Here is a 128,579-nt window from a genome sequence, read left to right as displayed (position 1 = left end):
GTTGAAGAGATGCTTGAGAAATTGGAAAACGTTGCAAGATGTCAGTTGCTTCTCCGACTCTGAATGTCAGTGTTATCAGTCTGTTGTTTCATTTCATCCTGATCTAAATCTGCTCAGCAAAAGGAGGTCATTAGCTGAATCGAAGGCACAACAGAATCAAATCCATTTGCTTTTAAAAGAGCAAATCACTTAAGACACTGCACTTTACCTGGTGAACATCTTTAAAGAAATCTCAAGAGTAATTGCAGTTTTTTTTTTTCATGGCAAGAAAACCTTCAATACATTGGGGCTGTTTTCCCCACATGATTGACTGACAATAAGTGCAATGTCTATTGATGTGTTCTGTATTGTAGAGGTGGACAGATTTTAGTCCCTGTGGACATCCATTGACAAATTGACAAAAGGCCTATTTTCTTTCTTTTTATTTATTTTTAAAAAAAAAATTGCTTTTACCTCTTTTACACACATCATGTGGTATGGCTACAAATAACGATTATGATGATGTTCTCTTAAATTCTCATTTAAGAAGCTGGATACAATCTGAGAACTTGTTTTAATTCTTTAACAAAGACTCAAACCGATTAATCGATTATCAAAACAGTTGACAGTTTATTTAGTAATAATCATAATAATACTCATCTTCTTTGAGGTTTTATGGCCGTGGGCAAACAATGATTTGAATGATCACTACCACCTGGTTCGAGTGTGGATCAAAATGTTTTGAATGGATTCTGCTACTACTTTAAACTAAAAATTATTTAAAAAAAATAATAATAATAATAACCGTTAAAAAAAACATAATGTGAACAATGTGAATTAAAATTCATCAGCTTATTGACAGGTGTAACCTCTATCAGCAACAACTAATGAGCGTTTAGCCTGTTAGCAAATCAACATTAGCTTGTGAACAAGTGTAACCAGTGAATGGACGCAAATTAGCATTTAGCTTGTTAGCAAATTAGCGTTAGCTTGTGAAACCACCAACGGCAACAGCTAACGACCGTAAAGCCCGTTAGCAAATTAGCATTAGCCTTCTGACACGTCGGAATAACTTAGGCTTGTTGCCAAATTCGTTCGTATAAAGTTCACAAGACATACGGAACTCACAGTGGGAGCAGGACCTTACCTTCACGAACTGTGGAAATTGTTGGGGGAGAGTTTGTTTGGTGTCAATTCGTCCCCGTCCTTTGTTTTGGTGAAGAACACGACAGGTGTTTTCTTCAAGCTGCAGCTAGCAGGCCTCACCTGTGCTCGATCCATATTGTGGGCTTCAAAACATTACCTGAAACATATTTTTAGCATAACAAAATGCAAAATGAGGCAACAACACTATTGAGATATGAAATAAATAAAATGATATATATATATATATTTTAATGTACTATAGTGCCACTTTCCACTCCTTTGCCTCCCTCTCTACCTGCAGACCACCAGCACATTAGCTACTGCTACGAGTGTCCTGGAAATGGGCATTTCTGGAAAATTTCTTTTTCCAGAAATACAATAAAGGCTTTATCTATGTTTATCTATATCTATTAAGCTTTTTATATACAGTTTGTGCTACTGTCATTATATTAATGAGTCTTGGAATATGATATGTTCATTTTCATTTTATCACTTTCCTGTAATGATAAAACAATAAAACAGCTTTGGGATACAGAGATGTACACTCATACCTTAATGTTTTTATTTTTGTCGTTTGTACACAGTTGAGGTGTCCAAAGCGTGCAAAGCGCTTGATGGACATGATAGAGAAACAAACCACAAAGGACGTCAGTATGAGGTGTGGTCATTGTTGAACCAGTTTAACTACACCCTTGACCTGGCAGGCTTCAGGAAAAACACTGGACTAAAAGAAATTTTGCTGAATATTTTAAAAAACATGTCTGGGTATGATTAAGAAATGCCTCCATCATCATTTTCCGCCTGTAATTCTGTTCTCTAACATCTCATGAACACACCCTTCTCCCTCAACGACGACTAATAGGTCCTGCTCTCATTTTCCACCTCCAAAAATTGCCATTAACTCCTCTTTATCACCGTGGCATTCAAAGGCTTTTAGGCAAACTCTCGTGAGATCGGTTCACAACAGGTCAGCAAAACAAGGATGTTTTTCACCGGCAGATACAAAAGACCTCTCCCTCGTATGATTGCCTCATCGTAATCATTATCATTATCTGCATTCTCATCATCATCCTTTGTTGTTGTCACCGTCATTACTGACTGAGCTGTAAATTGCCTCCAATTGGGTATTCAGGTATCTGAACACGACTATCAGCTCTCAAACCCTGTTCCTCTGAAATGTATACAAACTATATATGATTTTTCTTTCAATGTATTTCTGCACTTTGAGTTGCCCTACGTAGGAAATAGTGCTATACAAATAAAGTGTCTTGCCTTACTAGATTAGCCGTTTTCAAATCTGGACTAGTTCATAACACTAGTAAATAAAGAGTTTCAAACATAGATAAAACCTTTATTGTATTTATGGAAAAAGAAGGAAAAGGCCATTTACCGGACACTCTTAGTAGCTAATGTGCTGGTGGATGAATTGACACCAAACAAGGTAAGGTCCTGCTCCCACTGTGAGTTCCATATGTCTTGTGAACTTTCTAAGAACGCTAATTTGGCAACAAGCCAAAGTTATTCCGACGTGCCAGAAGGCTAATGCTAATTTGCGAACGGGCTTTACGGTCGTTAGCTGTTGCCGTTGGTGGTTTCACAAGCTAACGCTAATTTACTAACAAGCTAAATGCTAATTTGCGTCCATTCACTGGTTACACTTGTTCACAAGCTAATGCTGATTTGCTAACAGGCGTGTTCACATTATGTTTTATTATTTATTTATTTTTTAAAAATTTTTGTTTAAAGTAGCAGCGGAATTCATTCAAAACATTTTGATCCACACTCGATACCAGGTGGTCGTGAACCAAATCATAGTTTGCCAACGGCCATAAAACCTCAAAGAAGATTACTTAAAGAAGTAAACTGTCAACTGTTTTGATCATCGATTAATCGGTTCAAGTCTTTTTTCATTTTTATCATTAACACAGGTTTTCTGACTTTTCAGCTTTTAAAAATGTGAATGTTTTCCAGGTTCTTTTGAGAACGTCATTATTTCCAAAATATTGACCAAAAAATTACTTGATTAATTGACAGATTATGAGAATCAAATCAAATTAACCCTAGAACACTATCGCTCAAATTCAAAACAGCATCAGTAACACTGGGTGATTTTTACCCGAGATAATAAATACACCCAATAAAAAGTACTTGCATCAAAATATATCAAAACATGACAATACATGACAAATGACAAACTGTGTCATGTCTAACAAAATGAAAGAAAAGCATCATGAGGGGACCATATAAAAATGCTCCAAAATAACTGGAAAATTAGGAATTTGGGAACAAAAAAAATAAAAAATAAAAAATAATGAAGATGAAAACTTGGTTTTCATGAAAATCACATAAATGTATTTGCTCGAGGGAAAACCACCCGGCAACGGTGTTCTAGGCTTAACCGTTGGGAACCTCGTAGGGACTCGAACCATCAACCTTGGAGGCCCTGTTCCACTTGGCCACGGGCAGTGCGCTCCTCTGAACTCATATCTTGTGAATAATGTATTCACTTTGTGGCGATATATATCTATCATTTTTGTCCATTTTAACGTCAACATCCACAGAGAAGATGGTGTTGAGTTTTCATCGCACCGACGCTGCAGCTACAGCTGCTAAACGTGAATATACGTGAGGAACACGAGTGTCATGCCAAATGGGTCGCACTCTGCACTCGTCACAACCTTTAACCATCTATCAATAGTGTGCGTGGTGTTGCTTTTAATATTTACAGACTACCGACTGTGTTTTTAGCCGACAGCTCACACAGCGAGTTCTCCTCCGACGACCAAATTACCCCCTCGTCTTAAAAAGGGAAAGTATAATCTCTTTCTCCTCGTCTGTCTGCTGTACATGCACACACACAAACACACACACACACACACGCTGAAACACATGGTTGAGTCGCGGCTGCTGTTCTGCCAGCAACATCATCACTCTCCTTCCCACCCTTGTCTCCATGGAGACAGGCTTCCAGAGCTGGCTGGTTGCAGACCGTTGTGAATCAGCACAGACTAAAATGAGAAAGAGAGAGAGAGAGAAGGGTGGGGGTTCTTTGTGTTTGAACATGACTAAAAAAAAAAAAATGAAAAAAAAATACTGTGAGCTCTGCCTTATCTCAGTTCCTACGCAGACTTGATCAAAGTATCCGGCCATTCATGCGCGCTGATGTGAAGAAGAGAAGAGCATGAATATGTTGATAGATGGGTCTATATTTGTTGTGTACACAAGGCTCGGGGCTGGATGAAGTGAATATTCTTCATCCAAACACAACAACTTTCATTTTCAGGCGCAATAAATGCGATTTCCCGTTTTACATCATCCACTATAAATGTGAGCTGCGTCCAGGCTGAGATTAAAGGTTGTGCGGTGGGATTACGTGAGTTGATCTCAACATCTTTTACATGTCTCTCCATCCTCTTCTTTCTGAATAGATGACGTTCTCAGAGGTCACACAGAGTGATTGTGGCTCGCACTGTTGCCTCACAGCAAAGAAGGTCACCGGTTTGAATCCCGTTTTGATCGGGGGGCCTTTCTGTGTGGCTTGAATGTACGCGGGTTTTCTCTGGATTCTGCAAAAAACGCTGTCCAAAAACATGCAGATATGAATGAATGAAACTGGCCCCTGACCTTCTCTACCTGTTGCTGGATTATAGATCTTATCTTTCCATATCATAACAGACACTTTTATTTTGAAATTCTGTGAAATATCAACATGAATATCATTATTTTCCACATGACCATGTCTGGACGCTCATTGTCCCCCAGGTCATTTGAGTTTGAACTGACCTCAGGTGTGAATGAGAGAGTGAACTCTTGTTTCGTCTCAGTGCGTTTGCCCTGTGATGGACAGGTGATTTGTACCTCACCTTTTGTCCCTTCTCAGCTGGGATTGGCTCCAGCGCCCACCATGACCCTCATGTGGAAGATAAAGTGGTAGACGATGAACGACTGAATGATGTATTCAGAGACTGGAATAGAGGATGATGAAAAACATCAGGGTGCATCAGTTGGTTACTTAAGAAAATCATGATGGAGCACAAAAAACAGGCAGGGTTAAGACGAGTCAGCGAAAGCAAATGGCTCTGCTCGTAAAAAGGGCCCGACCAGAATCGGCCGTAAAGCCTCTGCCATGAATGCACTTCCACGGTCAGAAGTATGTGGTTTTGAGACCGGATGAAATGGATCTGCCGGATCTACACGGCTCTGTGCATGTGCATGTATCTGTGCAATGGAAGTGGAAAAATCTCATCGCCTTAACACCTTCACCTCAACTCACACACACACACACACACACACACACACACACACACACACACACACACACACACACACACACACACACACACACACACACACAGATGCATTAAAAATAAACATGGAGCATGCAGTCATGTCATACCATATCTGTGTACAATTACAGGAGGAAGTGGACCTCATCAAAGGTCAGGGGAGGCGTTACGGTGTAACGGTGGACGCCGTACAGGGGCAAGAAGAGAGCAAGGTATATCGTTTATGAAGGAGGGAGTCGACATTCTGCACATTTAGGTTTTACTGCAAGTGTTTTTGGTGCAGGAGTGATGACACTTTTAACCCTTTACAACCGAGCGCATCGCTGATGACACATTTGCACAAGCACATTTGGCGTTGCTGTAATTACGCAACGATTTGTGCTACCGAAGAAGTTCCAACGGTTTCTGAAAGCGGAGAAGTCGTTGAAATTTGAACAGTATAAAACGTATTTAAAGCAACATTTGTTTGAGTTTTTGTCTCAATGTCCAAAAACAGGCCAAAAAATGCAAACTATGCACAGGTGTTTTTCCAACTCTATCCTCGCTGGTGACAAAGACGCTGATTCGCCTTCGCTTCCTGCAACAGCGCGAGTGAAATTACCGTAATAAACAACATAAACAACGTTAGCTTTGACGTGCAACTTCTCAGCTTTCAGAAACCGCTGGAATTTTTCCGACACCGTTGTTCAATTTTAAAGGGTTAAAGAGTTAAAAAACTGTATTTTAACATGCAGTAAGTTATTAGTAAACTGCCAGATATTGGACGTTATTCTGGTTGCAGGACGTTCTCTGGTCCTTTATGGTTTAAGGTGCCATATGTAATAATATCGCCAAAAACGGTTACTACATTCAAATTCAAAATACAGAGGTCTTTTAGGTTTCGTTTTCTGACGTAACTGGCAACCCGTGGTTGCTCGGCAGCTGAGGCTCTACTGACTGCAATGATTGGTAGACGGCGGTAGGTGGCGCCACATGCCAAAACATGCTTTCAAAACATAAACATGATTTGCAGTTTGCAAAATAATTTTTTTAATGCAAATATTTTGTCTGTACTGTTGTTGTTGGTGAGTTCAGTTTGTTATATAAACATTATTCCTGAGTCTCTGTGACATATTAGGAGGATTTTATGGCCAGTTGATTTAGATTTATTACATAATGCACCTTTAAAATTAGCAAGAGGACATTTTGAGGGTCAGGCGTTAAAGGGTTAATTGACTAAAACAATAGGGGGAAAAAGGCATAAAGCGTATTTTTGTTGTTACTTTGTGAGGATTCACCTCAGAACAAACAGGTGATAATTACATCCCTGTCATAGCAACTAAATGTTGTTTATGACGACATAAGGACAGAAGAATGATGGCTGCTAATCTCATGCTAGCGCTAATTAAAGAGTCCAGGTGCAGAATGCTTTCTTGGGTTGGTTTCCAAATGGGCACGTTGTGGGATTGTGGGATTTTTTTTCATAACAGGTTTAGGCAGCGATCGAGTCAACAAAGAAAAAAAAAAAGATGAAAGAGGAACAAGTTTTTTCCCGCCCCACAATCTGTCATCAGTCAAACAAACAAAACAAATCCTGAAGTGCACCTAGCCAAACCCTAATGATTAAAAAGGATTGCTCTCCTTAGCGCAGACTAAACAGGCCGTGAGTGAGCGCCGTACAGGAGCCGAGTACGCAATGGAAACGAACGCGCCGAGGAGGCCTGAAGGCAGGTACGCTGCATTGTTGTGGCCCATTAACTCAGACGCTCAGTAAAGCGGAGGCAAACATCAGTGGCCTTTTGCCGCCGCTTTCTCTCTGCGACGCAAACATTCCCACGTGCGGTCACGCGCACGTGCAGTGCACGTTCAACAGACTGTGATTGTTGCAAAGGCTCGAGGCAACAAATGATGTCATTATGTGGGGGAAAAAAAACACACACACACCACACACCAGCTTGAATATTATTACCATATCAGTGGGAAGCGACTGGCATCCTCGCCTCCCTTAACTGTGGACGTACTGGTGGCGAGAAAGGAAAGAGAGGCGGCCTTTGTTATCTGGGATTTTTTTCTCATACATGTGACATTTGCATTTTCATGTCACGCAAAGTCAGGGTGAGAGAGTCACGCAGCTGCTTTGGTATTTTCTGAAGCATCATTACGAATGCCAGGGCATGTCAATACACAAGGCAATCCCTACAGGGCAATCCCCAAGGGCTGAGAACGTGTTTTACGATTATTATTATTTCATTTTTTTTTCCTCGTTAAGCATTATGGATGGCTCATAAATGATCACGCACAAACATGACGAGAGCAGGAGAAAGACTGGCTCCCCATGGCAACCGCGCAAAACAGCATGCACTCACCATGGCAACAGAGAGCTGGCGAGGGAACAAAGCGCGGAGACGCCGTCGGAGCTGGTGCTGGTCTCCGGTTTGTCTGATTTGATACATGCGTGCCAGCAGCAGCAGCAGCAGCAATAATTCATCCAGTGAAACATGAACAGTTATCCATCACATCTGCATGACGGCAGCTCATTTTGAATCAGGGGGGAAATGATTCCACAGAAACTACACGTACAGTACACCAATCAACATTCTCATGTTAAAAATAGATCAAATGGTCCCACAAGGTCCACTGTTTCATATTCATGAGGTTACATTAACGTACATTAAACAAGGGCCTCGCTATATGGAGGCGGCCATCTTGGACCGCTAAGTTTCTACAGCAGCCCAAACAAACGAAACCAGCCAGGGTCAGTGTTGCCAACACAAAATAATGCCAAGGTCGTAAAAGGTCAAAAAACTGTCAGCCACACCTCCACCACCTCGCCTTCCTATTAAACTTGACCTGTAGAGGGCGCACACCCACAGAGATAGGAAAAAAAGGATAGTAATAAAGCATAATAAAACAACAAAAAATGGCTCCATACGGTCAAAAACAAACAAGACTTAACAAAAAAAACAAAAAAAATATATTTTAAAAATGACCTTCTGGAATTGTGACAAGAATTGACAGAAGAAAGTTCCTCTGTTGTTCTAAACACACTTTTTGCCTCAACCACAACGTTATTCCTCTCTCCTACAGCGTCCGTACACATGACTAATTATGCAAATTAGGTGATGATGTCATTTAGCGACTCTTAGGACGTCCATAAGCTACTGTCCATACTGAGGAAAACCCGTTCTGAAAAGCCGTAGTTACCCGACACAGGTGGGAAAACGTTTGTTGCAATCTTCAGTCTCACCATTAGATGGCACTATTCCATCCAAAATCCATTTTTTCTTTAAGCATGAGCTAGAGCTAATCCCGCCAGACGCTTGGGCGGGACGTATGGGGTACAAATAGGCTTTTGCAGCCAATTTTATTTCCTTTATTTCCTTTTTATTTTTACCATTTCGGGCCATGTGAAAAGAAAAGACATTGCAGTACAAACGAGGAGAGACGGGGGAAACACTGGCTGCAAGCCAGAAGTGAATCAGCAGCCGCTCCAGAGGATATAAACCCTGTGTCACAACGTTATAGAAAGTGAAATAAACTCCTATATCCATGCACTCAGTTGGATCCGCTCCTAAATTGGATGGGTCCTTGGTTCCTCCTTGGGACACGCACCACACTCACGCCTATATATTGTATTTTTATTATCAGAATATAGTTCAGTGGTTAAACTCGGCAGTTTACAAACCCCATTGATCATTTCGGCATCTTTCCTTTTTTAAGCTCTCGTCGGCCTGGTTTGGAGCAGAAACTGGAGCTGGAAAGCACCGGATCAGCACCAAAATGGAGGGCGGACGCAATTAGTAACCAGCTGTTGAAGATAGAGGTGAATAAAGTGGAAGTCAGCCATTTTGAAATGTTGCCCATCCGAAACCATTCACAAAGAAACAAGAAGTTCTCTATAACTTCGCCAAACATTGCCCTGATGACTTTGAAACTTCATGTGACACAAGAGACCGACGCTGAACACATCTTTGGACGCAAGCATCCAACCCAACAGGAAGTCGGCCATTTTGAAATTTTGCCGCCCATTTTGGGCAATTTGCACCCTACGTAAATGAGCAAATTAGTCTTAGGATCGCGTTTGTCGTACCTACATAACAACTGTGTCAGTTTGTACTTGACACGTCAAAGGCAAAATGATATCGATAGGTTTCACAGTTTCAAAGGGGTGTGGCCACGGCAACCATCGGAAACCATTCGCCACAAAACAGGAAGTTCTCTATAACTTCGCCAAACATTGACCGATCGCTTTGAAACTTCATATTATGACACAAGAGACTGAACCTGAACACGTCTATGGACGCAAACTTCACCGAACAGGAAGTCAGCCATTTTTAAATCAGCTGCTGCACTCCCTGACTTGCGTAGGGGATGCGATTGCCCGTACATGCAGGGATTCATTAAAAAACAATTATAACTGACCGTCAAAACACATTCCTTCATTTTCTCTGTAAAACATCCAAAAAAATAATATGAGGTGTGATTAATGCTGCACATTAAACTTCACCCACATGAGGTTTGCTATCAGTCAACTTGGTTTTTTTTTACCCTTTAATCACTGCCTTTAATTAAACAGTGAAACACACAGATATGAATCACTGTGGGCTTTTTTTTAAAGCTGCTTTTCCTTTCATCCAGCAGCCATTTAAAAGTCGCTGCGCTCGACTGGATTCGACGTCAGCTGACAGTGAATGGGTGATCGTGTCAGCGTGAAACTCAAGACACGGTTTGGTAAAATGTGTAATATTTCCCTCAGTGTCTGTGGGAGCTCAGGTGATGAGATGTCAAGTGTCAGATGAAATAGAGAGGAGGCTCAGAGTGTCGCTTTCTTTGATTTCAAATCATTCTTCTACATAAATATTCCACCACCCTGGAGCAGAGCTACTGTATCTGTGGAGCTGTCTGGAATAATCAGAGCAGGTGGGTGTGGCACTGAGCCCAACTGGCAACAACAACACTATGGAAAGAACTGACGTGACGTCTCCATCTAGTGGCAAGGAGAAAAACTAACAAGTGGATTTACATCTCAATAATGAATACATTGATTTAATGTGTTATTATTATATGTTATATAATGTACCTCGAACACAGTGGTCAGCAATTGGTGGTCACCAGCATCAGTATCTGGTCTGGTACATGATTTAAAAAATCAAATCCTAAATTATTTTAAGTTCATAAGAAAATATGATTAACTTATTCGAATAGATTCTGTTGTGTTAACCTAATACTGCTGTTGTCATAAATACACATTTGTTTTTCGTAAAACACATATTATTGTGCAAAAAATTCTAAATGCAGAGTTTAAAAGGTACCTTGCATAGAACTGAAGATCCATCACCTGACTCCTACCTTCCAAGTGTGTCGGAAAACCGGTGCAGCCTTCAGTTAGCAACCAATTTCAAAAGATTATGTCCTTGGTGGGCTACCGTACAAAACATGGTGGTGTTAAAGTGGCTGCCTCCGTAGAGCTGACCCCCGCTCCTGATTCACTCTGGGGTCATAGAAAACAACAATTCAACAAGTTTTAGAGATTATACACTTCTAAAAAATGTATCTTTAAGTATGGATTAATGCTTTCTTCTCCGGTAGAGGAACATGTATCTTTCCTAATATGCATATAATAAAAGGACAATAACGATATGGTTTGGAGTAAATCAGATCAGATCCCATCATATTGCCAGTTTTAGACTCCTGTATTTATCCTACAGGGTTAAAAAAATGATAATGATAATTATTTGATTGTTCAACAGATCAAATGTTTAATTGCGGTCAGAAAGTTGTCTGTGCAACAACTCCCTCCCTCATCATCACATGATCTTCACTCTCCAAACACAAACACACACACACACACACACACACACACACAAATGACAGATGTGTCTCATATCGTCATATATTATCAATATCATTATGCACAAAATATAAAAACTAGCATCTGTTTCTTGACATCAAAACACAGTGGCACACTGCATTACGCACCGGCGCACGCACGCACACACACACACAGCCATGTGTGCATAGTCTCCAAAAATGTCTTTTTATGACTTTGCATAATAAATGTCACAGGACTTTTTTAAGACTGCTAAGATTCAGACGGCAAAGGAAAAAAAACAAAACATATAAAACGGAATAAATAAAACAGAGTGTGCGATTAGGGCAGCAAATTGTCTCTTCAATGCATCTGAAGTTTCTCAAATCAAAATACAGTTATTATGACTCGGCGTAATTTGAGTTTAGGGATATCTATTGTGTCATTTTGACTAATTAAACCTAATTTATGATATCTGAAGGATATAGATTGACAGCCTAGAGGCAATAGAGAATTGAAGATATCTTAGACTGGAATTATGACAAATAAAACCCAAGCACATCAAATTTACATAATTTGCCCCACGAAAAACGAAGTTATGATTATCCAAACTGTATCTGTAACACACAGCTTCTCATAAACACTCACGCTTATGGCTGCAACGATTATTTGATAAATCGATTATTATTCTATTACTATTGTTGGGTTATCATTTCCAGGTTTTCAACATTTTACTGACCAAACACATACGCGATTATGAAAATAATGAGTTGTTGCAGCCTCAAGTGTGCATATGCATGGGAGGAAAAAAAGAAAAGAAAAAGTGAGCATGAGATGAGAAAAGAGGGGGCAAAAATATGATGACCTCCATGAAAATTCACCCATGGAGACCCTGAGATTGCCAATCTGACCCGTACGTTTCCTGGCCAAACGGCCCCGTTCTGTCAGAGACAGGATCTTTAGTGGAGTAATGGACCAAAGCAGCTCTGGCTCCTGCAGTCGCTGCCACTCACACAAACTGCTTTGCTCAATCGTCCAAACGCAGGAAAGGGCTGAGTCCTGCTACCTCCATGAAGCACTGCCAACACAAGGAAATAACTTACAACCCACTTACCAAAAAAACAATGACATTGTTTGTGGATTACCTCAATCATATTTGTCATCTCTGACCAGTTATCAAGGTCTAAGATCATGGTTTTTGGTATAATGGCATCACAGGACAGTGGAATTTTACGTATGTTTTCTTCACCATCAGTTATATTTTAAAATGTATTGTATTAATTAATAATACGTCATAAGGAGATTTAAGAAACATGGTACAGCCAGTTTATTCTCAAATAAAATTGTCATTTAAAGGCCCACAAACTCATGTTTTCGTTTCGATTTGGTGTTTGGGCCTGTTTCCAACAGAAAGCTGCAGCTATAAGCCGAACATAAACGTAGAAAGGCTCGCTATCCTGCTCAAAAAGGTCTCGACCAGAGGAGAATAAAAACAAAAAGATCTGTGCGTCTTGACAGATGGTTCATATCCAGCATATTCAATGTTTGAACAGTCCATTCTTGTTGCCTCGTCTCTTATTTCTCCTCTGGGACAAACTCTCAAGCTCTGCTGCGTATCGACATAAAAATCAACCAAACAGTCGGTGGGACAGACATGGGGTAGCTCCTTGTTTTTGTGTTGCAGTAACTTCCTGGCTTCTATTGCTCTCCAGTGTTTGGAGTTGGGGCTGCAGGAAATTTTGACATATTTCAGCCTCCTTTGAAGACATTTTTTCAGTTTTTTTGACTTCCTCCACCGGACTGACGACTAGGATGCGCTGAAGATTGTACGGTTGAAAAAAAGAAGCTGCTGCGAGCGCTGCGTTTTCTGCACATTTCACTGGGATTCCCTCAGAGTTAGAGGTCTAACTCTTCTGCCTTGGGAAACGATGCCTGTTTCACAATGTGACGATCATCAGAAAGCTGTGACACAAACGTCTCCCACTTTTGTGCTTCGCACTTCTTCATTAATCAGCCTGCTGTCGGACTCAGTTCACGTCAGACCGGCCAAACACTGCCACAGTGACACAGACGATTGTCTGTACAAATTTATTTTGCCTTCTCATTACTTCGATTCAGTCCAGCATTTTCTCTCGGTTTCGCGTTTACCCCCTTTTTCCTGCTTTGGTTGCTTCTCGTTCTGCGTTCTCTGTTTTTCTCTGACAAAGCTCTCACTCTCCCCCTCTCTCCGTCTCTCTCAGTGTTGTAAGAGGAAGTTGGTTGCCATGTTGATGTCGTTGTTTGAAGCTCTGAGGGCCTCGAGGGCATCCATCCTGGAAAATCCCATTTCTACCAAACGTGCGACCTGACGGACAAGAAAACAAAACACAACTGAGAAACAGTGGAAGCGAAAAAAAATTCATTGCCTGGGACCATTTTTAGATATTATCTTAAAGTGAGACAATTTAAACATGACACGAGGAAACACTGACCTGCTCCTCTGCGACAGGTGAGGGTGAGGGTGAGGGTGAGGGTGACGGTGAGGGTGCGTTGTCCAGCGGTGGTGGCTGGGCTGATGGTTGTGTCTGGGTGGATGGTTGTGTTTGAGCCTGGGGGCTTGGCTGCATTGGGGGTCTGTTCTGTCCTCTTTGTCTCAGGGAGGGAAACAACCTGGTCCACTGTAACAAACCAGGCTGCACGCACAAATACACACAGACATGGAGGCAAAGTCAAGTAACTTTGTACAGACGAAGAGTCCCACATTTTATGGATATCTATTCAAAGCGGGAGGGGGAGACCTTAAAAAGGCCTTCAAGGTGAAAATATACAGTATAGAAGTGCATCAGACCATCTGAAGTCATGACCCAGGAGCGGGTGCTCTGAGCTCAGCTTGACTTTTTTATATATTTGAATGTCCTATTTGCTGTGAAAACAGAAGACAACAGTGCGTTAAATCATCTATTTCTTCTTCTTTCGGCTTCTCCCTTTAGGGGGCGCCACATTGGATAATGTAACTCCATCCAGCTCTATAATTAATCGATTACTAAATTATCATCAACTACTTTGATGACTGATAAATCTGTTTGAGTGTTTTGTTTAAACAATTAAAAACAATTTTTTGGATTATTCAGCTTCTTAAATGTTCTGGTTTCTTTGCTCCATTTTACAAAGAAATCATGAAAACTGAATGATTTTGGTTTGTGGACCAAAAAAGAGAATTGAAAAGTCGTCATTGTGAGGTTTGAGAAACACTGATCAACGTTCTTCAACATTTTTTAACATTTTGTGGACTAATGAATAGAAATGATCATTGAATCATCCTCCTAAGTGAAAAATCATGTCACCAAAGCATCTGAAAAAGCAGTATTTTAAGTGTAGCACTATAAATGGCATAGAAATTAAAGAAATCAGTGGCCTAAATTGTTAGCTCCAACCTAATGAGGCAGGGGAGGAGGTTCGATTATCTTCAAATTAAAAGCATGTCACATAAAAGCCATGATGTGGCTTAACAACTGCAATTCCTGCCAGACAAAAAAATCAGTGGCATTTGATTCTTGAAGTGAATTCAAGTACTGCCTCTAAAATCAGTTAGAGCTTCAGTACTGTAAAGAGTCGGCATGTGTCCACGTACCTGTTGCTGAGGTCTTGTGTTCCTCCTCGCCTCGTTGTACTGGGCCAGCAGCAGCTGCTGGTCGAGCAGATCCATCCTCTGCTGCCTCTGGATGTCCAGAGTGGCACCCATCCCCAGAGGAGTCTCACTGGTTGGCTGGGAGCCTGGAGGGCCACAGAGGTAAAACAACACAATTTACAGGCTGACACAATACAAAAAAAATACAATACTTTGTAAAAGATGTGTATGGAAGGATTGGAAGAGTTGCATCTGGAGCTTGTGAGTAGTAGTAGCATCATTGCACTGTTCAAATACTATATTATGACTCTTACTACAACTACTATCCCTCGACGTGATTAAACAATGTTGAACTCACTCGAGAAGACTGGCTCCAGAGTACACCGTCCAATGCGAGACACCCAGGCAGGTACGAAAAGGAACTTCTGTACGTGGAGAACATTGGAGTAGAAGAGTGCGCCTGAAATCTGAAACAGCACATTCAAAACAATCATGTTGATATTATGGCAACGGCTGTCCTGCAAACATATAAAACTGTAATACAGCACTGTGCAAGAGTCTTAGTATTTTTCAATCACTTTGATGATAAAAACAAAAACAAAAGGCCGGGATTTGAAGATTGAAAACATACACTGTGTCATTTTAAGATAAGAGAAATCTGGCCACTCACCAATCCACTCAGAGCAAGAAGCCACATGAATGGGCTAGATGTCAACAGCTGGGAGAGAGATAAAGACACATGATGTAAACAAATACATACACAAAGACACTCGCAGAATATGGGATTTTACCTGCAGGCCTACTATGTAGACCAGAGACTTGCTGGTGATGTGGATGTGGCCCAGGACCTGAGTGACTGGTATCTTGGGAATGGACAGGTAAAAAGGCACAAACAGAGCGAAGACTGGGGCGAGCCTGGGAGAGGAAAGAGGGAAGAGTCCAGAGATGATGACAATGAGGATAGTGTGTGTGTGTGTGTGTGTGTGTGTGGGGGGGGGGGGGTTAACCTGAGGCGACTACCGTAAGCCATCTACTCACAGTCCTGCAGGCAGTTCCTCCACCTCATAGTCAAATAGAAACTGAAAAGCCTGGGCCAACAGGAAGTCCATGAGTGCAGACAGACACCAAGTGCCAAAAAGGAAGGACTGGAATTAACAGTGACAATTACAGCAAGTTAGTGAGAGCTGGTTTGGAGCAGCCGAGGAAGTCAGATATTGCCTTCCTTAAAAGAGGAAGTTGCTACACAGGAGACATTTGTTTGATTAACCAATTCAGATCATGGGTCACTGTAGTGAAACACAGTGGTGTAAATAGACCGACGGGTTTAGTACTTACTGCAAACTTCCTGGTGCCAAACCTCCTCTCAAAGATTCGGAAGTTGTAAATAAGCAGGCTGCTACAAAAGGAGTCTTTCACATCCAAACAGACGAGCCTTCCACACAACAACCTCCACACCTACAACACAAATTAAACACGCACACAACACATTACTGATGCACAACCCTGACTTTCAAATCAAAACAAATTAGATTTTTATTATGCTAAAGGCATTTTATATCATAAGACAGAGACCTTACAATATTATGGAAGAGAAGAGAAACCTAATGGTTCACACACTGAGCAAACACTTGGCAGTGTAGAACTTTGGACACAGAAGAAAGAGACCAGGAGCAGATGTATTTTGTTGTATTTTATTTAGTGGAATAATGCTTTGTATGACATTTGGTCTACGTTAGTAGCATTTTACAGGACGTTAGCATGGACCTGGCTCTGGTGTGCTAAGAAGCTGTGTCTTTAAAGACTGTAATTGGCTTTTAATTAACATTCTACCCTATGATCTGCTTTGATCTAGTTATTTATAATAAACAGCTATAACATGAGTAAAGGTTTAAACGCTCCACTAACAGGTGGTTCACTGACACAGACTTAAAATGTCATGGTCAAAGAGCTTGTGAACTTGTGTGTGAAGGCGCACAAATGGTGAACACATACCTGGTGCTGCTCCTTCACAGCCACTAGGTTGTAGTCAAACAGTTGTTGGTACTGCGGCAGCAGGGTGAGCATCACAGTCAGGCCGTTGAGAACCAGAAGAAGGCCTTTGGACAGAGGGGCCATATCTGGAGGGAGGTAATTCACTTTATATTAGGGCTGTGTTTAAGACCAATTTAAATATTATTTTCATGTTCTGTAATAAATGTATGTGGCAGCTTTACCTTACACTATTTAAAATAATATCTTAAATAGATTATAATAATTATACAAAATGCAGAGTTAATGCAGCAATTTCTCAATCATCAACTATTATGATAATCAATTAATCAGTTTGAGTGTAAAAACAACAAAAAAACAATAACTAAAACAAACCTTCTGATTTTTCAGCCTCTTAAAAGTGAACAGTTTCTTGTTTCTTTACTCCATATAACAAAGAAATCATTCAAACAATGTCTAGTTGTCTAGTTTTGTCCACAAACAAAACTAGACAACTGACAACATCATTATTTCCCAGTTTGGTAAACACCAATCAAATTTTTGTTTTCTGACATTTTACTGACATAAGTGAATTATTTTTGATTATTGTGAAGTTTTTTTTTTTTTTTTAAATGTGACAAACTCAAATACTATACAGGGAGAAACTAGAGAATGTGTTCCAATTTTATGATTAAATCAATAATCACACTGAGTGCCAATTAATTATATGGAATAAAAAGGACATATCATCACAAAACCCAATAAGATAATTTTCTCTCCCATCACCCTCCTCCTCTTCCTCACATACAATTCACGCACTGGTATAATTACATACCAGTCATTAGATTAAGATGGAGTGAGAGATGACTCTGATTATTATTATTATTCAACTCTTTTGTTGTTGTCGTCATTTGTTTAATTTCCTATGCACTTCCTCAGCTCCATTGTGATCACATACCCTGTATACAATAGAACAGTAGTTCTGATTTTCTTCCAAATAAAAACGCGTACCACTGGTGGTGCACGTACCATAGTTTCAGAACCAAGTCTTATCACAGTATGACAGTTATTTAGCTTTATTTTAAATTCAAAGTGTATGTTTGCATGATTCCTCCACAATGTAGGAGCAGAATAAACAAGTGACACCGATGCCAACTACTTTTACAAGCGTAGATACAATACAAAAACATTAGCACACCTATTAAATACGAACTTAACTTGACATTAGCATAGTCTCTCCTAACTTACGCACTTATTTTACAGCTGTGACAGCTTTGCTAAGACAAACAACTGTGTGGAAATGACAGGTTTGGTGATTTATGAGCTAATAAACCAATATAAAGTAAATAAACGACAGCTCGACGCTAACACTACTTTAGCCTAGCTAGCTTGTTACCGCTGGAGCTAAGGCTGCGACAGAAAGTGTTCCGGTTTAACACACACTTACAGAAGCCCCGAGAGCCGGTGATGGAAAACATAGCGTCGGGGTGAACTGCGGGACCTAGCCGGAGTCCGCTAGTCCCGGTGGAATAATTAAACAAACACTAAAACACCGAAATAAAGTTAAAGTGACGAGCCATGTTCAGACGAGGGAGAGAGAGCCGGGGGTAAAGGGAACTCGTCGACGGAAGCCCAACTCGGCCAAAGCCCTCACACCCCCCTTTTAAAAAAGCGAACCAACAATAAAAAATAGTTCTGTTACATTACATTATATAAACTGATATTATATCAAAACCATGACATGATATAGATATAATATTGGTATACTATATCATATGTGTGTATATATATATATATATATACAGTATGTCGATACTGAATGATATACAAAAGTATATAAGTAATAAGGTTTTTTCCCCATATTGCCCAGCCTTATTGTCCTATATTCACTGCATCAAATGCACTTTAATGAGGATGTAAAAATACCTACATGTATTTGTCTTTGTCAAAAGAGCTCATAAATTAGTGCAATACTAAGATATTCTTCCCGTCAAATGTTGTGTATGTGATTCTTACCTTGATGTAGAGAATGAACTGCAGAGGGCGCTGTTGCCTTGCTATTCTACTATTTTATTTACTCAGACACTTACATCACTTTTCCTGACAAAATATTGATCTTCCTGATCCTGACATGGAATATTGATGAAGTTACTCATGCAAAAAACAACAACTTACAGTTATGGTATTTTTATGTTTTTAATAAGTTTGAACAGTAATATAAAAATACAAGACATTAAAAGCCACAGGAGACAACAAAAGGACACAAAACAACTGTTATCTGGCAATATTCTTGCATAATTTCTTACCTTCGATTTAAGGCTATACATACACATTCCTTGACATGAGTCACAATTTTCTATATTTGACCCCAAAAATAAAATTAAAAGCTGACTTTATGGCGGTGCAAGAGAAAAACAACTACATAATAACTGAAAGGTAAATTCATTTGCAGTGATGAACATCTCTTAGAACCAGCTGTTTGGTTGTTGTTTTCCCAACAGTAATGTCATTATTACTTATTATCACTCACTCCTTCTTTTACAACTGGGCCAAACAATATTGAAAACACAAAACAAAGGCTTCACTCTCACTCCTCAGATTCTACACGAGATCTAATTAAAAGAGAAAAACACTCTTGTAAGTCGTAAATGAAAAAGTCACAGACCCAAAAATAAAAGCACTCATTTTGCAGGATGGCCCATTTCGGGACAGTGTTTTGTATATTTCAGGAGAGACTAAATCAGTGCGTGCATCACTTTAATGTTGAAGCAGGTAAAGGTTGGGCTAATTTTAGTCCCTTTACATGATGCTGCTGCTGCTAAAAAACACAGAACACAGACAAGGAAACGGGAGCGTCCAGAATTACCTGGTTCTGCAGGAGCTCCGTCTCGCTGGATGCATTTTAAGTAGCCTCATTTTAAAGAAAAGTTGCAAAACATGCACATCTGGGCTGCAGTCTCTGCACTGTCTGACTGATTAGTTTCACCCCTGTTTGGTCCCTAATGGTGGAGACTGGTGAGGAATTATTCACTGAATATTCACTGAATCAATTTATTCTTCATTATTTATTGTGCTCGTAAAGTTTCTGCAAGCTTTCTGTCTTTGTAAAAAACACACAACAACAACAAGGTTTTATGCGGTTAAATAAAGGTTGAATTAAAGGTGCAGTGCGTGAATATCCCTCACCTTACTGTATGTAGCCGTCAGTTAGCTTTTTGTCCATCGTGGGCTACTGTAAAAACATGGCAGGTCCAAAATGGCCGCTGATCCGTCACTACAGATATCAATGCTAATTTCGGCTTAATTAAACTAAGATCACTTAAATTTTACACACTGGACTCAACCATTTGGTCGACCATACTTTAAGTCACTATATCTCATTGAAAAATGCATCAAGCTGAACTCACTAACACTTTATGTGACTTGTTCTGAATGTTGTACTTTATGAATTATGCAAACCAGGTTTATTATGAACAGACGTCTCAACCGTTTGGTAGAGGCCTGTATCTGAAATACTGTACTGTAAAATAAATAAATAAATATATATATGTATATATATATTGATTGTAGTTATTGTTATCATAAGTAAATAATATAAAATGGGTTAGGGTTAGCTAACCTGTGTACATTGTAGATTCCCAAATACCTGATTTAGATTTAGTATTTTGGGTCATTTTTGCAAGCCTTTCACTTAAGATTTATCCATAAACTTGCATAAAATGATTAATTTATCAAACATGTATCTGTTTTATAGTGTTGCTTTACCTGTTCAAAGTGACAGTTGTTACAGAAATGTCAATTTAAATAGTAAAGAAAATGTTATTTTGTACACAAATTTGCTCCTGATACTCATCTTGTGATAGAATGTCATATTTAAAAAATAATTAGGGTTTTTCTGCTTTTCTTTCCAGATCTTTCACTCATAAAACTTGTTATAATTGACCGAAACACAGTGAAGAGCAGTGTAGGGCTTTTATTTTTCTTCGAAGGAAGTGACTTTTTGTCAGTTTTACTAACTTTCTCTTAATTCCAACTTCCTCTGCTGATGTGGGAATGAACCATGTAACTCAGATCAACTGTCTGATGATCAATACACAACGTTTATCTCTGAAAATTAGTAAAAGAAACAACAACTACATATTTTATGGGTGAAATGGCCCTTTTATAATGTGGAAACTAAGCGTTTATGCACTGGTGGTTATGACTCACTGAAGCAGGTGGAGACTTCATCTTTATCTCCCTCCCTTTGACCACCAAGACTTGCAGGTTGAGAACCAGCACTCGAAAAACATCATCATCATCTGCAGTCACAGACGCTGCAGCAGGATGATCCACACCTGAAGAAGGACAGTCTCTTTTTTTCCCTCTCTCTCTCCACTCCACACCTCTGACAGGTCATTCCCAGGCCCTGAAGCACCGGTTTAATCAGATTTGAACTTTAGCGCTTGTCATATTCGACCTTTTCTGCTCAGTATGTGATATGTGTTTATGGGTTTTCATACGTACAGCACAGAGACGTACAGAGAGAGTGCGTTCCATCCCTCTCAGCCGTCGTTGTGGTCACACTGGTGATTATGGTCGTGGGGGCCTTGAGGAGCAGGATGTGGCTGCACAAAGTCCAACTTAATGACTTTTTCTTATGGACACGGTGTCGTATCTTGTCGAGGTCCAGACTTCCTTTGCGTCGCTCGCGCTTTGTCTTAACCCGACAACGCTGCCAGTTTTTTTTTTTATTACGCACACACATCAAACGGCATGTTTGTACCTTCAGAGTCTGGGCCCCGGCCGATTGCTCCTGAGCCGTTAGATCCAGTGCTTATGTTTTGTCCAAGTACATTTGAAAAGATATGGCGAACAGCTGTCTAATAGTGTTGCGTTTCCCAATCACCCACAGACGCAGTGTGTGTGTGTGCACGCACTGTGTGTGTGTGCACGCACTGTGTGTGTGTGTGTGTGTGCGTGCATGCTCCTTCCCATTGGTTAGTTCCCACCCCATTAGGTCTATTTGGCTGCTGGTGGTCAGATGTGACTGCAAAGCAGAGGCTCAGGAACAGCTTGCTAATTGTGTTTCAGACCTTCTCTGTCACTGATGTAGGAGTGAGGTCTAAAAAGGTTGCTTTGCCCCTGTTCTCAATCAAAGATAATAAGATTAAACAGTGCAGAGACGCGTGCGTGCGTGCGTGCATGTGTGTGTTTGTGTGCGCGCGCGTGCATGCTTGCTTGTGTGTGCTTACCAATAAAGAGACTCCAGATTTGGAGACAGCCTTGACTCCTGCTGTTTGCTTTGTTCATTAAGAGGAGATGAGCAGATGGTTTGCTGGTCTGTTGTGCAGTACACACACATGAGGACACACACACACACACACACACACACACACACACACAGACACACACACACATGCAAATACACATACATGCATGCTCGGTCCTGTCACCTTAGCTTTATCCTCCATTTATCTTTTCCATTACACATCTCTCAGCAGGACAAAGCTACTCGGTGAATTGTGAGAGATGTGTGTGAGTGTGTGTGTGTGTGCAGATGAAGTCACACACACTTTGCCTGTAAGGTGGTCCAAAAAGGCTGATGACTCATTCACACGTTCGTTTCTGTGAATCATTGCGATTCACTTGTCAGCCGCTCTGTATTCAGGAAGAACTGCTTGTAGCAGAGGTATTGTTGTATTTCCGTGCGACGCAGCTTATCTGCCCGCGTCCAGGAAATGACACATGGCACGTTTCTTTTTCTTATTTTCTCTCTCTCTCTCTCTCTCTCTCTTTGGCACAGCGGCTTCAGAACACTGTGCTGTCTGAAGTGTGTATTATGTACCAGGGTGGAAAACTTAATTTTACCTGCCACCTACTTACTCTTCCTGAGGGGGAAATGAAATGCTTTCAATGTCTTTAGCAGCATTGTGATCACAGAGGCCTTCACGTGATCTGCTGTGTTTTATACCAAGTACCTGCCTGAGATCATGTAGTGTTGTAATGTAATAAAGTACAAATACTTGATTACAATACTAACCCTTAGACCACAGAGCATTTAGCCTGCTTTTTTTTAAATGTTAAAATGTATATACAGAGGCTATAAGAGTGTCTTCTTTTTCAGCACAACCTGAGGTGATTAATTATACTATATAAACACACCTGTTGGCAAAAAGTACTAAAACTATTTAAAATCAGAGTGAATTTGTGAATTTTGGGAATATGTCACAGTTCAAAGTTGGCTTGGCTCGGTTTTTTTTTTTTTTTAATGAACAAAAAGAAAAAAAAAACACGTCTATTTTGTGACTTCAGTATCTCGACTAACGCTCTCTTTTTAAAGCCTGAAGGTGTGACCTATAAACACACGCGCCCAGGAAGTCCATATAAGGAGTTGTGCATTATTCTCACTGCGATTTACTAAGAGTTCACGTGTCTGTACTTTACTTTGTTACTTATATTTCTAACAACTTGTACTTTTACTCTCCTCTAACTCTGTTACTCATTACTACCAAATAAAATCAGAAGAAGAAGAAGAGTTGGTATTATGGTCTGTATTTATATATAGAGCTTTTATAGTCTTGATGAGCTGCTTTACACTACAGTTTTCACCCATTCACACGCTTAAACATGTCTTGCTCAAGGACACATATAGACGAGCAGACAGGAATTGAACCCACAACCTTCCAGTCGAAAGACAACTCGCCCGACCACTCCTACTTTTGATACTTAAATACAGTAAATGTCATATACTTTAAGACTTTTACTCAAAAGTAATATTATAAAAAAGTGACTTAAGCTTCTACCAAAGTAATTTTCTGGTTAATATACTTCATACAAGACAGACCACTCATGGTAAGCGCACCACAGTTTGAGAACCGTGGCTCTATCATACATATTCATCGTTTTATCCTTTGCTTTACTTATAGAAGCACTTATTTGTGGATTTGCACCATCCTCAGCCGCCTCTCGCTCTGACCTGAATTCCTTTTTGATATTGAAGCAGAGCGGGTGGCCGACTGCCTGAGTTTAAAGTGCTTCCCTCTAAAATAACTCACTTAACAAAAGGATCTGTCTCATCCATTATGTGTCCTCGGTGAAACGCTCCCTTCAGGAAGGCATTTCAGTCTTTGACAAAGTGCAATTAAATTGTTAAAGCGTTAATTTATTAAATTAGCACACTGAATTTGTCTCAAATTGAACTCGGGGAGCTCGACTTTTCCTTTTTTTTTCTTCAATCCTCTCTTTAAATAGTTGTTGATATTTGCTGGTTTTTTTAGCTGCGTGTTTAACCTTAAATGAAGATTCATTAGTTTAAATCTACTACTACGACCACAAATTTGCATGTAACTTTTTATGATTTGTTTTTTAAGTTTATAATGCTACAATAACCGCAGGGAAAAAGCACAATAAATAAATAAAATAGAGAGCGGCCGCGCGGGGGGCTGCATCGGCGTTGCCTCGTCAACATGTTTTCACCAAAGGACAGTTTACGGCGTGACCCTGCTCAGCAACTTCCTGTCCGAGCGTCCGTCCGTCAATACTTACGTGCCTGTTTTTGAAGATGGGGCAAGAATCAATGCCATTCCCCTCATATATGTATAGACATGCAAACATATGGACGTCCCCCGTCCCGTCCCCTGTCCTCCTCACGCGTGACGCAAATCTCAAGGGTTTAATGCATCACAGACTCACAAACATAAACACACTGAGGTGTGACGTTCTTCAAAACAAATCAACAAAACCATCTTTTCCCACACACAAACAGTGAAATAAATGATGCAGAAACGAGACCATTCGTTAAAAAGGATCTGTATTGTATTGTATTGTCAAACTGCACTACTGCATAACATACACAATACAAGTCATCGACTGACTGTACAACATGCCGTTCTGGTGGGTTTTTTTTTTTTCCTTTTCCCGTTTTGTTTTGATAATAATAATAATAATAATAATAATAATAGTAATAACAAAAAAAAGAAGGGATGACTATATATATGTACACATCTCTTACAGCACGGACAAAAACAAAAAAAAAGAGAAAGAACTATGGTGGTTTTCATCTAGGATCGTAAAAAAACCTCGATTGAAAGGAAACGCAGTTTAAAAGACGCCGTGATGACAAATAAAGGACGGTTCCCACTATTATGGCCAAAGTGTCGGTGATAACTGCAATAAATTAAAGACGAGAGAGAACAATGGAGGAGTTTGTGATGTCTCACTGCGTCGTGAGGCATGCCTGTCCATTGTGAGGAATCTTCATCATCCATTCATCCATCCATCCATCCATTCATCCATCCATCCTTCCTTCCTTACTTCAGTACATCCCAGCGGCCTGCAGGAACACTCTGCCCTCTGAAAATAAAATAAAAAAAAACAAATATTAAACATTTTAAACTCTTTGTTTAATTAAAGATAACAAAGAAAACCCACATCGACTGTAACAGCAGGATGAAAAATACTTTTCACCCAGGCCCATTCTGAACAATTAATCACTTTCAAATCAAAGTCGCAGTTTGAAACAATGCAATTAGCAAAACGCCGAGGCTGCAGTTTTCCTGCGTTCTGTGCCAATGATGTTAGTACAATTAGCAAAAAAAAAAAAAAAATGCAATACATAGAGCAAACGTTAAGACACTATTCAGTCGTCAAAGAGTTCACATTTGGACGGCGTCTCGTGTGGCGATGCTCTCCGTCCTGCCTCTAATCTGTGGCTGTGACAATTCAATTCATTATTAATCCATTACTTAAGCTCTGTGAGCTTTCGGTGACTTCAAATGTGAATATTTTCTGGGTTTTATTTGCTCCAAATAACAAAGAAAACCCATTTAAACTGATTGAGACGTGTGAGAACATCATCATTTACAAGTTTTGGGAAACACCGAACTATATTTTTGGACCAAACAGCTCATCGATAAATCGGGAAAATAATGAAAATCAACATTAGTTGCAGCCCTTATCAAATCTAAGTAAGTGTTAAACAGAAATTTTACTTTAAAGAAAGTTATATTGCAAATTTAATCGCAGTATTTGTCAGAAAACCTGAAATATTTCCCACAAATTCTTCTAAAACCTGAGAATTAAGAAAATATCTTTGTTTTTTTGAAGAGGCTTCAGCCCCTGACACATATTTTCTGCTTGTCTTTGCTCCACATAACAAATAAAATCATTTAAACAAAACAAGACGTTTGAGAACATCATCAGTTCCAGGTTTGGGAAACACTGAATGACATTTTCTGGTCCAAACATGATATTTATTAATCAAGAAAATAATTGACAGATGAATCAAATATGAAAATAATGATATTAGTTGCAGCTCTTATCAAATCTGCGTCAATATCAAACTCAAATTTGACTTAAAAACTTGTACTGCTCTATATTGCACGTCAGAAAAAGAACATTTTACCCAAAAATGCCTTTTTTCCCCATATAATTACAGAAATATTTCATATACTTCGTGAATAGAACCTGACACAGCGTCGTAATTAATAAAATATATTTTTTCTTGTGTAAGCCTCGGTTGAAAACCTTTCGGCCCCTGATCCCTATTTTTTGGGTGATAAAACTTCCCGGGCAACAAAGAAAAACCCACATCCTGCCCCTGCTGTCTGACAGACAATTCCCCTTTAAATGATTTATTACTGCGTGTTAATTATGCAAATGATGTCCAAACAAACTCGTCACGAGGACAATTAAGACAGCCGTTAATTAGTGGTCCGGTTTTCTTTCGTGCTTCACTGACATTCAATTAAAAAAAAAAAAAAAAAAATCGCCTTTGAACAAGCTGGCTTGGCTCGTGCGTCGGCCCCCGGCACGACCGGAGGAGCAGAGGTGGAGCCGGAGCCGTGCTCTTCTTTTGATGAGGCGCCGAGAGAGCTCTGCCATTTCTTTTTCTGTCCGTTTTAAGACGTTACGTGTGGGACATTCTCATTAATCTATCCCCGTGAAGAACAATAAACGTTGGCGAAATCTAAATATATTAAAAAGCCACCAGGCCTCCATTAAAAACGGTAGCCCCAGCGAAAAAAAAACTGCCTCACGCTTCATTTCATTTTGTTCATTTTCTCAGGAGCGAGCCGGACGCCCTCCCCCGTGAAAGCGTCCGCGACTCTTCCGGTCGACTGGAAGCGTTTTTCGAGAGCACACGCATCGCAGGAGCTAAATAAACCCACAAACAGCAGGTATATCGCCGTTTATTTCACTGACGCTCCATCTCATTTCATTTATTAACACTCAACTTATTTGTCGTTTATTCCTACAAACTTGGCGTCGTCATGCCTTTAACCACACACTGAAACAATTTGAGAAATGTTTGGTTTTAAGCAGGAAATAGATCACGAGGGCCAAACTGAGAAGAGAATAATGTTTAATCTTCCCTGAGTAAAGTCGTACAGTTACGAGATTAAACTCGTAATTTGAAAAAAGTCGTAATGTTGTAATATCATGAGAATAAAGTCATAATATAAAGTTGCAATATCACGAGAATAAAATCGAAATATCAAAAGAATAAAGTCGTAATATAAAGTTTTAATATCACGAGAATACAGTCGTAATATCAGAAGAAATAAAGTCGTAATATCACGAGAATTAAGTCGGAATATCACGAGAATAAAGTTGTAATATAAAGTCGTAATGTCATGAGAATAAAGTTGTAATATAAAGTTGTAATATCAAAAGAATAAAGTCGTAAAATCATGAGAATAAAGTCGTAATATCACAAGAAATAAAGTCGTAATATAAAGTCGTAATATCAAAAGAATAAAGTCGTAATATCACGAGAATAAAGTCGTAATATCACGAGAATCAAGTTGTAAAATAAAGTTGTAATATCATGAGAATAAAGTCGTAATATCAAAAGAAATAAAGTCATAATATCATGAGAATAAAGTCGTAATATAAAGTCGTAATATCACGAGAATAAAGTCGTAAAATCACGAGAATCAAGTTGTAAAATAAAGTTGTAATATGAGAATAAAGTCCTAATATCAAAAGAAATAAAGTCATAATATTATGAGGATAAAGTTGTTGTAATATCATGAGAATAAAGTCGCAACATTAAAAAAAGTCGTAATATGAGAATAAGATAATTTATTCTCGTAATATTACGACTTTATTCTGGAAAGATTTCCTGTTTGGCGCTAATACTCCGTCGTACTCGATCATTAGCTCACGTCTAACTTTACTTGACACTTGTCTTTCAGTGACTGAATATTTCCCTCTTTCCTCAGCTGTGATGCTCACGTCTCCACTCGTACCTTGTACTGTCGCCTTGGCGTCCTGCCTGTTGTCGTCGTGGTTACTCCCGTCCACGTCCTGGGTCAAGGATTCTGTGTGAGGAGCTGCCGCCGCCGCCGCCGCCGATGATGATTGATGGCCTGTAGTGTGGTCATTAATTAATAAGGGCACTTAATTAGAGGCTGATGAAGAGTGGAGCCTGAGACTTGGTGACATTTAATATGAAAATGAGGCAGAAACGACAACATTTAGCCAGATTAAGAAGTATCAAAAAGAAGTTAGCTGTGGTACCCGTGTGTGTGCTGACGGTGTGCAGGAGGGTGTGTTCTGCCTGATCGCGGAGCTTCACCTCCTCCTCCAAAGCCTCCTGTAGCCTCCTCTTATTCCTCTTCTCCTTCTTCAAGCGCTTCTGGATCAAAACTAAAGCGAAGAGGAAGAAGAAAAAAACAGAAGGATTTCAACATTTACGGTCTGATGTTTCTGTCGGCGAGTGTGGCCAAGTGCGTCACAGAAGAGATTTATGGATCCTTTCATTTGTGGATAAAATGGTCCTGCTCCTTCCCAAACTCTCTAAGATCAGCTGACGATCTTAGCTGTTCCTAAATCACAGCTGAAGCTCAGAGGGGATCGGGCTTTGCAACAGTGGTGGAATGCACTGCCATTAAATCTCTTTTAAAGACGAGGTGTATTATGATGTTGTTATTACTCTTTATTTATTGAATTACTACTGTGCAGCAACTTTGGTCGACTGCTGCTGTTTTTAAATGTGCTTCATAAATGCATTGGATTGCATAGTGCATAGAGCAGGGGTCTCAAACTACAACGACCTGGCGGCCCAATGAGCATCTATTGTGGTCAAGAGGGGGCCGGCCTCGAGAACAAAAAGTGGGGAAAAAAAACATCCATTCACAATATTGCATCATGATATCACACATTAACATATTCATATCAAAAACAGACCTTTAATTTGTGTATTTATATATGTAATTGAATGTTGTATATGATACATTTAATAATGGGATAATTATGACCAAATGTCTTATTATTACTGTTATAAAAAAACATTGCTTGCTAACATATATTATATTCTATCACCTCGCTGGCAGCTGTGCCTCAGCTACACACTGTTTTTAAAAGACGGTGAGGTCGTGGGCCATGTTTTCATTACAACGTGATATTAAGTGGGGGGGCGCATGTAATCGATTGGGGGGGCCGCATGTGGCCCCTGGGCCGCCAGTTTGAGACCCCTGGCATGGAGAGTCTAACGGAGGCTGTTGCAACTCCGTACAGTACAGTACAGTACAGTAACAACATGGTCATTGTACGGCCATTTTCATCAACATGCTAGAATATAATAGAATAAACACTGGATTTCTCTGGAGAAAAGTTATTTTCCTGAAACATAGAGAAAAATCTGTTTGTTTGTTTTTAACTGCTTGATTGAAGATACATGAATACATGTGTAAAAAAAAAAGTAAAAATGAGCGACACTAAGAAGAAACTTATCACGTATTGATCCAGATTTTTCTCTTTAGAACCAGGTTATTGAGGTCATCCACTGAAGAACTGATGGTTGTTAATGGGGTCTGTCAGTGGTTCAAAAACGTTTTTTATACCAAGAACCACCTGGGAAAATATTGAGCTCACGTATACCACAGTTTGAGAACCATGGGGGTTCTAGTAGATTGTTCCTCCTGGATATAACGGAAACTTCTGTCGTTTGATGCGTCCATAAAGTTCTCCGTCTATTGTCTACTTCCTTTGTATTGCATTTCTAGTTATACTGCTCTTATTGTGTGTTATTTTATTACTTTAAACTATTTATTTTATCTCTGCATTTGTGTGGACAGCTAAGAAAAGAATTTCATTATGCAGAGAAAAGTGTTTTCTTACTGTACATGTGACAATAAACGCTTTGAATCTTCAGCTCTCGCTGCGTCAGATTCAGTCAATAATCTTTCAGACTCCCGCACTCTTAATATGCACGATTAAGAACAATAATCTCTCGATGTTATATCCATAATGTCCAGCCTCATAAACCTCTCAACATTGGATAATACTTATTCAGTTATCTCTCCACTATAACTCCTGGTATAGTGGAGATGCATCGGATGCACCTCCTAGAAACTGCATTAGAAATAAGACAGAATTACCATAATATTACCTCCATATTACCTTTTTTTTTTTTTTTAAAACCACACTATTACCATATATTTAGTGTAGTGCGATGTAAATTTGACTGTCAGCGCACGACGGCGTCAACGTGATCGCACATGACAGACTCGGTCGTATTTTCGCGCGACACCTTCCGCGACGACGTCTCCGTCAGGTGTGACCTTTATCGAGGGGTAAAAAAAAACAAAAAACTGTGTTTGACTGACACTCGGCTCTCACTGTGCTGTGTGTGTATGTGTGTGTGTGTGTGTGTGTGTGTGTGTGTTAAAGCAACACGCCAAACTTGATTTAGTGTGTAGTAACACTTTCAGCCTCAGGCTAATTCACCTCTGCAGCTGCTTGGAGAGGCTAATATACAGTAGGTGTCCTCTCATCCTGATCTGATTTTCACGTTCTTGGACGTCCTGTCAGCTCACAAGTGGATTATACCGGCCTGCTTTTGCTGCACGGCAGATTTTAAGTGTTTATGCATAAAAAATATGAAAAAGTGTTTACACATTCACAGGGATGGCGATTTGACACTGGACTGGTTAATGTGATGTAGATTTCTATAAGGAAAAACGAGTGCGACACCTCTGTTTTTCTGCTCGATGCTCAGCTGCCGCTCCAGCGTCTCTCTGAGCTCGCGCTCTCTGACCAGCTCCAGCTTCAGCTCCGTCCTCTCCAGCTGGTCCTGCTTCTCCTGCGCCCGGGCGTTTTCGATGGCAACCCTCAGCAGACCCTGCTTGGAGACACACAGGTGCACATCAACAGGTTACACACTGAAACAAAAGCCAGGAGACGCCTGGCGTTCCTTCCTTAAATTCACCTTAGAGTAATCTAGTAATCGCGTGGGAAGAACACTTGACCATTTTTATGGCCCTGTTTTTGCACAAAGAAACGTTGAGAGACTCCAAAAAATTTTTTTATGCTGTTCAAATTTCAAATTTAACACCCCACATCTGTTGTTCGTGCACAACTGCCGGTGTTTTTCTGAATAAACCTTTTTGTTTTTCTTAAAACACTACTTTAACATGCAGTAAATTGTAAATAACTGCCAGATATTGGAAATTATTCTGAAAAAATGTTCTGGTCCTTTTATGGTTAAAAAGAGCAACGACAAAAACAAATCCAGGTTGACATTTTGAGGGTTAGGTGTTAAAGGGTTAATCGAGTAATGGTTTGGTCCGTAATATTTTTAAATATGTCCCATCAGTGTTTCTCAAACCTGCAAATGATGTCTTATTCTGGCCACAAACCAAAAGTATTATATTTTAATGATTTCTTTGTGATATGGAGCAAAGAAACCAGAAAATATTCACATTTAAGAAGTGCCTAATGACACTTTGAATAAGCTGCAGTTTAATTTAAAATAGAATGAAAACCATAAGATAAATAAGAATAGACCTAGCTCTTCCTAAAGGAAAGAAATCAGATTATTCCCCTTGAAATCATCACTGCTCTTTTATCTTGGTGCTAAAAGCAGAGCTGCCATTAGATCAGGGTCAAACCAGGTGAATAACACGTTTTGTTTTTTCTCTTTCTCCCCCTTGTGTAAACCAAACCAGCGAGCGCTTTCAAATGCGACTCTGCCACAACAAAGACAAGGTAAAATCTGAGAAGCAGGTCAGCACACGCCCATTCCAATTATGGCATATCTTAAATGTCTGCCATTTACCATCGCAGGAAATCCCAAAGAGTGGCTCATCTCCTTTCCTATTCATCTCCCAAGTATAATAAAGTGGTAATAAAGCCCCAGCAGAGCCTCACCTGGATGTTCGTGAGCAGGGTCTCTATGGAGGACAAGCCTTCGGGGAAGATGAAGGGAGTGTGGTGGAGACCTGCTGAGAGCTTCTGTCCCGCAGTGTAGGCTCCCCTCTCACAGCCTTCTCTGCCTGACGGGGGCTTCTGGTAGACTTGTCTGTCACAGCTCTCCCTTGTCGTCTGAGTGGCCAAGGAGCTGTTATCTGCGGGGCAAAGAGACGCGTTTGATGTCTGTCACTGAGGCTAACACAATAACAACAATGACAATAAAGCACATCGTGTTAAAGGCTCAGTTTGTAGCATTTAGGGAGGGTTTACAGGTGGAAATTGAATGCACCAAACACCAGTTTGAACGAAAAAATCGAATGGTTTTTGTATCCTTAAAAGCACAGTACGTCATTTCTGACACTAGGAGTCTCTCAATCAAGTGCTATTTTTGAATCGTCTTTCATTTTTGAGGCAGAGTTGTGACAAATGCACACAATAAAAGGAGAAATACATATAGTCTAAACCTGTAGTCTAAGCATGCAGTCTTAGAGTGTAGTTTAAGTGTGTAGTCTAAGGGTTCAGTTTAAGGTGTAGTCTAAGGGTTTAGTTTAAGGTGAGTCTACAAGTAAGAGCGTAGTCTAAAAGTGTGGTCTAAGAGTGTAGTCTATGAGTGTGGCCTATGAGTGTGGTCTATGAGTGTGGTCAAAGAGTGTAGTCTATGAGTGTGGGCTATGAGTGTGGTCTAAGAGTGTAGTCAAAGCGTGTGGTCTAAGCATGTAGTCTACAAGTGTAGTCTAAGAGTGTAGTCTAAAAGTGTGGTCTAAGAGTGTAGTCTACAAGTGTGGGCTAAGAGTGTAGTCTAAGAGTTTGGTCTGTGTGTGTAGTCAAAGTGTGTAGTCTAAGAGTGTGGTCTAAGAGTGTAGTAAGAGTGTGGTCTAAGAGTGTAGTCAGAGTGTGGTCAAATAGTGTGGTCAGAGTGTGGTCAAATAGTGTGGTCTAAGAGTGTCGTCAGAGTGTGGTCAAATAGTGTGGTCTAAGAGTGTCGTCAGAGTGTGGTCTAAGAGTGTAGTCAGAGTGTGGTCTAAGAGTGTAGTCAGAGTGTGGTCAAATAGTGTGGTCTAAGAGTGTCGTCAGAGTGTGGTCAAATAGTGTGGTCTAAGAGTGTCGTCAGAGTGTGGTCTAAGAGTGTAGTCAGAGTGTGTAGTCTAAGCGATCAGGAAAAGTAGGACTGGCATCTACAATGGATGTTCATTATAAGGTGGAAGCTTGTGACGCAAATAGGGCTGCAACAATTATTCCATGAATCGATTATTAATTGGTAACTAAATGAATCGTCAAACTATTTTCATAATCGATGAATCGGTAGGAGAGTTTTTTTCAATATTTAAAACAAGTTTTCTGATTTTTCATCTTCTTCAATGTGAATATGTCCTGGTTTCTTTGCTCCATAAAAACAAACAAACATTTTGGTTTGTGGACAAAACAACTCACGAACATCATAATTTCCAGATTTTGTAAACACTGATCAACATTTTTCAACATTTAAGGACCAAACAAGTACTCCAAATAATAATTGACTATATAACTGCTAGTTGCAGCCTGAGATGCAAATGATACCGTAGAGAGTTGTGAAAGAGTGTTTACGTCCTTTACGTACGATTTTTTAGTGTTTTACATTCTGCCGATAAAAGTCACCAACTCTTACATACTCGACCTTTAATGCGTGTGAAGTCTGCTCTGTCTTTATTACAACTTACTAACGCATTTACTTTATGTATTGCATGTGAAGTCAAACACACAAGTGGGTGTTTACACTAATTACTGTGTGCCGGTACGTACATATACAAAAAAAAAAAAAAAGTTCTGTTTTGAGGGCTTTGGAAATGTGGCTACCCTTTATTAGATGGCACTCTGCCTATTGATAATTCATCACAGCTTGACATCTCACATAAAAACAGCTAAGAAGCTGCATTATGGATGACCATCTGTTTGTAAACCTGAGAAACTGCCTATTCCCGATTGGTGACAGTGAGGGAGATGGCGATTAGCTATTTTCTGCATATTTTTTTTTTTTTTTTTTTTAACCGCCCGCATCAGGCTGTTGCTCACTCTATGCGCAGACTGTCATCCGAGCCACTGAGGACGAAGACGTCCTGGGAGTCCGCTGCTTATTGGAGCGGAGACAAGTGTGAACGCGCGACGCCATATCTGGCACTTTTCTCTCTCTGTGACAAATGACAGTGTTTTCTCCACTTAGCTGACCACAGCATCTTCTGCTCCAAATCCGCCCACCTCCCCTACGCCGCCTCGGCCACACGTCTTGGCAACTGTCACATTCAAGGTGTTTCACAGATGAGAAGCAATAACCCCTCCCCTTCTCTTCTCTCTCTTCTCTCTCACTCTCTCTTTCCCCCTCCGCTCTCCTCCTTTTCTCCCTCTTTCTTGCTAAAAGCATTGCTCTGTAGAGAAAGGTAATTAGCAGGTGCTGGCGAGCTCAGCGGAGGGCATCCAACTACACTCCTGTGGCTCACATACAGACACACACACACACACACACACGTTCATAGCCAGTGAAGTGCGCAGTCAGCAGCGTGGGCTCCCCAGGCTCCTTGGATGTGACTGATCCTTTATTGAGTTACTGTTTTACGCCTACTTTACCTCACACTCTCTCACACACACACACACACACACACACACACACACACACACACACAGATTTGGCATAAACACACACACACACACGCACACAACTGCCAGCTCGTTTGATCATTTACCCATCTCCGTAACCAAGGTCACTGTCTGTTTTTCTCTTCTTTCCCAACTTCATTCCTCTTCCCCCCCCCCCCCCCCACCCCCAATCCACCTCTCTCTTATCCTTCTCCCACCCGTCCCCGGGGCTAATGAACTTCACCACGTGAAGACTGCCAGTCAGCGGAAGAGAATGGGGAGGGAGGGAGAGAACGAGAGAGAGACAGAGAGAGAATAAATTCTGCTGATGTTTGGTTAATGGGAGTGAGGTGTCAGGGACGGCCTCTGATCTCCTGCTTGCATGGATACGCTGTTCAAAGACCACCAGAAACAGCACACGCAGCCGAAAAAAACTCACTTGCATACACACACACACACACAATCAGAGATTATCATAGAATGGATTGACAGAATGACAGCGCTCTCGAGTGCTCTTTGAAAGTCGGGGCCCCCGCTCGGCGGCTGAACCTGTCCTGTGATGTTCTAGGTCAAACACAAAAGCCTGCAATCGGGCAAATGTACATGCGTTTCATTTGCATGCAGGGAAAAAAAATCAATTGAAAATCAATTGCACAAATGTGATGCATGGCATTCACGTTGTTGGTGCCATCACTGTTTCGTCAATACGTTCACAGATACCTGACAGCATGTGAAACCTTACCTGGGAGGCCTTTGTGATTTTTAGATTCGATTACTGAATAATGCGATTCAGTATTAGAATACATTTACACGGGCGCGTGCACACACATACAAAACTCCCGGTTTCTCTCCCACTCGCTGGAGATTTCTGCTGACTGTTTGTCCTTGAGCAGTCCTCATTAAGCTAATGCAAACCTCCCTGACAGAGAGAACCAAACAACTGACGTTGCAGCGCCGTGGCAACGCAGGCCCTAACGACAGGGAGGCAGTCGTTATGCAGATGAGGTCCAGCTGAGAGCACGGGAGGCCGCCTGGCTCGTTAGGCCATGGCCCAGCAAATGGCTCGCTAATGTAACACTGTTTCCTGGTCTAATGGAGCCCTGTTTTTGCAGAATTATTTGTCTTTGCTCACCGCGGGGGAGCCAGGAGGGCCACCAACAGCGAGGAGGAGAGAGGGAGGAGGGGGTGAAGGGGATGAGACGGTGAATCGTTATCGACCTGTTACCGAGGCACTTTGCTTTCGTCAAAGCGTCATAAACACACACACGCTTCCTTTCTCGCGAATAAAAACAAGCGTCACGCGGTTTCGCCTGTCGCGACGCCGCGTTTCATTCCACCGCGCGAAACCCCCGTGTCATTGACGGATGGACTGGGCGGACGCTCAATACGGGACGGACAGACGTCGATTCGAGTGAGAAATAATCATTACTACACATTTAACGATTAATGACTGTAGCAAGAACTTGACCTTTGAGGCGAAGGGTTTAGAAATTAGCAAGGGCCTCGGGGCAACATGCCCTTAAAATATTTGAAATTGTCCTTGAAATGTGCACGACAGGGGCTTTTAATGCGCCTGTAAAATAGATGATTAACTTCCGCAAAGTCAAAGGCGAGTCAAAAATGGCCAGTTAGGCATCCGTAGCACACATAAAACTCCCGCCCCTTCGTCCTCCTACACACCAAGGGCTTCACTGATCACACAACACGGACCACTTTATAAATAAAATACAGACCCTGATGGAGCGTCTGTTAAGAGTCTTTAAAAAGTTGATCAGGACATTGACCAACAGGACAAGACACAAGTTAATATATTGTCCTTCAAGTCCATTCAATCCTATACTTGTATTTCATTATCATTTGCCAATATAAAAGGTCTCAAAAAAAGTAATAATGTGAAGTATTACAGAAACGCACACATATGTGATGATTATTAAACTGTTAAAATTGTTTTTCAGGCGGAGTAATACAAAAATTATCATTTGAAAATGGTCCAGAAACATCTGCCAAAAAAAAATTGGCATCACACGACAGCTTTACTGATTTCTTAAGATCAGTATTGGCATCAGCCACAGAAACACCCCCCTCCCTTATCTCTCAACCTTTATTAAAAAAGTCTTATACTTCGTTGTACTTATATTTCACCCAGACTGAACCCTGATACAGGAAACAAGGTATTTTCCTACATTTGATTTAAAAAGAAATGATTCAAAACATATTTGGAAGGGGCAAAAACACTGCTCTTCAAAGATAATACTGTATCTAACCTCTGTCACTGTGGCTCCTCTTGCTCTCCTTGCTGTATTCCACTGGAGTCACATCTGGATCTCTGGACCCCTGCACCAGACCAGGGGAATGTCCCAGCACACTGTGACTGGACGACAGGCCGTCGAGGGAGTCTGGACGGGGGGAGAAAGTAAAATAATAATTCAAAAAAAAAGGTTCTAGTTCTGGTTCTGTTACAGTTAAAGCGTCCTACGATGTCATTCGACGGTACATACATGTGGTTTCTATGATGCGTTCGGTATGAGACGGTGAACTCGACGCGCTGCTGCTGTGATTGGACGACATCTGGGCTTCCTCCAGTGAGGCAGACGGTGACGGGCTGTCACGCACTCTTTCCTGTAAAACAACAACGTGACTTAAAGGTTCTGTTACCCAAAAAACACGTAAAAGAGTGTCCTGTATCTCAGGCTTTAATATTTTCCCATTGATCATCTCGATGCTGATCGATCTTTGAATTCATCTGAAGTGAAACTGCAGTTTTCACAATAAGTGGACGGAAAGTGGACGATATTGACGCTACATCAGTAATTTGAATTTTAAATTTTTGATGCACCTCACTTTTATAGTCTTTCTCTCTATTGTAATGCATTCAAATACTTTAAATGTGTCATTTAGAGGTTGACTTATGCCTTTAGCTGGCAGACATTTTGACAGGTCCCAGTGAAAAAAAAAAACATTAATGTGATCATTAACACCTGTGCTTTTCCTGCGTAAACATGCCAAAATGGCTGCGGGGGGAAAAGGCCCTAATGAACCTGAGTTTTAGTTAAAGACAGTTTAGCTCATTTTAAAAAAAGTAGTGCTGCCAAAGTTTAACGGCGTCAATGTTAACACATACGCTTTCCATGGCGACTGACCGCAAAAAGACGCTCGGGACGCCACGTTTAAAAACACAAACGCAGTACACAGGTACGCTGGTTATGTTTAGCGCTGCTCTTTTCGTCTAACAAACAGACCGTTCCGGTTTGACAGTAGGTGCGCTAACGGCGCTAAAAGGAGCTAATGCAGCTAACAGAGCTAACTGGTAAACGGTGCCTGGACTAACGGACTGAAATGTAGACTGTGTGTTACAATGGAAACAGCCACCAGAGGGCGACTCTGCTGGTTGCAACAAGAGTTTTGTTTGGATGGAAGTCGACGGTAAAATTAGCGTCTACGAATTTGTAGATGCTCCCATGTAGAGGAAAATAAACGCGATAAACACGGCACATATTAGTGGACACCAGCGTGATTGACAGTTGGTATGGTCCCAATAGATGCCCGGTTGCACTCAACTGTCAAATAAACCGCAAATTAGTTTTGAAACTGTAAGACGACGTCCATTTTCCTATGCTATTTTCAGTTTGAAGGAGATAAGAGAGGAGGCAAGGAAGCACCTGTCCTTGGCACTTTCGACTCCCAACTCTCATGGTGACTGCCAAGAGTCCTGAAGTGCGATACACTGGTGACATGTCCACGGCTGCCCAGCTTCCACTGGGACCGTCTCCAAGTATCTCCTGCGAGGGACTGTCAGGTTGATAAATATATATTCCGTTTTATCTTGTTGTTCATCTATTTTTATGACACGGTATCATTTAAAAGTTAAAATTGATATTGATACAGACTCCAGTTTTTAATAAACGTAACTTATGTTTGCTATCTATCTATCTATCTATCTATCTATCTATCTATCTATCTATCTATCTATCTATCTATCTATCTATCTATCTATCTATCTATCTATCTATCTATCTATCTATCTATCTATCTATCTATCAGCTAGACATTATCTGCCAGCTAGTTATCTATCTGCCAGCTAGTTATCTATCTATCAGCTAGTTATTATCTCCTAGCTAGTTATCTATCTATCTATCTATCTATCTAAAAGCTAGATATTATCTATATCTATCTATCTAAAAGCTAGATATTATCTATATCTATCTAACTTATGTTTGCTATCTATCTATCTATCTATCTATCTATCTATCTATCTATCTATCTATCTATCTATCTATCTATCTATCTATCTTTCTATCTATCTATCTATCTATCTATCTATCTATCTATCTATCTATCTATCTATCTATCTATCTATCTATCTATCTATCTATAACTCTCATATTGCCGTATCTGGACGCAGCCCATAGTTTGCATCATTAAAATGACTTACCGCTGAAGTGTAGCGCCGGGCAAGAAATCTTTGGCAAACCTCCTTAACTTGGTTACGACAATTAAATCTATGATCCTGTTTTTAAACAAACATGACCATATGTCTGTACGCAGGATGTGTGTGTGTGTGTGAGTTTATGCTTTAAAAATAGGTATGGGATTGGCCTTAAGCCAAAAAAATGATTATTAATATCCAGCGATTACACTGAAAAACAAACGGTGGACAAACTTAAAAGAAGTCAGTCGGTAATGTGACAACAACGTGCTCATTTTAGTTTGAATCAACTTAACTCATGTGGTGGTATCGACTGAAGTGATTGTTTTAGACTTTTTTTGGTGTTGATCCACTCGTAGATAATTACAAGTTTTCAGTTCCAACCCTGGTTTTTTATAAATGTGATGCTTAACGATTCGTCATGATGCATACAAATGATCAAATATTGGAATATTCTGAATGGAAAGTTGGTTGAATAATGAAATTACGTTTGATTTTTTCATTTAGTGATGGCTTGTTTTTCCCCCCAGTATCTCATTTTGAAAAACAACACGTCCATGCGACCGTTTTAATTCACAGTTGCTCAGTGTCACACGGACTCATGCTTATTAAATGTCAGGGTGGTCGAGTCCACAGAGGACGAAGACGAGGGACGGACCGCGGAGTTCACCTTAATGACGGAGGTGGGAGCCCTGGCAGGAGGGTTGGCATGAAGCTGCGCCACGTTGGCCATGCTGGCCAATGTACTCAATCGGTTCATCTGGCCCATCGCCATGGAAACGGAGGCTGGCGCCAGGCTGGCAGGGATCAGAGGATGTGACATCATCATGAAGGGCAGCTGATCCAGAACTAGGGGGAAGAATAGAATGAAATAAAGATAAAGTGAAGCAGTACAAAGAGTTTCTCATATGGTAAAAGGTCAAACCAGGAGCTCCATTTGAATCAAAGCTGCATCGCACATGAAATAGATCTTGTTTTCCATTTTTCTTTTGTTGGTATCGATATAAAAGGCCCTGTTTTCTCCCCGTCTAAAAAGAAGCGCCTCTGCTTCTCTGATGACAGGAGTGAAACCGGACACCGATATCATTTGTCTGCGATGTCAAGATTACGCGGAGGACTGCTTCCACCTTCCGCAAGCGTGACTCGATAATATGTGTGCGCGAGCATGTCAAGGGTTTAGGGATGGTAGCGTGTATGGGAAATGAAAAAGTGAGTGGAGTGGGAAGAAGAAGAAGAAGAGATAAACACTCGTTCTCGACGGTGTAGAAATTGCTGCTGCTGCTGCTGCTGCTGTTGTTGTTGTGCAGCTTCAAATGCTTTTCACCTGCAAAAGTGCTCGTTCAACCTCTCTCAGAGTTAAGGAAAAAACGGCCAACAATCCGGCTCTGGGTGACAATCCAACTTGTTTTGAGCAGTTCAAACCAAACCGGTGTTATCTTGGCCAATCTGTCGTTCGCACTCCTCTCCTTAAAGGCGATAGTTCGGAATGACGATGGAGACGTCTGGTGGAGACGTTTTCAAGAAATTTCATTCAGTTCTTCTAGTTGCCGAGTTCGCTGGTGCTATGGCTAGCGCAAGTCAATGGTACAAGTTAGCATGGCATTAGAAACATTCCATACCGACTCCACAGTGCACCAGAGGCAAACCAATTAAAACACTAGACTATTGATGTACAGATCTGTGTTGATAGAATAATATTTGAAACAAAACTAACCTCGCATCGCATGAATCACCCATTTTTGAGGGACTACTTTCTCAGCAGCAGCGGAGGGCTATCTCGGTCTCCACAGACGCTCTTCGTTCACGTTCTGCCCTTTGAGCATCCCTCTCGCTGGGAAAATCCTCATCAGAGTCTTCAAAAGTAACAGTATATTCTCCAAAAGTGGCCATTTTTGTGAGATTGAAGACGCTAGCACTGCAGGCTACGCTGCGTCTGTAGCAATGACAGCAGGTAAACAAACTATTATAGAACCGGTAACTTATAAGTGCTAGGTGAGATCAGTCCGCCGCTGCCATAGCAGGAAGCAGGAAGTATTACACACTGCTGCTGCTGCTGCTGCTGCTGAGACATGAATCCTTCAAATTGCAAGGTTGGTTTTATTTCAAACATTCTATCAACACAGATATGTACATCGATAGTCTGCCGTTACAATTGATTTGCCTCGGGTGCACTGTGGAGTCCGTATGAGTGTTTCTAATGCCATGCTAACTTGTATCATTGACTTGCGCTAGCCATAGCATCAGCGAACTCGGCAACTAGAAGAACTGAATTACATTTCTTGAAAATGTCTCCATCACACTGGCTGAGTTGGAAAATAGGTCTTATGTCCAAAATTCCGAACTATCCCTTTAAGACAACTATCCCCTATCTTTTAAGAAAATCCTTCCCCTAAAGAGCACCCCAGTGGGTTGTTGCAGTCCCTCTATTCATGCAGCAAACAATCCTGTGGGGGGGGAGAAAATGACATAAATATTTATCATTTAATAAAAGGAAAAACAAAAACAAAAGAAACACAGGGAGGAAGTGGAACAAAAGAAGCTGATGGCAGTCCTGGTGCTGGGCCAGCAATGCACGCTGGGTAATTATAAACACAAAGGCAAAAAATCTTGGACTCTATTCTGCACAATTGTCACAAATAATAGAACGAGAGCATGGAAACAAAAAAGAAGAAAAAAAGAAGCAGGTCTATCCAAAGAGGTGGGATGAAAAAGAACAAATGAAGAAGGGAGAGGAAAGAAAAAGGAAACAAAAAGGAATAGAAGGCAAACTAAGAAATAAAGAGTGAGAGGCGTTGACTTTATGAGTCGGGGGTTCGCTGGACATATGTGCGCTGCTTTGTGCATTTGGCAGATTAGTCTCTCACTTGCCCAGAGCAGAAACCAATCCAAACAAAAGATCTGTCTGAATGGAGCTAAATAACCAGATGCTCCGACAATCAACCAGCAGCCAACTCCAAATATTAAGCCTTGGTTAGAAACCAACACTCACACACACACACACACACACACACACACACACACACACACACACACACACACACTCCTCCATCCCCCTCCTCCACCTATATAATTTCATTTTCATTCACTCTCCTTCTTCTTAATTCCGTTTTTTCTCCCTCCACCACCACCTTTACGTCCTCTGCCCTCCCATCACTCTCTCTTATGTTTCATTAAAAAACATCAAAAGTCAAAGTGCCTCCTCTTATGTTTATCCAAACAAACCATTACTGTAAACAAACAGTTACTGTAAATTTCCCAGAAGATCTTGTTAAACGCAGAAATGGCCGCTCCCCGCTCTTCCCCCGGCCCGTAAGGTGTCACACTCAGCATTTGTGAGTGTGTGTGTGTGTGTGTGTGTGTGTGTGTGTGTGTGTGTGTGTGTGTGTGTGTGTGTGTAATCAGAGACGGCCTTTGTAGTGGTTACAGATCTGGTAGGGGTCTATTCTTCCCATAAGGCCGTGGGTGGCATTATGGAAAAAAACACATTGTGCTTATATATGTGTGTTTGTGTGCGTGTGTGTGTGTGTGTGTGTGTGTGTGTGTTTCCACTTGACTCTGTCATTAACAGTGATTAAGCTTTACACGTTTATAATGGCTGGTGGTAATCACGCCACCAAACTGTGCACAGATGCTGGCACTCGTAACCCGAGTGTACATACAATGGTAAACAATGCGTAAGACTGGGGAGGCGTTTTATATACGCAGACACATTTACGACACACACACACACACACACACACACACACACACACACACACACACACACACACACACACACAAACAAAACACGAGGACGGCGGCGTCTTCTTTTTCCATTTCTGTCCCCAAAGCCTGACAATATGCGCCACATGTTAAGTGAATCCCAGGTTGATATTGTATTCCGCACAGACCTTCCATAAGCCCCGTCATCTGTCTAAACACACTGATGTCGCTTTAACCTGTCGATAACAGAGGGGGAGGTGCGTCTGATTTGTTTGTGTGTGTGTGTGTGTGTGTGTGTGTGTGTGTGTGTGTGTGTGTGTGTGTGTGTGTGTGTGTGTGAGCGTGCGTGTAGGCGAGCGTGTAGGCGAGCGTGCACGCGCGTGTCCGTTCCGCCATCGATTGTCCAGCGTTTGTCGTTTGCATTCAGGACAGTGAATTAGAGAGAAGACTATTGATTTGGTTTCAGCCTCTCATCTTATTCATCTCTCTATCATCCCTGTGAGCTTCTCTCTATCGTCCGCCCGCCTCCTCCACCCGTTTTTTACGGTGGGCCGCCGCGGGTCAAGCGCAATCACATACGACGAAAGATGACATTAGGGCCGAAACACTTCAATGCACAATATGTGATTTCTGCGGCGACGAGTCTCTCAATCAACAACAAAAAGAGCTGATTTGATGATGACTTCTAGGGGAAAGAAAGAAAATGCTGTATGCTGAATGTTTGATGGCATTTTCTGAACTCCAGCGCATGAGAGCTAGTGAAAGTAAGGCAGGGTTCACAGACAGACATGGTTCTGGTGCCATTTTGGAGCCTCAGAACCTTTGTGCTTTCTTGCAAACTAGCTCGTGTTCACACCAGTTTAAGAGGAATCAAAGTTGGAGGAAGTTACCAAACACAACACTAGCCAAATATCCATATTTACGCTTTGTGTTGGTCATCAACCACAACCCAGTTTATGACACGCCCACTGGTGATGTCACGATACGAGAGGAAGACCCACTATTTTTTGGTTCCAGCTGAGAACCAACTTTTCAGGATCTCAACCAATTATAATTTTTTTGGTTCGAAAAAACACCGGCTGGTTCAAAATTACGTTCTGGAACCGGAACCGGCACAGATCGCTGTCGGTGTAAAAGGCTAAAAGGTGCATTCACACCAGCTCTTGTTAATCGCACCTATAATTAATTGAGGTGTGAATGTGCAACCGAACTCTGATGCCTACATAAGAAGCGAACTCTGATCCGCCTAAAAACGTAGGTTTCGGTTCGCTTCAAGGGAACCAAATGCAAGAAGCGGACTACAACGCAGGGCATTGTGGGTACAACGCAGGGCATTGTGGGTACAACGCAGGGCATTGTGGGTAAACACAACCAAATCATACACACGTGAAGAACAATAGCCCGGGAGAAAGGGCTGAGCCAATTGCTGCAGCGTATAATGTGTGAGCTAGTAACGAGATGCATTCAAGTAATCTCGTAAATTTCTTCCTGCAAACACACACTCACACACTCACTAAATGTTTGCCGTCACTGCTGCCATCTTGTGATAATAGATGCACCACAAATGATGCAATGATGCGAGTGATCATGTTTTGTACAATTTTAATTTACGAATGGTCACACTAATTAACCTTATAAATTAAACCGATCTCTTAATCTTAATCTAATCTCACTATACCAGTGTGTGAAGTATACTGTATGTTGAGGAAGAGGACTGCTCTATCATGTTCTATTACAGAGTGATTATTAAGCTGAAGCTTTACTGGACATGTGTTCGAAAGTATTCAGTTACAAATTAAAGCGTGAAAATAAAAAGGTTAGCTATAAACCCGGAACACTCTTGCTTACTCAACTCTTTTCCTGTAAAGATGCGTCTAATAATTACTCGATGGACGAGACAGACGGCCATGATGCGCATGAGTAAGCGGCCTGTTTCGGATTGAAGCCTTTTTGATGTGATGACTAATATGTAGTAATGATTTGCTGGCAGCAGTTTGAGGCTGCAGAACTGATGACTAACTTTGGAATTTTTTTTGGGGGGGGGGGGGGGGGGGGAGAATATGTTTCCCGAAGTAGGCAAATAATAAATCATTATTTTTTTTAGATGATAAATATATAGATATTTAGATTTTATATCTGGTTCTTATGACCTAGGGACAGGGATCAGGAAGTTAATGTGGTCGAGGGACAATTTGTTATTGTAAGCATTTGAATATTTGGGCCAAAACATCGTACTAATACTGTTAATATGTATTATGTATCATTTCAATTTCAGATACTGCTTCTCTAATTGTCATTTACCTGGCTGTACATGACAACAGCATTATTACTGTACTTGTATTTTTCAAACCAAACATTTAGTTGAGGATAACTGTCAGTTCTAGCGACAAAAACAAATTGATTAAAGGTGCCATATGTAAGAATGTGGCCAAAAACGGTAACTACATTCAAATTCAAAATACAGAGGTCTTTTAGGTTGCTCGGCAGCTGAGACTCTACTGACTGCAATGATTGGTAGACGGCGGTACCACTGACCTACACTTAGAAATAAGGGTTCCAAAAGTGTTCTTCTACAAGGGCTGAGGTTCTACCTGGAACCATTTGTTTTGCAAGGGTTCTTGGTAACACTAATGGTTCCAGTAAGAACCATTTTAGATCGAGAGAACCCTTCAAAACTTTCCTTTCCTGAATAAAGGGTTTTATAGGGGTTCTTGGTAACACTAAGGATTCCAGGTTGAACGTCTATAAGAGAGAACCAAAAAGGGTTCAAGTCAAAGAACCTTATATGGTTCTACTGAGCACTTTTATTTCTAAGAGTGTTGGAGATCTGCTTCTTTAATGTTTCTCCTCTCAGAGGAAACGCACACTCAGGAGAGGATGATGTCACATCCTGGTTTTTAATCAGCCGTGCGCACAAACACACACACACAAACACACACACACAGCTGCTCAGATGTGTACAGAAAACAGCCGAGCATGTCATATGGCCAAACTGTAATCGCGGGCAAACACCCGAGACTCACCCAGTCCATGGTTGTGGTCGCCGTTCTCCCCGTTTGGCCCGCCATGTTGCTGGTTACTGTGGTAACTGGCCATCGCTTCCAGCTTGATCTTCTTGGCCAGGGCAGACAGATCTGAGAAGGAGAAAGAGAGAGATATAAAGAAAAAAGTAAAAAAGGGAGAAAGAAGGAGGAGGGAGGAGGGGGGGGGCGATCAATAAGAGCCAGATCAATGGCCCCGGTGGAGGATTAGAGCAGTGGGTAGGCAGGAGGTTGTCATGGGAAGACAGAGGCCAGCCATTCATTCTGACTGCACCGCTGCACTGGCCATTTAGCCTGCCAGGGAATCAGCAGTGATAGGAACAAGCCAAGACATTCATCTCTCCCACACAGAGACAACACATCCCACAGCACAGCACACAGGACGACACTTTTAGACACAAAGCGCTCCTTTATCTCCACAAATTAGAACAGGGCTACGTTAGAGCAGGTTTTTAAAGGGAATCTAAAGGTGTCCTTTACCCTTTTTTTTTCCCAAGGCCATTTTGATCAAATTTAAAGACGTTGATGAAACGTGCACCGAGTTCCTTCGGGACGGTTCTTGGAAGAAGGGCAACTGATACAGACAGGGCTGCAGCGACGATTCCGATAATGGATTATTCATCGATCTTTTTTAAGACTGCTAAGATTCAGATGGCAAAGAAAACCTTGAGGAGTGTGCGCATTATTAATTGATTACTTTTATTCGATTGTTTTCTGGTTTTCCAGCTTCTTAAATGTGAATATTAGGGATGTGAATCTTTGGTTATCTCACGATTCGATTTCGATTCTTAGGGTCACGATTGGATTCAAAATCTTTTCTCGATTCATACGATCCTCGATTCAAACGATTCTCGATTCAAACGATTGTCGGTCCAAACGATTCTCGATTCATACGTTTCTGGATTCATACGATTAAAAAGATTCTCGATTCAAACGATTCTCGATTCATACGATTCTCGATTCATACGATTCTCGATTCGTATGTTAAGGCAAATTATGGCATCAAAACAATACAGTTTGTATCAATAATGTTATTTTTAAATAAAGTGAACAATTATTCATTATAAATAAAAACTGTACAAAAAAATTACTTGCATAAATAAAATCTTAGGCTAGCTGCCTTTTTCTCCCAGAAGTTACAAAAATAAACTGTACACAAATAACACAAACTGGTGATTTGTGTGGTTTTTCAAAATAGAAACTTAAAAAAAATTAAAATTAAAAAATTAAATCGATTTTTGAAGTGAATCGTGGATGGTTATAATCGCGATTCTTATGTGAGTTTTTGCTCTGTATAACAAAATAAATCATTAAAACTTGGTTTGTGGACAAATCCAGACATTCGAGAGCATCATCTTTTCCAGGTTTGAACCACATTTTATGGACCAAACAAGTACTCGATTAATTTGAGTAAACAATCCACAGATTACCGATTATTAAAATAATCCTTAGTTGCTGGGCGGTCGTTCTTGTCGAGCCCTAATCCACGATGCTGTTTCTGGTTAAGAATCAAAACAAAAAAACATGGGAGAGCGAAGAGGATTTCCCAAGAGAGGTCAAACTAAAGTGAAAGAGAGCAGAACGCCGAGGACTCAAGTCATACACTTGTAATAACAGCCTTAGATTAATTTTCTAATTTTTAAAACGTGCATTTCTGTTTTAACTCTCGTGCTCGTGTTTCTATTCTGCTCTCATAACAAAGACTAAAACGGCTAAATGACACCAGAGTTCCACGCCTTTTCGATCTCAATTATGCGAAAAAAGAAAAAAAAAATGACGCTGTCAACACTTTTTAAGGATCCACAGACACCCACGAGAAGAAGAAGAAGAAGAAGAAGAAAGAAAAAGAAGAGTGCAGATACTTTTTAATAGGGGTTGTGCACTTTGGGATGATGTGAAAATGGAGAGCGACGAAAAAAGTAGCCCACGGTTTTAATTTGTGTCTTGAACCTCTGGAGGTATAGCAGCTCTGACCCACACAGCAACCTCCGAAACATCTCCTGCCACAGAAAATTAAATGTGTCTTAATACAGACAAACACAGAGAATATTAGTTTTAAAAAAAAGCTGCTGTGGAAACGCAAACAAAAGCATAAGTCCTTCATTTCCTGGAGTTGGAAATATTAGTATAACAAAATGAAGTGCTGAGCGTCCACGACGATTCTGCTCCGTCCTGGTTTCTGTGCGTTCCTAACGACGACGACAACCAAAACAAATTGTTCCTTTTTCTTCTCATCTCATCTTCTCTTCTCCTCTTTCCTCCCCCTCCCTCCCTCCCTCCCTCCTCCCATCGCCTCTCCTTACTTTACCTTTTCAAATGTCAGCATCACAGCAGGACATAAGCCACCGTGTTGCGTGTGTGTGTGTGTGTGAGTGCACAAGGGCGAAGGGAAAGAGAGACTAAGGAGGATCACATCAAAGATTTTTTTTTTTTCCTCCTCCCTTTGCCTTTTTACGCTCAAATGTCCTCCCTCTCTCTGTCTCTTTCTCCCCCTCTCATGTGGCCAGTTCTAATCAGTAGGGCTGACATTGCCGCCGTGCCCTCTCCTTTGGTGGAAAAAGACTCTTTTCCCACTGAGAAAGATGCTCTTGAAACGCTCACACACACACACACACGGACGCACACAGACGCACACTCAAACACCTTTGAACAGTGAGAGGAAGTGGAGGCTAATAGAAAATGGCTTCTTTTGAGGCGGAGAATGAAAAGATCAGGTTGCAGTGAAGAGCACAAAGCCAAGGGCAACTTTGAGAGTGGTGAGGTGCCAACAATTACTTTTCTCCGTGCGGCACGCACACACACACGCGCACGCACACGCACGCAGAAACACGCACGCACACAAACAAGCCACAGTTGTCGCTCAAATAACAAAAACAACAAGCAGCATTACAGTCTTTGATCTAGATTATTAATCCACTACTAAATTAATGACTATTTTAAGTGCTTTTTAAAAGAATTAAAACAAGTTTTTTTGATCTTTCAGAAAGGGGTGGGGGGGGGGGAATCAATTCACATAAATCGCGATTCTAATCATCCACAATTCTGAATCGATTCATAAACTTAAATAATCTTTTTTTTTTGTTTATGAAGTTTTTTTTTGAAAAACCATATTTGTGTACATCTTATTTTTGTTACTTCTGGGAGAAAAAGGCAGCTAGCCTAAGCTTTTATTTATTTATAAGTTATTTGTTTGTACAGTAAGTAAGTTTTTATTTGTTTTGAATGAATAAATGTTAACTTTTGTCTTAAGTTTGCCTTTGTGTGATCACATTATCACATTATCTTATACAAACTGTATTGCTTTGATGCCATAATTTGCCTTAACACAGTATGCATTGTATCAGTTTTTGAATCGAGAATTGATTTTGAATCGAATCGTGAGACACCCAGAGATACACATCCCTACTTTCAGATTACACAGATTCTCGTCCACTCTTTTTTTAAGGCTTGCTTGAAAGACTTGGGTGAAAGTTTGATTACTGAATTACTATTTTCATAATCGATTCATCAGTTTTAGTGATTTTTCACTGATTAAAAGCAAGTTTTTAAGATTTTTCAGCTTCTTCAATGTGAATATTTTCTGGTTTCTTTGCTCCACATAACACATACATAAATAAAAACTGTTTAACTTTGGATCTGCAGACAAAACAAGACAATCATCATCAAAATCAAACATTTTCTGACATTTTCTGGATTACAGCCCTACTTTGATCAGCAAATTAGTAAAACGTAAACTCATAGCTGCTGATACAAGTAGGTTAGATGTCATTTAACCGGACGTTTCACAAAAAAAAAAAAAAAAATGCTTAAACGAGTCTTATGCAACTTCATCAGAAAGGACTTTGTGTTCTTACAAAGTCAAGAGGAAAAACATGGCACGCTTGCAAATTACGAGGCTGTATCTCATGTGTCAGCACTATCTATGCTAATTTTATTAATCAACACACAGGTTTTGACTGATTATGGGTAAAAAAAAAAAAGAAGTATCATTGTGTTGTTGGTATGCAAGTAAAAATAAAGTAAACGCCCCCTCCCGCTCCCTACAACCTGTATAATATCCCAGGAAAGACAAATTATTTGCAAGTCCCGACATTAAAAATGGTTACAAAAACCTTTTCATGAGAACTTTCTTTTGGGAATTTCAAATAGGAAATCATGTGAAATTTTAGATAATTTAATAGTTTGTTTAGTCATAAGCAGACATGCATTCAAAATAATACAATAAAAAACATGACAGACTAATTTGTATACATATATATATGTAAATATAACTATCTATCAATATCTAGCATTGATATTTAACTATATTTGCATTAAACTGGTTGTTTTCACCAAAGATTATGCTGCAATATGTTATTCGCTAACTATATTTAAGTTCCCATCCTTTCATTTTGAATATTTTCCATGTATTTCCATGAAACGTTTCCTTGTGAACTGCAAATGATCTACTTTATCATTTCTCTGTCCTTTTCATGACAACTTTATGCTATTAATAATCATAAGTCTGGACCAGCTCTGGCTCTGATGTGTCATCATCATAATCATCATCATCATTGACGATGAGGAGAACACAAATGCGCCGCCGACTCTTTGATCCTTAAAGGAAAACAAGTGTTTCACTTGTGTGACGCGTGTGATTCAGAACATCTGTGTTCCCATAAATCTCCCTGAAAGTTTCTTTGTTTTTGTTGTTTAAATAAATACAGGTGACTCAATATTCCCTATTTTTATGCCCGATACCGATTCTGTCTTTTATAATCCTTTTCTTAAAACACCTAATCTGTGAAGTTGTACTGATGTATTCACCACCTCGTCATTACCAGCCGTTTCAAAATCAATGACTCCCAAAGAGCAAGAAATTTAAAGCTCAGTTAAGCAAAACCTGCTGCCTGTGCTTAAACGAAGGTCTTATTTCATATTTGGGTTTTATGGCTCATATCACAATTTACTTTTTTTTCCTTTTCCAGATACCAAGTATCTATCTATCTATTTTATTTAACACCTGTCCAGTTTTAACGATAAGTAAGTGGGGAAGGGAAGAGTGACGTGAGGTGAGAGACATTCAACTGTAATACGCTACTTCACCAATAGATGTCGCTAAATCCTACTCACAGTACCTTTAATAAAGAGAATGACGGCAATTTGGTGGCTCTGCGATGAATAAATACAAACGTTTAGGGCAATTACGCCATTTTTTTCAATTGTTGGACGATCTAATCTAATTCTATTTTCGCAAAAAAATCATATATTTATAAGTTTATCCTTTCATTAGATAGTAGTTGGTAGTTAATGCTTCATTTTGTTTGAAATTGTCTTTAAAATTCAAATTGTTTTCGAAATATTTAGCGGAAAAATCGGATGCGTCTAATCTATCAATCTGTAGATTATGTTCCCGAGAAAAAAATATTATAGTTCTGACTTGAAACTCCGAGTTTTGAAATAAAAATCAGAAATTCTGACTTTAAAGTTCACGAAATTCTGACTTTAAAGTTCACGAAATTCTGACTTTTAAGTTCAAGAAATTCTGACTTTAAAGTTCAAGAAATTGAGATAAAAGTCAGAATTCTTTCATTAAACTCAGAAATTCAGACTTTAAAGTCAGAATTCTGAGATTTAAGTCAGAAATTCAGAAATTCTGAATTTAAAGTCAGAATTCTGAGATTAAAGTCAGAATTCTGAGAAAAAAGTCTGAATTCTGAGAAAAAAGTCAGAAATTCAGAAATTCTGAATTTAAAGTCAGAATTCTGAGATTTAAGTCAGAAATTCAGAAATTCAGAATTTAAAGTCAGAATTCTGAGATTTAAGTCAGAAATTCTGAAATTCAGAATTTAAAGTCAGAACTCAAATATTTTTTCCTCCATGGCCCTAATCTACTTCCGTAGTACGGTCCATAAACTGTTGGCAAATCTTTTACGAGACCTGCAAATGATGATTAAATTAAAAGTGATTTTTGTGTTTTATGGAGCAAAGAAATCAGAAAATATTCACATTTAAGGAGCTGAAAAATCATAAAGCTTCTTTCAATTATTGATTACAACGATTAATTCAGTCATCCATTAATCGAATAATCGTTGCAGCTCTCGAACAATCACAATGAGAACTTTCACCCTAATCTCTCCAGCCATAAAAAAAACAATCTGACAATAATCTGACAGAACACTGAATAAAAATTAAATAAACATCGAGTTCGGCATCAATCAATACAACTCCAAACATAACATTTCAATGCACTCATCATGTGTGTCATCTGTGTCATGTTGTTTCGTTCGAGCACACGTACGCACATGGGTATACATATGTACTGTATATGGTGAGGCCTGGGTGGTCACCTGCAGGAGGCATGATCCCAGCGTGCATCAGCCCACTGTGGGACAGCATGTGGTGGCCGCCGCCCTCTGTCACACTCTGCAGCCTCTTGGGCGGTCGTCCAGGCCTGGAGCTGCAGGCAGGAAAACACAAACAGGCCAAACATTAGTCATTAAGGCACTTTAATACTCCGCTCCCTCGGCCTCAGTCGGTGCTTTTTTTTTTTTTTTTTGTTCACGCTGAGACTGCGATGGGTGGCCCCCGGTGTTTCGAGAACACTGGTCGCTCATGTCTGTTAACAAAAAAAAAAAAACTCTCTGATCCTGCTGAAATATCAACAAGCACAACACAGAAGAAAACCCGAGCGCTTCCAGGAAGGCTGCTGCACTGCAAATCTGCTCTCCCCGTGGATACGAGCAAGCAGAAACGGAGTTTCCCTATGGCATCAATAAAACACCTCATTACGGTTCAGCTTACTCATTCATTTGTTTGCTTATTAAATGTTGTTTGCTCGCCTCCCCCTCCCTCTCCAGAACTGTCCTCGTGGGGTCGTTCATCCAACACCCCCCCCCCCCCCCCACCCCCACCCCCACCCTAAACCACCCTCCGTTTTTTTTTTCCCGCCATGTCACAACTTCTCAACAGAGGCTGCGACTGCGAGCAGATTCACATGGTTTGATTGAGCCAGGCATGCTCAATCAATCCTGGAGGAGGATTGTGTGTGTGTGTTCTTGTACTTGCGGCATACTGGGGACCAGTGAGGGTTTTTAACCAACAAAGTGAGGTCATTTTTACGAAGTGAGGACATTTTGGCCGGTCCTTTCATTCAAATCACTTCCTTAGGTTGTAAGCATGCTATACTCGTTTTTCTTTTTCCGGCCCAGGTGTTTCACACACGTTTTGCTCTGGGGCTCCACCTGCAGACATTTTATGGTACTGCACACAGTAGTTCTTTGAAGATGTCATTCGTGAACTAGATATTTGTAATTGTGTTGATTTATAAAGTGGAAATGCTGGTCCTCACTTTGTTAGCAACCCGGTCCTCAGTATGCAGCAAGTACAAGAATATATATATGTGTGTGTGTGTGTACTTGCGGTATACTGAGGACCAGTTAGGGTTTTTAACCAACAAAGTGGGGTCATTTTTACGAAGTGAGGACATTTTGGCCGGTCCACACTTTGTTTTCATTCAAATCACTTCCTACGGTTGTAAGCATGCTATACTCTGTTTTTAACAGAGGTCCTCAATTTGGTACAAAAAAACAGTTTTCCAGCCCAGGTGTTTCACACACGTTTTGCTCTGGGGCTCCCCCTGCAGACATTTTATGGTACTGCACTGATTAGTTCTTTATAGATAGTCATTCATGAAGTAGATTGTAGATTTGTAATTGTGTTGATTTATAAAGTGGAAATGCTGGTCCTCAATATGCAGCAAGTACAAGAATGTGTGTGTGTGTGTGAGTGAAAAACTGTCAAATATCACTTTGGCTCTGACTAAACGGTGTGAATGTTCTGACGGAGGAAATGACACGGGCCACATCAGCTTTAATGACAAGCAAGCGCGGCTCATCTCCTTTCATGCCATGCGGGCCTCACATTCGGTAACATGAGTCTGTGTGAGCATGTGTGTGTGTGTGTGTGCTATTAAGAAAAGGGGGGGAGAAAATAAAAAAAGACAGAAGACGGAAGAAGGTGTGACAGCGAGCGAAAGAAAGGGACGGGACAATGCGCGTGGAAAGGGAGATGCAAGGGAAAGATGAGGAGGTGTAAAGTGAGAGGAAATGTAAAGAGGGAGAGTCTGAGAAAAGGTGGGAAAAAGAGTCAAAAAAAAATAGAAGGAAAGAAATAAAGAAGGGAGGGGGGGATAGACGATAGCAGCAGCTTCCTAGCGTGGGGTGTCTTTGAGCAGATTTTAATTAGAATCTAATCCAGCCGTCATTAAGGCCCCATAAACGAAGCTGTCAGTCAGGAGATTAATGGCGCCTCATTTGCATATTGCATATAATTCATCAATTACCCAACAGAAAGGACCAATCCCCTGTTGACACACCCACTGGCTGAGAGAGGGAGGGAGGGAGGGAGGGAGGGGGAGAGAGAGATGGAGGGGGACAAAAAAGACAGAGAGGAAGATGTGTAGTCGCAAACTGTGGGAGAAAAACAGGTAGCTTGGCGTATGAGTGTGTCTGTGTGCATGAGAGTGCACACCTGTATGTGTGTGTGAGTGAGAGTGTGTGTGTGTGAGTGTGTGTGTTCCTGGCATGTGTGCGTACGAAGTGTTCAAAGGTTAATTTGATGAGCCGATGAGCTCCACAGTTCCTGCCCTCGGTTTTAATGAGTTGTTATTATTGTCTCTTATTATGGGCCCAGACCGACTGGGATGTGACAGCTGACATCAGATATCACACACACACACACACACACTGTCACACACACACACACTGTCACACACACACACACACTGTCACACACACACACACACTGTCACACACACACACTCTCTCTCCCACACACACGTACACCTGCTCACTCCCTGCCAAATAGACAGTGAGAAAGACACACTCAGGTAAGAGGGATAAAGCCATGAAAGTGTGTGTGGACGTACAAGAGTGTGTGTGTTGTGCCTTCACATCACATAGTAGTATTATTATTTATTTTTTTGGTGCTGCATATATATATATATATATATACACAGTATATATAGAGCAGCATACTGCGCTTTAACAAAAGCAGGAAGTGTATTTTTAGGTCTCCAGTTTGAAGGGTAACGCAACACACTTCCAGTGTAACTGATGTTGAAACATATCAAATGAACACACACACACACACCCACACACACACACACACACACTCACAGGCAAACACCAGTAGGGGGAAATAAAATACACACAGAGACCAAAGTCTGTGGTTTTTTTTTTTTTTACTGCAGCCGCTTCCCTTTCCCTTACTACTGTTTATTTATACACACTAATTAATGGCCTGTGTGAGTGTGTGTGTTGATGGGTGTGTGTGTGTGTTTTGTGTGTGCCTTTGTGTGTGTTGCATTTTGGGTTTGGGGAATGGGAAGGTGTGGGGGGGGGGGGGGGGGGGTGGGGGGGTGTGTGTGTAAAAAAAAGTGGAACCTAATTTTGTGTTTAGTCTGCAAGTGCGTTGATACATCAAAGTGACCCGTAGAGGGAGGTCTGTGTGTGTGTGTGTGTGTGTGTGTTACGTGTGTGTGTGTTAGGTTGGAGAGCACCGGTTCCCTGAGGTAGGATTAATGAAAAAGCCTTTCATGGAAAAGTCATCAAGCTGAGGGGATGGAATGAGAGAGAGGGGGGGGGGGGGTGGGTGGAGAAAACAGTGCATTGTGTGTGTGTATATGTGTGTGTGTGTGTGTGTGTGTGTGTGTGTGTAGAAGCGAGGAGGGGGTGTATGGCTTATGACCTCTTTGTCTCAAACTTTAATTAAAATCTCACCCAGACGTCCTCCCTCATGCCAACGCACTGCCCACACACACACACACACACACACACACACGCACAACACACACGCACACACGCACACACACACACACACACAGTACAGTGAGTTCTGCCCTGCTAACTTCACATGCATGTTACCTGAAACATGAAACGGCAAACATGGCAGCTGGAGCTTAGCACAGGTGGAACGGAGACAAAAACGCAACAAAGATGACAGATCTCTTTCTCTGTCTTTCATGCAAACACACACACACATGCATACACACACACACACACATGCATACACACACACAGACTGGAGGGGGAAAGAGAAAAAGTAATGAAAGAGGAGGAAGTGTTACAGTCAAAACACTGCAACAGCTACTGGCTTTGGAGGAACTGAGGTGCTGATAGGTAGCAGCTGTGTGTGTGTGTGTGTGTCTTTATGTGACTCTTTGTAGGAGAGGAAGAGAGGAAAAAAAAAAAAAAAGGAGAACTAGCTCAAACAAGATTTTGTTTGGAATATATTAGCGGCGGTTTACAGCTCCCATCCTTTCAATCTGTGTCTATCACGCGGGTTTGTATTCGCCGTCACGGTCCGGTTTGATAAATCATATCGTCGGCGGGGCCGCGTGCAGGAAAAATCTTATGCTGCTGGTTAGAGAGGAGGCAAGAGAAAGATTGATGGCGTGATCTCGCTCGCAAATCGAGGGCTGAAGAAGAAGACGATGAAGAAGAAGAAGCTTTTTTTTTCTCTCCTCCCTGTGCCGTTGTTATTAGGAGAGACTCTGTGATGATGTCATGACAGAGGCAGGCGGGACAATACAAACACTGTCTTTCACACACACACACACACATTCACAGCCGTTTGACCATCGCAAGAATCTGATCTCCTCAACTGATACCGCCTTTACATTCCTCTCCCACATTCCAGGGTCAAGACGATGTCAAACCTGTGTGTGTGTGTGCATGTGTGAGAGAGAGAGAGTGTGTGTGTGTGTACTCCATTTAGACCTGTCATAGTAGGAGACATGGAGGCCCTCTCTACCTCATCATCCTCTTCTCTATAAAACATCAAAAGAGTGGGGAGGTGAAAGTTGACCTGAGAACCCCATCCCAAAACACACACACATTTGTTATTATATCTTAGTGAGGACATAATGCATTCCAAAGCCCCTTAACCCTAAAACCAGGTCTTAACCCTGAAAAAGGCTGTTTAAAGTTGTGGACACCAGATTAAAATGTCCCCACAAAAATAGGTTAGTACATTTTTTTGGACCTCACAAAGATATAAATACAAGCACACACACTTCCACACATACACACCTCCTCCTCCTCCTCCCCTTCTTCATCTTATGGCTGCTCACTTTGACAGTGAGTTATAGCGTGGCAGTGGGACACAGCTTTGAGGAGCCCACCTTCCCATGCACACACACACAAACATTCAATACACACACACACACACACACACACAACCTAAACAAAGCCTCATCCCCATAACCACAAACTCCATAATCTTAACCCCAAACTTGAACCAGTTCCCAAGAAATTAGGACTACCGGTCCTGACAAGGTCAGTGTTTATGCCAGAAAAGGCTCTAAAGAGGTAACAAATACAAGTGTACATACACACACACACACACACACACACACACAAACACCACGCTTGCCGCTGCCAACTTGAAGGGCCAAGATTTGCCACAGAGAAACCAGAAAAAGCAAGCTTTTGTTGCACTCCACAGGACACTGCATCTCCTTTATCAATCATTCTTTGATTGAACTACATTTCCTTTGTTGGGCCTGATGTTTATTCCACACCTGCTTATTAATAGATATTTAAGCCATGCATTTACCCCCTTTTATCTCTGCCGATGTCAATTACCCATGTTCTGAGGTTTCACTTTTTTTTTTTTACTTCCACCATAACACAGTTATATCAGTTTTCACCACAAGTAAAACTCCAGTAGCTTTTTTTCTAAAAGCTGAGTCTATTACATGTTCTGCCCCTGAACATGGATGTTTTTGTGTTTAATTATTAATGAACTACAGCAGAGGTGTTAAACTCAAATGACCTGTGGACCAATGAGCACCGAGTCTGGTCAAGAGGGGGCCGGTCAAGAGAAAAAGGTAGGGTAAAAAAACAACAACTCTTTAGTAGAACTTATAACTCATTTAAAGGCACCATATGTAAGAATGTGGCCAAAAACGGTTACTACACTCAAATTCAAAATACCGAGATCTTTTAGGTTTCGTTTTCTCCGCCATTGTAGCTCAGGCATAACTGGCGACCCGTGGTTGCTCAGCAGCTGAGACTCTACCGACTGCAGTGACTGGTAGACGGCGGTAGGTGGCGCCACATGCCAAAACATGATTTCAATTTGCAGACTGCAAAAAAATATTTTTAATGCAAATATTTTGTCTGTACTGTTGTTGTTGGTGAGTTCAGTTTGTTATATGAACATTATTCCTGAGTCTCTGTGACATATTAGGAGGATTTTATGGTCAGTTGCTTTAGAGATTTATAACATAATGCACCTTTAAGATATACATGATGATTTGTCACAGAATTTCAAAGTAAAAGTGCAAAACAACACCGTAAAAAAAACTAAATTTATGATGCAAATATTATTATGAAATTTTAGTAATATGAAAAACAGACTTTATTAATTTATTGTTGAATGTAATACATTTAATTATGATAGTTACAACTGAATGTATTATATATTATATATACATATATACGTATAAACATATACACACATATATATGTATATATACATATATATATATATATTGCTCCGTTTAAAGGAAGAGGACATCCACGTTTTCATAGTGGGCCGCAAGTAATCGATTTAGAGGCCACATGTGGCCCACGGGCCGCCAGTTTGACACCTCTGAACTATAGGAGACCAATGCATATAACTCTTTCTGTGCCAGATACCAAAAAGCAAACAATATATATCATTATTAATATGATTTTTAATATAATTTGGACCAACTAACGCGCCGCTGCAGTGATGATAAGACACGTATCTTCAAAAGTCTTAGTGATTCAAAGATGTTTATGCAGTCAAATGACTTTTTTTTATGACCAATGTCGTAGGGAGGGGTGGCATTTGTGTGTCGTGTTTCCATACCGAGCACACATTTCATACTCGGGTGTATATTATACACACACACACACACACACACATATACTGTTTGACCTGGTCGAGCTGTTTGATGTGTTTTTCTCGCTGAGAATGAAACTGTTCCTTTGTGAGCGAGAGAGAAAAGGAGGACGGAGGATCGGGTTGCCTCCTACACACCGTGTTCTCTCTGTGGAACTAATGTCATTTAGCAGCAAAGCCAGCAAACACACGGGCGTGACCGTGTGAGTTTGTGCATGTGTGTGTGTGTGCGAGTGTGTGTGTGTGGAGGTGACAGACAGAGCAGAAAGTGTGTGTGTGTGTGTGTGTGTGTGTGTGTGTGTGTGTGTTTGTGTCACCTATGCATGAATTATAACTAAGCTTCGACTGAGGGTGAAGTCGGCCCTTCTTCATGGTTTGATGAGTCAGTGGTCAGGGTGTGTTTTTATGTGTGTGGTCCAGCTATTGCTTATGTTGTGGGGACCTAAATGTGTTTACATAGTCACACTATTGGGGATTTTCTTTCTTAAGGGTGAAAAAACACAAATGATTAGGTAAAAAGGTAAGAGAAAGGTTACATTGGCGTCACGGTAAAGGTTAGGGTTAAAACAAAATATACAAAGGTACGGCTAAGGACTGGATAAGTCTCCATAAAATCCATGTAATGTCCTGTGAAGTCATGGAGGCACAACCATGCGTGTGTGTGTTTACTCGCGCACACACACACACACACACACACAGCAGGGGTAAAAGAGTGAGACAAAGAGGAGAAGAGGGGAAAAAAAAAAACCATGATAACAGAGGGCATTTTCACAACCTCTGCTTCAGAGTGTTTGAATTTAATCTTTAAAAGAAGAAAAAAAAACCCCCAGCGAACGAACAAACAGCCGAGAGAATAAACAGCGGGGATCCGTGTAAAAGGGGTTTCCGTTTTTAGTCGTGTGAAACAATCCGACATGGCTGTTAATTCTCCGCCAGCTTGTCTGCACTGCACTGGACTGGACTGGAAAATAATAAGTGATGTCTGTCTTAATCAGTAACCAAAGAAAAACAAATGAGCGGCGACACGCTCGCACACACACACACACACAGAACATCATATTTGTGGAGATGTTCTGAGAACTTTGACTCGAGCTTCCTTCCTGTTTAAATAAAACAACTTCATTCCCACTATGTTTGTCTTGTTTTTAATCCGCGTTGCTGCATCCACATCAGATTAGCCTATAATGTAACGGGGGATGATTCTAATGGCCCTCAGACAAAGAATCACACGAGTCTTTTGAAGGTTTCACCCGAGTGATGTTTCCACATCTCATTAACTAAAAGCCGTTTTTCGAGCGTCGTCTGCGGATAATTAGAGATGTTGGGAGGGCTAACGTGTTTTCAAAGTCGTAGAACAACGTTTGCCAGCATTAGCACCTGACACGGAGGAAATCCCAAAGCAGCCGGAAGACGTGTCTGGATTGAGTCTTGGTTTGCGGGGGCCTCAGATACTTACATACGCAGGTGTTAATCCCAGCTCGTGGAGCTGGGAGCTGATTCTTGCAATAGTTTGTTCGTGGGTTTTTAGCTCACCAAGTCAAAGCTTGTCTCAAAAACTAACACCTGGTGTTCAAATCAAAGCATTAAGATTAAAAAAAAAAAAAAAAAAGGACCTGGATGATTTGACCTCCACCCAAGGAAAATAAAAGACGAGGTTTAAAAATAGTTTTAAGTCGTGTCACATCTTGATGCATCCCCAATCTGCATATAATGGCAGGTGTAAATTGGATCATTCATGCTCCGAGGAGGGCGGATTAACTATCAAACAATACGAATTCCCCAAACTGGGGGATAATCCGCACTCCTCTGGATTCAAATCCATGCTGTTATGAGCATGTGGTCTGCACAGGAGCAGACTGGGGTTCACCAGGAAACCACAAATCCCGTCCAATTTAGGCCCAACTTTTTTTCGAAACATCTCTGCGGGCGTTTTGGATTGATGACCCGCGTAGGCCCGGTCACCATTGGAAGTTCTGCAAAACAGCTCATTTGCATAATCGCATCATAAACACCGAGAATTCATTTAATCATCTTCTCTGTTCTGATGCTCAGGGCTAAAGAGTGTTGATATGATAAGACAGCGAGTTATTAAGGAAGGAGAGAGAGAGAGAGAGAGACGGAGGGAGGGAGAGTGAAGAGAGCAAAGGGATCAGTGAGTGAGTGAGTGAGCTTGTCCTGATTTAAGCTGCCGCTTGGGGCCAAATGAAAATTAATTAATTTCTGTGAAGAATCAATTTCTCAGAATGACAGTGTCAGATTCAATGTGTACAAGTGTGTGTGTGTGTGTGTGCGCGGAGAGAGAGACTGTGTACATGTGTGTGCATGTCAAAGAGAGAGAGAGCGAGAGAGAGAGAGAGAGATCACAGCCTGAGATAACACGACAAACTTTAAGAGTTTTCCTTTTAATTAGGATTACTAAAATTCATTATCATCAACATCATCATCATCATCATCATCATCACCATCACCCCCAACTTTCATCGCCCGTTAAAGCAGTAATTAGGAAACAAGCCCAGCAGCGCTAACGTGGCGAATAAAAGGGGGGCCTACAATCAGTCACCTTCAAATAGTTTACAACCTGCAGCACAATCAAAAACAAATCACACTTAATCAGAGGAAATAAGTGATAGAATATCCCTTTATGGTCGACATGTGGCCTCTGGAAGTCATCACTTCCCCCCCCCCCCCTTTACCTGAGATGGATCTAACGCAGGTATCAGTGTAAGGTCAAAGGTCAAAGCCAGTGGAATATCAGCGCCAAATGAACATAATAAAGATTGATCATACGATGATATAAAGTTTGAGACGTAAACGCACGATCGGGGAGTGAATTCTGCCTCGGACGTGTCCATAAAGAAGTTTAACAACCACAATTAACTTTTACTTTGTCGTTTTCTTATCCGACATTCATCGCAGTAACTATCCATAGTCGGGATAGTTATCCAAGTCCTGAAACGCTGCATTAATATGATGCTTTAATAGTGTTATCTAAAACCACCATGTCAGTGAACATGACAATAACCAGGGACAGGACATGATCAGCAGATAAGAGAAGGTGAGGTGTGAGACAGGTCAGTACAACATGTCCAAATCAGGTCATTACGATAATCGTTTTCAGATTAGTTCACATCTATAATCATTAGAGGATAAATACTGGTTTTTATTCTTGTGTAAAAGCTGCACAAAAACAGTTATATGTGGTTTTAAACTTATTTATAGACTTGAAAAGTATAAAAGGCTTATTGAACAGAAATGTTAAACAAATCGGAGATAATCTAGATTATTTTCATTATGGATTAGTTGTGAATTGCACGTTTTCAAACTAATTATGTTCAGTTTGTAGTCATATTGCATCAGATAATCACATAATAGCACTTTAATTTAAAACACTTATTACAGAAAATAAAAAAAACACTCAAAAATAGTTAATCAATCACTTGATCCTGCCTTAAAGCTATATACTATATAATAATAATAATAGTAATAATAATAATATAAATGAATTATAGCACTAACCTATAAAGTGTGATTTATTACATGTAAGGCTGGGTGAAAAATAAAGTTTCATTACGATAATTATCGCGATAAAGTACGGGATAATTAACAATTTAGTTTTGCTCCCGAGTGGAAGTTGGAAGTTAAATGTGGTTTTAAACTTCCCTTACGACACAAAAACAGCAATAACTTCGAGTTAAAGTTAATCACTATATCACTAAACTGTCACTTTCGCATCTTAAACACATTAAAACATAAAATGGCTGACCCCCGGGTCACCGTCCTGACCCGGCCCCCCCCCCCCCCCCTCCTCCCCTGACCTCACCTTGCGTTGGTACAGTCGCTGTAGAGCGTCTCGAAGTCCTGTCTGGAGATGAGTTTGCAGCGGTTCACCCCGGGCTGGATGGCACCGAGCCCCCGCAGGACCCGCACCTGCTCTACGTTGCACACCACCGGCGTAATGTCCAGCCGTTTCAGCTTGGTGTAGACGGTGTGGAGCCCCCCGACCAGGTGCTTGAGGAACACGTCGAACGCCTGCGGCAGGCAGATGAGCTCCGTGTCCCTCACGGTGAACGAGGCCAGCTTGGCACCTTTCACCTCCACCAGCTTACACTCGTTGTTCTGCGGCGTGCTCTCCACGGGCGACGGCGTGGCGTACACGGGCTTGCCGCTGCCGGACAACAAGGGCGCCCCTCCGGTCTTTAGCGGCGCGCCGTTCGGGAGCAAGAGTTCCGCGCGGAACTGGTGCAGCAGCGCCGGGTGAGCCACCGGAGGAGCCGGGGACGAGGCGGCGGAGGTGGCCGCAGGTGGCGGGGAGTTGGTGGCCGGAGAGACGGAACTCGGCGCCGCGTGGTGCGCCAGCGAAGCGGCCGGGAGCAGAGCCTGAGCAGCCGCGGTTGCCATAGTAGTCATGTCCGGCAATTTACACTTTTCTGACAAGGGAAGAAGAAAAAAAAAAAAAAGTAAACTTTTACGTAAAACTATTAAAGAAATCAAGTCAATCGGCTGCGGAGCGAAAGGGAAGTGCGCATGGATTATGCCAAAGAGGAGAGAGGGGGATGATAAAAGAAGAAGAAGAAGGAGTCAAGATCCGTGCGTGGGAAAACAGATCATCACATAGTTGATTCAGAATGAGAGGAGGATTGTCTCCGAGCTGGAGGAGATGCTACTGTCACATTATCATAAAGAGGAGGAGCGTGTTCTTAGAGAGTGAGAGACACTTTCACAGACAGAGAGAGAGAGAGTCAGAGGAAAAGATCAGCCCACACAAACTTAGGATAAGCCTGTTTATAAACGCCTAAATAAAACACACTTTTTAATAATATCAACACTTGTAGTGGGACTTAGAGGATCTGTGGCCTTAATCATCTCCTTTACTGCAGTTTAAACCTTCACAGTATAATCTTTACTCAACGCAAACATGACACTAATAGTCGTGCACTCACAGCCGATATATATATATATATGTATATATATATATATATGTGTGTGTGTGTGTATATATGTGTGTGTGTATATATATATATGTTTATATACCATACATGACACTAATAGTTGTGCACTCACAGCATATACATATACATATATATATGTATATATAAATATATATATATGTATGTGTGTGTATATATATATATATACATAATGTGTGTGTGTGTATGTATATATATATATATATATGTGTGTTTATATACACACATACATGTATGTAAAAATAAAAACATATACATATATGTCTCTCTCTCTCCCTATCTATCTATCTATCTATCTATCTATCTATCTATCTATCTATCTATCTATCTATCTATCTATCTATATATACATATATATATACATATATATATACATATATATATACATATATATATGTATGCATGTATATATTACATTACATGTCATTTACCAGACGCTTTTAGCCAAAGCGTCGTACAAGGGAATTGAGTACAACCTGTCGGAGGTGGAGTTGTCTCTGTATATGTATATATGTATATGTATATATATATATGTTTATGTGTATATATATAAACATATATAATAATAATGCATTATATTTGAAGGCGCCTTTCAAGACACTCAATATATATATATATATATGTCTATATATTTATATGTACATGTCTATATACAGACATATACATATATGTCTATATATGTACAATTCTATATACAGACATATAAATATATGTCTATATATGTATATATGTACATGTCTCTATACAGACATAAATATGTCTATATATGTATATCTATATACAGACATATGTATATATATGTACATGTCTATATACAGACACATAAATATATGTCTATATATGTACATACATATATATGTGTATATACATATACACACATATATATATATCCTCTAACTATAACTCATATGTACAACCATAATAATATACAGCAATTATTTCTGTATGTTTTTTTTTTTTTAAAAGCTAGATTCATCATAAATACATGTATTTATGGTGAACTATGTCTTTGTAGTTCCATACCAATACAGACACTTTTATTTAGAAAAATCCTGTGAAATATCATCACAAATATTGTTACTGCCGTATCATAATAGAATATGCTGATAGAATTGTTCAACCCATATCTCCCACCCCCTTCTGGACAGTTGCTTTCCCCCCAAAACTTTGATAATTTTTCCCCTCCTGACCAGACTTGATGCTCCGTGGCCCCCTGGTCATTTGAGTTTGACACCCCTGCTTCAAATGTGTACTTATATATGAGGTATTGACGGATCAACACCGGCTTTAAACCAGCCTGGAACCCAGACACCCGCTCTCGCTCTCTCTCTCTGTCACTGTTTACATGGCTGCCAGCAGGAACAGAAGGGAAAAACAGATTTTAGCCACTTAACAAAAGGCTCACCTAATAAAATCTACCCCCTGCTTAAGTCTCAGAGATATTAAGAACATGTTCAGCACTTTGTCGCACTGGATGGAAGCCTTTTTCTCTGCCTGGAAACTCAAGTTTGTTAAACCGCTCAATCACCTGCACTGAAGTCCATAGAGTAAACCAGTGTTTTTTTGTTTTTTTTAGCTTGCAGGGATACAGGAGCTGCTGTTGTGCTGCTGCTGCTGCTGCCTCATTTGTTAAGTTTGTGTCACGTAGGTCAACCCGGACAAATGATGCCAGATTCCAGAGGTATAAAATAACACATTTGAATTTACTGGTGGAGGCAGCTGTGGATGAACAACGCCTGTATGCTGTGGTGTTAAATCGCTGATTTTCTCAATGGACTTTGGTGCGAGGAGAGTGAAAGGTTTGGAAACTTTAGTTTAATGGAAAAAGATGTCTAATGGCGAGAAAAGGCCATTGTTTTTCATAGAAATGCAGAGAACACAAGTTTGTAGGAAAAACCTCATGGATACTGAACATTCCCATGTTTTCTCCCAAACAACAGGTAAATAACAATTAAACAACAATTATCTACGCAGTTTAAAGAAAGCTGAAATACAACACATAATAATAATTAAAGCTGAAGGTAAAAGAGACTTTATATCACCTGTTACCTCATATTTACAATGTTTTTGGTGAAGCTCAATGTAAACACGGTTAAAGGCACCATATGTAAGAATGTGGCCAAAAACAGTTACTACACTCAAATTCAAAATACCAAGGTCTTTTAGGTTTCGTTAAGTCCGCCATAGTAGCGCAGACGTAACTGACAACCCGTGGTTGCTCGGCAGCTGAGACTCTACTGACTGCAATGATGCCACATGCCAAAACATGATTTCAAATCATAAACATGATTTGCCACCTTTTTCCGGTCAGTTGTCATGGAAACGCGTCATGCGTTAACGCTAGTGCTGTGCAATAGGTTAACGCACATTAACGCACAACGCATTTGCATGACGACTGACGGGGGAAAAAGACGAGCCTGACGTCATGTTTGCGTGCCACGACACCGGAATCCAGGCACCGTTTACCAGTTAGCTCCGTTAGCTGCGTTAGCTCCTTTTAGCGCCGTTAGCGCACTTGCAGTCGAACTGGAGCGGTCTGTTTATATGTGTGCCTCTGTTTTTAAAGTTTACCGTTACTTTAGAGACTCATTTTAACAATCCGGAGTCACGTAAACATGACGTCGCGCACGTCTTTCTCCGGTCAGTTGTCATGGAAATGTGTCATGCGTGTTAACGGTGATGCCGTTAACTGTCGCTATCGCGTAAGCTCGCCCCAGCACTATTTTTTACGCACTGCAGTCAAAAGACCTTTAGCTCCAATCTTGCGTACCACTAGCGATACACATACCACAGTTTGAGAACCCTTAAGTAATTGTAACTGCTGCACGTTGGGCCGTTTGGACATCAGCAGACAATCTGAACGTGAAGGACCCAGAAACCCTTTCCCCCGAGAGAGAGAGAGAGAGGGTGTGTACAAGAGCTCGTAAGGCTGCGAGGGTGCCGTAACCTTGGCTTGACAAATTGACCTCTTTACCTGTTCTCTTGTAATGCTTCCTCATCCAGTCTGCACACACACACACACACACACACTCGCGCGCACACACACATCATTTACATACGGCGCTCGCAGTCCTTTCAAAGTGGCTTTCACGGAACATTGTGCTGATAATGATCTTGGTCGTGAGGGAGAGAGAGACACACACACACACACACACACACAGATCTCCAGAGACCATCTCGCCATAAGACAAGAGGGAAGAGGATAAAACTCTGACTGTACTCCAACTCAAAGGACTCCCAACACCCTTTTCCCTCCCCACACACACCCCCCCCCCCCTCACCCCCTCACCCCAGCCCTCTCTCCAATAAGCCCTCTTGTGTTTTTTAATTGGCAGAAATTAATCTTTAGGATGTAGATGGTAGATTTACATTCATTAAAAGTCAAGAGAGGAAGCCAGGCTTGATGCTAATCAAATCTGCTTAATTATGCTTAACATGAGTATCTCCAGGGGAAGAGAGAGAGAGAGAGAGAGAGAGAGAGCAGGAGAGAGGGAGGGAGAAAGAGAGATAGCTAACTGGAACTTTTTACTTTTTGCCTTTGATAACTCCTGCTGAGTATGGCCTTTTCCTCGCCAAAGAGAAATGTCACGACTCTCTCCCTCTCGCTCTCTCTCTTTCTTTCTTTTTTTCCCGTAGAAAACACACTGATAAAGCCATCATCAGTGTTACGCCGAGCTGATTCATGTTGGAATTTTCCCACCTTAAACTGTTCCCGAGCTGTGAAATGTTCAATTTTAGTCGCAAAGCGTTCGGAGGCCCCGTGTGTGACTAAAACTGAACACTTAGAAAGCGTGCAATTTTAGCCTCAGAGCCCGGAGTTTTTGGGGCTTTAATTTGAGGTTATGGCGTCAAATGTTGACACGTGTGATGATAAATTAGAAGCCATAATTGTGACGAGTAAACGTGTCATGTCTTTAAAGTCAAACTCCTTTTCACTGAGGGCCACCTCAGCATAATGTTTGCCCACAAAGAGCCAAATGTAACTGTTAAGCCCAATTTATACTCCTGCGTAAAGTGCTCTATGTCAATTACGGAGACCCCTCTACGTCGACGGAGAGCCTGTTGGAGAGTCTCTCCGTCGTCTCTGGCTGCACAAAATATTTTTTAAGTGTCCATCACTCCGTCAAGGGACAACGGAGACGGCAAAGGGCTGCGATTGGTCCTCAGGACAAGCCAAGATAACGCTGCTCTGTGCCGAGCGTCCACAGAGGCGGAGCTGATCACCGCAGACAACGTCGCTGCCAAACTCTTAATACGTCATATCTTATGCACACAGCACGTTTAGACTCTAAATGGCTAATTTCACGCCTCAAATGATCTTAAAACTGCGTTCCGTGACACAGAAAAGTGAGAAACGGCCACTGTTTCAATCTTATTCAGCTGCAATAACAACAACAGTCTTTCTCTCTCGGACGCCATTGCTCACGGTAGCCAAAAGCACAACAACCTTTGCGTAGCAACCCCTACTGACCGGGTGGGAAATTGCAGTGCGTATCCGGCACCACGACGGAGAACTATGAAGGCTCGAGGGGTCTATGCGATTACACAGTTACGCAAGTGGCCTTAAGACAGAATAAATGTCACTAAATGTAAACACACCCTCAGAAAAAGACTTTGAAGCACTTGCAGCCACAATAAAGCTAGCTTTCGAAGGCTAACTTTGGCATACTTGGCTCCTTGTTTGGTGTCAAAATGCCGACGTAGATTGTTCTCTTTGACGACCGACACCGCCTCATAACACAAAAGACATACCGGTTGAAACTGCCTTCCATCTGCATCAATCTTTCTCTTCCTGGACATATTTCAATCTCAATTTCATTCGTCGCATGATGCATCTACAATGATACACTGCAAACTAGCGACGTCACTTCACGGGTTACACAATCGCCATGCATTGTGGGAAATGTAGTTTATGGTCAACACACGCCTTAACCCTTTAAGGTATGCACCACGAAAAAAAGCAAAAGGAAAAATTTCAAATACAGGCCTCTACCAAACGGTTGAGACGTCTGTTCATAATAAACCTGGTTTGCATAATTCATAAATTCAACATTCAGAACAAGTCACATTAAGTGTTAGTGAGTTCAGCTTGATGCATTTTTCAATGAGATATAGTGACTTAAAGTGTGGTCCACCAAATGGTTGAGTCGTACCTTAAAGGGTTAAGGTAGCGTAGACCTCGCGGGCCACTTAAATTGACATGGCGGGCCACATCTGGCCCCCGGGCCTTGGGTTTGACACGTGTGCTTTAAAGGAATCACTTTTTCGCGCTGAAGGGAACACATGCAGGTTAGGTTTCAGGACTCCCTGGTGGGAAGTGACTTTTTCCTCACAACAGGAAGGTCATTGGTTTAATTCATGCAGCAGCTATTGTGCTTAAACTCCCCTGAAATGAAACAATGAGCCTGATATTGAATGTAATATCCCTCCAGTGACTGGACTGCAGAAACACAACATGTGATACAAAGGGGAAGACGGCAAGAACAGAATCCGTTGTATAACTGTGTGATATTAAAGGGGAACTCATGTTTTGAATGGAGCTCCTGCCAATCACCAGGACAACTTTATATACAAGCATCATAACAATAATAATTCTCCTGATCCTCACACCTCGTAGGCCACTTCTTGTTCCACCAGGGAACATATTCTCCCTTCACTATATTAAGCCACGTTAATTAATAATTTATATATTCCTCTAATTGCTTCAGTACACTTATTATTCTTAGATTTACCTTCCCGCGCTTGGCCCACTTGCATTCGTTTTTGCCGCTATATTATTTCAGAGCCATATGTTAGGGGATGTGTGAGCTGAGGAATTTTTGACCAGAGTGTAAAAGATTCATCAATTAGAGTCACATAATCTCTCACTCCATCTTAATCTAATCTGAATATACCAGTGTGTGTTGTGTATGTGAGGAAGAGGAGCAAATGATCTTATTGGGAATAAATCTGCCTCTCTTCTCGGCTGAACAATTAATCACAATTTGATCTAAATACAGCGATACAGCGATATACTATAACATTTCTTAAAGCCAAAATGTGTCTCAAAATATGATTTTAGATGAATAATGGTCTTGGTTTTTACACGTCACAATCTACAGACTGAAGAAAACATCTCACAGATATCAGCACAAATATCACTGCTGTTCAAAATTTCAAATTAAACACGCTAAATCTGGTGTTTTTTTCTCACTAAAAGTGTTAATACACCATTTTAACGTGCAGTAAATTGTAAATAACGGCCAGATATTGAAAGTTATTCTGGAAAAATGGGCAAACGCACCTTTTTATGGTTAAAATACACAAAAAAAAGTTCAGACAGACATTTTAGGCTTAGACTCAAATCATATCGCAATCACAATGTATGTCAAAAATAATCACAATTAGCTATTTGTTCAAAATCAATCAGAACGAAACTCTTGAGAACCACTGCCTTAGAGAATGTGTCGATCTACAATCCCTCAGATATGTCAAGAAAAATCAAGGATTCACTGCTAAAGCTTACTTTTTCCCACTATACACTCTTAGAAATAAGGGTTCCAAAAGGGTCCTTCTACAAGGGCTGAGGTTCTACCTGGAACCATTTGCTTCTGAAAAACACATTTGCTTCTTGGTAACACTAATGATTCCAGTAAGAACCATTTTGATCCGGAGAACCCTTTAAAAGCCCTTTCCTGAATAAAGGGTTTTAAAAGGGTTCTTGGTGGAACTCTCCAAAAGGGTTCCAGGTGGAACCTCTATAAAAAGGTTCTACCTGGAGCCAAAAAGTGTTCTCCTATGAGGACAAGCTGAAGAACCTTATATGGTTCTACTTAGCACTTTTATTTCTAAGAGTGTAATATAACTATCTGAGACACAAAGATACAAAATCTGGCTTTTTTTCTTTTCCCCATTTTGACAATCGCTCACATTCATGTTGCCACACAGTGCCACTGTGAGCCAAAGAGACACAGATAATGCTCGTGCTTGCGTCCCTGTTTGACAGCCAAGCTCCGACCGGCCTTTTCCACATGTCTGATTTGGCCGGCGAGCACGAGGGAAACGTGTAGGTGGGGTTTAGATCGGCCCGATGAAGTGTAAATACCACTCAATCTGTTCTCATTAGACGAGTAAAAACATACGAATCACTTCTTCTTCGCCTCTATTAAAAATGCCCCAGGGTCCCTGCTGCGTAAGTGTGTGTGTGTGTGTGTGTGAGACATAGAGAAAGGGGGGGGGGGGTCAGAGAATGATGTTTTGGCATTTGAGAGGATCTGAAATGCCACCACCATCAACGCCGCTTAATTCTCACAAACACACTCTTAATCTGAACAGACAATCCGTTCCGACAGCCACTGTTATGATTCAAATCAACTTAGAGTGAAGGCTGTGTGTGTGTGTGTGTGTGTGAGTGTGAGTGTTTGTCATTGTGTTTTGGTATGTGATTAGACGTCTTTGTGTGTGTGTGTGTGTGCTCATCTCTATCTCCCTGTGTGTGTGTGAGAGAGACCAAGATATCACACATCCATTCCACATCTCCCCCCCCCCCCCTATGATAATGTGGATTGATTATGGATATGATAATGAGAGGCCAGCCACGGCGTCGCGACCTTCACAAGGTCTAATTGAAACAAGCGTTGGTCCTCCGAAGCACTTATCAAGTCACACAGCACATCATTAATCACGCGGAATACAAGCTGTCACTGCAACACACACACACACACTTTTTTTTTGTTTTTCTAACACACACACTCATTCTCTGTCTCCACACACACACACACACAGACACACAATGCAAGCTGTCACTACAATATGCCTGGTATTGTCTTCTTTTAAAGGCGAGTGGACAGCTCGTCCACCCTCCGTCTCTATCTCCTACAAGAAAAGTTAAGGCACAAACAGGCTGTTGGGGAGTTGAACCTTCTGATGAAAACACACACACACAACTGAGGAAAAGAAGGAAAAGAAAGAAAGCAGTGAGGGAATGTTAAAACAATTCAAACTAACACGAGCAGCTGCTCACTGCGTCCCCCCAAAAAACTGGCCTCAAATTGAATTAGCCCAAGTTGTTTTACTACCTGCTTTTTATTAGAAGACAATTTACACAACCAAATCTGATTCCAATGTCTGATTACGGCGGCATATGGCGCTCACCTGTTAAACACAACATGCTCGGCACGCCGGCTTAACGCCTCGCCGAGCCACCCGAGTAAACTAATAAGCCCAATATCATATTAGTCATTACATAGTCCAACACACAAAATTCCAATCTGATAAAAAGGTGGTTTCATTATCATCATCAAAGGGGGAAAACACAAGGGAGTTTTTGCGTGCGTGTCGATGCCATCCCCAACTTTGTTAATTGTTATTCAATTAACTGCGTTTGTTAATGAAACCAATTAATGGCCTTAAAACAAGCAGGGTGATATACGATTATTATGCATCTATGCATAGACGGCTAATTACATCTGTAAATCAATCAATTCCACATTAATCGGCTTGGAAATCGTCCAAAAACAACAAAGTCACCAAAAGACTTTGGAAGTTTTTTTTCCTTAAACATATTTTGATTGCCATGCCATTATCCCGTGTAATGATTGTTAACGATCCTGTAAGGAGTTTATGATCCAATTTCCTATGCTCTGACTTTAATTGGGGAACTAAATAGTATAATCTTACAGTATAAAAGTGAGGCCCCGTATTTAATCAAGGTTGTGTTGGGAGTGGAGCTGGAACAAGGTCACAAAACTCCTCTTACTTAGGGGCAGTTAGTGAGGCTTGTTGACAGGTTCAATCAGTTACAGATATATTCATAAATCCGTCTCTCTCTCCCCGTGTCACACACACTTAATGAGCTTAATGAGTATGATCTCTTCTCAAGGAGTGTTTAATCTTCTCTCACTGCATTTGGAAACCAGTCAGACTCCTTCACTTATCATCCCTGTGCTGACATTGTGTGGTCGTCTGTGTGTGAGGGGGCACTCAGAGGGGGGGGGGGGGGACCCTAACTCCATAAGAAAACGCCTTATATCAGTGTAATCAGTTATATTTAAGTTAAACATTAGAGGGTGAGAGAAACTTGGAAACAGGCAAATGTGGCTCTGAACTGTTGCCTCATGCACCTGACAAAGCATTTGGAGGAAAATCCTTTTGTAAAGAGGTGATAAAGGGCATTCAGGGGGCATCATACATACATACATACATACATACATATATATATACATACATATATACACGTATACATACGTATACATATATACATACATATATACACACATATATACATATATACACACATATATACATATATACACACATATATACATACATATATACATATACATATACATATACACATATATATATATATATGCATATAAATATACACAGTATGTAAGTACATAAAGTACTGTGCACGTATACATATGTATACATACATATATACATACATATATACACATATACATATGTATACATACATATATACATATACATATATATATACATAATATACACATATATATACACATACATATATACACATACATGTACATATATATATATATATATATATATATATATACATACATATAAATATACACAGTATGTAAGTACATAAAGTACTGTGCAAATGTCTTAGGCCACCATTAGATGTGTTTCTTTATAACAAAGCTGTAATGAGCAGAGTTGGAAAGTAATGGATTACATTTACTCATGTTTTTTGTGTACTTATACTTTTTAAAAGTCATTTTTAAAATGTGTAATTTTACTCTTCATTAAGTATGGGTGTTTTTTTGGAAGCACTGTACTTCGGTAAGTTTTAAATCATGTTACTGAGTAAAAAAAATAAAAGTAAATAAAAGTTGGCCTGAATAAAATAAATAAAGACATAATAAAGATTTTCCAGAAACTCTCGCAGTGAATGATGAGGACAGGTGAGGACAGGTGAGCGATGACGACAGGTGAACTGGAGCTAATTAAAGAGTGAGAAAGTGAAAGCATTCGTGACCTTGACCCATTTTGACTGATACATGATGTGAATTTGTCAGCACTTTAATTTGTAAAAGTTTGCCTTTAATTAAAGAAACAATTCACGTGAGATTTGTCCTTTTTGCACGACACAAGAAAGAACTTTGTTAAAGAAGTGACAAAGTAACTTTTACTCTGCTACAAAGCTACTTTTTTTGTAATTTTTACTTTAACTTGAGTACATTTTCAGACCAGTACTTTTACATGTATAATTATTATTTTTTTTTAATCAAAATAGTGGTACTTTTCTTAAATAGTCACAAAACACAAGCTTCTACAAGTATTTAGTGTGACTCTTACATTTGAACAATACTCCAACTACATACATATATATACGTATATACACATATATATACGTATATACACATATATATACGTATATACACATAACTACATACATACACATATATACATACATATATACACATATATATGTATATATGATTTAATGTCCACCAATATCTGCTGTGAGATTTTGACAGACATAAAAACAACAATGACTGTAAAGACACAGTAGTAAGTAAAACATTGCGTTGATATACTGTATGTAAATATTGTAATATACACTTTAGTTGACCGTTAAAAAATGATAATTAAATTCTTTCTTAATATGTTTGAAATCAATAAATCAATCACATTGTACTCACCCTCCCTTGCATGCAGATGAGCAGAATCTGGAGGCTCAGGCTGTGTGACCTTCCGTAACGGAGCAGCAAAGCTTCAACATCAGACGACATCATTATTATTTTAGCAGAACAATTTTTCTTCGCGTGACATTTTTGGGTGAGGCCCCCGACAACTTATTTGCAAATGGTAAAAAAATGTAATTCAGTAACGACGCGTTCAGACCGCTCCCTGACACTTGAAATTTGGGTCAGGTACTTTTTTTCTTTTGATTGTTCGTCGAGATGTTTTTACACCTTGATTGGAGTCCGTGTGCAGCTGACCTGATTTATATTTATATGGGAGGCAAACATCCGTCTATATATGTATCCACACAGCTCCTTAAAGGCGTCCAGGGTTGGTCAGGTGGTTGTTTTCCCCCCTTTTTAGTAAATTTTCTCCTGCTCCTGTGTTGTCAATATTTTCCTATCAAGTGTATATATTGAAGTTGTTTTCATGAGACAATATGGGTGTTAAATTAGTTTTGATCAAACATCAACAGATCCTTTACATAAAAACAACAAACTTCTAATCAGTCCGGTCTAATTATTATATCCACCACACACCTGAACCATAATTGCAACACAGAGATCAGATCTTTCACTTTTCTAAATGAGACTGCCCTCATTTATCAGCTGGCCTGGATAATTATCAGACGTACAAACACAAACACCTTCAGAAGTTCTGACGAGGACCTGCTTGCCTCTTCAGTTTACAGTCATGTGACCTGACCAGTGCCCTAGTTGAGCACCTCTTAGATGTTTATGCATATGTGGACGCTAATCTCTCAGTCAGGACTATGGGATTTGGGAATATTTTGTTTTAACAGAGATCAAAGTAGCCGCTTTGGATCGGGAGAAAACCCTTCAAACACATCAAACGAGAGAGCGGTGCGTCCCGAATCTCACACCCACAGTAGCCAATCAAGCCGTGCATAACTCTTTCCCTTTGTAAAAAGAAAAGGGGATTCTCAATGTGGGTCTCCCACATCAACATCTCACGCAGCTCGCCCCCCCATGGAGGCCAGAGGTTGTTTGGGCTTATTGCGCTATCAAGGAGAGCCACTGCACCGTATCCGTATGCCTCTCTTACTCGGGCTGACACGATGCTGGTATTGAGGAACAAGAGAAACACTGTGTTAAGAGATCAAAGCAGCGGCACAGAGATTTAGACTCGCAGGCTGTCAGTCAAGATGGCGAGACAAAGCAGGAGGAGACAGAAGTGCTTACGCGCACACACTCTCCTGCTCACTCTGTGGTGTGCCTGCGAGGGGTGAGGCGTTACTCTCAGACAGCTTGGGGGGGCTACTCATTTGTAGACATCTGTACACCTTAACTCACACACACACACAGGGACACACACACACTAACCACTCATACAGGCCTGTGTGGATGAGAGGTGGCTTCTACCTTATATTGGCCTGTGGAGGAATGTTCCGTTCTGTGCTCTCAGCATTTTCCCTCGTCTAGAAAGATGAATAGAGTTACTTTACAGACAGTGGAGAAACAAAAACAATGCTGCGGCGAGATACATGATTTAGAGGCTTCATATCTGGTTGAACAAAGATGGCTTTATTTTGTCAAGTTTGCAATATAACCTCAGTTTTTTTTTTTTTTTTTTTAAGGATTTCGGAGCAATCCTGCTGTAATGAATGACCTCTGTTTATGTCGTCTCTTTCGTGAGGTATGTTAGCTGTGGGTGTGATCACTCCTGCACGGTCTGTTTTTGTACTGTGCGATTGCCCACCTCTTCATGTGCTCCTTTCACCTAGTATGACAGGAAATATTGTTTCCTTTGTAAAATGCCTGGGATGTTTCTAATAACAAGGGACCAGAAGGAGTATCACTCTGGAAATGCTTCTCAAATGGGATCAAGAGAGGACAAAAAGGGAGATATATTTATACTTAAAATTTGATTTTAAAGTCCTAACACCTACCAAAAATAATTGCATTTAAATTAATTGATGAATCAAGACAAACTTGCACAGTTGGACACCAACAACTAATGAAGACCTTCAGCAGTTTCCTCCAGACTAAAATAAGGATGACATCACCACCTTGTGGCTGTTGACTGCAACTTTTTTTTATTTAAATCTTTTGGTTCCATCAATGACGGAATGAATGGACAACAAAAAAATAGTGTCATCTAATCCAAAATGAATACAAAAACTCTCAAATTATAGACAAAAAGGGTAAAAAAAAAAAACATCATTATGAAAAGTTCCACACAAGTTCAAAAAATAAATTAAGGCAGGATGACACCACTGATACGACTGTGAAGTTACAGTGTTGGGGGAAACTTTAAACAAGTCTAAATTTGAGACAAAAATACTCTGTTCACATTCATGTTTGGAGACAACTTGCGTTTGGAAGGAAGACCTGGATCAATACTGCGTCACAAAAACTCAGGCTTTAGAGTCAATTAGGCAGAATAGGAACACGTTTGTCATGGAGTTGGCAAAGGGGTGAAGAGCCTGCCAACACAAACACAAATCTGACTGTGGCTGTGGAGGCCAACGTTAGTACAGATCCCCGGATCGTTTTAAGTCCCACACTGAGGTGATTGGATTTCACTTTCAGTTTGTGGTGTTTTCAGAAGCCTGTAAGAAAAACAAAACAAAACAATAAACGGAGTAGTAGTGACACCAAAACAAATATGAAGGACTCACACAAGCTCTATGAAACAACAGGATATTGCTCTTTTTTAATAGCAAATTGACTTTGACAGAAATCAAAATGTTCCTTCCATGACTGACTCACAATCCATGTCATGTTTGTCTGTTTGTGAGTAGCATTACTCAAAAAGGAACATTATTATTATACATTATTACAATTAGGAGGTGATTCATATACAGACACATAGTAAGATATATTATTTTGATTGACACTGTGGGAAACTGAGTGGCCTTAGTGGAGGATTCCTCCACTTTACTTTATGTATATACTTTTAATTATTTATTTCTCTATTCTTATTGCTGTTCATGTGTAACTGCAACACCTGATTTGACTGACCATATATTATTTGTTTTTCTCCCCAAACGATACACTATAATATACCTATGGTTATAATGTGACATACTGTATTGTTCTGTACCTTGAGGGACTCTGAGGCTTTACGCAGCTCTTTGATGACAGAGGACAGGGCCTCAGGGTTGATGCCTTGTTCACACAGTCTCACACATATAGACAGAGACTCCATGTCCAGACCAGTATTCAGCAACCTGGAGATCTCCAGCAGCACTTTGGGAAGAAAAACATCACACGTTATTAATGTAGTCTTTATTAAAGACTCAATAGAAAGTCCAAAGCGCAATAAACAACAATCGATAACGTAAACATTTAGAATAGTGAACAGTTTGAAAAGTCAGTCACTTTCACTTGTACACAAACATGACTATACAGTCTGGATATAAACCCGACAGAGATACATATTAAAGTGTTTTCTGAAGCAGTCCACTAGATGGCGCCAAGTGCTCACTCTCATCATTGAAGCTGTAGTGTGAATATTGCGATCATAAATTACTTCACAACTACTTAGTATATCGCAATATCGTGGTGATATCGTATTGTGACTTAAATATCGCGATGATGTCGTATCGTGGTGTCACTAGCGATAAATTGATAAATGCAATATCTTATTATGACATAGGTTTAACTAGCATCATACAAGTTTGGCAGTACAAGACGCAGTGTCATGGAAAGATATTTAATATCTCAATATCGTATTTTTAAGTAAAATATTATTTTAAAGCCAGTAGTATATTAAAACCGCAGATTAAAGTATGGACTGATGTACGTTTAGCATAACGGTGAACGTACACAACATTGTTTATTTTGCAACTGAATGGTACGTTATTTTACATATTTATCCCATAAAATAAGAATACATTATTACCGTCCATTGTCTCCCGGACTGCATTTAGGTTGCTATTTGCTGCACTTGCCATGTTTTCAATGAGTAGTTAGCCAAGGCTAACTAGCGGGTGGCTAACAAAAACGACTTAATGAGGTCTCGAACTCAATATAAGCCAAATACGTTATTGAACTGAGTTCAACTAGACCTAAAATGGATCATATCCCCTATACGATATGCTTTCTAAATGTTATAAATAAAGAAAACAACAATATCAGAGTAGCCGCTATTCTAGTCTTGTCTGCTAAACTCAATAGCGGAACTGGTAAATGTAGAGGAAGTGACGACATTGTGATTTTCTGCGCTGATTGGTTGCGAAGAACTTCCGGTGGCATTTCTATTGGCTAGCTGGGCCTTTGGGGTGAAATTGAAATCAACGTTTGGGCGACTCGCCGTCGTCTCTTCCACTTGTTGTCTGAGTCCTAAATCAATGTTGTGTTTTTAACCTCGTCTCTACAGCCTCGACTTTAACAGCAGTCCGTAAGTACTAACTACGAAACGTAGTGAACACGTTACGTATACATCATGTATTTGTCGTTTAATGCGTGTGTGTAGCATAGCGCTGTTGCTACTTACCATAGAAACAGGGAGGTCGTGAAGCTAAACATGCCAAACTAACGAACCGCAGGCTGTAGTCCGAGTTATTTTCTTTGTTTTATTAGCTTTATTGATGAATTTTACTCTTCCCTTCGTGTTCTCAGATAGTATGGGGGACCATTTTGAGCTACAGATCACACCAGAGACTCCAGGCAGACCTTCCATAAGAAACCCATTCGAAAGTCCTAATGACTACCACCACCTCCGTGAACCTCTGGGGCCCAGTCCGTCTGTCTTCAAGTCCATGTCCTCTAAAGTTGTAAGTCTGACAGCATCACATACTTCACTATGCTGTACACCTTCTACAGAAGCATGTGATCTTTCATTCACTTCCTTATCTCTGTGCTGCCTGTAGACTCCAGCCAAGTTTAACTGGTCTATTGAAGAAATGGCCAGTCTGCTCCCAGCACACATTGATCCAGAGGAAATCCAGCGACAGTCTCTTTACCTCAGCCAGACGAGGCATGTACTGAAACACAAGTTGCATATTTTTTCAAATGAACAGGCAATATATGTTTGTCACCAGAATAAAGTGATATGGAATATATACTAAATAATTGCAGACTATACAAACATACGAGAGGCAACGAAGCTCATTCTTTGGCAATACATTTGGAAAGGAAGTTAAAAACGGATTTTAAATGATGAATCCCTTCTTTTTTTAACACCTAGGACTGATTCTGACATTGAGGAAAAGCGTCAGAATGCTATTGAGCAGGTATGGGATTCTATTTAAATTTAACCATAATGTTTAATGACAGACTCATAAGAATATGAATGTCAAAGAATTATTTTGTAATTGTTTGATTTGTGTATTTTGCGATGAAGTTTTTCACCAAAGGAGCCATCGTGCCGTCACCCTGGGCAGCGCCAGACCTCCGTAAAGCTAAAGGTAATGTATATTATTATTATTATTGTTGAACTCCTGTTAAGTCATGTATTTTCCTCTTTTTTTACTAAGTGTTTTGTGTCGTTACCGTTTCATGTAGGTTTCACGCCTGCAGTGTTTGCAGAAGAGCAGAAAAAAACGTCAGGTTGGTGTGAAAACAGTGCTCCCTCCTTTTCTTCTCTCGTTCATTGTTTTCAAACCTGTCATGACCTCACTTGTTTTTCCTCACAGTTGCTTGTCAGACGACTCTTTCATTACCTCTGGCTTTTGATTTGGAGAAAGTACTCGGTAAGTCTCGAATAATCACCAGCGCAGTTGCACTATGAAGTGAACGTGTCATCACGTTCTGTGTTTTTTTTTTTTTTTTTCTCTCTTCAGGTGAACATTACCGCAACGAGGAAGCGGGCGACGCCGTGCAGGAGAGCCTCAGCTCCTCCTCCCTCAGACGAAAGCTCTTCCTCGATGGCCGGGGAAGTTACAGCGGCTCTGACAGCTCCAGCCCACCGAGCCCAGAGAGAAGCCATGTCCGGGGAGAGAAAGCTGCAGCTGAGGGAGAAGAAGCCATATCGTCTATTTTTTCCTCCCCTTTACCCAGTGGCGTTTCGGCTCCTACTCCCTCCACGGTAAGTGTAGCGTTTTATCACAATATATGAACTTTGTTTTACACTGTGTAAAATTTAGCAACAAATAACAACTTCACATGCAACATTTTAAGTGTTTTTCCTCAAACCTGTCCTTGCATCGTCTCATCTCTAGGGTCAGTTCTCGTCCAGTCCCATCCAGCACGGCCGCCGCTTCAGAGACTGCAGCCTGGGCAGCATCCCCAGCCCTTTGTTCCCCGACAGGTCGTCTCCTGCAGGCCTGGTCTCCCCCACGATTTCTCCTATTGTTGCTCATGCAGAACGCACACCCATCGGCTCAGGTAGAATATTTGATTTCACTTTTCTTTTACCATACTGTGGTGGTGATGATTGCTAATTTTCTCTCCAACCGTTTGTTTCTTAAGCTGAGAGGAAGCAGCCAAACAATGTGACTCCGCACGGTGCTCCTCTGGACGGCGACGTCACTTCTTGCAACGAGAGTCCGTTTGTCGAGGGCTGCTCTCCCATTCGTAACTGCTCTCCACACCACCTCCACTGCCACAATGACCACCAGCACGACATCAGAACCAAACCCAGGGCCAGAGTCCGCTGCTGGGCCTCGCCTCCCCTCATCTCCCCCATCCTCAACCCTAAGCTCCAAGACCATCAGGAGTCTGATGACCAACTCCCATTTTCCTCTCCTTCACTCCCCTCGATGGAGCTAGATCCACTGTCGCCTCTGGCTCAGGACATTCAGCCGACTGATGATGAGAGAACTGATCCTGCTGATCCTGTGAAAATGGAGGAAGAAGACGGGGATACCGGGATAGAGAGGAGGCTGGAGGAAGAGTACGAAGAGGAAGCCGGGGGGCTTTCGGGACATCTGACCAGCTCTCGTATGGTCAACGTATCCGTAACGGAGAGCTCTCACATGTTCGTATCTCTTTTGACAGAGGGGAGCAGCATACGCTACGATTCCAGCATGCAGGTTCGTGTAAACGCCGGTGACGCGTACAGTTTCTGTCGCCGTGTAATTAAATGTTCCTAACGCTAGCTGTTTCTGGGGTTTGTTCAGGTGGACAGTGGCTACAACACTACCTCAGCAGGCACTGGCAGTCTTATCGACGGCCTCGGCACAGACTGTCACAGCAAAGAGTCCTTCAGTTCAAACCTGGCAGAGGAAGCCTTCCCACTCAATAAACACACTAAGATGAAGGTACTTTTTAAGCCTTAACGAACATTAATAGCATATATACAAGCTGTGATAGGCAAGAATAACATTGAGCAATAATTCTATTATAACTTGACGTCGACTGAAATTAGTTTTTCTATGGCTACTGCTGAAATCAAGGTAGCAGATACAGTTGGCTTATATAGTAATTGGTAATTGGTCTATCTCTTTTTTTAACGTTGCAGTACATAGGATCACTGGAGAGGTAGTTTTGTTGAGTTTCATCTCTAGGTTATTAAAATAATTGTGTTTAAATCACGGCTCTCTATCCTGAGCTTCTCTAATCAGTCGAGCACAGATGAAAAAAACATTTCTTATATCAGATTCTGAGTTGATCTCTATTTTGCCTCCATTTTAGTGACTTTATTGGCTAATTCATGTAATTTTGTTATTAACTTCAATGTTAACATGTGTCAAATTACTTAAGATGAACTTGTGATTGTGTAAAATAATTATGAACACAAGTAATGTACTGTTCAATCACTAATCCTTTGTGTTTATATCATTCCTGCCAACTATAGCTTTAATGTCTTTAACAACAATGTACATGTCAGTTTAAATTAAAACTAAATATGTTTTTTTTTCTCTTCCAGGTATTTTATCCCCACCACTAAACCACCTGAAAGGGGATATTGAAAGGATATACCTCCTCCAGTTTAAGCATTGCGATTATTATAATTTTGCAATCAAATACAACGTTTACACTTGAATTTATGTCAAATCACTAAGTGGTCGAAATGCTCACGTCAATCATGGACAAAAGTAATGAGGTTTTCAAGTGGTTTTAAGTTCTTTTTAAGGTGTTTTTTTGTCTGGTTTTCCTGACTGAAGGCAAATGTTTTACCACATTGTTTTATCACAGGTTCAAAAGGGAGAAGATTGACATAATCCCATTATATATGACTTAAAACCTATTTAACCAGTGTGGTGATGGGGAAGGGAATAATCAGTTCTGTATCACATTTGCACATCGTTCTCCTCCTCTATGAAAGCTGTTTGATGATGCTAACGCCATCACTTTCAAATGAATTTGGTGCTGACTTAACTTTAAGATGACATAAAAATATGTACTGTATTTGTTTTTATAAAACTTTTGACAGATTTTTTTTTTCCTTTTATTGAAAGAGTCAGAATTGTTCAAACTCAGGATTACTTGTGGATCTTGCATAGATTGTTAGAATATTTATTTTTGAATGATGCCACTTAAAAGCAGACTGAGCCGAATGTTTTACCAGGTTTTTCTCTCACACTTGAGCAATGGCTTCATTGTCGCATTTATGTCGCATTAAATCAACTCTTAATTCTTTGTCTGACTTGAGGACACTGTTGATTGTGAGCTGGATAAATCAGATATGAGATATTATCTGCATTATTTTGGTTCTTGAAATGTGAAAACATTTTACATTTAAGCAAATTTTACACAAAACGAATACAAAAAAAGCACTTTAATAATTTAGTGCATTTCCAGTGTGACATTCAACGCATCCAAACATATCAACACGTGGATTAAATCATAAACATACCACATATTTGTGGTTTTATCTGTTTAAAATTGTTATTTCTGTCAATTCATCAAAGAGGCTCAACCTGCTCTTGTACAGTCTTGTGTGGAGTATTGTGCTGAAGGATCAACTGTCGATCTTTGCTTTCTTAGCTGGTGGTTCAACATCTGGGGCTGGAACGCTCACACCAGGGATCTAAAGTAAAGACAAATTAAAGCAAAATAGATGCATTTACCTAATAGACACACAAACCTTCCTTTTAAAACAACTTCAAGTACTGCAACTGATCCTATAGGCACAAAATGGTGGAAGGGAAGTTCCTTTAGTTTGAATGAAAAATTTAAAACATAACCATAATGTCACCTTGGTTGACATCAAATTCAAGGACTTTCCAGGACCAATTTCCTCAAATTTAAGGACAGAATGTGCCGACACAGTTTAAGATGACCTAAAATATCAACTTTAAACTCCTCCTTGCACAAAACTGAGGCTCTTTCAATGGCCCTCGTCTATTTCTGGGGGTTTGATTTTCAAAAAGTTTAGTGCATCTTACCACAGGGTCGATCAGCGCCATGCGGATCTTCTGGTGCTGAATATTAGAGGCGTCTAAGCTGATGGTGACCTTCACCTTGTCAAATATGTTGAAGGAGTGTTGTTCTACGGTCAGAGTTGGTCCCTAAATACAGAGAAGAGACCGTTTTATAAACAGTGACAAATTAAATGAATTAATTTCAGTGTGTTCATGTACCTCTTCGTCGAAAACGAGGTTCGGACCGGTTTTGTCTTTGCCGTCAAAGAAGACGGTTCCTTCCAGGCCGAACTTTGGGATGAGCACAATGATGGCGTTCTTCCTCACAAAGAGAACGAATCCCTCTTCGTTGAGGATTCCTCGGTTCTTGAAGAACAACTGCAAAGACATCATTGGTATTAAAATCACAGGGGAGGTTTCTCCGTTCTAAATGAAAGCAGCGCGTTCGTCCAGTTTGTGTTTTACCTGTGTGTGGAAGGCCACAGACGACCTCTGAGCGTACTGAGACATCTTGTGTCTGTAGTTGAGGTTGTTGCTGAGAGCCGACTGCTTGTGTTTGTCCATCAAATCTGGGTAAGTGCTGTCTGCTCCTATGGCCACTGCCAGCAGACGGTGCACTATTATATCTGCGTACCTGGTAAACATAGTAAAACAAAACTTAAACCAAACAAGCCGTTGATGAAAAAAACATGGTCACACTTAAAAGAAGTTAAGATTAAAAGCAAGTTATGACATCAAAATACCCAAGTACTAATGAGAATTTAGCCAAATCTAATCCTGTATGTATATACACACACACATATATATACACACACATGTATATATACACATGTGTATATATACACATGTGTATATATATATCCACACACATGCATATATATACATACATATACATATTTGTATATAATATACATATATATACACACACACACACATATATATACGTGTATACATAGCACGTCTTGATTTGGGCAATTTCGCCCTGCAAACCATTATAAGTACACATGGAAACTGGTTTTTCAAAATAAAACACACTAATATCGACATTTAACTGATTTCAATTAACTATATATATATATATATATATTCTCTGTGACTCTGTGTGAGTAAAACATTAATCTCGCTCTCAATTCCACTCCCAAGACACATTTCCCAGCAGTTAATGCAGCGCCTACACATAAACGGTAAACCTGCCACCTGCCATCTTTCATGAAATGAATTCAAATGTCTGTTCCCATACCTCCTGATAGGTGAGGTGAAATGTGTATAAATGGGTGAGGCGAGGCCATAGTGGTGGAAATCACTGTCCATGCCAGAGCAGAAATAGACGGCCTGCATCATGCAGCGAGTGGCCAAGATCCGCAGGAGCGTGTTAAAGTACGGGAATCCGTCCACTTTGGCCATATCCAGGGAGTCGGCCAGTGCTTTGGCAGAATCTGTGTGGATCTCCACATCCTGGTAAAATGTGGAAACAAACGTTAGGACTCTTGAAATCAATTATTAGACATTATTCACATTGTTAACCCTCCTAATATCCTTGAAATTTACGAGGTTTAATTGAAGTGTTTTATTTCCAGCTCATGTTGGACACAGGGTTCCCACACCTTGGCGGACATCAAATTCAAAGACTTTTCAAGGACTTTCCAGGACCAATTCCCTCAATGTCAAATGTTAATCGATTCATCTGTCGATTATTTTCTGTCACTTTCAATGACTCATGTCTATTTAGAGTGATGTCTTTTTCAAATTCACAAACTTTTCAAGGACCCGTGGGAACCCTGTGGACATCTGAAGATAATAACATACGAGAAAAAACATCCTGTTCTGAAATTTTGCTAAACAAACAAACAAAAAAAGCATTTCACTTTAAAGCCAGCACAGTTATTTTTCCCACAGAAGCATCTGCCTTCACTCACTTTGGACTTTGCAGCTTTGAGCAGAATGTCGTAATTGGACGGAGGCGGAGCTGGATGTTTTCTCAGCATAGCGCACTCTGGAAATTCGTCGTAAATCTTCTGGGCAACTGAAATGTTGGCCAGCAACATGAACTCCTCCACCATAGAGTTCGTCTCCCTACCAGCCAAGAGAGGAGATTATTTATTTATATTCCATACGCACGTCCTAAATACACAGGCACACTAAAAATAAGTATATCATAAATAAAGAAGAAGCTTTTATATACACATATATATATATGTATATATGTGTGTGTATGTGTATATATATATATATATATATATATATATGTGTGTGTATATACTGTATATACACACATATATACTGTATATACATACATACATATATATATATGCACACACACATATATACATATATGTAAATATGTGTGTATATATGTATACATATTCTCTCACAGACACACACACACAGTATATACATACATATATATGTATACACAGAGAAACAGCATTTCAAAAAAGGATTCTGCAGAATGCACCTTTTTGAAGTTACCTACATGAGTTCTTTGGTCTGGAGGTCAATGGGGTCGTGGGTTTCGCTGTCGATGTGAAAGCGGACCTCTAAGGACGACAGCGTCAGCGCGCTGAAAGACATGAAATCAGTGAAGACAAGTTAGTTTGACAGTATTGTGTGTAGACTAATAAAAACACAGTCCAGCAGAATGTTCTTCTCTAAGTATTGGACTGTACTCTCACACATTTTTAATATATGGCATATTCTTCTGCTTCTACTGATCTTAAGCGCTTGTCCATACCCTTTCTCTATCCTCCCCCTCTTCAGGATTTTGGCCAGTTTGTTCAGACCCCGCAGGCTCTTGGTCGTGTCGTCATTCTTGGTGACGTCGTCGATTCTCATCTGGGCCTCGGCGTATGTCAGAGACGCCTGAAAACAAGGGAAAATGATGATGACGTGCAGCCCAGAAAACAACATCTGCCTAAAAGGTCTGACACAATGCGTGTGGTTATTTAAATGCATGCCGGCACTGTACCTTAGAATTAATTACACTTTTTGTGAAGCGTGTCTTTAGTATTTCAGCTTTGTGGTTAATTTCCCAGATACAGGAGAACGCGAGCCTTGTGACAAACAAGAGACCAGAATCAAACAAAGACATTTCACTGCAGAACCATGGTGATTATACATGACTTATGAAAAACTGGGATCAGTCCTCACTCACCTCTCCACGTTGGAGCGCAAAGAACAAAGATTGGAGCTGAGCAACTCAGGAACCATGTCTATCCTCTGTTGGAAACAACAGTAAAAGATGTGTTTTAGCTTCGTGGAGCCAAAAATGATCACACAATGATCAACAGTGCAGAGCAAAGACGACATGTCGGCCCTTTGTGTGTTTCTCAGTCAGTACCTTGCCACACAAGTAGACAGTGGTGCCACGGTTGGCAGCTTCTTTGTCCATTGCGTTGCCAGGTCTGATAAAGTGAGTGACATCAGCGATGTGGACCCCCACCTATACCAAAAAAAGAAGAAGAAGAAATTCCAGGAGACTTGCATAACATGTAAACATTTACTACAGTTGTGTATGTTTTTTTTAAAGACTGTGTACCTCTAGGTTTCCATTTTCCAGCTCTCTGCAGTGCAGGGCGTCGTCTATATCTGTACATCCTGGAGGATCAACGCTGCACACAGTCAGATGCCTCAGGTCTTCCCTCTTCGCCATGTCCTGTACCGCACAAACAGATTCATATACTGTGCACTCTGACTGACCTTTAGTGGGACTAAAATACATCTCTGTGTGCCGTTACCTCTGGAGTAATGGCCCACGGCATCTTGGGGAGGAAACTGAGCACAGCCTGAGAGAACGCCTGGTGGGGGACATCATGCTCTAGTAGCAGCACCTCCTGCTCTGTCTCCTTCTCCCCTGCTCCACCCAGGCTCCGTACAAAATGGCCCTAAAAATAAGAACAATAGGATTTCTCTCCATGGGCAAACTTTGCTTTTGTTTTGTGCTTATTATCACATGTAATCATGGACAAATGCAGTTTAATGTAAGCAAGAAAACACATTTCCTGTCCATCTCATGGTAGGATATCAGTGTTTCAAAGATTTGCTGGTCTGATGATGAACTCACGTTTGGGTATCTGGAGTCTTTGGGCCAGCCGTCAATGGCCACCATGATCCTTTGACCTGCCAGTGTTGAGGACTGACGTGTTTCAATGCGAATACGTGGGATTCGGCGGTCTGCTGGGGTGAAGAGATGGCGAGTGGACTGAACATGAGAGAAAAGACAAGGTCGGTGCTGAGGATATGAGATGTCTCCATCAACTTAGAACCCATCGCAGGTTTAAGTAAGTCATGCAAACCGATTTGAGAATAGTTTTTAATCTTTAAACCAAGAAAAAACCAAGTTTATACTCACTTCCTTAATTTGGGAGATATTGAGCATGCCACAAAAAGGCCTCCAGTTCCTTTTGATGATTCCCACCACTTTCCCTGTAGGTTTCCTGGCTGCTTCAGCTGCTGATATCTTCAACTGTCACAGGAACACAGAGATAATCAGGGATGCACACACACCCACACACAACAAAAACAACAATACAGCCAAAGACAAACACTTTTATTAACGCAAAACAAAACTCACAGCTTTCTCCTCCTCGCCTTCTTCAACATCGTCATCTTTTGCTGCGCCTTCATCCTGCAACACGACTGAGGAGGGCGCCACCCACTCATTTCGTGGCAAAAGCTGCACAGCAACCACATCTTGGTGCACTGCTCTGTTGAGGTTCTGAAGACCCTGAATGAGAACCTGAGAGCAAGCAGAGGGGACAATACTGCTTCACTCACTGCCAATTAATCTGGAGTTAATCCACCAATCAGTGGATAAATTACATCCTCAACACAACATGTCAAATTTTCAACCAGATACAGACCTCTGTGCCGTCTTCCCCCTCTCCCTGAACAAACACTGCTGCTTCCAGATAGTTGTCCCTGCTTGCTCTAAAGGTTCCCTGGAGGAAGGAGCCGCTCTTAATTCCTGACTGAATCCTGGATAGAGGCAGATGCTCTGGATATAACAGCTTACTACTGGTGATTTCATTCTGCGGGAGGAAAGGAACAGAAATCAATGGAAAGAGAAAAGAGTTTGGGTCTGAAAGTGAAAATGTTATTAACTGGAGATATAGATACAATTCTAAAACTAAAAGTAGTTTTACTCTCTGCAGTTTAATTGCTTAAAATTGTAGACATTTTACCTTGTCATTATTGGACAATGCCAAACGATCCACAAGCTCAGGGTTTGCAATCAGACTCTTGATGTACTCCTCAACTAGAAGGTAAGTGAAAAGAAGCTTGTGACAAAGAGGTGAACACAACTAATGCTGTATGAAAACATAGATTTGTATTGACAAATTACAAATCTGTGAAACGAATTACATCTGTACACCAGCAGGCCGCTCTCCTCTGCCTTCTGCTTGTTCCCATGGTCATTGGTAAGAAGAACCACCCGCAGACCGTCTGTGTCCGCCTCAAACCTCTTCAAGTGTTGACTGTACCACTTGGCTGCAACGCGGATTGCGCGGTCATTGCGATCGTTGGCACTCTCCCCTGGTTCACGTTCAATAAACGTGTCTCTGGATTAAGTCAAAAATGTATATCTTTGAGTGGAGAAGAATACGAGTCGTACCTTGGCACTTTACTATTATTTATAATATTATTTTACTTTATTTATTTATTACATTCATATACAATTCAAATGTTATGACTGTGCAGTCGAGTTGTTGTGATCCAGGAAAAAATCAGTGGCGTCACTGTACCTGTGGTGTTCATTGGTAAAGGTGTAGAAGTTTTTCTCTTTCTCATGTATGATGTCCTTCAGACGTTTATAGATTGGAGCACTGCGGTGACGAACTTCCTGTAGTACAGTCTGCAGGACAATCACGTTTCGAATCACAGGATCCTCCAACACATCAATCTGTGGAACACAGGAAACGGTCACACACAATCCACAATATATACAAAATGAAAATAAAATCAAGCTTTTATATACAGTGTGTTTAACAAATTTATTAGACCACCACCCAACGTAAGGTTTATGCCACATCTGCCCTAATACACCACTATGTAGAATTTCTTTAACCAAAATGATACACAATCCAACCAATAATATACATTTAATTATAAAACTCATGGTTAGTGGATCTTGTGTGTTGTGAAAATGACTGAGGAACAAACTGGAGTTGTTTGGTGTGTTTTGAAAAAAAAATATATAATGACTTTGATGTTTTTTTCTTTAGTTTTTACCTGATGTAGAACCACGTTCGTGTCAGGGACCAGATAATGAGGATAAGAGCACAGGTTGCTCTCCATGCACGCGTCTTTCAGCAGCTCCGTGGACTCCTGCTTGCACTCAGTGCAAACTTCGCTCCCGCACCAAATGTCGTCTCTCAAATAATGCTCACGCACTATTTTCACCACCCCACCCGAGCGCGTTTTCTTGACGAAGGTTTTAGACTTCAACATTGTGACGAAAATCCTGTTAAAAGTCAGGGGAAAAAAAGATGTTTAGGGACCGAGTTAAAAACACCTAGCTGCCCATGTGTAAACTAACTCAGTGGGCCGACAAAACTTCCCCGGAGATAGAGAAGCTCGCGATGTTTTATTGTAGATTTTCGTCTACATTCGTGTATATACGTACTCTATATATATACTATAACAAAAATACACACGTTATATATTGGAAATGTAAGGTTTAGCGTTTCTATTTAACTATTTTAAACGCCGTGGTTAATTCTAGTCGACCATCTATTTTTTTGTTCAATGAAAACAAAAGTAAAGGAAGGCCGAACAAGAGCTAGCGGTTCCGGTTCCATTAGAAGTAAGCAATTGTACAGCGCCCCTTGCGGTTGCGGTGGATTTAACGTTGGTTTCTATTGACAGTATAGTGTACGTTGGTGGTGTTGCACGTCATTTACCACAGAGGGCGCTGTAGCTAAAAGCACAGGCACTTGAAACAGTGGCGGTTAGCGGGCGGCTCGGAGCGGGACCCTTGAAAACAAAAACAACTCCCCGTGTGGTTGTCAGCTCCCGGTATGTAGCGGTGATGTGGTTTAAAGGTTACTTTAACTATCCCTTTTTAATAAAATAAAATCTTTTTCTGTTTTTAAACGAAAGAGGCACACGGTTCTGTGTTAGCGTTTCTCTGCCAACAAACCGCCGCATATGTGTGTGTATAACTAAACGTTAGCGACAGAAACGGGAGGTTGTAGCGACAAAAATGCCTCCCAAGAAGTATCCGCTGAAGCCGGCAGCGGCCAACGCCTCCACCTCGCTGGAGCCCGAGTCTGAGGACATCAGCCTGGAGACGACCGTGCCCACCACCGAGGACGTGTCGTCGTCCGACGAGCAGCGGGGCGGCTCCCAGAAGCCGACCCGTCAGCTGCTGGAGAGGAAGGAGCTGCTGTACAGCGTCCAGCTGCTGAAGATCGAGCTGTCGCAGAAAAGTCTCATCATAGACAACATGAAGGCCGACCACATGTCCAAGGTAAAGGGGATCTGCAGCCTGACCCAGAGGAATAATAATAAATAATAATTTTCATAATCGATTCATCTGTTGATCATTTTACTTGTTTGGTCCCTAAAGTGTCAGAAAATGAAAAAATGCCATATTGCAAATGTCAACTATAGATGATTATTGATAATAGAAATAAATAATGGTAATGCAGTTAATTAATAAAACTAATAAGAAGATATACTGATGGATTAAAGTGAACTAGAATATAAGAATAGATGTACAAAGTAAATAAAAGAACAGATAATAGTTATAGGACAAAAGTATTAATCAATAACTTTCAGAATTATTATTACAGCAGTAATTCATGTCTGTGTGTCTTGTTTGCATGTCTGTTTCAGATTGACGAGCTGGAGGAGAAGCTGAACGACACCATACATCAGAAACAAGTGTTGGCTCTGAGACTGGACAGCCAGCTGAAACTCGCTCAGGAAGAAAGCAGGTACAGGAAGGAAGGTGGACGGTCTCAAATGCTTTGTTTAGTCCACACAAACCAAAAGGAATCAGTTTTAATGATGTCTTCTTTATATGGAACAAAGAAACCCGAATATTATTCACATTGCCTGTCTTCTGTAGGAGGGAGCAGGCTCTCCGGAAGAAGGAGATGGAGACCCTTCTGCTCAAGCAGCAGCAGCTGGAGGAGACAAACCGACAGCTGTGTGAAAAGGCTGGAGAGCTGCGGAGGTCTCTCAGGGATCTGGAAATCTCCCAGGACAAGTACCAGGAGCTGCGTGACCTCCCTGAAGACGGCATCTCCATACAGGAATACGTAGCTGTAAGTGCACTGATTATCTACCCGATCGTGACCAGAAAGTTATGCTGTACAGTTTGTGGTGTTAAAGGGAACATGGTGAATTTTTTTTCTTCGTGTGCGTCTCCAGATGCGTTTCTACGAGGTGGTGACTCCTCTGAGGGCTCAGCTGACTGAGCTCAGTGTGAAGAAAGGCAGTTTGACAGACGAGCTGGACACACACAGAAGCCAGATGAAGGCATTGATGGAGGTACCAAACACACACACACACACACTGGTTTCACGCTCTTTTGAAGAAAATCTGAAATTAGTGATTGAGGTCATTAACTCACTAAAAATCTACGAGAACTAGAAGCGACTTTTTCCACTGACTTCCATTCATTTATTTTTGCAGGCAGTGGTGTTGCCCCCTGGTGGCTAATCAGTATATTCTTTAGAGGTGTGACTCTTCAGAATCTCTCACGATATGATTTTGTAATTCAAAACAATTTAAATTTCAACATAATTCAAGATGGAGCGAGAGATGACTTTTGAATTATAATTTTAAATCACATAGAATATGTATTTCTGATTTTCCTACCACCAGAGGGAGCTCACGTACCACAGGATCGATCCCAATTTTGACATTAATTGATTTATTTGTTGACACCTCTGTGTCACACTCTCTCATTTTTATTTATGAGATCAACATTCATAGACTGTTACTGTTAACATTGATTGCGCCACCTGTGCGTCACTGTCTGTCGTCCTGTCAATATTCATTATTTAGTGTCTGTGTAAGCTGGTTACAGATCAGAGGAGAGTGTGTTATGATGAGATGAGACAATGATGCATTCATCTGAAGGCACGGTTAGAATCTGGGTAATGTAGCCTGAAAACCAGCCCCGGGCTGCTGCTTGCGTAGGTGTAGTGACATATGAGGAATGTGTTTGTGGTACAAGACTAAACAAGAGAGTGAGCAACTTCAATCAAATGCCACATGCGTGTTATGGCATCATCACTGAACAGATGTTTGTTTCCTGTGTTTCTTAATTGAAACTAATTGCAAATTTAGTCATTAAGTCGAGGTGATTTCAGGACAACGATGATCTGTGTGACGCTACAAAGACAAACATGCTCCTGGAAGAGTCTTAAACAAGCATGGTATTAATGAAAAATACGATTTTGAAGATTCCAAAAAATGCTTTGTCGACACGTTCGAAGATATAAAAGCATTGCATAGAAAACGCATCATTTTCATTCAAATCCAGCTTGAAAATCTGTAAATGTGTATATGTGTTCTGTATCTGCAGAGCTACGAGGAGGAGCGGCGTCTGCGCGCCGAGCTGGAGCTGAGGAGTCAGAGACTGACACTGGAACTGGCTGATACCAAGCAGCAGATCCAGGAAGGAGACTACCGCCTCGTCAACTACCCAAACATCAAACGGTGTGTGTGTGTGAGATTATTATAGATTAGATTATTATCTAACTAGTGCAGTGCCTGTAGGAAGTATGTATTCCTATAGTGTCGAGCTGAAGAAGATTTTTCAGTTATGGTAATGCATGATAGGGAACGTAAAGGCTAAAATAATCCATCCCTGTGCAACATTTGCGTTGTGCCTAATGTTTTTTTTAAAGAAAGTCAGCTCACTGTCAAAGTGAGTCCTTGTTCAGGGCGATGTGCATCAGGGCAAATGGATCATTTCCTGAATTTCAAAAATTCATGAAAATTATTCCTTAAGAGGTTTGCAAATATTTTCAACAGATCCTTGATCAGGGCGATGCCGACTATTATGATGGTAAATTTCAAGTCATTCCGAGATACTTTTTGTTTTCGAGAAGAAAGTCAGCTCACTGTCAAAGTGCATCAGGGCAAATGCATCATTTCCTGATTTTTTCAAAAATTCATTAAAATTATTCCTTACAAGGTTTGCAAATATTTTCAACGGATCCTTGTTCAGGGCGATGCCGACGATTATGATGGTAAATTTCAAGTCATTCCGAGATACTTTTTGTTTTCGAGAAGAAAGTCAGCTCACTGTCAAAGTGCATCAGGGCAAATGCATAATTTCTTGATTTTCAAAAATTCATTAAAATTATTCCTTACAAGGTTTGCAAATATTTTTAACGGATCCTTGTTCAGGGCGATGCCGATGATTATGATGGTAAATTTCAAGTCATTCTGAGATACTTTTTGTTTTCGAGAAGAAAGTCAGCTCACTGTCAAAGTGCATCAGGGCAAATGCATAATTTCTTGATTTTCAAAAATTAATTAAAATCATTCCTTACAAGGATTGCAAATATTTTCAATGGATCCTTGTTCAGGGCTATGCCGATGATTATGATGGTAAATTTCAAGTCATTCCGAGATACTTTTTCTTTTTTTGAGAAGAAAGTCAGCTCACTGTCAAAGTGCATCAGGGCAAATGCATCTTTTCCTGATTTTCAAAAATTCATTAAAATTATTCCTTACAAGGTTTGCAAATATTTTCAACGGATCCTTGTTCAGGGCGATGCTGACTATTATGACGGTAAATTTAAAGTCATTCCGAGATCCTTGTTTTTGCTGATGAGCCGCTGCCTGCCTGGTGCAGCCATATCCAAAGTCTTAGGGCAATCTGACTAACAGTCAGCGACATATGCCTGTCAAAGACAGAAAGACAGACAGAAACACAGACGCAACTTGCTTTATAGAGTCTGAACAACAAATTTAGAAAAGCTGCTGTAAGAAAACAATTTGGGACTTGATGCAGTAGTTTAGGGTTTCAACAATCAGTCGATTAATCTGTTATCAATGTACTTAATTAATCTTCAATTATTTTGATAATTGATTATTCGGTTTTAGAGTTTTTTTCTTAATAATTAAAGCAAGTTTTCAGATTTCTTAAATAATAAATAATAATAATAAAATAAAATATTTTCTTGTTTCTTTGCCGCATATAAAAAAGAAATCATTAAAACTGAAAAAGTTTGGTTTGTGGACAAAACAAGACATCTGAGAACATCATTTCCAGGTTTGGTAAACCTTTTCTGACATTTTACAGACCAAACAAGTACTGAAAATAATCCTTATTTTGCCTGATTTATACGCTCATCATGCGTACAACACTTTTAAAATGTGTGGAGAAACAGAAATGATGTGTTTTGGACGGACGTAAGTGTTGCTCAACACTTTCCTCTCATGTCTTGCACCTGTTGGATTTTCTTAGGTCACGGACAGTCATAAAAAAGAAAAAAAAAATCTCCCTTTTTGTTTCAGCGGACACTGAAATTGACCGCCTCCTTTTCTTGTGCCTCTCAGCAGTTTTAAAGCTAGAAAATACCATAAACATGCTTACAGAAGGACGCGGATCTGAATATAAAGGCCTTAAAATAAACATAAACCCTTTTCACTCTGTCGTTTACAGAGATTGTGACAGCTTTGAACGAGAGCTGAGGGAGTTCAAGAGGAGATTTGAAACACTGGACTTGACTCACACTGCAGTGACCAGAGAAAGGGACTCACTCAGCAAAGAGGTGCTTCACAAATCCTTTACACACACTCTGACAACACGGTTCATCTTCAGGATTCTCATTGAATTCGTGTTTCCCATCCTTCTCCACCAGGTGGCAACATTGCAGCAGACTGTGACTTTACTAGAGAAGGACAAGGACTACCTCCACAGGCAGAACATGGAGCTCAATGTCCGCTGTGCACATGAAGAAGACCGCCTGGAGAGACTTCAGGTCCTCAAAGATCAGCATGGAGGGGTCATCTAACACCAAAGTAACAAGATGGCGGCATCTAACATAACTTTCACTTCCCGTCTCTATGTCACAGGTGCAATTAGAAGACACCAAGAAGGCCAGGGAGGACACCTATGAAAAATATGTAGCATCCAGGTCAGCCTCTTAAGTCACTGTTAGAAAATCACCCCAACTTTTTGTATAAGTGGTTTCATCTGCCAGCAAAACAATCTGACTTGTAACAAGAAATTGTATAAGGCACTTTATTTAATTAACTTTCTTTCTTTCTGCCACAGAGACCACTATAAGATGGAGTATGAGAACAAGCTAAGAGAGGAGTTGGAGAACATCAGACTGAAAACCCATCAGGAGATCGACAACCTGCAGAGAACCTCCAAGGAGATGTATGAGAGAGAGAACAGGTACCTCCACCTTCATATTATCAATTACTTAAATAATATTATCGATTATTTAAGTAATTGTTGCAGCACCTACTTCCTAGTATCATCAAAATAAAGGGAAATACCAACATCACGTTAAAACAACAAAGATGTGTTTACATTTTCAGCATAACACAAGCAGAACCCCTTTGCACAAGTGTTGAGAGCGTCCTTTAACGGCCTGTGTGCCTTTTTTTAAATTTTTTTTTACCAGGAATCTACGCGAGTCCAGAGACGATGCAGTGTTGGAGAAAGACAGAGCAGTGGCAGCTGAGAGAGACGCTCAGTCCAGATACGATCAGCTGCTGGAACAGTGAGTTTCACCATCCATCACACACACATGGTATAATATGATACAGGTGTCCAGTCCATAGTTTATTTATTCCTCTGTCTTTTACGCTCTTTCCTCTATGGCTGCTCAACTTTACTCAACTTTATTGAGACATGGACCAAAAACCAAGACCATCAACCAATCAAACTTTATATGTATAGCTTTTTTTTTCATAAAATACAGCACAAAGTGCTTTACATAAAAACACACTCTACTACACACTACTGTACATTCAGCAAACACAATCAGTTTGCACATACAAAGGCCAGAATTGACAATTAAGAATGGAAAAACACACAAAAAAGGAGCTCAGGACAATTATATCATAAGATAATATAGTGTTTATTGCAGATAATTCACTTAAATGCCACTTTATTAGGTACACAGGCCACCTAATAATGTGGTCGTCCTGCTCTGTAGCTCATCGCCTGCACACCTGGCTTGTAATGAGTGCTTATTTGACTTATGGTTGCATCCATCATCTCGGACCAGTCTTGCTGTTTTCCTCCATTTCTAAGCTCTGGCATCAGCGAGGCATTTGGCCCAGAGAACTGCAGCCCACTGGATATTTTTTAAGTCTGTTTTTGGACCTTTGTCTGGGGTAAACTCTAAGAGATGGTTGTGTGTGAAAATCCCCGTAGATCAGCAGTTTCTTAAATACTCAGACCAGCCCATCTGGTATCAACCTAAATGCACTGTGTTGCTGCTCAGCGATTGGCCGATTAGATATTTGTTTTTAACAAGCACTTAAAGCAGTACATAATAAATGGCTTGGGAGTGTATTTTACATTCATCTGAAGTGGCAAAGTATCTAGTCAGTAACTCGTCAGTTAAATGCAGCGTCATGTATAAAACATGTAACGACAGGAAACGGTAATTTTTTTCACCAACTAAAAGCTGTTGTTTTTAATAACGAGCACGTTCAGTCAACGCTAAGTCCACCTTGAGCCCAAAGCTCTTGGATACAATAGTGTTTGAATCATCAAGGAGGATTGTGTCATCAGTGGAGCATGACCACTGGCGATGTAGCATTAAAGCAAACACCGTGTTCAGCAGCACCGGTGGTCCCCAGGGAGTTAAACACTCCCCCCCATACATCTGCTGCACTTAAAGATCCAGTGAAAGGAAAGGATCTTGTCATTATACAACTGACATTGCGAGGTCAGATGGAGGGGTTAATCAGAGCCTGGAGGAAACCCACGCAGACACGTGGGAGAACATGCTAAATCTGTATAGAAAGGTCCCAGACCGGGAAATTGAGTTTGCTAACCATCAGTATGTTTGTACAAGTGCTTAAAGGGGACATATTATGCAAAATCAACTTTTTAATCATTTTAATACTACTAAAAAAGATGACTCACTCATGTTTTTGTGGTCCGCCTCAGTCTAAGTACAGGAGATAAAACATGCCATGTTGACTTCCGCGCTCACTGCTACGTCACAATGATACATTCCTGGAATTGTTGTCTCGTGGAGCTCCGCTTTGTCCCTAAAAAACACGAGAATGCAGGCGAGGGCAATAGTATCCTGAAGAGCGGAAGTCGGCGAAGTGTTCTATTCTTGGCTCCACAGTGCAGCACAGAGTTCTACACAAACTTCCAGCCTCAGAGGATTTACATTTTATATATGACGGCAATGTGCCGGCTAGAGTCGGCAAATGATGGCTTTTCCGAATGCTAACTGCTGTTAGCTGCCGGAGCCCCGCTGACGTAGTTTCCTGTGTCTCATTTGCATTTAAAGAGACAGGCACTCAAAAGTGAGCGTTCTGAATAGGGCTGTTTGGGCAGGGTGATTGAACTGCTGTGGTGCTTCATCCTTAAGGTATTTTGACCAAAGCATGTCACAGACGCGTTCATTAGGACACCAGGGAACTTGGTTAACCTGTTGAAAAAGGGTATAATATGTCTACTTTAAAAATGTCAAATCTTTTGGTTTTTGAAGCCTCAGAATAAGCCACAGCAGGAAAACACGCCCATGGAAAGGCACATCTCCTGGAAAAACACTCCCACTTGATGCTGATTGGGTCACAGAAGAGGCTGGGTTATGGTTAGTGGGTGTGTTTACCCGAGGGGCTTACGCCACCATGTTTCTATAGCAACCCGAGTGGACAAGAAAAGCCAGATTTTCCATAAACACTTGGGAAGTGGAGAAGTGAACAAACTCTACAGGCTCACCACTAGTTGTCACTATTTCTTACACCCTAGACCTTAAAATGTACACGACTCTTAACGAGTCACTGTTAAGTCACTCATTTACAACGGTTTAACTGTCACGATAACATGAGCCAACTGGAACAGATCTTATTTTTTGATATTATCATATTATTTTCAATAAATTCCTTGGCCTAACATCAATTGGAAGCACTCTGCGTGTGTGCGTTTGTCCTGAGCCAAGACACAAAAAATCACAGCGCTCATTAGTGACAACATTTCTAAACGTTGGATTTATGGATCAGGTAAGCTCACACTGACTCACAGTCAGCAGAAATTCCTCCCCGCTGATGTGTGAGCTCGTCACAGTCTGTCACTGGATGCAGCGGGTTCTTCTGTAGTTGTTGTTTACCAGTTCTTACTAAGGAGCACATGGACATTTTGCTTTTAAGAGCAGTCCAAAGGTCACATATTATAAGTCAGAGGTCAGTGGGGGTCAGTTTAGTGCGAGCTGGTCTTACTGGCCTGACTGTCTACTTTACGGGAGTAAAATACTTTCAGTGCAGTCAGAATGCAAAGGGGAGAGGTTCTCTTATTGAACTGTGGCTGAGTTTAAAGTGAAATTAACTGTTTCATAGTAGGACTTTATGCATGTGTCTGTTGTATTACATTCATGTCCTCTTGGTGCCTCTGGGTCGTGGCCTTGTAGAAAGTTTTAAATCTCGCACATAAACTGCAACATGTGCAAATATCACTATATAGTACTATACGTACTGTCTGTGTATAGACAGACTCTGTTATCACACTCATATTTAACTTAAAAATTAGCTTTGCAATATGACACACATCACATACCTAAGTATTGTCACAGTGTTACACACAAGTATAAACATGTGAAACACTTGTGTGGGTGTGCACTCTTTTTGAATAGGGAAAATAAAATGAAAAATAGTTGAGTTGTTTATCAGTAATAACAGTGAAATAAATAAATTCAAATAGAATAGAATCAGAATATAACATATTGTGAATATAAACACTATGAACACAAATGGAATGTGTCCTAAACACTGTTTTTGTGTGATATTTCTCAAGTTACAGTATGTGTAGATATGATTAGGGCTGCAAGTAATGATTATTTTCATAATTGACAGTTTCAAAATGAATCAGTTTTAATGATTTCTTTGTTATATGGAGCAAAGAAACCAAATATTCACTTTTAAGAAGTGGAAAAGCTGTTTAATTATTCAAAAAACACACAAATGAATTAATTTAGTAATCAATTAATAGTCAAATCAACAAGTAATTGTTTTGAGTTCCATCAATTTAAAAAGCCTCATCTAAAATTAATCTATTTTATAATCTTAGCATTAAAACTAACCAAGGTTCTGCCTCATTAGGACCAGATGTTGGTCTCCACGAGGACTACACTGGTCCTGATGAGCTCAGTGTTTATGCCCGAAAACGTCCTGAAGAGATAAAGAATAAAAGCACACACACACACACACGTGTGGACATACAGCAACAGCAGCAGCAGCAGTAGTCGTAGTGTCCCTGTCCTGCGTTACTACTACATGCCAGTCATTTCTCCAGATCCAAACCACCAGCTGTTGGAATTTCCACACATGCAGACAAACACACACATGCACGTCACTCTCCCTCGCTCTCCCTCACACTCTCTCACTCTATCTCATTGCTGCGATCACGTTGCCTCGCTGCGTCGCATCACAGGCCAGCAACGACAGATGCTAGCCACAAGCCCTTAACACCTAACCCCACGCACGTCCCTATTTTTGGGGCAAAGAATGAAGCAGACAAGCTTGAAATGGCGTCAGATGATCATAGCGTAGAGAACCGGCTTGAATCTCACTGCTCCATTTCAGAATGCCAGTCATGGCAATCATCTCCTCAACGAAGTATTGAATACAGTTTTCCATGTTCTCATGGGCTTTCCACTGGAAACATCTAAAACTGCCATTTAAAAGGAGAGAAAAGAACGAGTTTCACTTTCTTAGGAACGTTTTTGCCTCTTTGAATCAAGATTGCGGCGGCGGCCATTCGTAAACAAAGGCAGTAATATGTCGGCCATGTGTACACGTCTGTCACTGTGAGCACACGGCTCAGGCCTGCACTCTATGGATGATGAAATTCTATCAGGTCAGCTGTAATCGAGAGTTATTAATATTATCCAGAGAACATCTACAGTGTGATAGAGCCTGTGTGTGTGTGCTCTTTCTGAAGAAGCACACACAGCTCGCACAATTATTCTGATTTCTTTTCAAGTTAATTTTTACTTTTTTATAAAATGTCTTTCCAAGGTTTTCACGTTGCCTCGCCAACATCCAACCAACCGTTCAAACCACAAATATCCTCAATTTAAGATGAGGCAAGCAGTAAATTATCGTAAAACTATCTCTAATCAAAACGATCAGCCACTTAATTGCCTATTATATTGTTGTGCTCTTGGCAAACCTGTCTCCGCGCCGTGTTTTGTGCGAGCTTTCTCGCTCGCACGCATTTTTGTGACGAGGCTTTGACAGTATCGCCTGTATCATCTGAGAGTCGCTGCCCACTTAATAAGAAACATCGTCCTCCAGCTGCCAGGTAGAATCACGGATGATCAAATAAGACCAAACTTTGCTGCGAGCAACACTGACAGATGATTTAAGACGTTGGCGTGGCTCCTGGGTGATCTCCTTTCTTTGGTGTAATGCTGTAGATATCGAGCTATTAGCTGCCTCTTACCACTTAGCCAACATGCAAATGTCACCCCCCAAAAATGATTATTGCGCAAGACAAGGCCAGTGTCAAAACAAACATGTCATCGTGTAGATTATCACTAGAATGCGTTGATGTTTGTATGAAGGACGACGTTGCATCATGTGGTTGAAACCGCCAGGTGCATGTCTGAGCTCAACCGGGCGTTTACAGTCCACATCTCTGTCTGCACCAAAACAAATGAGCTCACACTTACTCATTTTATTTTTTGTCTTTTTGTTCCGAGGAAGTGACTCGCATTCATATTCACAGAGGTGTGTAATGTGCCCGTGTTTGCGTCTCCCGATCTACGCAGGTACCGTCAGCTCCAGCTGGGAACCGACAGCCGCGTAGCCGAGCTCTCAAACCAGGCCAAGCTGCACTCCTTCGAAGCCGAACGTGCTCAGATGGTCAAGGAGGAGACGGCGAAGTCTCTGGCACAGTGTCAGGTGGAGTGTGAGAAACAGCAGAAGAAACTGGAGGTACTCGTAACACAAACCAAAAAAAGATTGTTATCATACACTCAGTTACAAGTCTTTGGAATAAGTAATGATCGAGGTGAACGAGGGATTTCAAAGACCCGGTAAAATAACAGCACCAAACTGTTGCAACTCCCGTTATCCCTGGAGCTGATTGAGGAATACAAAGGATACGGATTTGAGCGAGTTGTTAACAAAGTGTCCTGTGGTGCTGCAGAATAAACTGCTGCCACTGATACTGTCACTAATCTGTCATAATCAGCTCTTTAATGCCCACCCCGAGTTTAGGAAGCAGAAGCACTAATGTGGAAGGATTAGCAGATATGCCAAATATATATCCCCCCTACTTCTCATTATCAAATAAATTACAGTAAAATGTAAAAATTATGATGATAATGACGTGAAAACAAGATCTCTGTTTTTTCAGCATCATAATGTGAATATTTTCTGGTTCCTTTGCTCCTGATGACAAAGCAATATTAAAAAATAAATATTTTTTTAGTATAATATAGTATATCGTTTAGTATTTTAATATTAGTATATAATATTTTAGTTTGTGGACTAAAAAATGACAGTTTAGATCATCATCATTGAGAGAGTTGGGAAACACGTGAACATTTTTTAAACATTTTCTGACATTTAAAAAAAGTCTTGATGTTCTGTTCAACTCTTCACCAACATTATGAAAGCCAGAAAAGACAGAAGTAAAATACTTTCTGCAAATATCACGCCTATAAGGATTTATTTTGCACGCAATGATGTGTTTTTGCTCTTTATTTCTGTCCAGTGGCTCCATCGCTGTCTCTGTCATTACTGATGTATTAATGAATTAAGATCAGGTCCATTTCCTCACATTTATTTAACCCGCTCCTGCTTAACTGAGCGACAAACAGCACGTACATGATTCAGTGATGCGTTGCACACACTCATGCATTTTCCGTTCCTTACTAGCAAGTGAACAGTTCATCTGCTGGCATCTTAGTCTGTTGCTCAGCTTTGATTTTATTCCAGTTCTATCCTTTCATGGACTTTTTCTTCTTCTTTTTTTAGCTTCTCTGTCTTTGTCAGTGTGGGAAAATGAGAAACAGTGAATCGCAAAGTGCTTTTGTAGGAAAACACTGCTATATTTACCGTAACGGTTACTGAAAAAATGTGATTTTAGTTGATAAATGACACTTAAATGTTCAAATAAGCCTTTGTACCGTATACAATATTAATATATAATATAAACAGTTAACATTGAGGACGCAAATACAAATATAGATATATAAACTCATAGGGAACAGGAACAAGTGATTAAAATTTTGGCGTGATCCGTGGACGCTATCACTATTTTTATCGCTATTTTGTTGGGGGCTGAGCTGCCTTGGTGGAGGTCTGTGCTCTCTGAGTGCTTCTAGTTAGGTCTGTGTATTTTCTTCCCACAAACCAGATGATCATTATATAGAGCAAAGAAACCAGGAAATATTCACATTTGAGACGCTGAAAGATCCGAGAGCGTTTTATTAATTAAAAAAATAAGTACTCAACCAAGTAATCAACTATTAAAATGAATTTAGCAGCTGCTAACAATCGTTTAATCGCTGCAGCCCATATACAGTACTGAACACTACACTGCAATAACTGACACATACAGTCCCTTTATTTCCCTGGAGAATATTTTGTTCAAGTCGAAAAGCTACTCTTCTTATTTTCTGTCTCTCTCTCTCAGCTCCTCACTCAGGAGTTCTACAGGCTACAGACGTCATCAGAGAAGCGAGTCGCGGAGCTGCAAGCTCGGAATGCCGAGCAGGAATCTCGCCTGGAGACATACGAAAAACTGGAGCAGGAGTTGGATCAAGTCACAATGCAGGCTGCTGAGAGTAAGCATGTGAACGCCGCCTCGGTCGAGCCCACGACATTACAATAGCAGCGCAAACAAACAGGGAAACGGATACTAGCTTACACATGTCATCAACATGACCAGGGCTTTAGAGACATGTGTGATACAAGTCCTCTGTTGGACGAAATGTAAGGAGAATCATTTTTCTTTCAATTTTAAAGACTAAAAGGTCTAGTGTATGATATTCAGGTGGGTTTATTGGCATAAATTGAACATACAACGCATAAGTATGTTTGCGTAAGTGTAGAATCATTTTAAGTACTTTAAGCAAGGGCCTTGCATTACATATTTTATGTTATACAAAGTTAAGTCAATGTAATTCCCTGATTTGCTTGGGAAAGAATGGGATAATAGGAGTCTGAACAGGAGATGTCACTGATTCTTACCCACTAGACCTTAAAGTCCCTTTTTTTCATACGCTCAGCGTGGATGAATTATTTTCACATGAGATCTTATTGTGTAGTTTTAGACTAGTTTTAACTTGTTAATCCCTGCAAAAACTCTGAAAGGACAACACATTGTTATCAAAATGGTCCGGGAGTTATATAAAGACGGTTGTATATATTTGTTTGTCTCCAGTTGAGGACGAAGAGGAGGCCGAGAGAGTTCTGTTCTCATACGGCTATGGAGCCAATGTTCCCACAACGGCCAAAAGAAGACTAAAGCAGAGGTACAGTACATATCTTTCAAAAATGACATCATGTAGTTGCATGGTTTGTTGTATACTTTTAAAGCAATGCTAGGAAACTTTTGAAGCTGAAAATAACAGCTTCAAAAACATTCTGATAGGAGGAATGGAGCCTCTTACCCTCTCATTCTGCATCGTGTACTGGTGTATGTTTAATGAGCAGATAGGAAAACTGTGCGTGCCTTTAATAATAGTCTGCAGGGTCTGTAAAAAAAAAGAATTGGAATCAGACCGGCTTCTGATTTTATTGTGACAGGTTTGCTATAGAGACAGCACGTCCAATTAAAGTTTCATAATGTTGCGTTAATATTTTACACATCGATTTCTCTGCATGTGCACAGCTATAAACCCAATGGTCTCTGCTCTGACTACACAAACATCATGGAAATCACACACTAGTGTAAACTTGTTTGTGTTATCATGTTTTGGAATTTTCACGAGTGTGTTTGTGCGGCTGTCGTGCAGCGTTCACCTGGCCCGCAGGGTGTTGCAGCTCGAGAGGCAAAACACGACACTGAGGAGAGAGCTGGAGAGGCACGAGGTGCAGTCTGGACGGATATCCGAGGAGGTAAACTGAACCCGTACCGACATCCAGGTGCTTGCCTGCAAGTGAATGTAAAACCAAATGCAAAAAAAAAAGGGAAGCCATTCAAATCACAATGACTGCGATCAAAGGTTACAATGATTTATTTCTCCTGGCTTTTCCTTCTCTCTAATGACGTAACAATTATTATCGCAGAGCCAAGCTCTGGAGCTCCTCTTTGATCGTTCTCCGTTTCCTTTCTCACACATTTGCTAATGTTGAGTCAGGAGCTAAAGTACATGTAATTGCTCTCAAAGACTCAGTCGTGGCATGAAAAAAAAACCTCATTCTGGGTAACAATAAGCACAAAATGTATTTATTTACACTACCGTTCAAAAGATTGGGGTCACCAATACAATTTGTTTGTGTTTTCCATTAAAAGTCACACTTTTATGTATAGAAAATACTAGGTGCTGGGCGCGCCAACGTGTGTTAACGGCGTCAACAGTAACGCACGACGCGTTTCCATGACGACTGACCGGAAAAAGACGCACGTGACGTCATGTTTACGTGACTCCTGATTGTTAAAATGAGTCTCTAAATTAACGCTAAACTTTAAAAACACAAATACATAAACAGACCGCTCCAGTTCAACTGTAGGTGCGCTAACGGCGCTAAAAGGAGCTAATGTAGCTAATGGAGCTCACTGGTAAACGGTGCCTGGACTCCAGTGTCGCGGCACAAAAACGTCACATGCGTCTTTTTCTGGTCACTCGTCATGGAAACGCGCCATGCGTTACTGTTGACGCTGTTAACACACGTTGATGTGCCCAGTGCCGAATATTTTCTATACATTTTGCAACTCTTTTGATTAATAAAAGTGTGACTTTAAATGGAAAACACAAACAAATTGTATCGGGGACGCTAACGTCATTGCACAAGGGTTTTCAAGGGATTTCTAATCATCCAATAGCCTTCTAACGCAATTAGCAAACACATTGTACCATTAGAACACTGGAAATGGGCCTCTATACACCTATGTACATATTCCATTAAAAACCAGACGTTTGCAGCTAGAATATTCGTTTACCGCCTTAACAATGTATAGAGTGTATTTCTGATTAATTTAATGTTATATTCATTGAAAAAAAGTGCTTTTCTTTCAAAAAATAAGGATTTCTAAGTGACCCCAAACTTTTGAATAGTAGTGTATTCTAATTCAGCAGCTTGTGCGGTCGATCGCCACATACGTTGAACTATTCCAAACTTCACGTCTTTAACAATGGCCCCCATCGAGTTTACGCCTTTTTTAAACTTGTGTCAGTAAACTTGACAGTTTGTTTAACAACTCAGGCCCGACATGTGAAAAGTGAGAATCTTAAGTCTTCGCACTTGTCACACCTGTCAGCAGAGCCACAAAACTGTGACGGCCAATGCCTCTTCACTCGCCCCAGCGACAACACACTGCACCGATCACTGACGGCTTTTGTTGCATTTGCCGCAGCGTGTGCATGTGCAACGCTAAGACTTTAATTTTAGGTGTGTGTCTGCGTTTCGTCACGTGTCTAACACTCGTGCTGAGGTTGTAAGAAATCAGTTTTACTTCTAAGAACGACACCTCTCGTGAGCTTGCGTTGTTTGGTGCTTATTTTTTTCATAGTATTATTATTACTGTAGTGTCACTGAGAGCAGACAGAGCAGAGAAGGCTGGGCGGACTTGAGACCTAATGAGCCATAGGCCATTCAACTGTCAGCTATGACTGACTGCTACTCATGTCGAACACCTCATGATTCACCGACTATGAAAGGAAAGGGTGAAAAATTATACATCCCATTCACTGGCATGGGCATGGGTGTTAACCACTTAACCACCCACACAGATGCCCTGACTAACTATTGTCCTGACCCTCCCAGCCCGTTCTACTCACTGCTGGCTGTAAAAGTGGTTTAATGTGTAACACCCAAACATTATCTATTGTTTCACAGAGTTTGAATATGATACTGACAGGTACAGAACGTGCACTCCTGTAAGGGATCTTTAAAACACTAAAATGGGCTTTTATGTCATTAAAGGCCAGGAGGAAGTTGTTAGGTTTTTGAATGTCTTTCTTTCTTTCTTTCCGTGTTTACACATATCAGTTATTAAAAATGTGCCTGAAACAAGAAAATATCAACAATGACAAGATACTGTAAAAAAAAAAAAAAGCTAAATTTGTTCACATTAAAAAAAATATCTATAAAAATAACTAAAGGGAAAACATTCTAATTTCAAATTTGCACAGTTTTATTCTTGCATATCATTTTTAGGTATTGCATTTATCCTGTAATAATATATCACCATTAGGAAAGTGGTGTTTTTGGTTTGTGGCTCTTGCAAAAGAGCTAACACTCCTCAAAAGTAACGCGAGGTTGTTTAGAATTGTCTATTTTCATGTTGACGTCTCACTGCTGTTGCGTTTAGTTGACTAAATGTTAAATATACTTTATTATCAGGCATTTAAATCTGACATTTGACTTGTCTGATTTCATTTGCACAACATTTACGACAGATATCGGCAAAATAAACAACCCCAATCACACATCAAACAAAGCGGTTTAGTTTCCCCTTGAACTGGGATTGACGTTTAATTTTCGGATTCACCGATGCACACACACCAAGAGTGAGTCAGTCTGATCCGAGTAAATGTTGCAACCCTGTGTCTCCAATCTGTGTTCTCCGTTCGGGACGTGATTAGTGTCGGAGACAATATATTAGCTAGCCTTAACATGTCCATGCAGAGAGTTCCTCCAGGGGTAGGCTTAAAGTCTTTGAACAGTTTTTTTTTACTGTTGACTGGTGGACAAACACGTGTACCATGTCGTAGTACAGCGGTGCAAAGAGTAATCACAGAAGTAAACTGTTGCATGCATTCACTATGCACATAAAATGTAAAAATTGAGCATTTGAGGTGAGTCACGTTGTGGTTCATTGATTAAAAGGTCTAAAATGACTGAATCGGACTGATATCGGTATCAGACACAAAGAAGCGTTATCGTGCCATCCCTACTTTATCCCTGTGTCTCTGATTTGTGGTCTTTTCAGGTTAACAAGTGATCCAACGTAACTCCCTTAAGCATTTATATAAGAATACCTTTTGTCTCTGTCTGCTTTGTGAATAACTGTAGAGTGTGTGTAACACTGTATGTGTTATTAAATGTGTGTGTTGGAGAGAGGGAGGGAGGGATGGTGTAGGGGGAAGTTATAGCTCCTATAATGACTCAGCTATGCACGTGCATTTTTTCTTTTTTCGTCAGTTGTCGGCAGCCAATCGCCTGTTGGAGCAGACGCAGCAGCCCTATAGCTACCTGATCGAGACGGCGCGGCAAAAGGAGGCGCAGATCGCCGTGCTGAAGGAGCGCGTGGCCTCGCTCGAGGACGACGTGAGGTACACGCACAGAAAACGCATGATTGAAGACCATTAAGTCTTTTGTTTTTTTGCACTTTTATACTTTATCTTGTAAGTTACTCATCCTGGCAGCAGGCCATACCTCCCCACCCATTTCAGCCCTGTTTAATTTTGTAGTCCTCGCTCTCTCCTTATCACACACCTTACTCATTCTGCTGTTGTGCAAACCTGCACGCATTTGTTTATGCATAAGAAGTGATTGTTTTTGACATGAACACACACACACACACATACAGTAGATCGACCTGGCTCTGACCTAAATCGCAAGTCCCCAATCTGCATTTTGACCTGGGAAATATGCAGACTCACAGACTGCAGGTTTTCTCTTGCTGCTCACAACTAGCGAGCGCTCACCTGGGGGCAAGTAGGAGTGCATAAAAAAACAAAACAATCCTGCCATTATCTTCTCATGCTTCACATGATTGACAGTGACATTGGAAGTTTGACTGTGGTTGTGTTTAACAGCGCATATCACAGTGTTTCTTATGTAATACAGTAATTTACACCCAAAAGCCAAAGCTTAAAAAAACATTTTTTTGACATTACAAATATTAGTTTCAAGTCATATCCTGTCCATAATTTTAAATGTTATCCATTTTCTTTTCTACACTACCGTTCAAAAGTTCGGGGTCACCGATACAATTTTTCAATATAAATTTTGCCCATTCGTATAAGAACCAACAAAACTGTTTTCAGCTGTGCTAACATCACTGCACAAGTATTTTCAACAGTTTTCTAATCACCCAATAGCCTTCAAACGCCATTAGCAAACACAATGTACCATTAGAACACTGGAAATGGGCCTCTATACACCTATGAACATATTCCATTAAAAACCAGACGTTTGCAGCTAGAATAGTCGTTTACCACATTAACAATGTATTGAGTGTATTTCTGATTCATTTAATGTTATATTCATTGAAAAAAATAGCTTTTCCTTCCAAAATAAGGACATTTCCAAACTTTTGAACGGTAGTGTATATTACTCGTGTCTTTACATAACGCCTGTGTAAGAATGCCACACATTCAAACCTGCTGAGTTTGACCCAGACCTGACCCTAATGTAAAGCAGAACACATTCTAATAACCGAATGGCATTTTTTGTATTGTACAGAATATACATTACACTCGTTCACTAAACCTGCCTTAAGGAATCACATAAGCAGGTAGTGTACGACAGGACTGACTCGTTCAGTGAGTTACCCTATACCTGCTCAGAATATCACAGCGTAGTAATTATAACTTGCAGTAAGAACAGTAATAATTTCTTCTGTAAACTCGGAGCTCTCATCTCTCCACCTTTTTTTTTTTTTTTTGTGCACTCACCACAGTTCTCTAAGGAAGGAGCGGACGGCTCTGCAACAGGTGAAGAACAACATGGCCGCCGATCTGGAGAGACTCCTCAACCATCAAGAGGTACGTGATGATGCTTGACCTGTAATGTTTGGTCCATAAAATCATAAAAAAACATCCTTAAATGTCTAAAAACCAAAGAGTAGCAAATAAACAACAGATTATTCACGTCTAACACAAAAAATAAAATCAAGATTTGTTTATTTGTTGATTAATAATCAATGAACTGGTGCAACCCTACCTTTAACATGTGAAATTATCCACTTTGATATCAAAAGTTATATTCAGTGTATCTATCTTACTATAGTAGTAAAAAATAACTGTTGTGTGTATTACAAAACATGACACTAACCTGTGAATCTGGGAGAAGCTTCGATCACTTTTTTTCTTCTTCTTTTTTAAATATAAATATAAATGTAAAATACAACAAAAATATTTTAATTGGAGCTGCAACTAAAGATTGTTTTCCATTTAACTGGTGTAGACAGTATCAAACAGTTGTTTCTGTGTCTTTGCAATATTTATATACCATATATTGCAACATGTCATTGTGTATAAAAACATTTACTTATGTGCTCTACTATCAACTTCTCCTTATCTTATCTGATCTTCTCTCATTTCATCTTACCTGAGGTTATCTTATCTTAGCTTACCGTATCTTTCAAATGGCCTCAGTTTCCTTAAACTCGTTGACAGAGTGACCCATCTTGTTTTGTCCACAACCTAAAGATTCCATTTCCCCCCTAACATATTCTCACATTCCAGAACCTGGAATGAATAAATATTTGGTTCATTTGCCTGTATAATGACAAATAATCAGTGTGGATTTGTATTTCACCCACTGACCTGGAAAGAGAGCTGGGTTTAAATCATCTTGAGGCCGATGATGCGTCATTGCAGTACTTTTTTTTTTTTTAAATCTTTAAACAAACAGGCTTTTTATTGCACTGAGTTGCACTGTTTCCTCCAAGATTGCGTATGCTTGTATATGCACACACGTGGGAGTCTGAACCCCCCCCCCCCATCTCTTAAGCCAGCCGTTTGCTGTATGAAGTATGTGCCCTGTCACAGACAGCTGTTCCTTAGCCTGGCTGTTTGGGATGCCACCGGGGTGCGTGTGTGTGCGCGCTCGTGCGCGTGTGACATGCCGGGGCTCATGTCCTCAGGAGTGATAAATAGAACCGTGAAATGGCCCCGGAGTCGTCCACTCTGCCCTGCTACCACCACTGCAGACCCTTGGGCTTGTGTCGAGCTTATTGCAAATCAGTCGGCCTTGGAAGAGTTCATTTAACCAGATGGACACTACCGTTCAAAAGTTTGGGGTCACTTAGAAATGTCCTTATTTTTTTAGGAAAATCACTTCTTTTTTTCCCCAATGAATCAGAAATACACTCTATACATTGTTAATGTGGTAAACGACTATTCTAGCTGCAAACTGGTTTTTAATGGAATATGTACATAGGTGTATAGAGGCCCATTTCCAGTGTTCTAATGGTACATTGTGTTTGCTAATCGCATTAGAAGACTACCCTTGAAAACCCTTGTCCAATGCTGTCAGCACAACAAACTTGTCAATGTCTTGACTATATTTTCTATTTTTAATTTGCAACACTTGATGAATAAAAGTGTGGCTTTTAATGGAAAACAAACAAATTGTATAGGTGACTCCAAACTTTTCAACGGTAGGGTATACTCTTAAAAAAAATAAAAAAATAAAAAATTCTATTAGAATTCCACATACAATCAGTACTCAAATTTGGGAAAATGATCACCTCATAGCCCATAACCTCTGTCTTGCTCTTGCATCTTGGTCTTCTACGTCTTGTGTTTGGCGCCTGTAATGCCCAAGCTCCACGTCTTCTCTGTTAAAACACATAAATGCAGTGTTCAGAGTCATTTTTCCTGTCTATGAAGACATTTCTTAAAATGGTTGACTTTAAATTATTGTGGTACTTCCCTAATTTTACGTGCGGGTGTGCTTGTGCAGGAGTTGGCCGTGATGAAGCAGGTCCTGATCAGAATGCAGTCCAAACAGGGAGACACAGTGGACCTGTTGGACACGGCCAAACCTAGCGTGACGACCTCTGGAGCAGGGAAACAGCAGACCAAACGTGTCAACAAGGCCGCAGCGGAGGAGTCGCCAAACAAACCCAAACCCATTGTATTTGTAAGTGACTAATATCGGTAACACCCTTGCATGAGTCACACCACCTGAACCTGTCCGGACAGACGTTTCACACAAAAGGGCCACTAAAGTTTCTCTGAAAATGACAAATTGCTTTTGACACTTGGTTTTCATTCAGTGTTTTCAGAGTAATCACCTGAGTAAAGATACGCTGTAGTAGACCATATTTCCTTTGGATCGTAAAAAAGTCAGTGGCCTTTGCTCGTCACACATCGAAGACTTTTCTTACCTTAACTTTACCCCCTTTCTCCGTCTCTCATTTACAGACCAATAAACAAATTCCGGACTGGTACCAAAAGCCGAAGCAGAGCCACAAATAAACAGCCGTTTATTTCACCGCTGCTGCTGTTTAATTGTCGAACACTCAGGTCAAACTGTGTTTTAATTTTGTTTGTATTTAAAAACCTGTGAATTACACTTTTCTACAAAAAAACGCAGAAACCTGTTGTTGTCCGTGTTTTGTTCTCCACCTTGGAAACAGATTATTCAGAGAGGATAAATTCTCCACGCACTGGTCCAACAACCAGAGGTAGTACCTTCCACGGGGTACACATTCCTAACTAGCCGACTGCCCAAGAATTCCTCTTTCTTGGCAGCGCTGGCTTTTATTAGGTCTGTCTATCATTATTTCTTCATCTTTTCCAGGTTTGCAGATACTGGTGGCCACAAACAGCATTTGAAGGAAGCTTAGCCCTTGATTTGCACAAGCTGAGGCTCCTTTGGCTTTAAATATAGACATAGCAGGCATACCTTTTATCATTTCAGACCATGTTCTTATCGGTGTCATATTAAACATGGCCAGATGACCATTTCTAAATCGGCCTCGTAGTACGGCACAATGCACCGCCTGATTTTCTTGTTGTACTTGATACGTAGAGCAAACATCCCATTAGAACTTAAAGCGTGCCAGTCACTTGTGCGTCTTATCGATGTATGTACACATTGCACAATGTGTTGGATATCTACAGGCCCCTTTTATCTCTACGTTTCAATTGCTCAATGTATTTTCTATAATAAAGCACACAAAATAGGAAGAAAACACTCTCCAATCTCGGTGGGAGGTAATACTTATTTGAATTGTTAGGATATTAAATATCACTGCGTTGATTGTGGCTATTCTTATTTTTGACGTATGCCCCAAGAAATATGCTGCCTCTAAACACGCGCGGAACTCTTGGGGGGGACTGTATGTGTGAACACAAATGTCCGCAGAAGTCGCTCTGCTGATTCTCCTGCCAGCTCCCCGCCTCCACCACCATGAGTGAGGCCGTGTGAGAACACAGCAGGGGAAAACTCCGGAGAATCCACGAGCGAGTGAAAGTGCAAGTGTCCCGCTTCGTCCACGCTCAAGCCCCTATATCCTCCAGACAACGTCCTGCTGCTGTCGTTATAGAAGTGGCAAAACCCAATGTCTGGAAAAAACACAAAAGTGTTTCCCAAACATTTTACAAGGTGACCCATTTATTTGTTTTAAAGACTGCAAACTATCGTGACCCAAATCACAAAATAAATGATGATTCTTTCCAACAGATGTTTGGGAAATTAAATATCAAACATACCATTTTATGCATGCTATTTCAAACATATGCACATTAGAATGAACTAAAAGGTTACTTACCTGCCATCTGTCTGTGAGTCCAGACCCGTCTTTGGAATAAATGACCTATAACAGTTATATCTGACAGTTATATATATGCATACACGTACACACACATATATATGTGTATATATATATGTGTGCGTGTGTGTGTATATAAATACATATATATACACATATACATATATATACACATATACATATATATACACATATACATACACATATATGTGTATATATATATATATATATGTGTGTATATATGTAAATACAAATACATGTATACACACACATATATATATACACATACACATATATATACATATATACACCCATTATATACTGTAACACTATTACATTTCAACTTGAATGCAGTATCAGTGGTCCATAATAAAAACTGGGCCATTCAGCATGATGTTTACAAGTTGTCTAACAACACTAGACATAAAATAAAGGAAGGAAAACAACATTATATAATGTCAGAAAGAGAATTCATCCTGAATGTAAACTCGACGATAATCAGATTAGATTTGCAGCATTAAACCAGGCGTTAACTGCCTGATGATCTCATGCAAGAAAACTCAAGTTTCATCTTTTAAATCTCTTCTATAAACTCACATGGTGATATTGTTACATGTTGGGACCTTGCATGACAGGGGACTTGTTGACATTTGAATTTCTAACTTTGCTAAAAAATAAAAGACGATTGCTAGTCATGATTCTTGTTAAAGATACCACAAACTATTAAATATAAACTATAATAGATGATAAAAAAAACATGTATTTACAGAGTGTGAGTGTATGTAAAGTTACATAAGAGAGAGTCCAGAGTTTTTTTCTGTCAGACAGGGCCGATGTGATTGAATAAGAGATTGGAGTCTCTGTGTCTGTGGCAGCAAAGATTTACTGTTTCTTTATGACACCGACGCTGAACGAGTCCTATAGAAAATATGCTCCGCTGTCTGTTCAATGTGTGCACAGACACTTTAAAATAATAATAATCATATTTGTTCATTATTAAAGACCCATTTTATTCACTCATGTCCAAAATAGAAAAAGTATAAACAAAATGGTGGACTGGAAAAACCTGATTGGCAACAGTGTGACCTCTGATGTGTTCCTAATTGTCTTTCATGTCTGTGTTTTTTTGTTTGTTTTTTAATCTTTGTTTTAAATTTGAAAAAAATTTGGACGCAATTTTTGTTTTGTTAAATGTGTTATTTTGCCATGTTGGGTTAAGGATATACAAACAAACAACTCAAAATTATTATTATAATTTTTTTTTTTTTAAGTAAAATACTGTTTATTCCATGTTTATTTAAATATATTTTAAAGATAGAAAAAAATAAAGTTCTTAATGATAAAAGGCCGATATTTGAATGTAATCTACTGTAGTGGGTGTGTATGTGTTTTTTTTGTGTGTGTGTGTGTAGACGGAGCGCAGGGCGGTGGCTGCCGGTGAATGAATGATCAAAGCCTTTTTAAACGTGTGGTGGGCGGAGCCTGGGCTGTATTTACTGTGCGTGGCCCCGCCCTAAAGGCAGCAGATAGAAAAGTGTCCGTGGTCCGGTGGAGGGATGAAACAAGTGGAAGAGGATGTATCACTAACAAGTCCACGCTCTCACACACACACGCACGCACACACCGCGTCGCCTCCATTTCCTCTCTCTAGCATCCATCCATTATCCATCCATCCGTCCTCCGCGCTCGCTCACTGATCCTCTGCGGTGGTTGCTCCGGAGCTCCATGGCCGCGGCACTCACCATGAGCAGCGGCGGCGGCGGGCAGGAGGATCCCTTCTACCCGCTGCAGAAGGCGTCTCTCCCGGCTGTGTTCCCCCTGGAGGAGTCGGCGTTGTTCGGCTTGGACTGCAAGCTCTCGGAGAAAGCCGGACAGGATGACTACACGCAGGTAAACGCGAGCGACTTTACACCATTATATTATTATTATTGATGTCTTTCATTGCATTGAATGGGCGTGGCAGACTCCCTCCCTGTATGTTCGTGTATTTATTTATTTGTGTTATTATTATTATAATTTTTTTAAAACGGCCTAAAAAAAAAATTGTGAATCCAGCTCGCTGCGCGTGTCTCTCATCATCAGCACTTTTGTTGTGCGCTATTTGCGGTCATAGGCAAAACAGGCTGCTCCGCCTGCGTGCACCGCATGTTTGCTCTGCTCCTCCGCCAGTTGCTCACCAGTTGTTGTGTTGGTCCCCCCCCCCTTCCTCCTCCACCACCACCACCTCCTCCTCTCACCACCATCCCAGCCTGACAACAACTGACTCCAGCGCCGGACACTTTTAAAAGGTCCCGGCAACTTCTGACCGCAGTAAAGCAAGGAAACTTGTGCAGCAGCAGCAGCAGCAGCAGCAGAGGGGGGAACACAAGTCTGTGCACAACAGCTGGTGGGATAAGGAGCCTAGAAATAGCAATAGCAGCAGCAGCAGCAGTAGTAGTAGTAGCAGCAGCAGCAGTAGCCCATCCCCAGATACTACTGTGCTGCTGCTGCAGGGAGGCATGGGTGTTTCCCCATTCCCTTTCATGTTGCTGTTTTATCCTGTGCTGGGCTTCTCTCTCTTAACTTTTAGAATATTCAAATCAGACCTGATGTGACTAAAAAAAATTTATTTATAAAATAATTTTTAAAAAAACAACAACATAGAGGTGCGGGACCAAAAATCGATAAATAAATAAAGTGAAAAACCACTGCACGAGTGAATAACTAATATCCCCTGTGGCTTCCTCTGGTTTACTTAGCTAAAGTAAATAACAGATTATATGTCCAGTCACAAAATATTTTTTCAACTTGTTCAGAATATTATCATGAACAATTTTTTAAAATATAGAATGACTTAAATCAATCAAAATAAGCATTATTTTTGTGTTTGAGGTGTATTTTTTTCACTTTTATACTTAAATAATTAATTTAACCCTATAATATGTACAGAAAGGCTAAATTGCGTCAGACTACAGTTTCAAAGTAAAAGCTGCCGGCAAAAGCACATAAACGTTGCTCGTCGCTCACTTGCAGCTGTTTTTTTTTTTTTTACTCGTCTAGTCACACATATCGTGTTCGCTAACTGTGTTGCTCTTATTACTTTCCTATTGATAAGTGCTTAGCTAGAGCTGGTGTAGGACAGAAAGGCGTGATCACACCTGTGATCAATTTAGAGTCTGAAAATAACCAAAACGCCAACGTGCTATGTCTTTGGAATACCCAGGGAGAACCCACGCACAAATATAAATCGATTCAATCGGGGTTTGAATCACAACGCCACCGTTGTGACCTATCAGAAGAACAATCTAATACCCTAAATATCATTTTAAAAATGCTTTATCATGCTTACACTGATCTGTTTCGCAACAATTTAATGCAAGCTGGTTTTAACAAAGAGGCTGATCAAGAAGAGCCATGGGCGATATTTGAACATTCAAAATACATTTTTAAAAAGCCACCACAGATTAAATTTAAACCAGTTATCTGTTCAATTCTGTGGCAGATGGGTGTTTGTGTATAAAATGGCTGATTGTGTAGCAAGGCAGTGCATGAAAACTCTGTTTTCAACGCTTTAGTTGAGGATCATCAGCCTCAGCCTCTAATTTATACACAGGGACAATAATACAAAATTAGTTTTAAGTATTTTTTGCTCCTGAATTTTTGTTTTGTCTTAAAAATTAAAGTACTGGTTGTGATAAAAGTGATATGGAGCCGTCTCTACTTATCCTAATCACAGATGTGCAACATTTCTGACTGTGTTTCCTCCTGCTCCTCAACTGTTGCCCTCAGCAGCTGATGTGTTTCTCAGTTCAGCCTTGCAGGCACAGAGGGAATGTGGCAAGCGCCTATTGATGACTACTTGATGAATGTTTTAGCCATGACTGTGCTATCAAACCTTTGTCTTCTCAAAATAGCACCTCCAAATAGTTTCACGATGGCTCATGAGAAGCACTTTGCTGAAGTCTGAGCCGGATAAATCTGACCAGAGAAATGATTCTCTTTCTTTTTTTCTGTCTTTTTTTTTTTTACCGACAGGCAAAATGTGAGATGGACAGATATCTCTCCCCGCAGCCTCTCTCCCTTCACCATCCTGCAGACAACCACCAGAAGTCACACAGAGAGGTGGATCACTTCTTCACCGACGACCACACCGGCGCCCCCTACACACTAAACATGAATCTTTACCTCCCTGAAGTCGCCTACCTGAGGATGGGATTTTGTCAGCAGGCGCGGCCTCTACAGCACCAGAACCACACGGGTCTCACTCAAATCAAAACAGAATCCACCTCCCCGTGTTTTTCCCCCAACCTGCAGCCGCACTGCCCCAACACTTCACCTTCAAATAGCTGTAGCACATCTGGGCACGGCCGCGGCGCTATCGCTATGGAAACGTCAGCCATAAACATGACACTAACAGGGTTACCGGACTTTACCAGTGTTTTCAATCACGCTGGAGGCAGCCAAGGTGGCGAATCAGTGCCGGAAGTGTTTGTCAAACAGGAAATGACGTCGCAGTTTGAGCCGCACGCTCTCCACCACCACGACAACAGCGGCTCGCTGTTTCAGCTCCTAAACTCTGGCTTGGACCATCCGCACGGCAACAGCATGGAGGCTCAGCAGCACCATCAGCAGCAGCAGCTGCACCACACTTCCACAGTCCACACACCTTTCCACGATCTGTCGGTCGCTTCCTCTTCATCGCAGCAGGAGCAGACAGCCAAGCCTGCTTACTGCAGCCTGGGCGGGGAGGCCTACGCACACCCCCGCCCGCAGGCACACCCACATTATCTCCAGCAGCAGCAGCAGCAGCAGGTGCCGTACCTGCCGCCGTCTCCGCCCAGCTCGGAGCCCGGCAGCCCGGACAGGCAGAAGGAGCTGCTCCACACCATGTCTCCTCCTCCATCATACGCGGCCACCATCGCCTCCAAGTTGGCAGGCGGCCCCCCAGGACACGCAGCCGGCCCGGGACCAAGCAGCTTAGCCCTGCCTCTCACTTCAGGTCCCGCACCAGTCTCAGGTCAAGCTCCCGCTCTTCCCCAAGCCCCCGCAATAACCACGACCCCGACCGCGGCCCAGACCACCGTGTCCGCCCGCTACAGCCGGAGGAACAACCCAGACTTGGAGAAGCGGCGGATCCACCACTGTGATTATCCAGGTTAGAACAAAAAGCACTGTAACGTGCACGCCGGGTCTTGTCACTGTTGTTATTTTTACACTGCGCTGTGGTCAGGTGAATCTCAGGTCACTCACAGAGGTCAGCTTTAAGAAAAAAACAAAAAAAACAGCGGGTATTTTAAGACGCCCATGCATTTTTATAAAATTACACGTTGCATCTTTTGAATGACTTTCCCTCCGCCTCCGAGTCAGAACCACAGCAGCAGCAGAGAACACGCTGCTCTGGAATTTGACTCTTTTTTGGCAAACGACGCTCTCGTCAGTCAGTCAGTGTGTGTCAATTAAGTGTTTCGTTTAAGACCTACTTTGTAGGTTTATTAGCACGCACCTAATAGCTGCGAGTCTCTCAGTCACACACTCTTGTGGCTTCAGAGTCATCGCTCGCTGGTGCGACTGTGGAGTGAAGTGTTTGTGTGTGTGTGGGAGTTTTTAATTACAGAGATGTTCTTCTTAAGTCATTTGATTTGTTTTTTCCACACATATTTGTGTACAGTCCCACTGTAGATATTTTTTTTTCTCTCTTAACCTGCTCTCAGTCACACACACACACACACACACACACACACACACACACACACACACACACACACACACACACACACACACACACACACACACACACACACACACACACACACACACACACACACACACACACACACACACACACACACACACACACACACACACACACACACACACACACACACACACACACACACTCCTACTGTAGCTCCAGTGCGATGTGCAGCTACTTGCAGGACACAAAGTCAACTGCCTCGCGGCAGCGTGTAAAATGGGCTTAAACGGAGCCTCCTGCAGCGTGTTTGCACAAGTCTAATTTCTTTAAAGTCAAATGAAGTGGAGCTGTCATATCCACTGAAGGGCACATGCACACGTTACACGCTGTGTGTTTAATACATAAAATTCCAATATTTTCTGTTGTTTAAAGCCTTTAAAAAAATCTGAAGAATATTGATTTAGTCTTTACAAAAACAGGCAATATATAACATGTGAATGTCTTGATGTCAAACAAACTCATTGTAATCAAATCAGTGCCCCGTTTGATTAGTGCAGTGGTTTTTAACTGTGATTATGTCGAGTATAAACGACAGTTGAGCGACAAACAAGAGCCCGAGAAACACTTTGTTCACAAAGTCACGTTTGAATGTTGTGAGAATCAGAATACCTATGTGTTAAAGTAGCTTTGGTTTTCCCCAAACAAAAATCACATCATCATCATCATCATCATTTGCAGCTTCTGTTCTTCATTAGTTTGCGTGTCTGTCATACCGCAGCTCGGTTTATTCGGGTAAATACATATCTGGCTCATGCGAGTTATTTGGATTTGGATTGAGCCTTGTGTTTGTGTTTATCTCCCTGTCTGTCGTCAGGCTGCAAGAAGGTCTACACCAAGTCGTCCCATCTGAAAGCGCACCTCAGGACTCACACGGGTAAGACATTCATATTAATGACCTATTTTTTTGTTTTAAAAAAAAATCTTTCTAATCAAAACGTGTGACGCCGCGCAACACGAGTCGTATTTCGGTATCTGCGCTGGCACCGTGTTGCTGGGCAGAGTGTTGTGTTCTTGGCATGTGCGTGTAAATGTATCCTACCCCATTCCCATCCTCTGCCCAATATACTATTCCATCAAAACAGGTGGAAGTGACACACTTCTGCCAGGGAGATGACTCTCCCACTATGTGGCCACTGCGAGACATGTGGTGCCATGTCTCTCGGGAGCCCCTTTGCCTGTTTGGACATCGATATTTAAACACTTAGACTACATTCAGATTACCAGGCTGAAGGGGGCTCGTTTCCCCTTTTTTTTTTTTTTTCTTCCTTTCAGGGTTGTGTGGACAAAGTAATCCAATAGTCAATTCCAATTTTCGACTCAGATTGGTGTCACTTAAGTATGTGCTCCTAGATCAGATACAAATCCAATATGTGGCCATGTGACATTAATGGGAATGGTCAGATTCAGAATCCACGAGGCGTTTTTTTCTTGCCTGTACGCAAGAGGCAACCATTTGTGAATCTGAAATTCTTCAGATTCACAGTACATTTGAAACCGAAAATTCTGCATCACCTGCAACGACTGTTATTAGCACTGATATTCACTCATTATATTGCATATTTTCATGTAAACGGGAACATAATTCACAAAATCCAATGGAAAAGACTTGAAATTGGCAGGAAGTTCTTTTCGCAAACCAGCAGAAGCGCCCTCTGGTGGCTACTCACTATATTATTACCTCCTGATTAGCTTCACCTGGCAAACTGACTTAAAGACTTATCGATTTTTAAGCACAAATAAGGCGACATGTTCTGAGGGTTGCTGACTTTGACCTCCACTGTGGAAGTGGACACCAATGGGGGACGGTATCGCCCTCTAGAGCTGAATCGCGCTCACAAATTTGCTTCGATAGCCACCAATTCTGAATTCCCCTCAAAGGGGATGATCTTATCAGTTATCAGTTTCATCACTGTTTTCTGTATGCAAAAAGGTTTTAAGAGGGCGGCGGCGTTCAAATCGTATTTGAAATGAATCCGATTTAAAAAACACGTGGTTCTCTGAACGTAGCCTCGCTCAACGCCTTAAATCAACCGTACAAAAATATCTGCGGTCAACTCGTCCATCACAGCTCCACCTAAGTCTTCACTCAATACCTCGATCCACTCTGTTATCATTTGTCTTGTATTCTTTCTCTTCAAGTCACTCTCTTTAACCCCCCCACCCCACCCCACCCACACACACCCACTTCACTTCACTTCAGTGGAACTATTATTTCTGGATAACAAGTCAACAAACAAGCGTTCAGGTGTCGAGACTCCGCCTCAACTCCAGCTAACACAACAGCGAATCCCTCGCTCTTCGGCGATGCCCCCTCGACTCTCACCTCCGATCGAGAATCACTTCCTTTCGTGAGCCTGAACAACTTGTTCGCAGCCTTGTTGTGGGTGTAATTGCCCTGCGTTTTCAGCAGTGGGAACATGACACGACAATTAGACCTGGCATGGGTCCCGCTGCAGGCTGATTGTGGTTATTGCAGTTATTACAGACCACAAAATGAGAACACAACACAAGGATGTTGCAGCGGCAGCTTCCTTATCCTCTCTGTTTTCGTCAGTCACGCTTTAGATGTTTTTTCCCCCCCCCCCCCAAACTCCTGTTGCTTTCATTCATCTAATAATCATCCCTTTCTACTTTTGTGCCACCCTTCCTGCAGTACACACACACATTCTTATTTCTATCTCTGTCTGTTACTCATCCTACGTTTCTTATTCAGCCTCTTCAGCATACTCGGACACACACACACACACACACACACACAGACACATCCACACACACCTGTCAGTAATCTGTATGAGATGATTCCTAATGCGTTTTGGGCCCCAGTGGGAGTTCCCACTCTAATCTCCATCAACATCCATTACCCTGATTGTTTGTGTGTGTCTGTCTCTGTGTGTGTGTGTGTGTGTGTGTGTGTGTGTGTGTGTGCGCGAGCGTGTTGTGAGAACTGAACACTTCTCTCAACTCCCTCTTGTGTTTTTCTTTTTTTTGTCGTCTTCCCTCCTTGTTTTCAATTTCAGGTATGCGCTTCTAGGTTTGGTGACACCGTAGTTGAAGTCACAACAATCCTAATTTAAAGGGTTATTGCACCCAAATGACAAAAAAGAGCCTAATTTTTTTTTTTTAGTCCTCAGCATCCTGGCACTTATTGTAATTATTTGCCCTCGTTTTGACATCTCCATCTCTTAAATTTCAGCCTGAACTTTAATTTGATTGAGCTATGTGGTGTTGTATTAATGCTGCTTCCAAATATGACAATTTAAGTCTGAGGCCTGAGGCTGAAATGCATTTTAAAGTGACCATGCCACTACATTAAAGGGATTTTATTCGTTTAAACGAGAGTGCTTTGAAATTTTAACGTTTCCCACCCAAAGAGCACCTCTTACTAATCTAATGTTTGCCCGAGAAGCGCTCCTACCCAAAGAATTTCCAATGACAACTTGATAGTTCTCTCATGACATTAACTTTCAGCTATTTTTATTGCTTACTCAACAGAAGTAGCTCCAGTGGAAGCCGTTCAAAGGGTGGTGTCTGAGAAATGTCATGCGTTATCCCTATAAAACATCTTATTGTTGTTAATTTGAATAAAAAAGATTTTTCAAAAAGATAAGGATGAGAGGAACAAAACCAGGCGAACCCGGGAAGCAAAGTTTCCATTACATTCGTTTGATTGTGTGCAACGTTTCATTCCTCGCATTTGTAGCTGTAAATACATTCTAAAACACAGGTAAAATGGAAAAACTTCATTACTAAACACACAGAAGTGGTAGAAGGGACAAAATATGAAGTTTTTAAAACAAAATACACCCTTTTTCCCCCTTAAAATAGCAGTTTGGAAATCATTTAGATGAGTCACTGACTTGTTATCTGCACAAAAATGTCTCAGAACTGAGGATCAGGACAAAACGTCCAGCAAAAGCTGCTTCAGAATTTACATTCTTTTCATTTAAAAGTCACAAATTGAACCCAAATATGTCAAAATCTGGACAAATTAACGCCCCCACGCTATCAGTGCGAGCGTTATGTGATTTCTCTTGCATGTAAGCTGCGGTGCAAACAGTGTGCAGAAGGGCTGGGAGGGTTAGAGTCGAGGGCCCCGGAAAAACAGAGAGACCTGTCTTTAGCTGGCACCGAACAAGACTGGTCACACTCGTTTTTTTTCCTTTCCTTGAACAAAGTGCCTGCGGCTGCAGCTGAATGCTGCTGCTTCTGCTGGAATGACAAGAGTGACAAAAACAAACACTACATCTGTCACAGATGCACACGCTGGAGCGGAGGCAAACAATACAGGCGAGTCGTCCGTGGGAAACTCGTGCTGTGTCAGGGAACGAGGCCTTGATGAATGTGTGTGTGTGTGTGTGTGTGTGTGTGTGTGTGTGACACTCGTATGACTGTTTATGGTGATAGACAGCTGCACTTTTCAGTAAAGCCAGTTCCCCCAGTTCCTCCACCCAACTGTATGAGTCACCGCATCTCGGGGAATTAGTGTTTAGCGTTTTAATGACGCCAGGTTTAATCAGTGCGATCGGTTCCTCTAATCACATATTGACACGGTTTTCCCCCCGCTGTCCCAGATTGGTTGAGCTCATGTGACAAGAAATTCAGCTGGATTCACTGTTTTTAATGAGAAAAATGTTTGTTTGTTTTTAACAATAAACACGACAACAAGTCAATAACCTGCTATTCTAACCACAGAGTGAAACATACATTTAGCAAAGACAACTCTCTTCAGTAAAATAGTGTTAAAGCTAGGTAAACATAAATCATAAATAGTTTAAATGTCCACAGCTTCACCTCCTATAACTTCAAAGTCAAACACATGTAGACCAAAAAAAAACCCCACTCTGCATAAAAGGAAGAAAAAAACATCAGAAAAGCAAATAGGCACACACCCTGGTTTAAAAGTCCATTTTATGTGTTCAAGCCTTGTCCTTTTTCACCCCATATGGTTTCATGTTGACAATTTAATTTGTTATTTTCTGTTGCTATTGTTTTTCTATGATCGAATAGTAAGGCATTTCTTTTGTTTGCCCAGTGCCACAGTGTTGGTCACACAGATTTTCAAAAAATGTGCATATTGTAAAGTATCTGACCACCTGGCTTAAAAAAAAGGTTGCAAGATGTTTCAAAATTGGGTTTGAAGGCTGTAAAATTCAGCAACATTCTCACTCACACACACAAGGCCTGTTTATACTCGTTCTTTTTGTGTACGTCGAAAGAAATGGTGCAATACGTGGGGGGGGGGGGGGGGCAGTATAAAGTCAACGGTCCAATCAGTCAGAAAAACGATTTAGAGTAGATATGTGGGTTTAAAATGGGTAGATAGAAAGTTTTTCAAAGAGCCTCCAATTGCAAGGCTGAACGACTTTTAATAAATATCTAATTGCGATTTTTTTTGACAGGAATTGCAAAATTTGCAATATCCGAAGGAATGGTGACTTTTTAAAACTCATTTTCATTCGATAATCATATGTAAACATATTTAAAACGATTGTCTCATATTTGTGCATATCTGTAAGAGACAGTTTGTAGAGTAAGATGTGTATAGATCAAGACAATGATGAATCTAAAATTATAATTTTCAGCCCTACACGTAGGAAAATATGTTGAATATGTTATTGAACTGGAAATGAGAATAAATCTGTAAAAATGACTATTCCTTTTCATATCAAATAACCACAATTAGATATTTATTGAAACATGTACAAAAAGTTTTATTTTTGGGAACAAAGAAAACCTGATTCTATGGGTTAAAGGTGACGTTATTTAGTGTGACCTGTGCTTGCACTTTACCCTGGCTCTCTTCTATAAACCTGGGAGTGGGAAACCATAATTAATGTTCTCGTTTAAAACCTGTTTGTCCTACGATTACATGTTGACACATTTCTGCTGAGCACCAGCTTTGTTCAAGACACGCTCGAGCATTTAATACACATCAGTTTGCTAATTAATACTCTACACTGTCTTTCATGAGTGTCCTCATTATTGTCCTTTTATCTTGTTTTTCCTTGCACATTGTACAAAAATACTCTTATTTTCTTACCGTATTTCTATTTTCTGCCTTGTGGTTTCCAGCTGTTGTAACACTGCAAAAGGAAAGTCTTAGGTTATAATATATAAGACCAACATTCAGTCATGTCATTCAGCAATAATCAGACAATGTGAGAGACGTTGTGCACTGACACTGCTCAGCTCCTGTAAAACATATTCAAAAAAAAAAAAAAAGTGTTTCTGCATGTGATATACTGTAGTTGTGATAATTAAGCACTGTTAATGCTCATGCACACCTTCTCTCTCCTCCCGCAGGTGAGAAGCCGTACAGGTGCACGTGGGACAGCTGCGACTGGCGCTTCGCGCGCTCCGACGAGCTGACTCGTCATTACCGGAAGCACACAGGCGCCAAACCCTTCCAGTGCGTCGTCTGCTCCCGCGCCTTTTCCCGATCCGACCACCTCGCCCTGCACATGAAGAGACACCAGAACTAGCAACACACACACACACACATTAAAAAAAAAAACACACACACATACACACATTACAAAAAGAAAAAACACAAGCACTATCCTGACACACATAAAGCACTCACTCTTTCAAAAACACTAATGTTACCAGCTGCCTGATGCAGCTTCTCACTGACGCCACAGCTCCTCCTGGTGCTGCTATCATGTGCTAAGAACAAAAAAAAAAAAAAAAAAAACACGGTACGATAGCCTAAAAAGAAAACAAATGTGGACAGTTTGGAGGTCGTATCGTAGAGAAAAGCGACGGCCAGGATTTCCCTGGTCCTGTTTCTTCCTCCAGATACACTTGGTTTCTTTTGGAGGAATAAAAAGAAGAAAAATAGTACCAAATAATAAAAAAAAAGAAAGAAATACAGGACTGGAATGAAAGCACTTACCACTCAAAAACTTGTAAAATCCTTTTTTCCTCTCTGTTCTAACATAGAACCAGCTTCTTTTTTTGTAAAGGAGAAGCTTTTGTTTGCAAAAACTAGTCAAACCAAAACCTTTGTTTACTCCATGGATTGTTAGTTTGTTTTGTGAAAACTGGAACAGTTTATGTATTGTTTTGTTTTGTTTCTCGTCGTTGTTATTCTTTACCAAATCCTTTGATTTGCACTAGAATTGGTCGTCAAAAGTCTGAGCCTGAATGGCCCACGCGTCTCTTTTCACCACTGGAAAAACGGATCATTATCACTGCTGGACTGAATCTCACAAATCATTACTGTTCAGATATTAAAAATTGAAGGCATTTATACTCTGGAGGGAGGGAAGAAAGTGCGTGAGCGCGCGGGGGGGAGCGGAGGGGAGGTTAGGGAGGGGTGCGAATGGAGGAGACAGAAAGATTTTTTGATTTTAGTGAGAGGGGGGCAGCCGAGGACGATGGAGAAAAAACGAGGGAGGTGGACGGTTGCTAAAGAGCAGCAATTAGGCGATGAATTATTCAGGTGGTGTTTGGATGGATTTCCAGAAGAACCCGTGGACTTGTCCCAGAATTCATTCATTCATTCATTCAGTTAAACAGAATCGACTGTATTTGATGCACAAAGCGTTATTTTCTCTCAGAATTACATTTACCGCACACAACCAAAGCGTCTTCATCATCATCATCATCAACACCTTATAAATAAGTGCCTCCTCTTCTTCTGGTTTTGTGCAGTGGTAACAGAGCTGTGGTTGGTGTAGGCCGTCACACAGACAGACAGACACACACACACAGACAGACAGACAGACACGCGGTGCTGTTACCCGTCATGTATTGTTATTTAACAGCTCGGCTCAGGCCGCCCCATGGATGTCTTGTCTTTTCTCTGTACCCAACAAACTCGCTACGCAGCTCGATCAGTCCGTCGAACGCAGACGTGTGTTCTGTTGAAGAATAGGCTCACTTTTTTTTTGGTTGTTAAAATCAGAAAATCTACTCACATGTCCGTATGTCCGTATAACACATGACTGTTCATGAGGAGACAGAAAATGTTCTGTCAGTGAAGTTGATTTTCAGATAATCTGGTGCTCTGATACATTTTCTCTTTTACCTTCATCCAAATGTCTGAGATTAAAGTCAGAATTGCTTTTTGAATTGACTATTGACTTCAATCCCACCTTAGTCTCAGGATTCTGACTTTTTTCCCTCAGAATGCAGACTAATTAAAGTCAAAAGTTTGACTTTTCCTAAGAGTCCTGACTTTTTTCCTCAGAATTCAGACTGAGAACACTGAAATCTGAGATTAAAGTGGGAATTCTGACTTTTTCCTATAAGAACACTCTGAAATCTGAGATTAAAGTCACAATTCTGACTTTTTTCCTATGAGAACACTCTGAAATCTGAGATTAAAGTCACAATTCTGACTTTTTTCCTATAAGAACACTCTGAAATCTGAGATTAAAGTCACAATTCTGACTTATTTCCTCATAAGTCTTACTTTTTTCCAATAAGAAAAGTCCAAATCCTGATACTCAGAATTCAGAGTGATCTCATTTTATAAACTTTGTTTCAAAAAACCAATTTCACATCCTAATCCTCTTCTGTAGTTTTTTTCTTGTTGAGCTTTGATGAGGAACAACTAAAAAGAGCAATGTTCAATATTCAAAAAATCAACCCACAACCCTTTCAATAAACATACAGAAGTGAGAATAAATGAAAAAAGTGAACCTACCCTTTAATATAACATTCAGTGTCCATGGTGGTGTCATGGAAACTCTAAATAACTGTATTTGTTCATTCACTGCAGGTAGCGTTAAGATAATTATAGCACTGTAATGTATCATGGTAAATCTATTTATTTGATTGTGTAGAAGTGGGGGTTGTTTGTATCACATCAACCATTTTTATCCCCAGCAAAAAAATGCCTTAATGTAAATATATGCACTGTAAATAACGTGATTAAGTTTGTCTTTGTTTTTTTTTTCTTCCTCTTTTGATATTATTTTTTAAACAAAAGGGCAAACAAGAGGAAAAATGCCCCGCCTCCCAAAACTATTTGAGCCTTTTATTTTATTGATTGATTGTTTTGAAAGATATTTTGATGCCATTGTTTTATACATTGTCCTTCCAACAACTTATTTTATAAATCTTTTTTTCCTTCTGTAGTAAAACGTTCCAAAGACAAAAGTTGTTTTTCCTTCAACTGAGTGAAGCCGATCATAATAAAGTTAACTGACACTTTTACAAAATGTGCTTTTGTGCTCACGTTATTTGTGACTCCTCCTTATTTTGACACTTTAACTAGCAGATTTGATACTAGTCACCTTCAGTTTGACAGAAAACACATATGTTGTTTTTATGGGTAAAACAGTTTTTTTTGAATTTCTGGGCTTTGGGGTGAGTTACAAAATCTGTATCTGTATCTTCTGATATGGTGGAAATGGTACAGATACTTGGATTTTAATTAACAAAGTTTAGACCCCCATGGTCCGCTAAAAGGTCCACAAGAAATCTTTTGTACTAAATTGTTGAATTGTGAACTTGTGAACTTGTTACACAGGATTTTATTGTCTTGAGTGAACTCATGAATATTTTAAATA

General features: G+C 40.7%; 7 protein-coding genes across 7 annotated transcripts; 3 read left to right on the top strand and 4 right to left on the bottom strand.

Annotated features, from left to right (window-relative positions):
• Positions 1-13,302: 13,302 nt before the first annotated feature.
• Positions 13,303-18,366, bottom strand: ubac2 (UBA domain containing 2). Its single transcript, XM_083898195.1, has 10 exons — positions 18,222-18,366; positions 16,799-16,923; positions 16,142-16,261; positions 15,845-15,951; positions 15,598-15,721; positions 15,477-15,524; positions 15,165-15,273; positions 14,810-14,952; positions 13,671-13,871; positions 13,303-13,543 (listed from the first exon to the last, which is right to left on the bottom strand). Exons 1-10 carry the CDS (start codon positions 18,250-18,252, stop codon positions 13,436-13,438), a joined length of 1,116 nt encoding a protein of 371 aa, XP_083754321.1. The 5' UTR covers positions 18,253-18,366; the 3' UTR covers positions 13,303-13,435.
• Positions 18,367-25,070: 6,704 nt separating this feature from the next.
• On the bottom strand, positions 25,071-63,052 carry dachc (dachshund c; the record flags this gene model as incomplete). The annotated part of the gene is made up of 11 exons (XM_083897724.1): positions 25,071-25,108; positions 28,009-28,128; positions 28,280-28,408; positions 30,737-30,887; positions 31,913-32,109; positions 36,826-36,957; positions 37,060-37,180; positions 39,658-39,836; positions 45,713-45,823; positions 52,060-52,169; positions 62,466-63,052. 11 exons carry the CDS (start codon positions 63,050-63,052, stop codon positions 25,071-25,073), a joined length of 1,875 nt encoding a protein of 624 aa, XP_083753850.1.
• A 13,741-nt stretch (positions 63,053-76,793) lies between these two features.
• mzt1 (mitotic spindle organizing protein 1) lies at positions 76,794-78,229 on the bottom strand (the record flags this gene model as incomplete). Its single annotated transcript, XM_083898209.1, has 3 exons — positions 76,794-76,882; positions 77,377-77,522; positions 78,178-78,229. 3 exons carry the CDS (start codon positions 78,227-78,229, stop codon positions 76,859-76,861), a joined length of 222 nt encoding a protein of 73 aa, XP_083754335.1. The 3' UTR covers positions 76,794-76,858.
• Positions 78,230-78,901: 672 nt separating this feature from the next.
• bora (bora aurora kinase A activator) lies at positions 78,902-82,107 on the top strand (the record flags this gene model as incomplete). Its single annotated transcript, XM_083897428.1, has 11 exons — positions 78,902-79,051; positions 79,148-79,254; positions 79,465-79,510; positions 79,621-79,684; positions 79,782-79,826; positions 79,913-79,969; positions 80,060-80,304; positions 80,438-80,603; positions 80,688-81,250; positions 81,338-81,478; positions 82,087-82,107. The coding sequence occupies 11 exons, from the start codon at positions 78,902-78,904 to the stop codon at positions 82,105-82,107; spliced, it is 1,605 nt and encodes a 534-aa protein (XP_083753554.1).
• A 972-nt stretch (positions 82,108-83,079) lies between these two features.
• Positions 83,080-89,979, bottom strand: dis3 (DIS3 exosome endoribonuclease and 3'-5' exoribonuclease). The gene is made up of 21 exons (XM_083897215.1): positions 89,753-89,979; positions 89,266-89,423; positions 88,886-89,082; positions 88,705-88,778; positions 88,384-88,551; positions 88,095-88,259; positions 87,873-87,986; positions 87,585-87,722; positions 87,259-87,405; positions 87,060-87,176; positions 86,862-86,963; positions 86,676-86,740; positions 86,490-86,574; positions 86,256-86,383; positions 85,998-86,084; positions 85,441-85,597; positions 84,765-84,979; positions 83,990-84,158; positions 83,744-83,902; positions 83,549-83,671; positions 83,080-83,190 (listed from the first exon to the last, which is right to left on the bottom strand). The coding sequence occupies exons 1-21, from the start codon at positions 89,969-89,971 to the stop codon at positions 83,122-83,124; spliced, it is 2,856 nt and encodes a 951-aa protein (XP_083753341.1). The 5' UTR covers positions 89,972-89,979; the 3' UTR covers positions 83,080-83,121.
• A 746-nt stretch (positions 89,980-90,725) lies between these two features.
• pibf1 (progesterone immunomodulatory binding factor 1) lies at positions 90,726-112,026 on the top strand (the record flags this gene model as incomplete). Its single annotated transcript, XM_083897842.1, has 18 exons — positions 90,726-90,992; positions 91,361-91,461; positions 91,596-91,794; positions 91,901-92,020; positions 93,063-93,196; positions 95,157-95,265; positions 95,356-95,475; positions 95,570-95,631; positions 95,772-95,897; positions 96,130-96,228; positions 101,467-101,632; positions 103,341-103,491; positions 104,091-104,181; positions 104,665-104,767; positions 108,017-108,147; positions 109,500-109,584; positions 111,509-111,688; positions 111,973-112,026. The coding sequence occupies 18 exons, from the start codon at positions 90,726-90,728 to the stop codon at positions 112,024-112,026; spliced, it is 2,298 nt and encodes a 765-aa protein (XP_083753968.1).
• A 2,877-nt stretch (positions 112,027-114,903) lies between these two features.
• On the top strand, positions 114,904-126,317 carry klf5a (Kruppel like factor 5a). The gene is made up of 4 exons (XM_083897855.1): positions 114,904-115,214; positions 117,339-118,458; positions 119,873-119,932; positions 125,362-126,317. The coding sequence occupies exons 1-4, from the start codon at positions 115,050-115,052 to the stop codon at positions 125,538-125,540; spliced, it is 1,524 nt and encodes a 507-aa protein (XP_083753981.1). The 5' UTR covers positions 114,904-115,049; the 3' UTR covers positions 125,541-126,317.
• The last annotated feature ends 2,262 nt before the right edge of the window (positions 126,318-128,579 follow it).

The sequence above is a fragment of the Microchirus variegatus genome (genome assembly GCF_963457635.1).
Source record: "Microchirus variegatus genome assembly, chromosome: 11".
Classification (NCBI taxonomy): Eukaryota; Metazoa; Chordata; class Actinopteri; order Pleuronectiformes; family Soleidae; genus Microchirus; species Microchirus variegatus.
This window is presented reverse-complemented; position numbering and strand designations above follow the sequence as displayed.

Excerpts from the sequence above, each read along its gene's own strand:
- klf5a (XM_083897855.1), top strand. The coding sequence starts at position 115,050 with ATGGCCGCGGCACTCACCATGAGCAGCGGCGGCGGCGGGCAGGAGGAT. Across the intron at positions 115,215-117,338 it reads GACAGGATGACTACACGCAG|GCAAAATGTGAGATGGACAG; the intron begins GTAAACGCGAGC and ends TTTTACCGACAG. Across the intron at positions 119,933-125,361 it reads GCACCTCAGGACTCACACGG|GTGAGAAGCCGTACAGGTGC; the intron begins GTAAGACATTCA and ends CTCCTCCCGCAG.
- ubac2 (XM_083898195.1), bottom strand. The coding sequence starts at position 18,252 with ATGTTTTCCATCACCGGCTCTCGGGGCTTCT. Across the intron at positions 16,924-18,221 it reads CACCGGCTCTCGGGGCTTCT|ATATGGCCCCTCTGTCCAAA; the intron begins GTAAGTGTGTGT and ends ACCTCCCTCCAG. Across the intron at positions 13,544-13,670 it reads CACCTGTCGCAGAGGAGCAG|GTCGCACGTTTGGTAGAAAT; the intron begins GTCAGTGTTTCC and ends CTTGTCCGTCAG.
- dis3 (XM_083897215.1), bottom strand. The coding sequence starts at position 89,971 with ATGTTGAAGTCTAAAACCTTCGTCAAGAAAACGCGCTCGGGTGGGGTG. Across the intron at positions 88,779-88,885 it reads CGGCCTGCTGGTGTACAGAT|TTGAGGAGTACATCAAGAGT; the intron begins GTAATTCGTTTC and ends CTTACCTTCTAG. Across the intron at positions 83,672-83,743 it reads ACCTCGTTTTCGACGAAGAG|GGACCAACTCTGACCGTAGA; the intron begins GTACATGAACAC and ends CTCTGTATTTAG.